At 37.4% G+C, this 144,179-nt stretch overlaps 1 protein-coding gene and 1 long non-coding RNA gene across 2 annotated transcripts; both read right to left on the reverse strand.

Annotated features, from left to right (window-relative positions):
• Window positions 1-1,613: 1,613 nt before the first annotated feature.
• LOC149074031 (uracil-DNA glycosylase-like) lies at window positions 1,614-77,024 on the reverse strand. The gene is made up of 9 exons (XM_089246575.1): window positions 76,963-77,024; window positions 71,198-71,291; window positions 58,031-58,246; window positions 34,771-34,860; window positions 23,976-24,030; window positions 13,157-13,199; window positions 9,050-9,138; window positions 3,663-3,841; window positions 1,614-2,012 (listed from the first exon to the last, which is right to left on the reverse strand). Exons 1-9 carry the CDS (start codon window positions 77,022-77,024, stop codon window positions 1,653-1,655), a joined length of 1,188 nt encoding a protein of 395 aa, XP_089102701.1. The 3' UTR covers window positions 1,614-1,652.
• Window positions 77,025-138,141: 61,117 nt separating this feature from the next.
• LOC149074032 (uncharacterized) lies at window positions 138,142-142,919 on the reverse strand. Its single transcript, XR_016194390.1, has 3 exons — window positions 142,619-142,919; window positions 140,667-140,891; window positions 138,142-138,202 (listed from the first exon to the last, which is right to left on the reverse strand). It is a non-coding gene; the product is annotated as an uncharacterized LOC149074032 (long non-coding RNA).
• Between the last annotated feature and the right edge of the window lie 1,260 nt (window positions 142,920-144,179).

Genomic DNA, 144,179 nt, shown 5'->3' on the forward strand with positions numbered 1-144,179 from the left:
AAAAGATAAATTCAGTCACAATAAAGTTTAGGGTAACAAAATCATCTACAGTAGAAAACACTGTAAACAGAACACACAATACTATCGCCACCTGGGCATAAATTTCTATAGTTAAGGGAGGCTGCAATGTCTCCACTAAGCACTTCACGCTAATAATGCATGTCATAAGGAAATGAAAATTGTCTCTGGTGTATTAGTTAGCGCACTTGCATAGTTGCATAGTTTTCAAGGGAACCTGGGTCAATTCTCTGAGGAGACAAATCACTTTTCTTTTCTAAGATTCATTTCGACATAACATCCAGAAAATCCTATATTTCAGAAAAGACACTATTGAAATTCTTGGAGATTCTTCACCTTCAGTAGCACACAACATCAAATTTCTGCAAATCCTGACAGAGATCAAGACAAGCATTTTTATATGCTTCAGGGAAGGGGGTTCTTAATTCAGCGTCATAATCACGAGTAGAGATATGAAGGGAGGGGAACACCCCCCCCCCCGCATCAATGGCTGGGTCAACTGATATAATATATATTCACATATATGAATTGACATCATCATTATGCCTTCCCCAGCCTTTCAAGTCCCTCTCTACTTATGATCATATTCCAATTATGGCTATGCTGTTGTATTAAGGTTCGTGCTATATTCAACCCTCACCCCCCCCCCAATGGGCAGAAATCAGAGATTCTTCTAATTAACTTCATACCTTTTGGCATCACAGTTAATACTGCCAAACCCACGTAGGATATTTAAGGGATATTTAAAAACAAATAGGAGAAATGTTGACAAGCAGTTTCTACTTGCTTTATGGCAATGCTCAGGCACAAAGTGGTTGAATGGACTCTGCTACAGGTACCAAGTTGACTATAAAATTGGTATTGGCAAATAAAATTTTCTATATACGATGGCTAAATTATTGTCTTCCAACATGATAAAAGGGGGGGGGGGGTCCTTAACCCTTTAATCGGTTTTTAAAATTTCCCTGATCTGCATTATAACTGCCACAGAGGAGATCACTAAACCCTCTAGAAATTGACACCTATTTCGAAAAAGAATATTTTTTTGGATTTTGTGCGATGATATTGTTTTCCCCTGAAACCAAGAACAATAATAAAAAAAACAAAGAGAAGTACTCTTATCATTTTTCTATCATTTATTCTGTATCCATATTCATATGCAATACAAAAAAAGGGGGGACAATCTCTCTCTCTTCTGTTATCAAACCCCACTGGCAACTAATTGACAGGTTGGGGAGAATGGAAAACATGTTTGACTGTAAAAACAACTTCAATGCAGTAGCTGAGCTCATCATTAAAAAACGAGAGGATTTTAAGGACACAACATTTTGTGATTGTCAAATAAAAAGCATCAATTTAGACAAGATATCTATGATTGCCGCTACAAGGGTGTAACATACCGTGGACCCCTGTGGAATATGCCTATCTTGCTTCTATGTAATTTTTTGTACATGTTTATATGATTGAACTTGCATTCAATTATAGTAAAAATTATGAAAAAAAATTTAATTTTACCTCACTGGATCATGCACGCGATCACTCTTATAATTACTATTTCATTCTCAATAGCTTGAGAGGCATATGATTCTGATCAAAATCATTGTTGCCAGAATTTTTGTGAATGAATATGTAAATCAGATATAATTTTTTTTTGTTGGCTGTTGTTTAAATACTTTTTTTGAGGCAGTCAGTATAAATATAACTTGCCAGCGATGGTCGATCTGTTTATTGCTGCTTGTTCCTGTCTTTCTAAATGATGTAGTTCTCCAGCAGCTCCTTGTGGAGTTGCCCACTTGCACGATCAGCGCAATCGTCAGTGATACCTTATGAATAGTCTTTGTTGATTCAATTGTGCAGTGACACAATACCAGCTGGATCTTCATAATCATCCTCACTGTTGTCCATATTTGTTGCTGTACTTCATACTGGTCTTCTACAGAAGCTGCTGGTGATTTCTTCTTGATGGTCTGATGCTCTCCTAGCATAGCTGCCAACTTTTGAAAATGAAAATTAAGGAGATTTTCATGCGGACGCGTATTTTATACTAAAACCACTCCCTAATAAATACAAAAGAGATTTTTCCAAATAAAATAGGAATTTTACACACATGGAAGATAAACCCTTGGGAATAAAATCCCTACGCAAAAAACAAGTGAAATTGGAGGTCAAAACTTAAATGGTGATCTAAAAAAAAATACATTGTGTTCAATCAGAAATGATGTGAACAAGCATTCTGCACGAATGATCCTAAAATCATCGAAAGATGAAGGGGAAAAAGCGTAAATTTTTGAAGAACACTGACACTTGCTTGATGTTTTTTTGATTTCACATGGGTGATGTAAGTCTTTCCACCATGACCACGTTGTTTATATCCTTAACACAACTAGTACAAAAAGAAAAAGTCTGTCTCTTTCTGGAACGTTTGTGATGAAAAGAAATTCATCTATATAAATAAGTATCTTTAAAATTGATTAAATATTTTTTTGCTTATCAGTATTCATGTTTTGTTATCGCACGTATGTAACTTCAATAAAAGAGGAAGTTTTGACTACATGTGCATCACTATAATCTTCAATTATTATCCAGGACTAGTGGCTGCTAAGCTATATCCCTGCACGATAAAACAAACAACTTTCCTTGGGTTTGTAAAACTTCCTTAAAAAGGGAATTTTCCATTCCCTCATTTATGATGTATGACGTCATTTCGAAAGGAGAAAAAAAAAACAGAGGCAAAAGAGACTTTTTGTTTAGAGAAAAAAAGAGAAAAAAATTCTTTAGGGATTGTTTTCAGAAGCAGGGATTCTTTTTAAATGAAGAAGGGAATTTTTAGGGACAATTAGGGATTTTTTGTAATTTTCGTAAAAATTCTGAGATTTTAGAACTTTCTGGGAAGTCGAGAGATCAAGCTAAAATTTGGGAGACTTGGCAGCTATGATATGTACATACATTGAGTACATGTTCTTTGCCCCCCCCCCCCTGGAAAAAGTTGAAAGACAACCCTGTTCAAACCTGCATCCCCACGATGAGTCTAGCAAGCTTTAATTACTAATTTGTATTAGTAATTAATATAATATAGATCAATAACATAATATAAATATTATAATATAATAAAGATCAGTTTCATGTGGTCCGCAAGAAACTGTGATCCAACATGCCAGATTGAAATAGTGTGTGCGTACAAGTTCATCATGATTCGATGCAGAGTCATCTTAACTTATAAACTCAATCTAGGGTGAAACAACTCCAGAAATTATTTGTCTGCTGGTCGAATAAATCAGTAATTACAAAAACAAAATTTCAGATGCTTGTTGCTGATACATATATTAAGAACATTTGTTTTCATTGATTCAAAAAGCGGATAGCTCCTACCTTTAACTTGGAATAAACGTAAATTTTTGAAATACAGTACTTGGGAGAATGATTCATTTCCCTATCTCATCGTGGAGCACCAAGAAATCCCTAAATTAAGAGCACTAAGTGCTCCGCCAATGATTTCTTAGTCAGTTTCCAAACTGTGTGGAGCACAGTGTGGGAGCCCTGGCTCTATAATTATCATGATAACTTCTTGGTTGCTCCCAGTCACTAGGGTAAAATATAAATCAGACTGAAAATGCAAGCAAATTTACAGTAAAAAAAACCCTTACTGCATCAACCAGCTCAGCCTTCTGTTTGGCAAATGATCCCCACAACAAGAAAACAACATTATTAAGATTAAGGTTGATCCACTTTATGACTGCATCAGTGAAAGTTGTCCACTTCCAATCTTTGTGAGAATTAGGGTCATGCGCTTTAACAGTCAGAGTAGCATTGAGCAAAAGGACACCTGAGAAAAGAAGTTATGCACTGTTATCTATATTAATTTTATTAATCATAATATAGGCTCCTAAAGCAGAAAATACAAAATTATACAAAAAAATGTAATCCATAATCTTATACAGTTCAGGTATTTTTCAGATTGATAGCCATTACATATATACATATGTGGCATGCTTTATACTCTCTCAGGGAAAAAAACATGGAAAAAAAGACTCCTAGACGAAATTTTAAAATTCAAGAATGTTCAAGTAAATTAGTACAGTAAAATTTATCTTCAACAGAATTGTAAGGGACAGCGACTGTTTTCCATTGAACACAAATTTTTGGTTAATAAAGGTTCAATTGACATAATGTGTAAAATTATGTAATGATCTCATATGTAATTGAAATAAAATAATTTAATATAAAGTAAATAATTTAAAAATAGATAAAATAATTAATGCAATATGCATTATTTATACTCCAAAGGTGCTACAGACGGCATAAATACCCGGAATTTCAGAAAAGGGTGCATTAAAATTTGGTTCAGACGTCCCGTTCTTTCCTAGTTTCAAGAAGAAAAAACCCTCCAACTTTTTCCTCTTCTTTCTACTGTCTATCATGATCACACGACCTTGAAATGTGGGTTGTCGAAGAATAAGATGCCAGATATCTGGTTGCGTCCCTGAATGAGGGGCTGTATACAAAATTGTCAAATTTCAGAGTTTCTATTCCCCTGTGGATTCTCCCCTCAGATTACATACCAGAAATTACAGTACATTCGCCTTGTTCCTACAAGATGGTAAATGCACATTTTTTTTTGAAAAATCATAAATGATTGGAATGCCCGTTCAAATTGTAAAAGGTTTCCCGAGATTGTTGAGAAAAAAACTAAATCTGTAAAAACTGTACCTTGAATATCAAGTTTTGTCATCTAGCTAAGTGGTGCGTAAAGTTTATGAAGAGCGATCCCTTTTTGACCAATAATTTTATCGGCGACCTCTTCACTGGCTGACCATATGTCCCAGACGGGACATTCCAATTTTTTTTCTCGAGTAAATGTGCTGTTCTGAAAGCCCTTTTCAGAACACTTATTTTGATTTTTATTAGGCGATATTGACTTCCAAAGATATTCAATTTTTTTAAATATTATATAAATATTTACTTTGTTTTTGATGTACTTAGTGTCCCTTATGCAAGATGGAAGTGTAGCGAGGTGTATGGTCTTTAATTTTCATATACAGGGTGATTAAGGAAGAATCATCTGATTTCAAAATTATTCTACACTTGAAATCGACTATTAAAAACATTGTTCATAAAACATAGACACATTTCCTCCCATAAATTAACATATTACTTATCATTCTATATTCTGGGTTTTTAATTTTAAGGAAATAAACAATTTTGAAATCTCGGATGATTCTCTCCAACTCACCCTATAGAAGTACTAACTTGATATTGACTGCCGCACGCCAGAAGCATGAATGTATGAATTTTCCTTCTTTTTTATCAGCTGTTTTAATAATTTGTTTTGCTATCTAAGTTAGGACTGAAATGCAAATGTGTATCCCTATTGAAATACACGTTACAAAGCACACATTTTAGGAAAATAACTTCCATAGAGTAACATGGGTAGAGTAAACATTCAAACATAATTTCTCACGTTCTTTTTATTTTGCAAGGACAATGCACATTTGTGATTCTAGCATGACAGAGCTGATATATTGATTACTGCACAAGTAGAATTTGATGAAATTACATTGTATGATAAATGAGTAATTAGTTCAGCTGAATAAAGCCATTCTTTAGTTTTAACATATTTTTAAATAAAAATGAATTTCTTTGGAGAATCTCTCACGACCCCCTAGCTCATTAACACAACCCCACGGTTTGCACACCACTGATCAAGCTGTTATGTGGTAGACAACATTTCACACTGCGAAAACCACGGATATGTATGCAGAATCAGCTTTTGAAGGGGAACAAGGATTTCTTCCACAGAAATTGTGGGTCACTAACACTCAAAAACAATTTTAAATTAACAGATAGTATAAGAATGTATTTTTTTTTCAATATTTTAATTTTCTACAAAAGTATTTTTAATTTTTGATCTTCTTGAAGGGGAATCAGAAGATAAGTGTCAGAATCTCATTTGCTTTAATCACGAGATATTGTTGAAAGAGCTAAGGTTTTTATAACAAAATGGAAAATCAATAAGATGGGAATTTTTAGATTGATTTATTAGTAAATATGTAGATGTGTGTGCTTAACTTACAATGGATCTCACTTATAAGGTTTTTCAAAAAAAAAACAAAAAAAAACAGTCATAAAAAACATTGTAAGTGGGAAAACGCTTTAAATGGGAAATCTTAATGAGAATTACCTAGAGTTGGCACCACAGAAATGTCATATTAAAACTTTCTAAATGGAAACGTAAGCGGGATCGACTGTATATTTGTTTTAAATTTATAGCATTTGTTAAATTCCATATGGTCTCAGTTTAACAGGTTTCTTTGTGAACTTTTTTTACTAGTAGACAATGAAAGTAAAAGAACCTAGTTATAAGCTGGTAAATCAATCTTTTTTTTCACTGAACCTTTAGATAATGTTTTCAGAAATTATTTATTTGATTCACAGAGATACCTCCCCCTCCTACCCAGAACATTGCTTGCTGCTCTGTCTCAATGAAGAGATATAAGCAGGTGATCAAAGACCTGGGCCATTTCAGGAAAAAATTCTGAGATACAATGGGGGGACTATAATTTTTTTTGAGAGGAACCCACTTTCACTTAAAAAGGACCCCGATTTTGCCAATGACCAAGGTAAATTAGAATACAGCGGCACATCTTTAACTCTATAATAAAACTTTTATCACTTGATACAATACATTATTCTTTTAAAATGCATACATATTTACTTCAAAATCGAAGTATGTATACTTTGTCATTACAACTTTAATTTTTCTGCAATCGATTACAAAAAAGTAGTAAAGTTGTTTGTAAAATAAATATATATGTGTAATTATTAGGCATGTCATTGCCATGGTTCTGGCTGTCTATGGTCACAAATGTCATTACCACACTTGTATCTGTCATTACCATGTCCAAATGGAAGATTAATAAATTAAAGCTGTAATTAAGGCAGATGATCTTTGCTGGTAATTTTTTCCATGATTGAAGACATGATAGTTGCATTAACATAAAAAAAGTCATGAACTTAAACAATAAAATTTGATTTTTTTTAAAGCAAAAATTTACAATTATCTGAGAATGAGCCATACAGTGGATCCTGCTTATAACTTTCTTTCAAAAAGCCATCATGGAAAACGTTCTGAGCGGGAAAACATTTTAAACTGGAAATCTTATGAGAATTAGTAAAAGTTGGGACCACCACAAAAATAAGTCATACTAAGTCTGAAAATGTTCCAAGTGGGTTGTAGTTATAAGTGTGGGATTGACTGTGTACAGAACACACACATTACATACATTAACTATTTTCATTGTCAACTAGAGAGTCAAAAATTTCAAAATCAGCAGTGTAAATAAATAAATTTGCATTTGCTCCACCACAAGTCAATAAGAGTTTTCTGTATGCAGTTCACACCCTTTGCTACCCAGCTTTCAGTACACAGTTTTGCTTCAAAATCATACTAAACATGGCCAAGTCATTATGTTACTACAAAAAATGATAGTTTTTTCGAGGTTTTGACAGCATTTGTGTAAAACTGCACCCTACACCTTTTTCCCCAAAATGACGGCATTTACATTCTTTTTGAGTTTCAATAAAATTTTTAATGAGTGTGTCAATATCTGTTGTGTAAGGTCCTTACTTCCAAGACATACTGTATCTAGGAGGTAATGGTCAGGTTCAGTTTGTACATTGTCGTCTAGGTTTAGATAGATAAACTCCTTTCCTGAGACAATCCTGCCCACGCTTATGTAAAATTATAACAAAAAACAAATTCTTTGTCAGTTTCTTTTTTCAATTGTGAAAAATTTTCCGTTAGAGGGTATTATTTTCCTTTGTAACAGTACAGACCTGCAATGAGTGGAAAGAGACTACCCCATTGAAAATAAGTGCTTATTGATTAATATAATTTTAGTAATCAATGATTTCTCTCACCATAACATTGCAACTATCCAGTATCTGTCAGATGACATCGATCGTGATGCCGTGCCATCTTCCAGACATGCCCACCCGATTGTTTTGCCTGAATCATGTTGTGTTGCTATGTCATACTTCTGAAGTGAAAAAAAATAGATCTGGAAGATATGTAAATCTGGCTTGATCGGCCGCTTCCCCCACAGTTGAAGCTACATAACACAACGATGAGATCGTCACAGGGCTTACATTTCCTAATTGCTTCTATTCTCAGATGATCATGTAGTCGATTCTGGGCTCTGCCTGGGAATCCTGTATTTCCGAGCTATGGATTAGTTCTCCCATTGATACCGTTCCTGTGTCCATGAATGCGGCATCTCAACATAAGGATAATCGGTTGAAAGGAACAATTGACTTTGCACGAAGACTCAGAGAAAACGTCAGAAATAAAGCCGAGACTGTACTTTCCATGGACTGGATTTGGTGATTGATTGATCGTATCAAAGGACATGGTGATAAATTTCATTTTGTTAAATTCTGTTAACTAAATATAATTTAAATGAATTCATGATCTCGACTCTTGTTGAGTTGGATTGATTTGAAATGATCGTTTAGATCCTGGCCAGACATTATAAGCAAGATATGACTGTGTGAATTTTCCCCAACTTCGAATTATCCAAAATATTGATCGAATAAAACTTGAAATTTTAACATTTAATTAGATAGAAAACTCAAGAGGAGTTCATAAAAGTTCAAATTTTTCAAAATTTGAATTAACAAAGTTCTATGTATTATAAAGAGTCTACTGTATTTTACTCTGAAAGCTTTCTTTTTTGCTCTAGGCCAGAGTTCTCACTGCTAACTGACATTGCTCCAAATTTTATATTTGGGGAGAAATACAAGATCACTTTACTAGAAAACAAGTGCCCATTCACCAATGTCACTTAACAGTGCATCAATTTGGCCTTTTCCCAATTAAGCCAGGCTTTTTTTTCCCCAACCGATCAAATTGCTACTAATAACCAAAAACCAGCAAGAATCCTGCTCTAGGATTCAGAAATTACAAAATTACCAGACTTATTATTAGCAATATTGTAATTAAAGTGGAAACAATAAAAATAAAACAAGTTTTTACCTTGCACAGCCCAGCCTTTCAAATAGCCATGATTAGGAGGAGTGAAATCAGGAATGTCCTCTTTGATTGCTTTATATATATTTTTTAAACTGCAATGAAATTGAAAATTTTAAAAAATTTGACTGATCGTTTTATTTATTAAACTCTTTATTTAATTAACACTAGAACAGAAGCTGCCATTTTGACATGCCATTACACCCAAACAGTTCATCTCAGGTTTTTGAAATTCGAAAACATGCTGAAATGAATGTTCTTATGCAATCATAAATATTGATAGAATAAATCGACAGCCCAGTTCAAAAAAGCAAAAACTCAAATTCCATGTTTTGAGACATCTGAATTTTAAAGATTCACTGTGTGGAACTGAATGGGAATAAACACAGATTTAATTACAGTAGAAGCATATAAGCAGAGTTGGGAGTTGTTGCTGTTTTGTAATACGTAGAGTTGTTTTCCACCATTCTCATGGCATGCATAACTCAAAAATGTAGTTCTCTGAGTTGCTGCCCTTTTGAACTGGGCCACTGAGATGTACTATCTTCATGTTTGCTTTCTCCAGTACCAATTTTGTAAAATTTGAAGGTATCCTTCTGAAGAAGCTTGTCGTTGCACGATATTGGATTTATAGTTTCTATGGATCTTGGCACTTTTACTGCATTGGTATAGGTATCAGGGGAGTTCTGCATTCTTCAGGGGATTTAAAAAATTGGACATGACTAAAAAAAAATTTCTATACTATTAAGTGAGAATATAATTGCTTGACACATTTTTTAAAGGATTATAAATTAGTATTGTGAGTGATTTCTGGTGGTAATGTATTGCAAAATTTCGGGATAAGTAAAATGTTTCTTCAAAAGTGTTTTATAAAGTAATGGAAGTGAATACAAATTAGTTCATCTATTTGAAGATTGAGATGTATTCAAAGGTAGTGAGAACTGACCTTTGAAAAGGAGAATGGATTTATAGAAATATAACTAATGTAAGTATTCTGAGATGTTGATGAAGTTATATTGATGGTGTAGCAAAATCATTTGTGATAATTCTAATTATTCTTTTATGGAGACTGATTATATGGAAAAGGGTTGAAAGATAGTCAGAACCCCAAACAGTTACGCCATATATTAGGAGTGAGTGAAACAAGGGGTAATAAAGAATTAGTAAAAAAGACTGATTTCAAGTAAGGTTTGAGATAGTAAAATTTATAAGTTGCTAGCTGTAGTCTTTTTTTGCAAATACTTAGCATGACACTTCCATTTAAGATTGTGATCAATGTATATGCCAAGGTATTTAATTGTGGTAACTTGTTCAAGACATGAACAATTACAATCAGATTTAATAGTACAATTCTGATTATGAAAAATTAAATTAGGGTTAAAATGAATGTTAGTTTGGGAAGAGAAATATATAAACTTAGTTTATGATGTGTTTATCTGCAAGTCGTTAGAAACAAACCATGTTCGAATTCTAGTTAAATCAGTACTGATTAAGTTAGTTAGAGATTGGAAATCTTCAGCTGAGTAAAGTAATACTGTGTCATTGGCAAAAGTTATTATATTTCCATATATGTTAAGTTGCATAAATCATTTATGAATATTAAAAATAATGGTCCCGAGACAGAGCCCTGAGGAATGCCTTTAACTATTTCCAATGGAGTGCCAAGGCTAATGTGAATTTTGACTGATTGCGTTCTATGGGTTAAATAAGAAGCAATTAGATTGAAAGCATTATCTCTGATTTCGTAATTTGACAACTTATTTAGTAGTATATAATGATTCACACTATCAGAAGCTTTTCTTATGTCAAGAAATATTGCAATGGTTTTTTAGATTTATCATATTATATTTTTGATAATTGTTTCAAATACTTTTGAGATAGAAGGTAAAACTGTGATTGGCCTGAAGTTATTGAAATCATTCGGATATCCAGATTTATAAATGGGGGTTACAATAGCTGATTTTAGAGACCTTGGAAACTACCACTAGACATACATATCTTTATTAAATCTGAGAGAGTATTCAAAATATTATATGGAAGAGTTGATCAATCAAGACCTTGGTGTTGATTGTTTCTACAAAAGATCCAGAAGTAGGTAATTTTTTAATAATTGTCAAGATTTCATCTGCAGTTGTTGGAAAAGAGTATAATCATCCTTTATGTTGATCTTGAGTGGGGAAATATTTACTAAATGGGAATTAAAGTTTTGGGTATTAGTAAAGTTAACCAATATGATATTTTCCAAGGAAAAAAATTATATTTAGGTCACTTTTATTTGATTTTTTGAAAAAACCAGTGGATTAAACCAAACAACCCTGATTATACCATCAATGAATTTCCAATGTTTTGTAGAAGTGTTACATTTTGGAAATTGGGTGGAAAAATAACAATTTTATAAGCTATATTTCATGGGATATCGAACGGAAAAGGAAATTTTGGTGTTTTATAGTACAATTTTTGTTTAACTTTTGTCAGGTGTTGTAATTCATGAGTGATCCAAGGATTCAGCCGTGATCTATTATTTTTACAATTAATATACCTAGTGTGATTGTGTATTATTGTTTCAAGTTTAAGTAAAAATTCTTCAAAATTATTAGAAGGGTCCGTATTAATGAGTGAAAAATTGTAATTTTGAAGAAAAAAATATGAAGTTTGCAATAATCAAGTTTTTAAACTGGCGATTAGTTTGTTTTGATCTGATAGTTCAAGTGGGTGCACTGAAAAGCAGTCTACAAATTATGGCGTAATGATCTGTTAAATCAGTGAAAAAAATGGAAGAATGTATATTGGTAATATCGGATGAGTTTTGTATGAATATGTGATCCCGACATGTATTCTATTGAGGTGTAGTTATGTTTTGGATAAATGGCTCTGGAATCCTTTACTAAACAACATGTTTAAGTATTCAGCAGTAATATTAGAGTTGGAGTTGAGAAATTAATATTGATATCACCGATGATTAAAACATTTTTACATTTGATACGATCAATAGTTGTTTTTAGTTTGTTAATGAAATTGGTAGATAGAAATGAATGAGATCGGTAAACAGACAATATAGTAAAATTTAAAGATTGGTGAAATAATGCAACAATCTCAACAGTTTGCATGGTTGTTGATGTTAAATGTTTTAAGTTTAGGAAATTATTAACAAATACCAGTATACCACTTGAATTATTATATTGTCTACAGCAATGAAATATTTTGAATCCAGGAATATTGTAAAAGTATTCCAGACTTCGGAGAGGACTAAAATAGATATGCTTCGGATATTGGTACCTAAAGTTGTTAGTAATTCATTAAAATTCGATCTAACACTGCGTATATTTATATGAAAAACGTTAAATGAGGAAAACAAAGTTAGTATTATTTAAATTGCTGGCAGAGTGGTACGTTTTGAGTTCAATTTTTATGATAATAATTATTTAAATAACTTCATAACCATTAAAAATCATTACTCTGTATAGTAATTATAAATACATAGAGAGACTAACTGTATGCACAAGGTTTGTACCATTTTCACTACAGTTTCATGGTAAAAAACCCAACCCTGATTCACTGAAATGATGCTGCATGATAGAGAACCTCTTTATTGCTTACAACTTTATCACTTATTGGTACTTTTGACTGTGATAGCAAATAATACATCCAACCTCACTGCTCTCTTTGTTTGAAAATTGTAGGCTCATTCTTCAACTGATTAATGACAATATCAAATTTCGGGTAATTTTATCCAAAGCAATGAAAAAAAATGAAATTGAGAAGTGATTCTCTCAGATATATCATTTGAAATACTGGTCACTTGTCTGGTAAAATGTGTTGGAGATTCATGTCTCTCTAAAACACTAGATATGTACAATGTTTAAGAGCATTCAAAAGAATACAAATGAAAATTACATGAAAAAATGAATAAAAATAAAAATGAATGTTTGTAGTTTTTGTGATTGTTTACGTTTTGTACAAGCATTAAAGAGTTTTTGATTTCTTGTAAAAGTATAATTATCCTATATTGATGAATTGGATAATTCAAAATTTTTTGCCATTTCCTTTATAAGCTTTGAATTAACCAAGTTTGATTGTGTATGTCGAATTTTTAAACACATAACTGAAAATCACCTTGGTGGAATAGTGATGCCTACAGGTACACTGAAAGCAAGACCTGAATAAAAAAAGGAAAAAGACACCGAAAGAAATATTACTATATAAATACATTCGGCTGCAAAAGTTAAACAATTATAGCTAAATCAGATTGTACCTAACAGAACTAAACTCAACATTTGTTTACCATTATTCTTTTTTTTTTTACAATGGTAGCTCTTTAGCTTCTTCATATTGAAATTATTTTTTATTTCAGCAACTCAAGTATTGAGTAGACAACATATGTAACAAGTAAATAACAAAGTTGGTGAAGAAACATATTGGAGAATAATTGATTGAATAGAGGTTATTTCTAAAGACAATTCTTTTTTTTTTGCAATGTTTTTGCATTAAAAAGGAGGTTTTTTTCAACTAGAGATATAGTGTGAAGAGATATTACTAGATTTCTATCATATTATCCAAGAAACACATTTCAAATTTTAGTCATCATAAGCAAGCAGAGGCAATTGTTAGGACATAAACAAAAATACCTACAGCACATATAAATACTTTAAAAAGATCTAGAATAAAACACTATTCATGGAAATAAAATCAGTCTCGTACTTTATTGAACAGTTTAGGTATGTTAATTATATCTAGCCTGTCTCTCAAAGGTATATAGACAATAATTTTTCTTAAGTAACAAATCAAACATTTCATATTTCAATCTCAAATTATTTATACATGAATCATATGCAGTAAAGACATTATAAAACTTCACTTAAGAATTGGATTAATAAAAATTAAAAACAATCTGTCTCAAAAAGTATATCTGTATGCCAGAGGTAAAGGGCACCATGTTATAAAAGAGAAATTTCACAGGAGAGGGTGTTTAAATTTTTTTTTTTAAGTATGTCTCTCTATGAGCAGCTTTTACTTGTTTCATAAAGTGAATATCTCTCTTATTTATTGAAATATAACTTAGTGTCCTATACCTATGTGTAGTGTAATAAAAGTACCGCAAATTAGTAGAGTTTTCACAATATTGATGAAAATGGACATAGTGCCCTTTACCACCAGCATACAGATATAGACATCAGCATATTTAGATATTTACAATTTAAAAGTTGTTCCGTTTCCATGAATTATTTGAAATATTTGATCAAACATGTTGTTAACTAGATTCTGAAGATGGGGATTAGGAGAAAATCAAATTCGCTCAATTTGCTACTTCAATTCTATCATATTAGAAAACTGACGACCAAGGGTATAAACCTCATGTGATAATAGACCCCAAAAACTTTCACTTGGTCTGAGCTCATTGCACGCCATTCCATTGCACATGCCGAATTATCAGTAAGAAATGCATTGGTGGATGTAAATGCAGGGATGGGATAGCTGTTAACTCTTTTCGGAGCAGTTTTGGAGCAGTAAATTTAGTGTTTCGGAGCATCAATCTGTGAATTCGGAGCAGTGCACAGAATCATTATTACCTTTGTGAAAAATGAAAATTTTTTGAACCAAGATAATCAGATTAAATTTTGAACATTTTAACCAGTTATAGGGTTCTGGCATCAAAAATCAGTTTAATATGTTTGATAAAACTTACATCCACTTGTAGGGATGTAAAAATCCAAGTCATAATCCAAGCTGGGTGTAAAAAAAGAGTAAAAGTTTACAAATCAAACAAATAAGCATACATTAAAAAAACCTTATGACATTTTGTTGACTGTGTTTCTGTTGACTCATAATTGTTTTCCTCCAATTTCTCAAGAACACTACACATTTTTTCTTTTGGTGTTTTCAGATGGACTTGCCCACTTTCGATGTCAACAAAGTTTTTTCTCTTTATCCCCACTTCTATAATTTTCTCTGCAGTGCTCTGCATAGTTTTTGATGACGACAACTGAATTTCAAACTCCCATTTTTTTCTTTTGCTTTTAGTCTTTGATTCTTGTCTGGTAGTGGAACTTTCTTATCAAAAGTTTTGTGGCTCTGAAGTCTGTCTTGGTACTTCTGAAAGCTGTTCGCAGCTCGCATCAGAAGTACCAAGCGAGCTGCGAACAGCTTTCAGAAGATAGGCATAGACAACAATATCTTTAGCATTTTGAGAATGTTGTACATAAGATTTTATTTGCCTAATGCCATTGATACTTTCAATCGAAAGATTTGATCTATGTTACAGGAAATGTTTGTTTACAGTAAAGCCATTCTCGCAGTCTGCATTTCCATGAGGGTAAGACATAATAAAGGCTTTGACGAGCACAGGCAAAATTTTGTGAAACTTCACACTTCCATCCAAGTTTTTCAGATCAAATATAGATCTCCAATACTTATCTAACCTTTGATAACACACCTGCATATCTTCACGCTGCAGAGAAATCCATTCATCCAAGAGAAAAGGGTATCTGAAATACAAACAACTTGAGGTAGCTTTGGAACAATGTACTTAATACATGATAATGAAGACTTTTCCAGTTGGAAAACGGGATGCAAACACTTCATTTTTTCCACCATGGTGTTCTCAAAAGTTAAAACTTTAAGCAAGTGCTTGACAATCTGGCACCAGTGCAAGTGATCTAGCACCTAATAGAAATATTTTCTTGAGAACATTCCTCCAGCTCAGCAAGATTGGATTCTATTTCAGCACCAACAACCACATTTTTCCTCCAATTCTCACTGCTTTCTATAGCTACATTCTGGAGCTCAGCAATTCTAACATTCTGAATATGTTCAGATTTTAGGAAACATGCCATAATTTTTCTAACAAGAGCTCCTAGTTCATCATACCAAATGTGTATGACGGGCTCCTCTTTTTGAACTAATGTCAGAAAGCCATTGAAAAGTTCCGATGCTTCTTTCAGAAACAAAGCTTTCACTAAAACACTTTTATCTGAAAAGACTTCCTGGATTTGATGCAGTCAAGATGATTTTGATCTGGACTCCTTACTTCTGAATCAATGCTGAATTATCTCTTTCAATAATTCTGGAATTCTCTTTCAATAATTCTGGAATTCTCTTTGAATAATTCTGGAATTCTCTTTCAATAATTCTGTAAAATTACTTCCTTCGTTCATTATTATTTCTTTTATTAATTCTTCAATTTTTTCCTTTATTAATTATTATTTCTTTCACTAATGCTGAAATTATTTCTTTTATTAATGCTTGAATTATATCTTTCATTAATTATGGAATTATCTTTAATTAATGCTGGATTTATCTTTAATTAATGCTGGAATTATCCTTAATTAATGCTGGAATTATCACTTTCATTTATTATGGAACTGAAATTATCTCTCATTAAAACTAGAATTTTTCTTTCATTAATTCTGGAATTTTCTCTTTCATCAATGCTGAATTATCACTTTCATTAATTCTGAAATTATCACTTTTATTAATTTTGGATGTATCACTTTTATTAATTTTGGATGTATCACTTTTATTAATTTTGGATGTATCACTTTTATCAATGCTGAAATTATCACTTTCATTTATTTTGGAACTGAAACAAGGTTTAAGCTAGATAAAAAATTCCTTTAGTGAAAAAGCGAAAATGGGTAAAAAAGCTTTAGCGAAATGCAGACATGCCAACATTGGCTAAAACCTTGTCAGTAGTGATGAATGTTCAGATTTGCCATGTGAATGGGGGTACCCCTCTCGGACATTATAATCATAGTGCAATGAAAAAAAAATTAAATTTTTGAGTGTTTATTTAAAATTTTAATTGAATGTTCATTAAAAACAGCACAGTGGCACTGGAACCTAGAAGGCTCAGACCACATGACCCCTCTCCCAAAGCAACTTTTCGAGGTCGCCGAGTCGCTGAATGATTCATGGATATTCAATGCACTCCCAACGTGCATACGCCCTTGTGGGCCATATATATGAACATCTTGCAACCCTAGACCCCATATATCTTCTTGTTTTGTTTTAAGCGTGATTCTACTTGGTTCTGATAACCCTCCATGCCCATTTTCTTTGTATCAGAGCTATTAGATGCGGCTTTACAGATTGCCTTCCGCACAGACAAAACAGATCGGTTCCGAGTTTGTCTTCTCACGTGCGCATACGAATTCATTGTTATTGTAAAGATTGATGCAATTTGAAAAATATATATATTAAAAATAAATAAAACACCACAAGAAACTCAAAGGCTAGATTTAAAAAAAAAAAAAAATCTGATTTCTGAAGTATTGAGAGTGTCTCCCTTAGCTTCGTAATTTAGTGCGGCCGTCCATAGAAACTACAGACAATCTGTAGCAGTTGGCAACTCTGAAAATGCTAATGATTGATGGATGGATGTCTACCCATTTCCAAAGCTGCATTAAGAGTTTAAGAGCTTTCAAGTGGCTTTGTCCATTTCATACCTCCAGTTTTTGAGAAAGTGGCTATTATACTTCCTTCACATTTTAAGAAGATTGTCTTTAATGTGACGGTAGCTTACACAGGCATACGCAGAATTTTCTCGAGGGGGGTTTCAGATTTTTTTTCCTCCTGGGGGAAGGGGGGGGGTTATGTTATTTCCTGCAAAATGACACTATAATTTTGGCTTGGGGGGAGGGGGTAGAACCCCCAAAATTCCCTTTGATATGCCAATGGTAGCGTAAATCCTGAACTGAAATTATCTATTTCACTAATTCTAGAATTTTTCTTTCATTAATTCTAGAATTTTTCTTTCATTAATTCTGGAATTGTCTTTCGTTAATGCTAAAATTAGCACTTTGATTAATTTTGGAATTTTATTAATGCTGGAATTATATTCCATTAATACTAAAATTATTTCATTAATTTTGGAATTATCTCATAGATGCTTAAAATATTTCTTTCATTTATTGTTTTAAACTCCTATTTGTGCCATAAGCATAGGCGGAAATAGACTTGGAAGTCTTGGGGGGGGGGGCACAATCATTATTGCTGGGGGGGGGGGTAACGATGATGTTCATTCAAAAACAAATTGTAGCATATATTAAAGCTATTGAATCAGTTGACTCTGCCTTTTGATGCTGGGGGCAATGCCCCCCACATCTCCGCCTATGGCCATAAGAAAATAACGGAGGATTGTGTTCACCGAGTCACATGATCTTCCGACAAATGATGTTGCAGATGACGTTCTCAGCACTGCCAAGGTGAAGACCACTGATATCATACTTCCTCCAGCTTGATGGTGCAAACCAAAGCTGTATTAAAGATCTTAAAGATTAATCTTGAGCTGCTTTGGTGCAAACATAGTGCATCCGTATTTCAGATTCCGAAAAGCTGCGTCGTCTCTGATTGATTAAAATCCAAACTTTTTTTAGCTTGAAATTTGGTTTTTTAAATCAATCGGAGATGACGTGGGTTTACGGAATCTTAAATACGGACGCACTATGTTCACACCTAAATGCAGGAAACATTGGCAGAAACGGTATATTGATGAATTCTACAAAAAAGACCGGAACATACACAAAGGTTTTCTATAAGCCTTAAGTTACAGTAGCAACGCCGAGATTGAAATCATCGAAAGTGAAAGTTGAAGAGGGAAATTTCAGAGAACTCAGATTGGCGCAGAAGCACCAAATTTTCTCGGAAAATCAATGTTATGGCGCAGTATGCAGCAGGAAATTGCTAATGGCGCACTTGGCACAGCAATCCCATCTCTGTAAATGTGCAAATAGGGGCATTATATCTCCTTGAACCAACAAATTATGCCTCCCTATCTCGTTCAGAACTGGAGGTAGAGAGGTTCCAGAAATGTCCTGATAGTCTTTGAATCTTTGCCGACCTTACAAAAAAAACCCCCACAAAAACCAATATTAGTCATTCTGTTCAATCCAAATGCTCTCCAGATCATGACAGATCTGCTTCATTGCTTCCTGCTGTGAAAAGTATGCAGATTGTGAGAGATAGATGGCTTTTTTCTCAGCCCAAGATATCAAGGAAAAAGATATTTTCTGGATATTATGCTGAGGTAAACTCGGAAAGAAAAGTAATTTTGCCTCAGCTGGGACTCAAACCCAGGTCCTCTTACGAAGGTTTTTAACAGCTGGCTGATGCGAAGATATATTTAGGAATTATTGTTTTTTCATGCCATAAATTCACTACAGAGTCCCCACCCAGTGAAAACTCTGGCTTGCGGACTCAGCAAAGATCTAACAGCCCTGCTCCAGGATGTGGAGGTCCTTTCTACAGAAAACCAATATTGTTCCCAAGAGGACTCCCTACTGCCGTGTTCTATTACAGTCCCCCTCCTCCTCTAGGAATTATCATATGATCCTGAGAACACTGCTTTAGAGGGAATATTACAGATGTTGAAAGGTCCGAACAAGGAAAGAAAGAAAAAAGTTATTTTTTGTTCATCCAATCTAGATAGCTTTTTTGTCCCACCTATATAATGTCTGCCCCAGTGTAGGGTAGCTACATATTGGCATTGTTCTTTTCTGTTGCTACTCACCCATAAATCCCTCCGGGGCAAAAAAAAAGAATGAATAAAACCTGCGAGAGAAAAAAGAAATATTGAGTGCCAAAGCCTAGATTTTAGGGGAAAAAACTGGAAAAAAAGCTCTCTCTGGAGAATAAAAAAATTTTTGTGACCTTCACTCAAATTTTGTGACTTCCGTGACTCAGTGACTTTCCCGTGATGGTAGACACCCTGAAAATTGGAACTTTATTAAAAGCATTTAAACTGGACCAGCCGGGAACAATAAGATCTGTTATCTAATTCACAATATTTTTTAGGTATTAGCTTAATGACCTAAGCAGAGAACGGTAAAACTACCTAAGCGGTAGAATACATAATAGTAGTTGAAATAGTAAAACTAGTTGTGGAGAAAAGCGACCATGACAGCGTATGATCCCGGTATTTAAGGGGGAAACTCCCGGCCGCATGTGTCTAGACAAGCCAATTGGCTTCAGGGTCATTTTATTTACATATCGTGATCGCAAACAGGCAACATCCCGATCAGCCTTGATCGCCACCACATGACCACTACTGCCGATTGCTGACAAAAACAACAAAAGGTAAACATTTATGTTTTTAAGTGATAATAACTTCAGACTTGTATCCATGGGCCTCGGCGTAAGTTACATTGGGAATGCAAGAACTATGGCTGCTCAGCAAACATCAAGAAATGAGTGATTGGCCCAGATCTGATTGAATAATATGTGCAAATGTGAGAGTGAATTTGATGAGAGGTGCCAAATCATGGAATAATGGATACCATCAGGGTTACAGCTGAGTCTAGACTTCGCTACAAAGTCGTCCTCAGTTCATAAAGGGTGAACAATGATTATGTACCCTTCCAGTGTAAAAAGCCGGAAGGTGTTCAATGTGCATTTGGCTGATGATTTAATTATGTCTATTGTAAACATATACAGACGTGCCAACTTTCGAAATCCAGAAATCCGGAGATTCTCCCGAGGGGGTTTTATATTTTCTTTCTGAAGATGTTTAATCGAAAGAAACAATTAAAAAAAATTCAAATTACAAAGCTGCGGACGAAAAAACGTGCTTACGGCACGGCTGTTAATGGAATACAATAACGATTATACAGGAATTTCGGCAACCAAGGTCATGCCCCTGATAAATGATTGCCGATAAACGCTACGTAAACGAAGTCGCGTCTTTGCCAGTTGTTAAATGCGGTCACAGACTTTTTTTACCGCTGCTCGATGGAAATGACTACGGCTATCCTCTATGAGTGTTTTCCCTCACGGCAACAGTAATCATTGACGCCACGACAACGTGAAAGCTCGCGTAAGATCTAATTTTCGGCGAAAATCCAGAGTCTCCCGCCTAAATCGGGAGAGTTGGCAGGTCTGCACATATAGTGCTGACAAAACTTTCAAGAGTACCAGGCTAATTAAATCATTGTGTAGTAATATTTGAAAAAAATATTTCTTATGTTTTCAAGCCTTAATTAAAACTAAAATGACCTACCAAAAAATTAACATAATGATTTCATTTTTTCTATAATATTGTAAAATTTGGGTTAAATGCAGAATATACATTTTTTTAATATGCATAATCTGAGCATTTTTACACTCATGTCCATAAATTGAGGATAATGCCAGCTGCGGCAAATAAAGGTTCAGAAACAAAACAAACGTTACTTATTCATAAAACCCATTTATGAAACAAAAGATAAAGAACAAAAACGATGTTGTATGTATGATACCATTCATAAAAACTATGATTTTTCCCCCATGGAGCAATTGTAAAAAATATCTCCTTTACAAAAACTTACTATTACATGGTTGGTATGATGGTTAATACATTGTATGTCTCCCATGCGATGAAATACAGTCCGTACAACGCCTAGGCATGATGAGTATCAAATTATCGATCTGATCTTGGGGAAGATCACTCCACTCAGCAAGCAATGCTTTCCGAAGTTCCGGTACACATGTAGGAGGTAGTTGACGGGCTGCAACTCGTCGGCCAAGCATGTCCCACACATGCTCTATCGGATTCAAGTCAGGTGAGAATGCAGGCCATTCCATACGGGTTATATCCTCAGATTCAAGGCATTCGTTTACAATGTTTGCTCGGTGAGGACAGGCGTTGTCATCCATAAACACAAATTCTGCACCCATGGCACCTCTAAACAAACGTACATGTTGTTCCAGAATGATGTCTCGATAAATTTGGGCTTTCATGGTTCCGGTTTGAACATGCAGATCTGTTCTGGAACCCAGTATAATTCCACCCCAAACGAGCAATGCTGCACCACCGTAATGGTGTCATTCAATGATGTTGTCTTGGTGGTAACGGGTACCTGGCGTTCTCCATATGAAAGTCAGACGTGAATCAGACTGCAAGCTAAACCTGGACTCGTTGGAAAACATCACACAAGCCCACTGTGACGATGTCCACATGGCATGTTCTCTACTCCAGGCTAATCGCTGCCGACAGTGAGTTGCCGTGAGCGGAACACATCTGACAGGCCTGCAAGCATATAGATCAATATCTCCCAAAGGTCTGTACACAGTTTGCCTTGAAACTGTGGTACCCGTGGCTGCAGATAGCTGACAAGACAGGTTGGATGCTGTGCTCCATCTGCTTCTTTTGGCAGTTACTGCCAAATACCGGTCTTCATTCGGCATTGTAACTCGGGGGCGACCTGTACTGTAACGTCTACTGACATTTCCGTTATCTTGGAATCGTTGCCAAAGCCTAGAGATGACACTTTTGGGCAATTCCAAGTTCCTCGGATACTTCCATCTGAGTACGCCCACATTCCAGGCGGCCGATAATTCTACCACGCAAAGAATCATCCACATGCGTCCTCTGTGTCATAACTATTCGCTTATGGCACCGAGCGCCTTACAGAACTCTTGTGAACAATTTCACTTCTTTTCCACCATTCCTTATATACCCCCCCTCTTACACTCTCGTCATTGTGACGTACTATCGGCATCATCTGGTGGCTTCCTGAAATTTGCATATCATTCTTGCAGATGTGTGTGATAATTCTACAGGTGAAATATTTACTTTAGATTTCGATTTCCGTGTGATTCTGAATTATCCTTAATTTATGGACATGAGTGTAAAAATCAAAAGACGTCAAAATTTTAATTAAAATCTTATGTAATTAAATTCATAAACAAAAATATTTGTTTTTTCTTTGTGATATGATTATGGACGTTAAATGTTTTGCATTAGAACCATTATTGTCTAATAAAACATGCAAAATGTAATGCTTCTTCTTTTACCGAAGAACCAGTTACTGGAATGTTTTCTTTGCCTTTTTATTTTCAAATCATTTAAAAAGAGCTCCTTCTATGAGTCTTTGGTTAAAAATTTTCAGTTCATCATCAGAAAACTTTTCCTTCAATTCCTCTTTATTCTTCAAAATCTTGGATAGCAAACACTTTGAGGAGTCCAGAGAGAGAGAGGAGAGAGAATCTCTTATATCACACTTTTTTTCCCCATTCTTGGCTTACAATCTAGCTTACAAGTATAGCTTCAATTTTTGAAGCACCAGACAGCATTTTTGAGCTTGAAATTCAAAAAACCTAACTCATGCACAATAACATCACCACAATCAACGTCTTAATCTAGTTGAAGATTACTAAATGCACACTCCAAAAGGTGTTTCAGAGGTTAGATTCTTGGGAATATAACTTGTCTTTTCTTGTTATTTCCTGATAAGGTTTTCTGTGAACAGGATTTAATAGAGAAAAGTATTTAAAAAAAAAAGGAAGCGAAAGAGGATTTTAAAAACACCCTAATAGAATGTATTTAAAGGAAATAAAGGGAGCATTATCAGTTATGCATACACATTGTGGAATAGTAAATTTATCGATAAGGTTTAGGTAAGGTTAAAAAGAAGTTAGTGTTCAAAAACTGGTTAAAAATAATTACTGAAAGCAGTGTTCGTTATAAGAAATCAAAATAGCATGGATAAGCAACACAAAATTCATGGGACATGGAAAAACTTTGTTATATGAAAAAATTCTTAATATCTGTGTTCATTATAAGCGAGCTAAGCTGTATAACCTTTCTAAAATGTGAAAAAACTTCCCCTCTTTTACAAGAATCAATGGTACCATGAAGTTTCATAGTATTGATGATTGGAGTTCTAATATGCTTTTGAGACAGGCAGTTTTCATTTTATAATTTTTATTAATTGAGTTCTTGATAAACGTTTTGCTCAACTATTTTGAATGACTTCACCAGCATGGAGCTTGTGTATAAAAAATTTCAGATAGAAATGTGGAACATTTGATTTCTTATTTGAGAGGGGAAAAAAAAAGGTCTATATAGTTTAAGACAGGTTATAGAGGCCTATAAAGAAGTGCTCAATTTTAAAATCCATATTGATTGAAATTTGAAAAAAAAAAAAAAAACCTTACTCATAGCAAAATGTTGGCTACTCACCATGGGCTTGTCCTATACCATGGTAAGGATCTTGACCTATGATAACAACTTTCACCTGCAATTAATACAAACCGGGTTTAGAATTTTCAAAACTTAAACATGCCTTGCACTTTACACATAAAACCTGATGAACAAACTTAAAAAGATCTATTCTGAAATTTGAGTTAGAATCATGGTGGAAATGCAACACTGCCACACAACTAAAATAGCTTACTGCAGAAAAGTTTCAGTATTGTAAACACATCCTTCTTCAGATAAATTTTTCATAAGTATTTGAACATGGTTCATACTCTTTCAAGTTAAAAAAATTCAAGGACTTTTCCAGGCAAAATTCTAAAATTCAAGGACGTTTATATTACACTCGATAAAAATTAATTTTTTCAAAAAAGTTAAATATATTCTAAATCTAAATTAAAAACTTAGCATTCTTAATTGATAATTAAAAATTAAGTTTTTAAGATATATAACTTCCATATAAGAGTTATTTTTCTTGTTTTAATTCATAGACAATAGGCCTACCAAATTCTGAAAGGACTTGCTTTTAAAATAACAATTGAAGTTTAGCATACAAAATGACATTTTATTTTAGAAACGACAATAAACTTTATAAGCAAAAAAAAAAATTAGAAAGCACGTAGTCAGATACATTCATTAATTTAATATTCCGACATAAGGACATATACAGTTGAATTCCGTTATAACAAGCTGCAAGAGACTGAAGAAATAACTTTGTTATAATGAAATTTCATTAAAAAAGAATTCCAGGTCTTTTTGCATTGTTCCTACGTAAACTTATCTGCGGGATTAGAAAAGCGTTCGTTAAAATGAGATTTTTGCTATAATGGTATTCGTTAAAACAGGATTTGATTATCTGAAAAAAATATTGGAGATATTAAACTTTTCCACCAAAAAGGAAAACCTTGAATGAAAAGCATTATTACCATTCACACTTCACGCTATGAAAAACTATGTAACAGCTTAATCAAAACCTCAGGATGGTAGAATTCAGTTTCTCCAGAACATTAGGAGATTGTAGAAAGGTCTTCTAAGAATAATTAAGTTAAATAATTAAATGTTTTTGCATTGTAAAATTTATTTTGCTGGGGGGTGTCAGAGTTTTGCTGATGTAATACTTTAACGGCCCCTTACCGAAAAAGTTAGTGCAAAAATTCTGGATTTTAGTGCCGTATTTACTGAATATACGTCCCGCATTTCTATCGAGAAAATATGGTCAGCTTGTTTATTACTGAACCATGGTTGAAGAACCCTTTGGCCGCGTGCGTCTAATGAAGTCAATCCGCCGCATTTGACAATAAATGAAGGGGGACCTATATATTCTAGAAACCTTGCTTTTCCAACTGCATTTCCCGCGGCAGTATCGTGTTTTACTGCCAGATTTTAGGTAACAAGCACTAAGGAAAAATACCTCCGGTTTACGTGACCATACGTCCCGTAACTCATTGCTATTGCTTCGCTTTTTTTTGTATGGGTTGAACGTTTGAGAGAAACGGGGAATGGGAAAAAAGAAATTTAAGGCAGAAAAATCTTTTCAAGCACTTCAAAATGCTTTTATTTTTTTTCAAGGACTGCTACGATTTTTCAAGCACTTTTAAAGACTTGAAAATGAACTTTTTTTTTAAAGGATTTTCAAGGACTGTACGAACCCTTTTGAAGAACATTCACAAGAGTGTATGTTTTCTCATAATAATGATTAAACTGATTTTTATGATGAGTTGATTTAAACGAGGTTCACTCTTTATGAGGACTTATCTGGCTTTAGCAATCTGGTTTAAAGAAAACGTGTCCAGCAATTTTGTGAAATCAATACTTGCTATGGTAATAGACTGGGGTCGGGAGGGACTGTTATATAAAAGGCTTCAAGAGTTGGTATTGATGATGCAAGCTGTGTACTTCGTTCTCATTCACAGGTCGGCAAGCCTCCCCACACTAAAAAAGTGGACTCTCTCCATACCACCTGGAACTTGTTCTCTCCCAAACATGGGGCTTTTCTTGGCTTCTATACAACCAACTTTCTCCAGTGTATCTCAGGATATAAGATCGACGCATTCTCTGTTCGCACGATGCTAAAACCCAAGGCCATAGTGAGGGGGGGACTTGGGGGTCTGCCCCCCCCCCGAAATGTAAGAAAATGACGGAAAAAGGGAAAAAGATGACCAAATCTATTGTTCTATCAAGGGTTGGGATTTTGGACATCCAAAACTTGTTTTGCACAAGACACGGGAAAAACTGTCCAAAACTGTCTTACTATTCAAAACATCCATGTTTCAAAGTATTATGTGTAAGCCTTCGGATTTTTTGTTTTTTTTTCATGATACTAACATATTAAAAAAAATACTAGCAGAAAAGAAAACTAACTATATCAAAGAGGCATGATTTGTTTTTTTTTCTAAGTTAATTGTTTCACCAAATTTATGATTTTAGGCTGGAAATCTGATAGTAAATTAATATCACGTATATAACTGTTTAAATAAACACTGTTTTCAATTTTTTAGTTTGTTGTAAATGTTATTTATACTTCACATCTTATTTTTCATGTATGATTATGAAGCAGGTACTGTATTTAGGGCAGTGCTTGTCCAAAACCCTGCCGAATCTGTTCAAACATTTATCTTTAAAAAATACATTATATTGAAGGTACCAAATACACAGTCAGTTATAATCATTGCATTATTGTGAAACTAAACATAATTATTTTTTATTAGATACCAATATAATGATACAAATAAATATCAATGGTGTAGTGTTTATTTAATGCAAATTGTTCTATTTTGACTTTTCAAACATTTTTCTTTAAATTTTCAAGAGTGAACTTTCTATTTTACATTCTCAATTTTCAAAAACTAATTATAAATAAAGAAAAATATCCGAAGAAAATGAGGCCAATATGCAGCACCTACACATGACTAACAGGACACGATTTCACAAACACTGATTACGCCAGATGATGGTAAAAGACTTCACGACCCAAAATTTTTGTTACATTTAAATTGTTGCTCTCATGAGGCTAGAAGCTAATATTTCACCGAATAAATTCAAGCTATATTTACAATTCTATCAAATGGGGGACAGCAATAAGAAAAACACTGGAAGAAGGCTTATCAAAAGACTGTCTTTAACACATTGTTTTTATTTTCGTGTCCCCCCCCCCCAAAGTTATGCATCAATTAAAAGAATATTTTCAAATTTTGTTATCTTTGAAATCATCTTGGCACAGATAAGGCAGCTGAATTAGTTATGTGTTATCAAATGTTAAAGGCACAGCTGCGCTTGATTATTAGTGTTTGAATATAACATAAGTTTAATTTCCTTCTGTAGTCATATCTATTGCTTTTTTTTTAATTTGCATGTGACAAATTTCTATCCCATTCTTGTATCTTTCATGTTTCCATAAATATAATATTTAATCTCAAGACAGTTCAGTTTTCAATCGTTTGATAACCTGATATCAGTCGTATAACCCTTTGCACATACTGTCTTGAATTTCAAAATTTTATTATATTTAATGTAATTTTTATAATATGATAATTTTATATATACTCATTTGATTATAGAAGTCACCTCTTCATCAAATTGCAAAGTTTTTCACTTATAGTTATAAATAGGAGGTTTAGGACAGTACAGTAAAAACCACAGTAAATACCATGATTTTTGCCATACTGTCCAAAACCTTGCCAACCCTGCTTCTATCACTTTGGTCCCCCCCCCCCGATCCCCCCAAGCTTCCCAAATTCAAAAGCAATCTAGTTCCCTTTCCAACCCTTGCGAAGCACCAGATAACCCTTCCCCCTCTGATTTCCCCATCCTTCACAATATTCAGGATACGCAACTTGCCATACTAAAGCCAGGTTTTCTTGGGAGCAGGTTTCCACAGCACGAGCAGCGCGAAAATGCTGATTGGTGGAAAAAACCTGAATTTCAGGTTTTTAATCAATCAGCGTTTTCACGTTGCACACGACGCCGAAATTCTACTCCTAAGAATACACGGTTTAAACCAACTCAAGCTCCTATCTCAAAAGCAAGATTCTTTCAGTATTCAACTTAAAGGATTATTCCAGCGACTTAGTGCGGTAGAAGATACATTTCTGCCTATTGAGGATCTCCAACATCTCTGAACTTTGGTCGCCTCCAAAGTTAACAACCTAGAGGACCACTCCTGTCGGTCAAACCTAATTTTCCATGGCACCCTGGAGGAGGCCTCGGACATTGAATCTACCTTGACTCTCGAGTCTGAAATAATTAAATGTTGCTCCGATCTTCTGGAACTTGAAATTTCTGCCACAGATATTGACTGTTGTCATAGAATTGGTTCTAAAAGAATACCCGGTCCCAGAATTTCAATAATTAAATTTAATAAATTCAAAATTAAAACTGAAATTTTTAAAAACACATTTAAATTAAAAGACAGTAGTATTTCAATCACAGAGGATTTTTCACCTGAGACACGTAGGCTATGTGGGTAAATTTGGAGGGCCTCCCAAAAATTTTGTGACTACGGATTAAAAGTTAAACTCTTTCACAACTTTGCCCTTGTCAACATCAAATACATTTGGGATCCCAGCATTTATGACATTAACCCGTTTTTCCAAGCCCCTTCCAGCATTACCTCTCTATTCGACCTTTCTCTGCCTTTACCCATTCCCCCTTTAGTCCTCACCTCACGAACCACCCCTCCTTAATTTCCTGTTTACCACTCCGAAATAATCCCTTCAGAATTGACTTAATACAAGAAGCATAGCCAATAAAATACCTTTCTTCGAATCCATCCTGCTGGCTAATAATATCAATTTCCTTGCAGTTACAGAAACATGGTTGTATAGTAATATCAGTAACACCCCTAATTTCTGCCAACAAAAATTTCTCTGCCTTTCGTAAAGATAGATACTTGTGTACGAGGCTATGCCCTTGTTTTTAACAATACTATCCCCCTAATTGAAATTCATCTCGAATCAAATATTGAAATTGTTTGTGCCAAATAGCATCATCCCAGCTACACTCCCATTGCAATTTCTTCCTTTCACATACCCCCTGCCTCAGACCCTCACTACTTCATTGAACTTGAAACAATTCTGGACCGATTTCATAATTCACACCTTTTAATTACAGCTAGCGATTGGAATTTACCCGGCATAGACTGGCATAATATGCAGTCCCTCTCGGGAAACCATGGTATTAACAATAGAGTTCTCAACATTTTCTTCAAATTTAACTTTGTCCAAATTATCTTGGAACCTACTAGGATATCCAATCAGTCTATCTCTACTTTAGATCTAACAGCAGTTTCCAATGAAATCCCGGTTTCTCATTTTTCTGTTTTTGATGGCTGTTCCGACCACAAAATTCCTTTTTAGATTTCTTCCTCCACCATACCACCCCTTCTTTTAAACTTGCCAGAAAACTCAACTTTAATAAGGCCAACTAGCCTCTCATGCAAAATATCATTCGTACTCACTTTCCTGACTTCATCTCCTCTTCATGTTCAAACAATATTCAACATCTCAGGAGTAAATTCAAAGCTGTTATTGAAAACTGCAAAGCCACTGTTCTTACAAAATGCTACTCATCAAAGTCTCTAACCCTTGGATCAACCTTGCCAATATTCATCTGAAAAGAAGAATTTGGCGTGATGTCTTTAAACTCAAATTCAACGACTCTCTTACTCTCAGAAACAAAATCTTGGTCTCCACTCGTAACCTCAGACCTCATTTTTCACCATAAATCAAATTACCTGTCCAACTCGTTGCCTACCTATCTTAAAAGAAATCTCCCAAAATTCTGGAATTTCCTCCACCCCAAATCAGCCAGCACCTCCTCACTCAAAACAACTCAGACCTAACTTCTCCCCCTTGATATTGCCTCTGAATTTAATCGGGCTTTTTCTTCTGTTTTCTCCTTCGATCCAACTCCCCTAATACTTCTTTTCTGATTCACTTCACAACTCCAGTCCCATCTCTTTTTCTGAAGCTGGTCTCCTGAATCTTCTAAAAAAGCTAAAACCCCTCTCTACTGGCCCTGATGGGATCCCAAATCATATCCTCAAATTTTGTGCAGATTAAATTTCTAATTATCTCCTCATTATTTTTAACGTCTCGCTGAACACATCTAACTTACCCTCTGATTGGAAAATTAATAAGGTAATTCCCATCTATAAAACAGGTTCACTGTCTCACCCTCTAAATTTTAGACCTATTGCAATCACCTCCTCTTGCTGCAAGCTCTTTGAACATATAGTTGCCAAGGAAATCTGTACCCACCTGGACTCAATTAACTTTATCTTCCCTAACCCACATGGATTTAGATTGTTATCTGATCCTTATCGTTATCTTACCCAGTTAATACTTTACATGCATGACTTAACAGACACCACTGATAAATACCTTCAATCCGATATCATTTTCCTAAATTTTTTTGAAGCATTTGACAGGGTGCCCCATAATAAACTTCTACTAAAACTTTCAAACCTTGGTCTAAATGTTCAACTGCTGCTTAAATGGGTGGAGGCCTTCCTCATTAACCGCAGCCAGTTTGTCTCATTCAAGGGCCAGAACTCCCCATGTCTTCATGTCAAGTCTGGTACACCCCAGGGTTCGGTTCTCTCGCCATTAATATTTCTAATTTATATAAATGATCTACCGGACTTTATAAACTGCTGTATCAAGACTCTGCGCTGATGATTGTGTCATTTGCAAAACAGTGTCCAATTCCGACCAAGAATCTGTCCGACAAAACCTTAACATTATTTTCAAATGGTGCTCAACGTGGGAATTGCTCCTGAAAAACAGTTTTTTATGAAAGTTACCTGTAAAAGAATTCCCATGATTTCCATTACTCAATAAACAATTCTTTGATCTCTAAGGTTTCCCATTATAAATACCTGGCATTATAATCTTTCAATCTCCACTGGAATCTTCCTGTTGATTATATTTTTAATAAATGTCTCCAAAAACTTTTTCCTTCGTCATAACCTGAAAAACTCTACCCATCATGTCCGTCACCTGTGCTACCAGACATATATCCTCCCTGCTCTCTCCTATGCCTATGAAGCCTGGGACCCCCATACCCAAACCAACAAAGACAAATTAGAATCTGTCCCAAATAAGTCCACTCGCTTCATTTTTAATTGTTGATCTTCGTCTGTCTCCATATCGGAGCTCAAGCGCCAACTCAATATCCAACCGCTTTCCTCTCAGACTTATCTATCGTTTCATTTTTCTTTTCAAAATCCTCCATGGGTCACTTCCAACATTCTAATTAAACCTTCACATTTCTCTGTTAGACTCAACCATTCCCAAAAATTACAGCCCATCTTCGCTTGTTCAGATTGTCACAAATTTAGCTTCTTCTCAAGAACTATTATCAACTGGAACAACCTACCATCAAATATTGTAGATTGTACTATGATTTCCAAATTTTCATGTATCACCAATCGCCATTTTCGTCATACATAACTTCCGCATTCTCTTGTATAGGCCACGGCCAAACAATATTGAATAAATAAATGAATTTTATCAATACCCTTGCAATAATACTGCCCCAGCTGATTTTTTCTCAATTTTTACCTAGAAAGTGAGAGTTAGAAAGAGCCTATGGAAGAAATCTATCAAACTATTTCTTCAGGTATTTTCAGGGTGTCTACTACATAACAAAAGCAAAATTTGGTGACTTTTTGGTGACCTTTTAAGTTCGACATAATGAACTATGCAGGACGGTTTTTTCCGTATTAGTGGTTCACAAACTGTGAGTCACGACTCCCCTGGGGGGGGGGGTCTTAATGAAATGGGGGAACACAAGTGAATTTACATAATAAAAACATATGATAAGAAATCAACTTTAATCTTTTGCAATGTTTCATGAGGCCTGATGTCAATACATATATACATAATATATTTTGATCAGCTGTACAAATCTTTGATGCGGGGGGGGGGGGGGAGGGTGTCTGCAGCCCCTTCATGTTCCCATATATTTCCACCCATAGTAAGCACTGTTTTACAACACAAACAGAAATCAAATTTCTCTATCAATCTTATTACTGAGAAAATTTTCAATTTGTTCATTTTTGCAGCATCACAGTCATTTTGTGCCCACAATGGTTCATTCAAATGAAACCTAGTAAAGCCAATTACAACTTAGAATTAAAACTCAGTTCTCAGTGGTGTTGAAACCAAGCGCAGGGATGGGATTGCTGTTGACTCTTTTCGGAGCAGTTTTGGAGCAGCAATCTGTGAATTCGGAACAGTGCACAGAATCATTATTACCTTTGTGAAAAATGAAAATTTTTTGAACCGAGATAATCAGATTATTAAATTTTGAACATTTTAACCAGTTATAGAGTTCTGGCGTCTAAAATTAGTTTTATATGTTAGATAAAACTTGCATCCACTTGTAGGGATGTAAAAATTAGTCATAATTCAAGTTGGGCGTGAGAAGAAAAAGTAAAAGTTTATAAATCAAACAAATAAGCATACATTAAAAAAAACAAACTTCATGACATTTTGTTGACTCATGACTCTGTTTTCCTCCAATTTCTCAAGAACACTACACATTTTTTCTTTTGGTGTTTTCAGATGGACTTGCCCACTTTCGATGTCAACAAAGTTTTTTCTCTTTGTCTCCACTTCTATAATTTTCTCTGCAGTGCTCGGCATAGTTTTTGATGATGACAACTGAATTTCAAACTCCCATTTTTTTCTATTGCTTTTAGTCTTTGATTCTTGTCTGGTAGTGGAACTTTCTTATGAAAAGTTTTGTGGCTCTGAAGTCTGTCTTGGTACTTCTGATGCGAGCTGCGAACAGCTTTCAGAAGATAGGCATAGACAACAATATCTTTAGCATTTTGAGAATGTTGTACATAAGATTTTATTTGCCTAATGCCATTGATACTTTCAATCGAAAGATTTGATCTATGTTACAGGAAATGTTTGTTTACAGTAAAGCCATTCTCGCAGTCTGCATTTCCATGAGGGTAAGACATAATAAAGGCTTTGACGAGCACAGGCAAAATTTTGTGAAACTTCACACTTCCATCCAAGTTTTTCAGATCAAATATAGATCTCCAATACTTATCTAACCTTTGATAACACACCTGCATATCTTCACGCTGCAGAGAAATCCATTCATCCAAGAGAAAAGGGTATCTGAAATACAAACAACTTGAGGTAGCTTTGGAACAATGTACTTAATACATGATAATGAAGACTTTTCCAGTCGGAAAACGGGATGCAAACACTTCATTTTTTCCACCATGGTGTTCTCAAAAGTTAAAACTTTAAGCAAGTGCTTGACAATCTGGCACCAGTGCAAGTGATCTAGCACCTAATAGAAATATTTTCTTGAGAACATTCCTCCAGCTCAGCAAGATTAGATTCTATTTCAGCACCAACAACCACATTTTTCCTCCAATTCTCACTGCTTTCTATAGCTACATTCTGGAGCTCAGCAATTCTAACATTCTGAATATGTTCAGATTTCAGGAAACATGCCATAATTTTTCTAACAAGAGCTCCTAACTCATCATACCAAATGTGTATGAGGAGCTCCTCTTTTTGAAATAATGTCAGAACGCCATTGAAAAGTTCCGATGCTTCTTTCAGAAACAAAGCTTTCACTAAAACACTTTTATCTGAAAAGACTTCCTGGATTTGATGCAGTCAAGATGATTTTGATCTGGACTCCTTACTTCTGAATCAATGCTGAATTATCTCTTTCATTAATTCTGGAATTTTCCTTCATTAATTCTGGAATTATTTCCTTTATTAATTATTTCTTTCATTATGAAATTATCTTTCATTATGAAATTATCTTTCATTATGAAATTATCTTTCATTATGGAATTATCTTTCATTAATGCTGGAATTATCTTTCATTATGGAATTATCTTTCATTAATGCTGGAATTATCTTTCATTATGGAATTATCTTTCATTAATGCTGGAATTATCTTTCATTATGGAATTATCTTTCATTAATGCTGGAATTATCTTTCATTATGGAATTATCTTTCATTAATGCTGGAATTATCTTTCATTAATGCTGGAATTATCTTTCATTATATTAATTCCAGAATTATCTTCCAGTATTTCCGGAATTATCTTTCATTAATGTTGTAATTATCACTTTCATTTACTTTGGAACTGAAATTGTCTATTTCATTAATTCTTGACTATTTCTTTCATTAATTCTGGAATTGTCTTTTGTTAATGCTAAAATTAGCGCTTTCATTAATTCTTGGAATTTTATTAATGCTGTAGAATTACCTTCCATTAATATTGAAATCATCTCTTTCATTAATACTGAAATCATCTCTTTCATTAATACTGAAATCATCTCTTTCATTAATACTGAAATCATCTCTTTCATTAATACTGAAATTATCTTTCATTAATACTGAAATCATCTCTTTCATTAATACTGAAATCATCTCTTTCATTAATACTGAAATTATCTCTCATTAATACTAAAATTCCCATAAGTTTGAAACATTTTTTGGAGACTTAAATATTAATAAACTTGTCCTATCGAATGAAACTTGTGCTCTTGTTGGCATTGTTAAATACTGTAGCTGTAACATTGTTATCAACCAAACTACTTGAATCACCCCTGCTTGTTAAACAGGCTTAAATCTTGCATTACCAACTCAGTTGACAGCAATTCTGCTAAGCTTTAATTTCAATATGATCATTTACCGATTTTATTTTCTCAAACATTGACTAAACCTGTTTAGATACTGTATTTTTTATTAAAATTATGTTTCTTTATTAATGATAATAATTTGAACTTACATCATGAATATCACATAGATGAGTCCAAGTGTATACCTTGTCCAATGGTGGATAAACTGTGCAATTTTCTTTGGTCAACTTAGAACTGATCTAAATAAGTTTAAAAAATATAAGGTACATAAATTATTAGAATACATGCATAACAACTAGACCTGCTTAGTGGTCATTTTAACACTTTGGACCATTAGAAATCAATTGCAGGTCTATTTCTCATAATTTGGAAATTTAATTCCATGAATTTTAACAATTCATCGAAAGAAATCTTTTGGTTCAAAAATGAAAATAAGTAATTGCATTGAATATTAACCCTTCGACCGTTGAACACACATTAACACGTCTTTTTTTCCCCCCTGAAACCAAGTCAACTCAGGTCTATCGTCATGGGCAATTTACTATTTAGGAAGCAGTGCTGGAAGTGTAATTGTGTGCACCTAACAGTCTGAGTGAGTATCTAGTGTTGTGTCTGGTTTTCAGTGCTGCCATCTATATTTCAGAAATGAAGTGTTATGATTGAATATTTGTAATGTTTGTAGGCCTGTTGCTCTCTGCGGCAAGACTTTATTTAAAGGGGAGATCAGCTTGCATTCGCACCTCAAAGTTGGGAACTACAGAAACCACCTTCAGCCCACTACCACTGTGGTGATGGTGGGATTTGAAGCGTTGTATCTAAAAAAATTCCATCAAAAACAAGCAAGGACGAGTTGACGCGTGTTAAAATTTTTTTCTCAAAACCGGGAAAGGATGCCCGAACACGTCCTGGTCAGACCAGTATTTTCCCTCAGTTGATTTGTCCGAGATTTGCCACCCATGCTGCTTGACGAGCTTCTCCTTCTGCATTCAGTAATACTGATCTCACGGTAGGAATTTCTCTACCAGCACATAATACTGCAAGCAGACGTGAATAAAGGACACTGTTCCCTATTATGTAGTATAGTTATCTCGAATCTCTGTGCGTGTGCTGAGTGTATTTTTATTTATTGGAAATGTGGTTACACAGTGAAACATAAGACAGAACATCAAGGACTGAAATTATTTTCTGTTTTAGATAAAAGTGCAACTAAAAATATGTATACAGGGTGATTAAGAAAGATTTTTGGGGAGAAACTTTAAGAGGTGAGAGTACACACCAATACAAACAATTGTCATCAAAGAATGAATGCATGGTTTAACGTGAAACACAAACACACTATCATGTTTGAAATGGCCACTCCCCAAACGTTAAAACAGCATTCCTGTTGAAATGTATCGGGAGAAAAAGAACACAATACATGCAAATGTAACTTGGAGAAGAAGAAACCGTATGCAAATCTGTATCAGTGTCAATGTCTGCTTTTTCAGTATTACTATAAAGTGCATTTTATTCACTGTGATGCAGATTTGCATACAGTCAGTGCCGCCTTAACGCATGGGCCCACCCGGGCACCTCAAGAGAAGAGGGGCACCTCAAGAGAAGAGGGACCCCACAAAAATGATACCCGGTTGAAATTTTCTAGAATTAACGAGGTGGGGCCTCATTAAAAACACTTGACCCGGGGGCCCATGATGCTCTTAAGACGGCCCTGCATACAGTTTCTTCTTCTTCCCCAGGTTACATTTGCATGCAAGTTGTTCTCTTTCTCCCGATAAATTGCAACAGGAATGCAGTTTTAACGTTTGCGGAGCGGCCATTTCGAAATGCGCTAGAGCGTTTGCGTTTCACGTTAGACCATAAATTCTGTGATGGCAATTGCTTGTACAGGTGTATACTCTCACCTCTTAAAGTATTTCCCATCTTTTCTGAATCACCCTGTATGCAGTGATTTATTTTTGTCACATTGCGAAACTTAAATTTTGATAATATCACCCTAAAGCTGTTATTACACTACATATACATGTTGGATAAATATCTTTTTCAAAACTTCAAAAATGCAACCAATATGCTTATTGGTTAAATCTGAGTGAATGGAATCAACAGGCTCATTGGTTGTTTTCTTTTCAAGTTTTGTAAAATATCTTTTGTCAAACTTTTACAGTGTAACCTGGCCTAACTAATATAAACCAACGAGTATTAAACAGAGACAAGCATATTATTTTGAATTTTTTATGTTTGTTGTTTAAACTAATATGCATTTGAAATTGCATATTCAATTCGCTAATTGTTAAAATTCAATATAAAACGTCCTCCTGAATAGCAATAGAATGAACTTTTGTCAAAAGTGAAAAAAATTTTAATATTTGAAATAAAAAATTACGAAATTGCATAGCTTTTTTAAAAGCGTCACAATGAGATCAACAAGCAATATCGTTAGTGAAAAAAAGATCTACATCTATGTAACACTTAAATTTTACTTTTCTTTATCCTCTTATCACCTGCAGTTTCATGTTCAAATCCAAGAAAGATGTGTTGCTTGCACGGTTGGTGGTCATCTCACCCTGAATGAATCGCTAAAAAAACAAAGTATCCCTAAAATTGTGAAGTCTCCCTCCCCCTATTCTACACCTGAACTAGTTTAAAATTGAAATTATCAGCTTTTTTTCTAAGAAAGAGGAGTACCTTCCAACAATAGCTATCTTTATCATAAACAAAATGTTCTTAACGGGCTTTCAATATATCTGCTTCAGAAAAATAGTAAGCGTTCGTTTTTTCGAGAAGTAAAAGAGTTCCCTAACAAAAGGGAAATCAGTACGACTTAATTTTTTCCCATTGAAAGGGGAAAAACTTTCTTCTTTCCTTTTTAGCATGTTTTCTATCTGAAAATAGACTACATATGCTTTCCGTTTCCATGTTAGGCAGTTTTCGTCTTAAACAGGTTTCCCATAATGGAAAAAAACATTCATTATCCACTGGACTATTACTTTGTTCCGTTCAAGACAGGTTACAGGTTTCTGTCTCATGCAGTGTCGGTCTTAGATTTCACTGTAATATGTGTTTGAGAAAATTCGTTTCTTGAAGAGTACTTTTTTATAATCCTCACAAAGAACTTCGGAAACATTGTAATATAATTGATTGCACTTGTTAAATACAGTAATTGCTATAAAAAGTTCGAATTTTTAACATTTTAAAATTCATATTTTTTAGAAATTTAATTAAGAATTTTTTCTAAAATTAATATTTCTTGAATAATTGTAATAATAAATAATTCAATGTTTCTTGGATAATATTTCTTAATCGATTATTGAGAGTTCGAGAATCATTTAAGAATTTAATAAATAGTTAATTCAGTCAGAGCTGCAGACATACACGTGGACAGCCGGACAACATGCATTTTGGCGCACCTCTGATTCCACACATTATACTGGTTTCATCCTATCCCCCAGGTCTGTAACTAGCATTTTTCTTTGGGGGGGGGGGGGGATTGCACTGTGATAATAACAGGGTTGGTAAAAAAGCCGGTTTTTTTTAGTTTAAACCGTTTTTTTTGTTTTAAATAGTAATAACGTTAAAAACAATCAAATTTCTGAAAAATCATTCAAATTTCTAATAATTAACTAAAATTAAATGTTCATTAATGTAATTAACACTATTCCCATATTTAATTGATCAATAAATATTTCTTACATTTTAACAAAAACCAACTTTTGCAATTTAATTATTTTTTGCTTAACTCAATGGATTACTGTGTGTCTGAAAATTCTTTTAATGTTCTTATTAATCATATAGTATATAAAGGTTTTTCTCCAGTTACTTTCAGTATGCTTAATTAGGAAGCTATTTTGCAAAAAGTAATAAAAATTAGGTGAATATAATGTATTTAATGAAGCATAAATAATGCAGATTAATTAGCAATGATTTACGATATACAGGGTGATTATAACTAAGGTTCTGATTTCAAAACACTGTAAAAAAAGAACGATTGTCAGAATGACTTGAAAATTGAAATGAATATTCCTGAAAAAATTCAATTTTATTTGATAAAGGGGAAAAAATAATTGAAAATGTAAAATTAATGACATCATCCAACATGTGGGAAATTTGCTCGCAGAATGGAAACGATAGCCAGTCATGGCAGAATAATACCTTAATTATAGCATTTCACGATTTCATAATTCATGGAAACATCACAAAAAATTAAGTAATTGAACAAATAACTACAACTTACTTAAAAAATGTTAAATATGTTGTCCACCACGTGTTCTGGCTATGAGGTTGAAAGCACAAAAATTCTTGTTCAACAACAGAATCGGCGTATGCCATGGTCATAATGTGGATGTGCTTGCAATTCAGCTTTATTAAACCAAACGTGCCCCCCCCCCACCCCGTTAATATTCATGAGGAACTTCTAACATATACGGAATGTGCTGGAGATTGCCATTCACCAAAGTTTGCAATCTGACCACTATTTATAACATTTTGAGGTATCCCCACAGCCAGAAGTTACAAGGGTTAAGGTGCATCCTGTCAAAATGAGTCTTCAGCAGCTGCTTTGCTGGTATTGCAATGTGCATCTCTTGATAGAAGTTCTATCCACACACTGATGCTGTGGAAGTGCCCAAATGATATGGTTGCACAAAACAGATCATACTGCTGGCCAAGTACAGCATCATCTACTTGCACATTTTGCACTTTTTTCTTTTGCGAAAGAAACTTCCATTGCTTCAGGAGTATCCATGCAAATTTTCAAGTCATTCTGATCAGTACTTATTGTATAGTTTTGGAATCAAAACTTAAATTATAATCACCCTGTATATAGCTGATTATTTTTCATAAATCTGTTACTACTATACAGTAGAACCTTGATTAACTGGGCTTAACAGTGTGTGTGAAAGTATAAAAAACAACTATTGAATGTTAAGACTGGGAGATATACAGTAGGAGATGTGCTACTTCTTATGGGAAAGAAAATGAAAATGTATGTGAGGTAATGTAACTACTAGTACATTAGTCTTTGTCCTTTAAGGACAGCTGGTGTCTTTATTGGATTATAGGACCACCTGCCCCTAGCATGATGGTGTCACTACCGTTGCTGCTTCTTTGTGAAGGGAAAAAGAAACCTGTGAGAAAATACACCACTACATTTAGATGTGATGCAATCCTTATTCATGAATTTGCTAAAGATAGAGCATCAGAATGTAGCAAAAGGTTAGAAAATGTTGTAAGAATGAGAAATTTTGGCTTTTGTATATAACGTTAAATAACTAAGATACTTCATATGAAAAATATATATATATTCTCGCCACTTTTGAGACTTTCTGAAAAAAAAAAACACTTGTAAAATCTTATGTCATTTAAAGATATACCATTAGAATGTACCCCAAGGATATAAAATGTGGTAAAAATGAAACATTTTGGCTAGTAATGAACCAATACGATATTTTTCAAGGAAAAAAATGATATTTAGGCCACTTTTATTTTTTTTCAAAAAAACCACTTGGTTAAAACCGTGGTTTAAACCAAACAACCCTGGATAATAAATTAGCAAACAAAATGTTTTTGGCATTACATTGACACAAATATATATATATATTAATAATATATATGTGTATATAGATTAAAACCTCGTTAAGTCGTCACCCTGATAAGCCGTCATTTTTCTTCAGACCCTTCCAGCTCTCATAGACCACAATGTTATTAAACCCTAATTTACTCGTTGCTAATTTTGGTTAAGTTGTCACTATGAAAAAGTTTGAGAAAGAGGAACAGACTATTTTTATGGCTCCCATTAAAAAAAGAGCTTGTTAACAGCATTGCCATATGCTTAAAAGTCACCATAAAATCCTATATACCCGGAGCAGTTTAAGTAACGAAAGTTACGCTGGGGAAGTTCATTTGCCGACTAAGGTTTTTGGAACATTAGGGACTATTCCAGCTAGATCTCATTTCGGCCTGGGCTCCATTGGAGAAACTGGACAAACCATGAGACACCCAAGCTCTGTCGCAAGAAGCAACGTAAGCCCTTCGCCCCGCCCCCGGGAAGGGGGGGGGGTGAGCATCTCCGGCAAAACCAAAATTTATAGATACGTCAAAGATTACATATAGTGCAAGGAAATCAAAAATGATGCAAATCGAAGAATCAAATTAATCAAGTCAAAGTGCAACGCGCGGGTACGGATAATAAATAATCATAGAAAGCATGGACTCTACTAATTTAGGGCTTGAAATTTAAACAAAAGATCTTTGTTGAAAAACATTAAACATTCTTTCCCAAGTTGAGGTCTTCTGTTTACTTTTCCCTGCCCAGGGCCTCTCCACCAAGTCAAAAGTGTTCAAGATTACTTTGTAGTTGCATCATGAACTACTGATGAAGAATTCAAACACTAAAATTAAATTTGATGTATATGTAAAATTTATGTGCAATAGAGAGTTCTGTTATGAAGAAAAGCTATTTATATAGCTACTTAAAATCTTTAACAGTTGCTCTGTTAGTCTAAATTAAAAATTGCTAGTATAAATCAAAGTGTACAGTACATTTCACCACAATAATTTAAGTAATAAGAGATAAAAAAGATTAAAAATTGCTGTTATTTTTCTTTCGCAATCTATAAATTTTATTAATATATTGATATTTTGATCCATACTTTAATAAATGTCATATTACTTTGAATTTATACCATTTTCATAACATTGCACATTAAAACTGACAGAGCTCGGCTTAAGCTGTCATAATTTTTCGATAACATGAGGTGACGACTTATCAAGGTTTTACTGTATATATATTTAACTTTTTTACAATAAAAATTGTCTCCCTTTTCAACCCACCTTTTTTCTGGTTCTGTTGAAAATTATGACTTTCTCCAGAAAAATGGCAGGTACCATAAAATCCTTGAGGTTTAATTACCAAATCACAGCAAAGTTTTCATCTTTATACAGTCTAGCCTCTTAGAAATCAGTGTAGTTTCATTGCGTATGGTGTTCTAATAGAATAAAATGAATCTTACTGGATTTTCACTATATTCTACCATCTCAGTATTAATCTCGTGATTATGTTTGAGTATCAGAAATACGCATTTTTCATAGAAAATTGCACAACTCGTGGCAGCATAAGTTGGGGTATTACTGCACTATTATAGGAATTATAATTGCATAATAATTTATAATATTGTGATGCAATAAATATGGGGGGGGGGGAAGGAGATGTGTTGCAGCTTGATATAAAAAAATATAATAATAGTAATTGTGCTCTCAGCTTTTCTCTCTCACAGAGGAGGTTGAAAAATTGCAGGATCATATTACGGCCATCTAATGAAAATTTAGCAAAATAAATATGATTCAAATGAAACTCACTCTTCCACTATTTAATTACCAAATTCAGCTCTGTAATTGTTTGCAGCTTAACAATTAAATGCATTCCTTTGTCACAACCAAGTCTAATACAGATGCTAATTTACAGGATGCCACATGACTTTATTTTATCTCTTCGTTACATTACCTCTATGGTCATACTTATAACTAGGGCTAGGATTTTTATGACCTAAAAACTGATAAAAATTCTCTAAAAATTTAATAATCCATACAAACTAAAAATATGCCTGAAAACTGAAAATATGCCCTAAAAGATAGAAAATTTCCCTTATGAAGTAAAAACATTTCTATTGCTATTCTGCTGTTTTTCAAAGAATTTTAGTAAAATTGTGCGCCCGATTCAGAAGATTTTCTTTGAATATGCGTAACTGTCGAAGGGTTAAGAACTATATTTCCATTTCCAGTAACATTAATTTTAGCAAAATAATGTGAGAATGAGAAATATTGAGCTAGTTATAGAAACTGAGAGACACCCAGGCTCTTTGTGTCACACTCTGTGATGTAAGCACATTGTCCCAAGAGACTTGATGCCTCCGGGGAACCTAACCATTTATTAAGCTTGAACAAGATATATATTCATGGGCAGGTGCCATTATGCACATTGCCAGTGAACAAGTACAAAAATTTCTGATCAAAAAATGATGATAGAGGTAAATAAATCAGTTATAAATAGCAGGTTTTATATGACAAGCTTTATAACTGAAAATAGTTCTTGATAATCAAGGAATATTGAGATGCAATTAATATTTCACAACTGAATTTATGGCATGGAAAAAAAATGATGAGAATCATAAGGGACCCCCAGGCTTGTAGGGAACCTGCTTCTGGTTTTTTTAGAAATTTCATAACACTACGATTGACCACTAATCAATATCCTGAAATATCTTCATAAAATTTAATTAGAATCATTGAAGTTATAGTTCTTACACATCTCAGGATACGATACTTTTTCGAGAAATAGATCTGATAGGAAAGGGGGTGGAGTGTTGATATATGTGAAATTCTGTTTGAAGGCTAGAGAGTGTAACTTGCAGAGAAGTGATATTGAAACTATATGGGTTGAACTTGAGAACAAAAGACGTCATAAACTCATTGTTGGGGTTTGTTACAATCCACCGAATAGGGATCAAAACTACATCGCCAAATTACATGATGAAATTTCCTACATGTGTAAGTGTAAGAGGGTTCTCATACTAGGGGATTTCAATTACCCAGGTATTGATTGGGAGAACCTTTCATCTAGAGATCAGTACGAAAGAGACTTTCTTAAGTTGGTGCTCGAAAATTTTTGTATCAGCATGTATCAGAAGCCACTAGAGGTACTGCTATTTTGGATTTAGTTCTTACTAGTTCTCAGGATCTAGTTGAACATGTTTTGGTGGGGGAAGAGTTTTCTTCCAGTGATCATCGTATCGTCAGATTTCACTGTAACTTTTCCTCGGGTAAGGTTGATAACAAAAGACTGGTTCCTTGCTTTCGGAGAACTATCTTTGATGTTTTGAGAGAAGACCTATTTATACCTTTGGCATTATTGTTGTGGTGGGAGGACTTCCTATCAGTGAAAATTCAGCACCCTACTGTTGACAAATGGGGGAAGGCATTGTCTTACCTGAAGAGGCCCTGCTGTTTTTCAAAGGATTTTAGTAAAATCTTGCGCCCGATTCAGAATTTCTTTGAATATGTGTAACTGTCGAAGGGTTAAGAACTATATTTACCTCAAATAACAGAGTGGTCATGTGGTCATTTCAACTGCAGTTGAAAATTTGGAACCTTATCCAGAACTTTGTTTTCAAGTGTACTGTGCATAATTTTATTACGTATACAGTAGACTCTCACTAAATCAGCACATATCAGCGCATGGTGTCTTGGATACTTTGAACTCAACTGAAATAAGGCCATTTAATATAAATTTTTGTGCACAGACATGGAGTGACATGCTTTCCCCTTCGATGGCTCTAAGAAAACCCGCCTAAAACACTAGATGACTGGATGGACTAGCATACAGCCAAATTATTGAGTCTACTGTAACTGTTTGTTCTTTCTTCTAAAAATAGGTTATAAATCTTCCATGTTTGCTTACCTTTTTAGACGCAAGCAAACATACAGAATTTAAAAAAAAAAAAAGGATTGTCCAATTTTCAACAGAACCACCCTTATGGGTAAACAACAGGTGTAGCTGCACTGTGCCTCGTACTCAAGAATAGAAATGAAAAAATACATTTTTCTCGCATTTTAGAATACAATACTCGCCGCTAATAAAATCAGTCAATTCATAAAATCAAATACCAATAATGAAATCAAATTAATACCAATAACATGAACAAATTTGTTTTATAAAAACACCACCATCACTTTAAATAATCAAAAACATTTTTGAAATGAATTTCATACAAAAGTTGCTCGAAATAGTTTGATCAGCGGATATGTCTCAGTAACCATTGACTTCAGAGGTACACTTCCAATAAAATCCAATTGCTAATAAATGGAATAGCTTACATCCCCAGGGGTAGTAAATTCCAACAGAATTGACACGTTTAAAAAAAAATACGACAAACACTGGGTAAATCGAGAAGCTATCCATACTTGAATAAGACAACCATAAATATTATTTATGGGTATTGTATTACATTTTATCATGTATATACAGGGTGAATCTGACGTATTCTGCCAAACAAAATGGGATGATAGACGAGCCCAAGTGGATCATGAAACACCCCACCAACCCAGTGCCGTCTTAAGGCATGGGCCCACCCGGGCACACAGCCTGGGAGCCTCAAGAGAAGAGAGGGCCTCACAAAAAAAGACATCTGGTGGAAATTTTCAAGAATTTGTCTGGTAGGGCCTCAGAAAAATCACTTGGCCTGGGGGCCCACGATGCTCTTAAGATGGCCCTGCACCAACCCTGTCTTATCTCATACCATTTTTGAGTTATGGTGAATAATCAATTATCAAAAAAATATGTGTCAAGTCTAAAAAAACCTGTATTTGTGAAGTTTCTAAGTAACCTACACACAAACTAAGCACATATTTGGAAAGAACAAAAAAGTCCTATTAGATTACACCATTTTCATCAAAATATCTGGATTTATTGGCAAGTGACAAGCACTGAAAGATCAGCTAAGTTCAAAATCAAATTGTTGCTGAAATGTTCCATCACCAATTTCGCAAATACCCTTCTGGTTACAATCAGTAAAATTTACCCAAACCTTGTGCATTGGACCAGCTTTCAAAAGAGTTTACAATAAATCATATCAGTGTACTGGTTCAGGAGAAATTTAGCCCTTTGTTCACAATGCATCACTGAAATTCCTTGCAAGTAAGCATTCCTTGAAGTAATTTTGGTAGGTTTTGGTGACAATTCGATTTTTCTCTTCACCAATTTCTCAGTGATTGAAGCTTGCCATTAAATACAGATATCCTGTATCCTTTAGATGTCAATGCAGGGTTCCCAGCAAAATCTGCTTGATCATTTCCCTGACCAAATGTGTGTGAGTACACGGTCACACACATATATAATTCAAAACCATCCAATACCACTCTAGATTACAGTCGCCCCTCCCCCTCCGGGAGTTATGTTCTGGGAATGGGCGTGAATACGGGAAATCCACGAATAATAACCCATAGTTTTTTGTTTATGCCATTTATTGAACATCACGAGAAGAGCAGGGTGACGCAAAGGTATAAGGGAATGTAAAAAAGGGTGCAGCGATTTGATTGTTGCCGATGTTTTCTAAAAGAACATTGTTATTTCTGTTCGCCGTTTCTTCTACTTCATATCATCATGTTGACAAGACTTCCTATACCTATTTTTCTACATGGTGAAGATTCCAGATGATTTTGGACTTTCCAAAATTTCTTCAACTGCTTATATGTGTGTATTGATATAAATCACATGCTGTAGGCCTACTCTTTTCATAACAAATAGGTGTTTAAAAATGCCATATATGTAATGTTGATTTGTTATTATTAAATTATCTAAATAATCACTGATACTTAAAAGAACATCCTTATTGTGTGTAACATTAGAATATATATCTAGCAATCAAAATACTAAATTGTGGTACTAAAATGTCTTTTAATTTGGAGTGCTTGTATATGGTGCTTAAGAAACTCCTGTAACTTATTCTTAATGCAAAAGTAAGAATAACTAAGTTTTACTATGATATGATACATTTACTGGCATTTATATAATGCAATGTTTTTACAATTGAAGCTGTATTTAAATGTGCAAAACAATGATTTGGGTATATCAAATCCTGCCAGCTCTGCTTTGATTGAAAATACTCTTAACTCTGTATTTATACAACCTAAGCTAAGAAATTTGTAGGTAAAAATGAATGAGTTTAATTAGTGTATTAACAGATGCTGTGTGAGAATTTTTATATGGAATAAAATTTTGGGCAGATATGAAAATTTAAAATATCGAAATATATATTTTATGCCCAGTAATTATAATTCAAACTATAATACACTTTAATCTACCTGAAAGTGTTTTTTTATTTGGTATATCCAGGGGTCTGTCCAGCCGGAATTTGGGTCTGGAAAACAGACCCTTCACAAAATTCCGGGGCTAAAAAACGGACCCTTCACAAAATTCTGGGGCTAAAAAACTGACCCTTCACAAAATTCCAGAAAACGAACCCTTCATGAAAATTACGTCGTAAAAAACGAACTTTTGCGACTGCTGTGCGACAAAATTCTTATCAGTTATGACCCTAGTCGTAATAGAAAGTCATTGATATATTTTTTTAAGCATGCATTGTTGGCTCAACACCACCACCCCCTCCCCCATAGATGAGTAATCTTATCTATAGAAGTTGTTGGTAGGATACCGGAAAACATGACCTTGAAAAGGCGACCGGAGAAAGAGCGTGACCTTGAGAGGGCTTTCCTTGTTTCTAGGCTTCTTGTTAGGACATCCCGCTGGTTGACCACGGATTGACCGCGTCCGATATTTTATCGCACAACCTATGCCATTATACAAACGCTTTAGCCCCGCACTTCTCCTCAAATGGTCTTTGAATCACAACCTCTTGTTAGTCGTAAAATCGGCGTAGTTGATGTTTATTGTAGAATTGGATTTTTTGTGCACGTTTTTTTTCCTGTATTGCACTTTCATTTTTGAAAATTTAATATGAAGCGTGGTCGACCACCAACAGGTGGAAATTCAAGGAATAGTGATTACTACATTAAAAAAATACGGCCAACTGACGTTCGGGGATGCAGCTCCATAACATCGTTTTTTAAACGAGGATCTGAAAACGTCACCAAAAAGACGTCAGATACAGATAATTCCAATTGTGCTAACCCGGAAAAAATTACTGAAACATTGCTTCCTTCATCGGTTTCGAACCACGCTGTCGAAACCTTGGAAACGGCGCGATACATTACCGATTTATCGGAGGCACCGAAAGACATTTCAGATTCTTCGAAAGACATTGCGGAAGCGGCGGAAGACAATTCCGTTTCTTCGAAAGACAATTCCGTTTCTTCGAAAGACATTACCGATTCGTCAAAAGCGGTGGAAGACATTACCGATTTATCAGAAGCGCTGAAAGACATTTCGGATTCTTCGAAAGACATTGCCGATTCGTCGGAAGAGATGACTGATTTATCGGAAGTGGCGGAAGACAATTCCGTTTCTTTGAAAGACATTACTGATTCGTCGAAAGCGGTGGAAGACATTGCTGATTTATCGGAAGCGCTGAAAGATGCTACGAATTCGTCGGTAGAGCCGGATTTTAAGAACATTTCATCTACAGAAGCTAGAAAAATGGGTCCAAAAGTACCGAATTTGTTGAACATCGCACGTTTTGAGAAGCTTCACAGTTGGCTATGTTACAGCATTTCTGCATCTGGCTTTCTTTGCAAAATATGTTCTACATTTTTTGATAAGGGACCCTGGATTGACCAGGGGGTGCAAATTGGTGATCACCCAACACGATGTGTCAACAAGCATATATATAGCCAGAAACACAAACAAGCTGTGAGTGCATCAAAAACTGCATCCAAAAATCCCTTGTATTTGTTTACAGAAAAAACTGAAATTGCTGTGCAGAAGGAAAAAAATGTGAAAGTTTTAACAAAATATATAAAGATTTTCTACTTCATGATAAAAAAAAAAATGGGCAGTCTCCGATAATTTTTCTTCTGTAGTTAAGTTCATTGGTGAAGATCTTGGTGACAAAGAAATAGAATGCTATCTTGCTGCATGCGACAAGAATGCCACCTATCTATCAAATGTGTCAGTAGACAATCTTACAGAGGCAATATCTTTGTATTTAGAGAGGAAAACTTTGACGGCTTTGCAAGTAGCCACTTCCTTTACATTGATAGCTGATGAGGCAACTGACAAAGCACAAAGAACACAGTTGGGTTTAATAGTGCGTTACAAGATAGCTGGAAGTCCGCTCAGAGAAGAGTTCCTCAGTCTTGTGAACCTAACTGCGACAAATGCAGAATCTGTTACATCTGCCATTGAGAAGTTGTTGATAGCAAAAGCAATTCCAATCACTAACTTGTTGTTTTTAGCTTTGGATGGAACTAATGTGATGAGTGGAGAAATATCAGGTGTACAAAGACGTATACGACACTTGGCACCTCATTCTATTTATGTCAACTGCAGAAATCATCGACTAGCTTTAGTTTTTGTACATTTGATAAAAAAATATCCCATTCTACAGGCCGTGGATGCCGTTCTCATAAGCTTATGGAAGCTTTTTCACTACAGCCCAAAGAAACAGCAAGTGTTTTTAGATATTCAGCAAAATGTGTATGGTGTAGATGTTTTGAAAATGTTGAGTGTTTCGGTTACGCGGTGGTTATCTCATGGACTTGCATGCCAACGAGTGATTGATAGGTTCCAACAGTTGATTGAAACGCTCGATAATCTTTTCTCAAAGACTCAGGAGCCTGAATTGAAGGGGATTAGAGAGCAACTTCTGAATACAGATGTTCTCCTATGTATTCTGTTCTTGGCTGACTTCCTCAAAGTTATAAACAGATTTAGCTTGTGGCTTCAGGGCTCTACAATCATGTTTAGCTCTATTAATGCAAAGGTTCTAGTTGTTTGTCAGGAAATTGAAGTGCTTGCAAATGATTCACATACAGGGGAACACTTCAAGCAGTGTAAAGATCTGTTGTGCTTCTCCCAAGAATGCACTGAACTTAGTAGGAAAAAACAAAGCAAGAAAAAGTATGGAATGAGTGCAGACAGCACTCCAGGAATTTAATGAAAACTTTGTTCAAAATTTTATTTGTGATTTTCAGGAAGAAATGTCGGCTGCATTTGGTGTGAAAAACAAAATATTAAATTCCTTTTATATATTTCACACAATGAATTTAGATTTAAAGACAGTGGAGACTACTGAAGAATGCCTGGATATATTATTGTCATTTTATGGTGGAGAGCAGCAAAATGAATTTCAGGGGACTGTGAAAATATCGGAACCCATACTTAATGCATCTGAAGGTATGATGGAAAAGAATGGGTTTGATAAAGAGATATCTCTTGCAAAATTGTATTTTAAGACACAAAAGAATAATGAAGCAAGTGCATTTCTCAGAGAAGACAAGAAATGTGAGGCCAAAAAAACTCTGGAAAAAAAAATTTCTCCAAATTATGTTTTGACAATTCTGGAGAATGATGCTAGGGAATGATGTATTTGGACTGCTTATCCTAATTTAATGAGGTTATTATCATTATGCACTATCATACCTTCATCAACAGCATCTGTCGAGAGACTTTTTTCTCAAATGAACCTTGTGCGCACCGATTTAAGATCAAAATTGTCACTAACCACTCTCGACAGACATCTTCGGATCATACTCAATGGACCCGACAAGCTTACAGATATTGATATCTGTTCGGTATCCTTCAATCATTGATATTTTCAAATCGACTGGAAATAGAAGTATAAGGATATGATTGTCGGTACGTTTTTATATTTTTCTGAAGATTTAGCAATTCTCACTTTTTAACTTGAAACTCAATTAGATTTCAAATTAACGTAAAATAAAGTAATGCAAAGACTACGACACACAGATTGTTTTTTTTTTGTATAAAGTAATAAATAGGAAAATGAGGTTGCTGTTTAACTAGTATTACTTTCACTGCTATTTTGAACGTTTTCACAAAAATAAGGTACATTTTCACAAAAACAGGACCCTGTGCAAAAAGTCTGAACAGACCCCTGATATCTATCAGATTAAAAACAAAAACTATTTGATAACATTGACAATAAGTTTTTCACTGTTTCAATACTGTGTTTCTGAGGTAAAAAAAACCTAACCCTGATCTCTTATCACACATATTTTGAATAAACAGCTCTCTTTGACTTAGTAAATTGAACAAAGGTAATTAATAATTTAGATAAAATGAACCATAAAAATTATGCATTATTTGTTCGATTTTTTGTGTGTTGAAAAATTCAAAATCAAATTATAATTGGTATTGTTTTAGTTATTGTAATAAATTAGTGTTTAAAAATAAAGCATTGTAATATTCAAAAAGGTAAGTTCTTCATCATGTTATATACCTATTGTGTTCAAAACATTATCCAAAAGCATTCATTTAGGTTTTTGATGGTTTAAACCAGTTTTTGATGCTTGTCAAGTCAAAAACCCAACCCTGCCTAAAACTTCTAAAAAAAATGTATGTACAAGCAAAAAGTACCAGAACCAGATTATATCTATCCCAGGGTCCTCAAGGAATTTGCTAGTGAATTGATGGGGCCAGTTGCACAGATTTACAAAAGCAGTGTTGCTGAGGGTATCGTCCCAAGAGATGGAGACAAGGAAGCTTGCTAATGTTGTTCCAATATTTAAAAAGGGTAGTAGAGAAGTTGCGTACAATTATCATCCACTAAGTTTGATGAGCTCTCTTGAATATTTTGGAAATTATTGTCAAAAGACAATCGGTGAGATGGATAGACAAGAATGATGTATTGTCGGATAACCTGCATGGGTCAGAAAGGGGAAGTCACGTGTAACCAACCTCCTTTGCTTCTATGATCACGTGACTAAGGCTTTGGGTAAGGCCAAAATGTCAATATTGTTTATCTTGATTTTTAGAAGGCGTTCAATCGGGCCCCAAACATGGTAAACTCCTGAAGCGTTTACATGAGATTGGGGGGCAACTTGTTGAATTGGACAGAATTGTGGCTTAGAGATAGATCATAACAGGTTATGGTGAACAGGGAATTTTCTAATTGGACAGGTGTCACAGGTGGAGTTTCTGAAGGAAGTGTCCTTGGCCTCATGCTTTTTTAACTTTTATCGATAAACTTGATCAGGGTATTGATGGGATTGTTTACAAATTTGCGGAGCGGTGAGGCTAATGGGGGTAGTCAGAAATCAAAGAAATAGGGGGAGTTGCTCCAGACCAACCTAAATAGGACTGCAGCATGGGCAAATGAATGGAGTATGTCTTTTAGTGTTGACAAGAGCATAGTCGCTCATTTTGGTTTGAACAACTAAATAGGACTGCAGCATGGGAAAATGAATGGAGCATGTCTTTTAGTGTTGACAAGTGCATAGTCGCTCATTTTGGTTTGAACAACCCATGATTTACTCACGATTTGAATGGTGTTAACATATATTGTTCAGTAGTCGTCAAAAATTGAATAGAATGCTCGGTTTTATTCTCAAAAACGTATCTTCGCATTGTCCTAAAGTGATCCTTCCACTTTTCTGGGGCTTGGTTCATCATGGATTGGAGTATGCCATCAGGTTTTGGAGACCATACTTACAGAGGGACATTGACTTGGTCAAGGAGAGTGTAGAAAAGATCCATGTGTGCTCTTGATGGTACACAGGGCTTAAGATATGAAGAGAGACTTGATTTTGAAAATGTTTACATTGGAAGAGTGCAGGTATATCTGGGATATGATTGAAGTGTTTAAAATTTTCAATGGGATGGATAAAATGGACCATGAGTAATTAATACATCATCAATCAACTGCTTTGATAAGGACACAAGTATCGATTGGAAAAGGATAAGTATAGGTTGTGTCGCTGGGAGTTTTTCCTCGGATAGTGTGGTGAATAAATGGAATAGCTTACCTCCAGAGGTCGTGAATTCTAATGGAATTGACATGTTTAAAAAGAAATATGATAAACATATTGGGATAAATCGAGAAGCTATCCATTCTTAGATGAGACAACCATAATTTTTTATGAGCAGTATATTTATATTTTATCATAATTATTGGTTTTTTTTATTGCTCTTATTGGGTTGCTGTATTTTTGATATAGTTTAGAGAGAGACATGCATTTGACATCTATATTTTTTATGGACATCTTTTTTTCAGCCACCTGGTTAGGCATTTCGTTTGCTGTGGCCTTTGTAAACTCTAATTTGTATAGTATTATCGAAATTGACTGAGGACAAATAAATTATGTTATGTTATATTTATCCAGGGTTCATACAAAATTTTCAAAATGAAAAGTAAGGAGTTTTTAAGGACTTTTTAAGGAGTTTCAAGCAGTTTTTAAGGAGTCATGACAAACTTCATAACTTACAAGTTTTACAGCTAAAAAAGGGGTGGGGCGCATATGCAAATTTATTTTTAATTTGCAAACAAATTTAATTGCACGAGCCACTTAATTCATCTGTAAGTGTACCGGCGCCACTTAAGGCAGGCCACATTTAGGCCATGTGTTGAGCACATGTATGCTTTAAAATAAGGGGCTGTTCAAGTATTACGTCAGCAAATTTTCAGCAATTTTTGACTCGCCCCTCTTGTCAGAAAAAGTCAGCAAAACTCTCACCCTCCCTCTGTCAGCGCTCTGCCCCCTTCCTCCTAACGCTTATTGGTGGAATCTGAATTGGGGGCTTTCCCCCAGATGATCAAAAATTTATTTTTTTAATCCACAAAATATTTTTTAAAAGAATTGTAAAAATATTTTTTACAATTTCGAAACAAAATATCTTTATATGTTATTATAATCAATTTTTGTTAATTTCAATGCTATTTGAAGGCTAAGAACCCAAAATTGCTCAAGAAATTCATTGCGACCCTACCTCTCTAAGCCCTTGGTAACCCTTGACCCCAGGTAAACATTCGGCCTGTGCGGACCAAATGTGGCCCTAGCGTTATGATGTGGTCTGTCCCTAAATCTATTTTTGTAACAATGAACCAAGTGACACATTTACAGATCGCTTAAGTGAGTCGTGGCACAATCCCAGACCATTTAAGTGATCTGTGGCACATTAAGCGATCCCTTGAGTGACATGTGACAAAGTTTTAGAGCATTGGTCCTGTCACCAGTGCGGTTCTACATGACTCAAGTTATCTGCGGCACATTCCCAGATTACTTAAGTGATCTGCGGCATAATCACGGATCACTTATATGACGCGCGGCACAGCTCCAGAGCATTTGGATCCGCTAAGTATTTGAAGATCACTAGAGTGGCTCTGTAGGGGACTCAATAGGGAGAATGTTAGTTCAGGTGCCCACAAACTAGTGAAAAGTTTTACTCGTTTTTCGCGCACCGAGTAAGACGCCATTAAGAATATTTCATATTTTTTATAAAGGGTGGTTTATGACGTAAGAATCATCCAACCCCCACTCCCCTCCACGTCATCAAGTCAGCAAATCGAAAATCCCCCATCCATGCTGACGTAATACTTGAATGACCCCTAACATAAAGATACCCGAAAGTTATTTTCTGAAGGTTAAAAATAAAAAAGTGGGTTCAGCTATAGCGGCTGATCGGCTCGTCCTCCCCCCCCCCTGTAAAACCAGACGTGGCTCGGGCTGTCACTTTTAAAAGCCGGGTTTTACTAGCAGGTTTTCTATGCCGCGCGCAACGTGAATCACCCAGCGCGACACGCCGTCTATTCATCAATATGAAAAACAGTACGACTGTTTTTCTACAGAGCGCAATACGGCTCACGACAGTGCTTTACGTCGGACGTGATTGACAGACTGCTTCTGGAGGAGTTAAGCATCGTGTGCCGCGCGTTTCAGCGATCTTCCCTTCATTTTCATGTTGTGTCTCTTCCCTTTAAACCGGAGCATGCAGCTGATAGAGTAGATGACGCCAGGGTCATATACTATACTGTATAGCCGTCCTGAGCCGATGCGCCACGCTTGGAAAACGCAAATGTGACACGAAATGATTCAGTTAGGTTCACGCAGCGCAAAAAGCCTACTCCTAGGAAAACCTGGCTTCAGGGATGGAAGCTCGTTACGGGATCCCAGGAGAGATAAACCCATTGTCTCTCTCATAGAATCTCTTGTGTGTGGATAGAGCTTGTTCCTCTTTTTTTTTGCCTTTTTATTTACGGCAACCAATCTGCGAAACAGATTCGCTTTCCCCACTGGACTTCGGTTTTTAGCACTTTAAGGCGCGGCGGCGGAAAGATACGCTTGTTGTCGTCCCTTACTCCAGTGGAACTGAATTTTTTTTTTCCTTTCTTCTTTTCAGTAGCGAGTTGTAATGTGAATAAAACACATAAAACACGTAAAGAAAACTGCGGAAAGCAGTGACATTTTGTGGTTTCTCTGAATTTTCGTAGTGAGATATTGACTGTAAGCAAATGGGAAGGAGGGATAAAATAAGAATAGTAGGAGAGAATTGCAGTAAAAAAATAGTCGATTGTGGTGAAAGTAGGAAAATAGTAGGAAAAATAGGAAAGCTGCGAGGTCTGCACTCAGTATACTGCGTAATATAGGAGGTTCGAGACATCGTTTCGCTGCATAAGTAAAAACTTAAAAAAACTTTCTCACCACTGGGCATGGAATTTTCGGCTACTGGTTCAGCGGAGTGATGTCGCTCTACGGACCATCGATTTCCAACGCTGACCAGTTTGCGACATAGGCAGGAAAACACGTCAAAACTAGCGATTCGGTAAAAAAATCGTATTTTTAGAAGCAAAAGCGTATTAATTTACTAAATACGACAAAATCGTAACGGTTGGCAGGTATGCACAACCATTGGATGTTCCAATCCCATTCCCTGCTTTCACATTTCCAATTACAAAGGGAGAGAGAGTTTTTTTTTTCTCTTTTCTTCCTCTTTATATTCGGGGGAAGCTTCCTCTTATTTTTCTAGGCAATGCTATTCATCACCATGGGGAATGCCTATTCTAAGAAAGATCATCCCTTCAGAGGAAAAAAAAAAGACTTTTTCAAGCATGGCTGCAAAAAGTAAGGAGTTATAAGGGCCCTTCCAGAGGGAAATGAAAAGTTACAAGTTTTTAAGGAGTTTGTAAGGATGTGCGAACCCTGTTATCCATATAGGTGTCAATTCCCACATTCAAAATATCTGTAGTTTGTCTCATGATGAAATACACTGCTCAAAACAATTAGGGGAGCACATGGTTTTAACAAAATTACGCAAAGATGTATACCGATAAGTAACATAAAACGAATCATCCATAATTTAAAGCCTAGAAGGAAACGGAAGAAGAAAACTTCATAAGCAAATCAAAGTTCATGACGTCAAAAACCAGAAAAAGGAGATAAGGGCAAAAATCGGGATGTTGCAGAAACGTCTGTTTTACTGCCGTAACTGTGAAATTCGATTGCGCAGTATTTTTTTTTTGAGACAAGGTGACTTGAGGATGTCTCAATAACGTGATTTACCGGAATCCATGGCATGACGTGTTATAGGCAGACTGGAATCCGGGCAAACACAACAAAGTGTCGCGGACGCTGTTGGAGTCGCCAGAAGTGTTGTTGCAAGGCTGTGGAATAGATTCCAAGAAACAGGAAATGTTAGACGTAGACCAGGGCAAGGTCGGCCACGCGCCACTACAGCAACTGATGACCGGTATATACGGTTAACAGCCCGTCGAAACAGAACAGAGAATGCTACGCAGCTGCAAAGACGGTTGCTCTTGGCAACAGGATGAAGGGTGTCCAGCCTCACAGTACGTAATCGGCTTCATGAGAGAGGGCTCTATGCACGTATGCCGATGGTCTGCATTCCGTTGACCCTACGCCACCATGCGGCCCGAAGAAGATGGGCTGCTGATCATCGAGATTGGGAGCAACATGATTGGAGCCAAGTGCTGTTTACAGACGAGTCCGGATTCAGTCTGGAGTGTGACACCCGACGTGTTCTGGTATGGAGGGACAGGGGCACTCGAAATAACCCCGCATTCGTTCGTGAAAGGTCACAATACAGACAAGCTGGTTGGATGGTATGGTGTGGAATCAGCATAGGTGGACGTACGGACCTGCATATCATTCGGAATGGCACTTTGACGGCCCGAAGGTATGCAGACGAGATACTGCGACCTCATGTCATCCCTTACGCTGGAACCATTGGAGATTACTTTGTTTTCCAGGATGATAATGCCCGATCGCATAGAGCTCGTCTGGTGGAGAACATTCTTGAAGCTGAAACAATACAGCGTATGGAATGGCCAGCGTGCTCTCCTGACCTGAATCCATGGATGTTCCAAGCATGTCCCCAAGCATGTGCCATCCAAGCATGTCCCAAACATGCTCGGACGACGCATTGCTGCGCGACCATGGCCGCCTGCTACTGTCCGAGACTTGCAGATTGCACTTCTTGATGAGTGGAACAGTATTCCCCAAAGTCTCATCGATAACCTCATCGCATCCATGGCAAACAGGTGTGCAGCAGTCTTAGCTGTTCGAGGAGACCACACGCCCTATTAAAACTCATGCATCATGTCTAAACAGTACTTTTTTTTATCGTTTACATGTAACCACATTGTTGCCCTAAATCATCTTTTCATGTTTCTTCCATATTATCAAAGAATTAAAGCTTAATTCCAAATTTTTTTACGTCTTTTTTCTGTATTGCGCATTGATACGCGTGTACTATCCATTGTATGCCAATACGTGGCTGTCTCGCACGGTTTTCTTCACTTTTTTGCTTGCTCCCCTAATTGTTTTGAGCAGTGTATTTCACTGAAGAAGAAAACATGCTACAAATATAAAATATTAAAAAAAAGTAATAAAAATAAAATATAAAAAAGCAAAAAAACGGAGATTTTCTTTGATCATTTTCTCACCATACAACCCTTTTTCTGGGACATTCCAGTATTTTCTCGTAACTTTGGCTGCCTAACCCGTTTTTTTATATTTTTTATAAAGATCTCCAGTTTTTTTTGACAAGTGCTTTGAATGTCCCAAATGAATTTTAGTGCTTCACTGAAATCAAGTATTAAAATAATTTTGCTAACTTATAAATTATGTTATGATAATTACGACTATAAATATAAATATTTTGTATCTCACATTATTTGTCATGTCAAATGTTTTTTAATAGAATTTTTATTTTAATTCAGTGTTTACAGATTTGCAAACAGAGTTTCAATTCCAGCCAACTGCTATTTTAGCAATAATTGGCACCGTTGCTCACTTTTGGCATCATATTTGATGACAGTTGGCAATTTCCCATACTTGAAATCCCAATTTCCCACATTTTTCTTGAGGAAATATGGGTCAGCTCAAAATGCCAAGGACTGGGAGTTTTTTCTATAGAATTTTCATTTTTGCAAAGTTTAATTTCAGGATTTTTTTTATAATGGTACAAAAATCAGAAGTATCTGGTTTCTGATTGGAAGATTTGAATAAGGCTAAAATATTACAACCATTATGATCTTTTGTATCCGATAAATTCTTGTTAGGAATGCATGTATAACATGTTTTTGGAAAATCCCACCCCCAAAAAATCCCAAATTTTGGCATAAAAAGCTTTGTTGGGTATGAATGCTTGATGATCAACATTGCTCGCAACAAACACTGTCATTTTCACCATCAGCTGTATCACTGATCTTTCCTATACCAATGCAATACCATCATATCAGCAATTTTTGTAATTATTTTTCTTCTATAAAAAAATGCTCTGCACTGACAATACCAACTATGAAAAAAAATTTTAGGTTGATGTAGATATTTATTTATTGATAAACTCACAACAGGCATATGCCCATTTACAGTGGGGTGAAAAAAACCCCATAAATAGCACATTGCAATACAAGACAAAGAATATGTAATATGAATATGAATAATAATAAAGTTCCATAAATATATATACAAATATTTTACACATACTTCCATGAAATAAGGCTGCTTGAACTCCTGCTCTAATGCTTTGAACCAAGAAACACCTATGTTAGTGGATAATGCTGGTGTTCTTTTAGCCTGGAGCTTAATTTTAGCATTCCACCAATTCTCATCAGCTTGCCTATGAAGAACTTCCTCATTTATCAGACAAGTACCTTTGCCACTAGTAGCTTCACCACAATGCTTCTTATAAGAACCAGAGTGCTAAAAACAAACAAAACTCTCACAACCTAATGTTGTAAAGAGACACTAAATTCAAAACTAATCTAGCAAAAACAAAAAATGCTTACACAAAGTATATATGGTAGGCAATAATATTAAAGTATGATACCCAATTGTTCAAAATTAATAGAATCCACAAATATTTTTGAACTTGTTTGAAAATATTGATCATATACTAGATGATATATAATCATCATGTTATAGGGGATGTTACAGTCAGAGTGGTGCAAGTCGATTAATCCTCATTTTGAAAAAAGGTTTTGCTCTAATTGTTTTCATAGAGTCCCCATGCTAAAAATTTTATGAATTCACAATCTAGTGGCGAACAATAAAAGATGATACTTGGTTCATTTTTTCTTTCAATAGTTTAGCACCTCTAAATTGCATTTCTGGACTTGAGTCAGAATTGTTGAAAATGTGTTTGACTTCAACCATCACCACCTAGAGATAGAAGGCCACTGCAGTGTTTGCCATAAACGCCATTCAGACTACCTAGCAAGTTTGCCACATTTTGAAACACAGAATCCTATTTCGTTTCTTCTTATTTTGGCATAGAATATACCTGATTCACTCACAAATACTGAATAGTGATTGGATGTGGGGCATAGAAATCGCCAATTCTGAGCCCGATCATTTCTTTTCCTTGCAACGATGATACTGGCACAAGCAGGGAATTTTTTTTCCATGAATATTGAGGGAAAATGGACTACTTACTTGACGTCACAAGCAGAGTGCGAAGGCCTTCTACAAGTATCTCTAGGTGGTGATGCTTCAACCCCCTTAAATAATAATACAAAAACAGTAGTTTTGGATACCTAATAACAATTTTAGGTGGCACTGTGACAATAATGGGAATAAGAAATGGTTGTTTGTTGTGCCACTGTTAATTGTTCATACACATTTCATAAGCAGTATTATAAAACAAGTAACCAGGGTTGGCAGGTTTTTGACTGTTTAAACCACAGTTTAACTTGTCACATCAAAAACTTTTGTCAAAAACCTCAAATATTTATTTTGAATATAAAAATTCCAATTGGAAATGCACACGTTAATTGCATTTAATGTTTACAGTGATTATATTATACAAAGACTAAATATTTAATATGATTGTAAAATAATTTTCTACTCTCTACAGAATGATTTTGCACACAAAAAAAAAAAAAAAAAAAAAAATTATACGTATATATACATATACACTCATGTCCATAAATTAAGGATAATGCCAGCTCCGACAAATAAAGGTTCAGAAACAAAACAAACGTTACTTATTCACAAAGCCCATTTATTAAACAAAAGGTAAAGAACAAAAACGATGGTCTATGTATGATACCATTCATAAAAACTACAATTTTTGTTCCCTGGAGCAATTGTAAAAAATATCTCCTTTACAAAAACTTACTATTACATGGTTGGTATGATGGTTAATACATTGTATGTCTCCCATGCGATGAAATACAGTCCGTACAACGCCTAGGCATGCTGAGTATCAAAGTATCGATCTGATCTTGGAGAAGATCACTCCACTCACCAAGCAATGCTCTCCGAAGTTTTGGTACACATGTAGGAGGTGGTTGACGGGCTGCAACTCGTCGGCCAAGCATGTCCCACACATGCTCTATCGGATTCAAGTCAGGTGAGAATGCTGGCCATTCCATACGGGTTATATCCTCAGATTCAAGGCATTCGTTTATGATGTTTGCTCGGTGAGGATGGGCATTGTCATCCATAAACACAAATTCTACGCCCATGGCACCCCTAAACAAATGTGCATGTTGTTCCAGAATGATGTCCCGATAAATTTGGGCTTTCATGGTTCCGGTTTGAACATGCAGATCTGTTCAACAAGCCCGTATAATTTCAACCCAAATGAGCAATGCTGCACCACCGTAACGGTGTCGTTCAATTATGTTGTCTTGGTGGTAAAGGGTACCTGGCATTCTCCATATGAAAGTCCGACGTGAATCAGACTGCAAGCTAAACCTGGACTCGTCGGAAAACATCACACAAGCCCACTGTGACGATGTCCACATTGCATGTTCTCTACTCCAGGCTAATCGCTGCCGACAGTGAGTTGCCGTGAGCAGAACACATCTGACAGGCCTGCGAGCATATAGACCAATATCTCCCAAACGTCTGTACACGGTTTGCCTTGAAACTGTGGTACCCGTGGCTGCAGATAGCTGACGAGACAGGTCGGATGCTGTGCTCCGTCTGCTACTTTTGGCAGCTACTGCCAAATACCGGTCTTCATTCAGCGTTGTAACGCGGGGGCGACCTGTACTGCAATGTCTACTGACATTTCTGCTATCTTGGAATCGTTGCCAAAGCCTAGAGATGACACTTTGGGCAATTCCAAGTTCCTCGGATACTTCCATCTGAGTAGCCCACATTCCAGGCGGCGGATAATTTTACCACGTAAAAAATCATCCACATGCGTCCTCTGTGTCATAAGAGCGCCTTACAGAACTTTTGTGAACAATTTCACTTCTTTTCCACCATTCCTTATATACCCCCCTCTTACACTCTCGTCATTGTGACGTACTATCGACATCATCTGGTGGCTTCCTGAAATTCGCATATCATTCTTGCAGATGTGTGTGATAATTCTACAGGTGAAATTTTTACTTTAGATTTCGATTTCCGTGTGATTCTGAATTATCTTTAATTTATGGACATGAGTGTATATACATATATTAGTTTTTTCTTTTAAAATATACAATTTGAATGAAGCACAGTATAAACACTGAAGGGACAACTAAGGAATGATTCGACATTCTCTTCTCTGATTCAAGATGATTCTTCACCTTCCCAAATTTCTTCAACTGTTTATATATGTGTGCATTGATATAACCCAGTGGTTCTCAACTGGGGTGCCTAGGCTATTCCAGGGGGGGCCACAGATGAAAATCGTGCAAAAGGGGAGCCACGGCTGCTGATACAGGGGCCACGAAGAAAAGTTTGTGAAATTAAATTTTTAAAAAACAACACATTAATTAAAAAACACATTTCAAACAAAATACACAGAATATCTATTTCGCAATTTCTCCCCTATTCAAGTAACATTAACATGAGGAAGGAAATAAAAAAAGTGTTGCATGTAAAATCTGTGGTTTTACAACTTGGGTATGACAGTAGGCCCTGACACAAACTATAGAAGAGGTTCAAGCAAAATGGAGTAACTGTAAAGAGAGAAAATTGTGTGTGTTCGAAGACTTTTCTTTCAAAGAGGGCTGTCATAAAGAAAGCAGACAAAGATTTGTTGACCATTCATTGACATTCTTTTGAGTGCTGGTAGTAAATGTAATCCAAGAAGTAGATGGGTGAAAAATGAAAGCTTGTAAAAAAAACCCAATCGTTTTCATGCAATTACAGACGGATAGCCACATCTAGTTTAGCACAAAGATATCTTCAGCTGGCACCAGGGGCGGTCTTAGGGCAGTGCGACCGGTGCAGTTGCACCGGGCGCGAAATGAGAAGGGGCGCCGAAACGCGTTAAATATACATTACTAGAAAAATATCTTTAAGGTACTTATTTAAAAAAATAACTAAAATATACATGAAAAATGATCAAGAGTTGAAAAAAAATTAGAGGTTTGTGTGTATATAACATTACGGTTATTTTTCGAAAAGAAAAGAATCGATTGGCAGTGCACCTATATATGTACAGTACATAGCAATTTTGGTCAGATAAAAATACACCTCTTTTCGTTTACCCCTGCAAGAGATTTTGGGGGCTGTGTTGTGGGGAGTATTACAAGAATTGAAGGTGTCTTCTGATGTGGGAAAGATTTTGAGCCAGAGGCTTTTCATGCCTCTTTTTTCCCGACTTGTATTACTTTTATTAACCAGTCTCCCGACTTGCCAGACTTTTGTATTTGTTCAACCAGGGGCAGCTTGGTGTCCTCTAGAACAATGGTTCACAACCCTTGGAAGCCCGCGGCCTGGTAAATTTCTTTTGCATAGATGAAAGGCCCAGTCATACACACATAACGGGAAATTAATGGGAAAAATGAAACTGCGAATCACTCATGAGACCCGGTGTGACTAATGTTAGGGCCCGGCGGTTGAGAAACACTACTCTAGAAGGGCGTCTAATCCGAAGTGAAAGGGCAAAAAAATTAGGAAAAATTATTTGTGCCCGCTGTAAGAGGGGTGCCAAGTCTGAGGTAGACAGGGCAAAAAAAGTTAGGAGAAATAATTTCTGCCCCCTCTAGTAGGAGCACCAAATCTGGCATAAAAGACTGAAAAAAAAATTACAGAAAATGATTTCTGTTCGCTTTAAGAGGGGCATCATATCCAAAGTGGAAAAGCAAATAATTAGAAAAACTTATTTATACCCTCTCTAGGAGGGGCGTTAAGTCCGAAGTAAAAGGGCAAAAAAATTGGAAAATGATTTCTGCACGCTCTAGAAGGAGAGCCAAGGTAAAAGGGCAAAAAAGTTAGGGCACTGCCCAAGTTGCCTCAGAATAGTTGCAGGGCCCGGTGCTTTAGCTGGTGTTTGCTTGCCCCTTCTGTTTCTTAGTACTGGGTCTGAAGGGGATAATTTCAAATGAAGTTTATGAGTTTTATAAATATGAAAGAAATCATACGTAATTTCATTTTAATTTAAGCACTTTTATTATCAGCTTTGCCCGCACGTGATGCGTGCACTACATGAATTTTACCATGAAGTTCAATTAAAATAAGTATGAAGTATAAGTATTATCCTTTGTGATGAGTATCCTGCATAAATGCGTGATGTTTTGCTTTTTTAATGTTTTTAAATCTCATAATTAAATCAAACAAGTTGGGTTTTTATGCTTGTTTACTAGATAAATAGCAGTAATCCCATTCTAGAAGAAGCTTTTCCGACTTCTTCGTCCTTTAATATCCAACCAAGAGGTGGGGGGCGATGGGGACGATCACCCCGCCTAGAGTCTGATACACTGAAGAGCCAAAAAAACTGGTACACCTGCCTAATATCCTGTAAGGCCCCCACGAGCACGGTTCTGAAAGCTCAGATCGATGATGTTTCGCACGCTGACACTTGTTGATGGCCCAGCATTGAAATCTGCAGCAATTTGCGGAAGGGTAGCATGTCTGTCACATTTAATAATTCTCGTCAGTCATCGTTGGTTCCGTTCTTGCGTGATCTTTTTCCGGCTGCAGCGATGTCAAAGATTTAATTTTTTACCGGATTCCTGATATTCACGGTACACTCGTGAAATGGTCGTACGTGAAAATCCAAATTTCATCGCTACCTCGGAGATGCTATGCCCCATCTCTCGTGCGCAGACTATAACACCACGTTCAAACTCACTTAAATCTCGATAACCTGCCATTGTAGCAGCATTAACCGATCTAACAACTATGCCAGACACTTGTTGTGTTATATAGGCGTTGCCGACCGCAGCGCGTACTCTGATTGGTTCTATATCTCTTATATATCTTATTTGCATACGCATGCCTGTACCAGTTTTTTTGGCTCTTCAGTTTAATATGGTAGAATGAATGTCCCATATTTTATGGGACAGTAATGACTAGCAAAAATTGTCTTCTCTTACACATCACTATGGATTTGAGCCGGGGGGGGGGGGGGGGGACGCTGACTACTGTTTTTGCACCGGGTGCCACTAGGTCTAAGACCGGCCCTGAAAAAGTCTGATGGGGATCAGAAAATCGAATATAAAGAATGATTGCTGTGGGGTATTTTTTTTTATGAATTTTGAGGGGGGGGGGGTGTCAATTCATTGCCTTTGCTGAAAAGAAATAAAGTCGAATCCAGTTATAATGAACTCAAAGAGATCAAATCATACATGAGGAAAAATACCTGCGAAATTTAATTTTTTAAAACTACATTGCAGTAGTACTTAAGAAAATGTAAATGTATAAAATTACTGTTGTTTCAATCGCAAGTGTTCATATGCCATTCCTTTCAATTTAACAGGAAAAATGTAATTTTAAACATATTTAAGATGGTCTTGACGTCATTTGGTTTGCTGATTGGTTTCTATATGCAATTCCAAGCAGATAATGTATTGGGACTTCCTCTAAGATTGACACCACATCTTTAAAGTTTTTTTAATCCATGCTGTAATGCTTCCTATAAACTTCCCTACTACTTAAGCCTGCTGCTGGCCTATTACTGGCCTGCAACATCCCAAATAATGAAATTTTCCTATCCTGCAAGAACAATGCTGTGGGAATTAGAAAAAAAATTCTAAAAAAGGGCGTATGACCACATTTAAAGCAATTTAAATCCGTTCATTTGAGACTCACTGCATCTGCTGATTTCTTAGAAAAGTGCAATAAATTCTCATGTAAGTCTTCACTTTGAAATGTCCATAACCCGCTCAATGCATCTCTTTGTATCTGTCAACCTAAAATTTATGGTTTTTAGTGTTGATAATACGCATGTAAAACCAATTCAGCGACGCGTTTTCACAATCTGCAAAAACTGTGTGGATTTGATAGTAGGAAATGATGTCAAAATGCCAAAGATTTGAAGTTTGAGTCAAAATGAAAATGTCAAATAATTGAAATTGTGCTTCGTATAAATGAAATATTTTAATATTGAAAGCAATATACAGAGATTAATCGTGACTGTAGTCAAACGTTTCATAAATGTGAAATTTTGTCATAAAACTGGGAGTGAGGCGCGAATCTCCTTGCACACAAGTGGAATTTATCCACAGCCGAACCCCTCTTGGCCATTTATTTTTCTCCCCACCCTTTCTTCCTTCCTAAATTTATAAAAGTAAAAATGACTGTTTTCAGATCAAATTGCCGAAGTTCAATTACGTTAGAGCAAAAATATCAGATTTTTTGGGGGGTCAAACCCCATTATAATGAACTCCAAGAGACGGGAGAAATCACTTTGTAATAACGAAATTTCATTACAAAGGAATTCCAGATTTTTATATTGTTCCTATAAACTTATCCGGGGGATTAGAAAAGTTTTCATTAAAACAATATTTTTTTCCATTATAACGAGAGTCGACTGTATTTCGTCTCAAACTATTTTTTTACGTGTATATGCAGGCTGCATGAGTAACAGGGGCAGGGACGCCGGAAGTCAAAAATGATTGGTGTTGCTCAAATTATGTCAGTTATTTCTTTGTACAGGCCACGATATTTACACATATTTTCGGCTGACCATACGTCCTTTTTTGAAGTAGAGCGTCCTGTTTTTTTTGTTTAAAATCTATTTGATTTCAGCGATGAACCATTCTTCAACCTACTTTTGCAGTAGGGGTAAGATTTTCACCACAGTAAAATGTAACAAACCTATCCAGAAGGGGGTATAGGGGCACCATGTCTGCCCCAAGACCAGTGCCGCCTTAACGCATGGGCCCACCTGGGCACCTCTAAAGAATGCTGGTCTCACAAAAATGAGGCCAAGTTAAAATTTTTGAGAATTTGCCAGGTGGAATCTCAGAAAAATTACTTGGCCCGGGGGCCCATGACGCTTCAAAGACGGGACAGCCCTGCCCAAGACAACCAAAAATTAAAATTATTTTTTTCAATAAATTAAAATATTGAAAGAAAAAAATACCTTTATGTGTGCTATATTTTTCAATTTCTGTTGATTTAAAATGTCTTTGGGACAGATGCCTTGTGCCCAGAGCCGTCTTAAGAGCATCGTGGGCACCCGGACCAAGTAATTTTTCTGTGGCCTTACCAAACAAATTTTCGAAAATTTTAACCATATCTCATTTTTGTCAGGCTCTTTCTCCTGAGGCCCCCAGCACCCGGGTAGGCCCATGTCTTAAGACGGCACTGCCTGTGCTCCCCTCATAATATTCACATAAAACTGTGAAATTCTATTATAAACCGATAAAGTGGTGGAAAATGGGTTTAATCATCAATCAATGATGTGGTTTTGATCATCAGTTCTTTAAAACCATGCTATTGCCAATTCCTTTTTTTGAAATCGAATAACTCTATCGTATGTATTTTACAGTTTTTTGGATTGGATTGTTGATGATTTAGTTGGATTCGCGTTTCAAGTTCTCTGATAATTTAAATTGACAACCATCACCACAGAATAAAGTTGTGGAACATTTGAGTATAGTGTTTTAGAATATTGGGGAAGCTTGCATTGAAAGCAGAAAGTGATACAAATACATAAAGCAGGGGTTCTCGAACTTTGTGCCGCGGCACCCTGCAAAGGTTTTTCGAAGAGACTCTTTGTTAAACTGCTCTGTGGGGAGCCGCGGATAAGCGTTGATTAGAGAAAGAGGTGCTGCGGGTGGGAAAAGTTTGAGAGAACTCCTGACATATATATAAGTGTATAAGATGCCCCACACATCCTCCAACGCTGCCAGCACTAGGATCTTTGATGGGCCCCCAGGCCAAGTGATTTGTCTGAGGCAGTATTAGGCAAATTGTCGAAAGTTTCAACCAAATCTAATTTTTGTGAGACTCCTCTTCTTTTAGACCCTGGGTGGGCCCATTCTCTTTTACGACACTCCCGCCTTTACCTAAGGGGCCCGGTGCGTCTCAACAGTTTCAGACACGAAAAATATTTGCCCGATTTTATATATTTGGTAGGGGGAAAGAATCGGCATCCATTATTTTAAAATATACAAGAATGTTGTGAAATATCCATACAAAAAATGCTGAATACACAATTCAATAAATTAACACAAAACCTGGCGAAAATTCAGCACTGAAGGTAATTTTAAACTAATTAAAGAAAAAAAAATCCTGAAACTGATAAAAATTTTGTACTTGATGAATCAAAAATAATTGAAAGAAATAATTCCAACATCAATAAAAATTCAGAAATTACAGGGGGGGGGGGATATTTCCGAATTGTTGAAACTTCAGAATTAATGCAAGAAGTAATTTCAGAATTCATGAAAGCCTCCAATAGTTTACCGTGAGTGCAGGGGTCAACAATGCACGGTGCCCAGTGCGACCGCTCCTGCCGCACACTCCTAAGAGGGGCTCTCACTTTCACAGCGGAAATCACTTTTTCTCATTTCTCTTTGACAGCCTCAACCGTTTTCTTCACTGAGGGCAAAGCAAGAATTGGGGAACAGGGGGAGGGGGTGAGACTAAGGTGAAGAGGTGCTTGGCTAGTCAGTGAATATCCTGTTGTTTAATATTTTGTTGGCTGGGCTATGCCCTCACACCCCGTAGGCTAGGATTTCTGGCGGGCCCAAGTAGGAGGTGGATTTAAGGACCGGTGCACAACCTGGGCCGCATAAAACCCAAACATTACACTTTTTTCTAATTTAAGGGGTCCAGTATTTACTTTTGCCGCATCTGCCCCCCCCCCCCCCAAGCAAAACTTTTCACAGGCTCTTCTGTAGTTAATTTATAGCTTGAAAACCCCCGAAAAATTATGGTAATTGTTCCAGGCCCGTTCCCATGTCAGCCCTTCCCTTGTGGAGTCAAATGCCGAACTTGGAAATTGGGCGTCGACATCTGCATAACAATTTTACCGAATTTAATAGTTGAACATCAAAATTATTGGCAACATTCCCAGTTTAAACGACAGCGGATGGTTTTTCTACAGTTAATTACACAAAAGAAAGCAAAAAAAAAAAAAAAAATGTAATTTAAATAAAAGCAAACTTACATGGGGTAGAATCTAGTTCATCAATATGTCACTATGAAATCCTTTGAACTTTGAAAAAAAAAACCAAATCTTAAGCATTTTTTTGCTCACATAGGAGCGTTTCACTATTCCACACATGGCCCCCACATCCTGGAGTAGGGCCCCTAGGCTGGAATCTTTTGAGGGCCCCCCCCCCCGACTAGACTTTCACGGGCCCCTTTATGATGGATTTATAGCGTGAAAAAACAAAAAATAATGAAAATCGTCTCGGGGCCCCAGGGCTGGAGCCTTGCCAGCCCACCCCATGTGAGGGACATGATTCCACAAATTTGTGATTATTACTATCTGATAAATAGTTCAATCTTACATGAACGGCAAGGAATGGTTCGATTCTGTCCATGCAGCTGGTCATCTGACAGAGATGAACGGAAAAAAACTTACACAACATAGGAAGTCCAGCAGTACAACAGAAACGATTTTTTCCCCTTTCATATGGTAGGTATACTGCCTATCTATTCAAGGAACAGCCAGGCTGCACACCAATTGTATGCTATCAGCTTCTCTCTTTTCGCTGAGTAGTAAAAAAGGCCGACAGCTAAAATATTGTTAATTGAATGCATGTGTTGAATGGGTCTGCAAAAGATTTTTTCCTCTCCCTATAGAAATATTTGGTTCCGAGGAGAAAAAGAAGCTATATCCGTTCGCAATTCTCATATTTCCCCGTGGGCATCAGTGCTGGATTTGATTTTGAACAATACAACACAAATCACACGGGTATATGAATACAAGAAATGTGGGAAGAAAATGACAAGGACATTTGGTTAATGGTGTCCTTTTTTAAGCAAAATTCTGTTTTGTCAACCCTAGGGAATAATGAGCAAGCCAGACATCTGGAAAAGTGTGCAGACTTCTCAAACATGAATTCATTGGAAAAAAGAGCGTGGACCACCTGTAGATCTCGCAAGAAAATAGCTGCTTGTTTTCATGTTCAACCGAAATAGGGCAGGCATCACCTTTTAAAATTCTGATTCTGGTTCTATGAATTCATAGGTTCTCCGTGGGTGAGGGGGGAGTGGTGGCTTTTACCGTTGGTAGTACGGAAAAGTAATGAAAAAAACACGCAAAATAAAATAAATATAGTGATTTAATTAAAATACTTTTTTTTCAATTACTTAAAAAATTTCCTTCACTTTTCCCTTGTACAACATGATGTATAATTTGTGTATGTGTGTATGCCCAGAAAAGAGATGCACGAGACATTTTTGTCTCAATTTTCATGGTGCATGCAATCAGTGTGTGATCTCGTTTATCGAATCATTTTTTCTTTCATGCACAAGAATCATTGTTGAGATTTGTCTTCTGTAAATATAGAATACTGAAATGATTATTCATATGCGTTCTGGAAGTAGTAGCGGAGGGGTTTCCTGGTGTTTTCGACAATAACTTCATGGTCATTGGCGTACGCAAGAGGGGGTGGGGGTTGGGGTTCTAACCCCCCTTGAGCAAAAATTGTAGTGTTATTTTGCAGGAAAAAACGTAAACCCCCCCCCAAGAGGGGAAAAAAAACTTAACCCTCCCCCATCGAGAAAATTTTGCTTACGCCATGTTCATGGTGATAATTAAAATGTTGTGTATCTTTTCTTTTTATTTGTATCATTTTTTTAAAATTCATAGCAGGGTATTATTGTTGAAAACGATGTGAAAGGTTGAACTTTTCGATTGTGATTCATTTGTGTGGCTACTCCCTCATTACTACTCTCTTTTATCCGCATGAAGAGAATAAAATTAATAAAAAACTGCTTGCTACCACTTTTTGCGATTTTTATCATAAGAATGCGTATTTTGGAAGTTACAACTGACATTTCTCAATGAAACCATAATCATTTACACAAAAAAAAACTAATTTGGAAATAATACAAATTTCATCCAGTACAGTAACTTGATGAAATTGTGCCGTCTTCAAGCGCAGAATTTACATTGATTGTAAATAATGTATTCTACTTTTTTACTGTATTCTATTATGTTTATTTTGATTTTTTGTTATTTTCATAAATTGCTAATTAATCAAATTAAATTCAAACATGTTTACACTTCAGACAATTTTTGAATAACTATCTTCTAATGGGAAAACCGGGGGGGGGGGGGGGAAGAGGGGGAGTAGAAAATTAGTCATGTTCACAAAGGGGCCATGGACAAAAAAAGGTTGAGAACCACTGATATAAACCATCAGCTGTACTCTTTTTACAACAGATAAGTGTTTAGAAAAGTCTATCACATCATATATGTATTGTTGATTTCTGTTATTAGTAAATTATCTAGATACTCTTATTGTGCATAACATTGAAATATATCTAGCAATCAAAATACTAAATTGTTGAACTAAAATGTCATTTAAGTTCAACAATTTAGTATTTTGATCGCTAGATATATTTCAATGTTATGCACAATAAGAGTATTTCAATAATTATCTAGATAATTTACTAATAACAGAAATCCACAATACATATATGATGTAATAAACTTTTCTAAACACATATCTGTTGTAAAAAGAGTACAGCAGATGGTTTATATCAAAGCACATATATAAGCAGTTGAAGAAATTTTGGAAGGTCAAGAATCTGGAATCAGAGAATGTTAAATCATTCCATAGTTGTTCCTTCAGTGTTTATGCTATGCTATATTCAAATTGTATATTTTATAAGAAAAAAAAAACCATATATATATTTTGTCCAAAATAATTCTGTAGAGAATAGAAGAAAAATTATTTTAGAATCATATTAAATATTTATTCTTTGTATAACATAGTCACTTTAAGCATTACACGCAATTAACATGTGCATTTACAATGGGAATTTTTATATTGAAAAGCAATATTTAAGGTTTTTGACAGTTTTCGACGGGGGGGGGGGGGGGGTTGATATGACAGTTTAAACTGTCAAAAACTGCCATGTGTCAAAAACCTGCCAACTCTGCTTTAGATTAGAGAGATGTTTGTAGTTATTGCAGAAAGGAGTTGTCATAGCGCTCTGTTATAATGGTAGTTTTTCACACTATTGCAAGCTCTCATTAGAACAGACTTTTGGATGAACAGAAACAATTTAGCTGGTACCAGACTGTTTTCTAATTTTTAAAGCAAATAATTGGTCTATATTTTGTAAATATGATAACATTACCCAAATGATAAAAAGCAGTTCTAATATGCAGCATGTACTGTACCTGATGTGAGAAAAATCATTTCAAAAAGGCCCACTTAATTAACTAATACATAATGAGTTTTCTTTTAAATTCAAAATCTTAATCTTATGCTTTCTGACTAAATGTTTATAATGTTTCAAGTAAACTTATGCATCGTTACACTGTTATTCAGACCAGATCATTTAGCCTACCTGGTTTTCAGAAGAATCTTCAACCAATTTTCTTTTGGGATTCGGTAATGATGACTGCTTCACAAATGCCAAAATACTTTTTTGTGACATCTCTCTGAATAAAAAAAAAAAAATTATATATATAAATATATAAGACTATTTTTAAAAAAATTATAATAAACCGGGAAATCAATATGTCTCAACTAGGGAAAAATATTACAGTATAGCAGGGTTGGTAAAAAAACCAAAAAACCAGGTTTTTTTGGTTTAAACCGGTTTTTTTGTTTTAAATAGTATTAACATTAAAAACAATGAAATTTCTAAAAAATCCTTTAAACTTTTAATTAATTAAAATAAAATGTTTATTAATATAATTAACACTATTCCCATATTTAATTAATCAATAAATATTTCTTACATTTTAACAAAAACCAACTTTTGCAATTTAATTATTTTTGCTTAACTCAATGGATTACTGTGTGTTTGAAAATTCTTTTAATGTTCTTATTAATCATATAGTATATAAAGGTTTTTCTCCAGTTACTTTCAGTATGCTTAATTAGGAAGCTATTTTGCAAAAAGTAATAAAAATTAGGTGAATATAATGTATTTAATGAAGCATAAATAATGCAGATTAATTAGCAATGATTTACGATATACAGGGTGATTATAACTAAGGTTCTGATTTCAAAACACTGTAAAAAAAGAACGATTGTCAGAATGACTTGAAAATTGAAATGAATATTCATGAAAAAATTCAATTTTATTTGATAAAGGGGAAAAAATACTTAAAAATGTAAAATTAATGACATCATCCAACATGTGGGAAATTTGCTCGCAGAATGGAAACGATAGCCAGTCATGGCAGAATGATACCTTAATTATAGCATTTCACGATTTCATAATTCATGGAAACATTACAAAAAACGAAGTAATTGAACAAATAACTACAACTTACTTAAGAAATGTTAAATATGTTGTCCAACCTGAGGTTGAAAGCACAAAAATTGTTGTTCAACAACAGAATCGGAGTATGCCATGGTCATGATGTGGATGTTCTTGCAATTCAGCTTTTTATTAAACCAAACGTGCCCCCCACCCCGTTAATATTCCTGAGGAACTTCTAACATATAGGGAATATGCTGGAGATTGCAATTCACCAAAGTTTGCAATCTGACCACTGTTTATAACATTTTGAGCTACACCCACAGCCAGAAGTTACAAGGGTTAAGGTGCATCCTGTCAAAATGGGTCTTCAGCAGCTGCTTTGCTGGTATTGCAATGTGCATCTTGATAGAAGTTCTATCCCCACACTGATGCTATGGAAGTGCCAAAATGATGTGGTTGCACAAAATAGATTATACTGCTGGCCAGGTACAGCATCATCTACTTGCACTTTTTTTTCCTTGTGCAAAAGAAACTTCCATTGCTTCAGGAGTATCCATGCAAATTTTCAAGTCATGCTGACCAGTACTTATTGTATAGTTTTGGAATCAAAACTTAAATTATAATCACCCTGTATATAGCTGATTATATATTTTTCATAAATTTGTTATTAATATACAGTAGAACCTTAATTAACTGGGCTTAACAGAGTGTGTGTGTGAAAGCATAAAAAAAACAACTATTGAATGTTAAGACTGGGAGATATACAGTAGGAGATGTGCTACTTCTTATGGGAAAGAAAATGAAAATGTATGTGAGGTAATGTAACTACTAGTACATTAGTCTTTGTCCTTTAAGGACAGCTGGTGTCTTTATTGGATTATAGGACCACCTGCCCCTAGCATGATGGTGTCACTGCTGTTGCTGCTTCTTTGTGAAGGGAAAAAGAAACCTGTGAGAAAATACACCACTACATTTAGATGTGATGCAATCCTTGTTCATGAATTTGCTAAAGATAGAGCATCAGAATGTAGCAAAAGGTTAGAAAATGTTGTAAGAATGAGAAATTTTGGCTTTTGTATATAACGTTAAATAACTAAGATACTTCATATGAAAAATATATATATATTCTGGCCACTTTTATGAGACTTTCTGAAAAAAAAAAAAACACTTGTAAAATCTTATGTCATTTAAAGATATACCATCAGAATGTACCACAAGGATATAAAATGCGGTAAAAATGAAAAATTTTGGCTAATAATACAAATACAACGCCACAACAGGCAAAATGCCCTTAACGAGGTGGCTGATGAACCAATATGATATTTTTCAAGGGAAAAAATGATATTTAGGCCCTTTTTATTTGATTTTTAAAAAAAAACCAAACAACCCTGCTAATTATTAATTGAAATGTGTGGGCATCATGCTGGAGTCACATCACGTGAATCCAGGTTCAAACCCTGTTTGCGACACGATGGTAGACAGCTGAAATTGGTTTCCTAAGTTCTCCAACTTTGAGGCATGAATGCAGTCGAATCCCGTTTTAATGAATACCAATATAGCGAAAATCTTGTTTTAAGAAACCCGTTTTTAATCTCCCAAATAAGTTTACGTAGGAACAATGCAAAATACTGGAATTCCTTTATAACGAAGTGATTTCTCTGGTCTCTTGGAGTTCATTATAATGGGATTCGACAGTATATACAAAACCAATACGTGGACCACAGAAAATGAAATATCAAAACACAGTGCAGACATACAGAAGAGCTAAACAGTTCAGGGGACGGTGTATATAACAAGTGGATGGGGCTATAGAAAATTAAAGATGAAATGGTGGAAATAAAAGAAGACAATATTCAGTTATAAACTGGTGTACAATAGATGCAGGATGTGAAGAGGGCACAGAAAATGATATATCAAAACACAGTGCAGAACAGCTTCGATACCATTACCCTTGACGACTTTTTTCCAACTATAAGTTGCCAAGGCTGGCATAGTGGTGCTGGGATTTGCTGTACTTTCCTACATTTTTCTAGAATCATCTATTTCAGGTGGCGCTAGTTCACCAAACAGGTTCCTCTTTTGTATTTTGAGACCGCCTTTTCGAAATTTGAAACAGCTATTGTTCTATTTCATCTTTTTTTTTTTTTCCAGCACCTGGATCATTCTATTCTCCCGTGGATATTGGCCAGGTTGTATCATTCCATTATATTTATTATTTATTTATCCATTGTCATGCCTTCTGATTTGTTGTTACCACTTTATGCTCTGATTAGTAAAAAGTCTGGTATAAAAAAAAATTGGTAAATAAAACCCTTCAAAAAGTCTAAAAATGTGGCATTTATTTTCTGTGTTTGCCTGCTCTGACTGGATTTTACTGTCACATTTGTCTATTAGGGCTTCAACACTAGGACTTGACACTACTGAGCTGTCATTTTGACCCCAGTTCGAAATTCCGTTATTTATGCAGATTTTAAATACATTATGAATGGATTTTAAAAAAACGCATTCATAATGTATTTAAAATCTGTATAAATAAAAACGGAAGAGAAGAAAAACTGAATTTCCAACTGGGGTCAAAATGACAGCTCAGTAGTGTCATTCTCTAATAAATTAAAAATTATTTATTTTTGTCTTCTAAAAATAAAGTATAGAATTGCACATGCTTCACTACATTTCAGGTGCAATCAAACATACAGGATGTTTAAAAAAAAAGGACTAGTTTCTAGAAGGTGGTAGAATACATTCAAATGATTTATGTCTATACACGTATATAACAACTATTTTGACATCATTATACAATTATATTAAAAATGATAAAATTGTTTGCCTGTTGCAACAACTTGAAAACAAAAGCAACAGAATTGCGACTACACCTCACGTTCTTTCTTTTAGTAAATTGAGTAGTAGCTTCAAATGTAAAATCTCTTGATGGAACAGCTTCGGTACAAGGGACATGCCAACTTGGTGACTTTTTTGTGACGATAAGTCGCCAGCGCCGACGCGCTGTGTTCTGCGTTGCCGTTGTTCTGCTGGGTTGTCCTTGTTCTAGAGAATGTTCTTTCTGTTAAAAAACTACAGCCTGGTGGCGCTGGTTGTTGTTTTTCCCTGTTCCTAGCGAGCCTTTTGAAATTTTCAAACGGGTCTTCTCCCTTTCCACTCTCTCTCTCTTTTTTCTTCCAAATTACGTCACCTTATAGCCGCAGCATTTTGAATGATTTGAAAAACCATTGGGAGATTATATATACGGAAGGAAGAGAAAATGATCTAATATAGTGTGTGGCTTGGATTAATTAATTATTGGATATCTCTCAGGTCTTTAATATTTTCCAATATTCATTCTTTTCTGCATACAGGATGCCCCTATATCCTTTTTGTTTATTTTATAAGAATCTGGATACCCGGAAAGAGAGTCCAGGTTTTAATTTATAATACATAGAATATATTTATTTATACAACGTGCAGGACCGTTGTTTATTTAATAGTGGATACCTTATGTTATTTTGATGTTTAGTCTTAGACCGTGATATTTTAATTATTATAATTATGCTTGTTGATTTTAGCATTTTTATGCTTGCTTGAGCGTCAATAGCATCCTCACAGCCTCATATCATATCAACAGACCCAGAAATCATATTTATAATCCAGATCTTATTTATGTTTCCTTTTCTCGTGTTTCATAATATTTTTCATACTGTTTTCTATGCTGACAATGTTTTTTCAGCGACTTTTGATGGGGTTGTCTGACATGTTTGGCGCAGAAAAAAAAAGTCACAGAAAATCACCAAGCTGCCTCTTATACCGAAGCTGTTCCGAATTTCTTATACACAAAAAGTCTGGTATCCCTAGTAACCCTTCATTGTTTTGCTTTATCGGAACCGCCTGAGTTGGAGGGTGTGTCACTTGATTGCCATGGAGCAACTTACATTTCGAAATTTTGAAACCAAGGAGTCTGGGTTTACACTTATATTCCAGAGAATATATATCAGGAGGAATGGCTGTATTATTTAAAAGAGAGCCCTGGTTTTGATTATTTTCAATCCTATATCTGGTGTAGAATGTTTAATTTTAAATCTTGATCCCTATTTATTCTGAAAATGTTCGTTTTTTATAGTAATTTTTTTCATCTTTAACAGCCGTAATGTTATCCATTTTGGCAATTTTTTTCTTTGGCAAGAATGACGTCCAAAAAAATGACTCTATTTCACTCTTCGCAATGTCTTGCCACACTCTTGGACATTTTTCTCACCAAAGAAAAAAATTGTCCACACATTGCCAAAAGGGTATATACTATAGCTGTTCCATGCTGGAATCTAAATGCTCGGTTTGAATAGAGGGGATTAAATTTAGTAAATTTAGGGCGTCGGAAGATTAGACTTGTGATGTTTGGCTTGAGCTTCAGGTAAAAATTTAGATTTTTGAATGAATTCTGGTGTGCTCGGACGCATACCAAACAACTACCAAACGAGGTATCAAATACTTGTTTCTCGGCCAAAAATCGCTACCTACTGTAATGAATAATATGCAATCATAAATGTCACCCAATCTCTATGTACAGTACCACATGGTCTTTGTTTATCGGATCGCTAAAACTTGTTTGTGCAAGTAATCCTTTATACTTGCAAGCATTAAAAAACAATCTAACTAGAATAATATTTTTGCTGTTTACAGAAAAATCGCAGGTTTTCACTTTTGGTGGATTCTCGCATTAGGGAGGAAACAATACATTTGGAAGAAGGAGCGAGAACTATGTAAAACATTGAAGATAAGCATTTGAGTAATAGCCAGATGTATTCATAAAGAATTTCATAAAGAAGAGACAACTCAATTACACAGCATGCTAAAAATACAAAGTATTGTGATTATAGTCGATCACGATATTACTGATTTAAAATGTTTACCTGGTCAATTGAACACACGTTTGTTTACAACGCAGACGATAAAAGAGCGCGAAAAACTTCATTCCTTCCTTGTGTTGCCACAAACATTCGTATGTCTTTTGATATTCGGTAATGATGCAAAAATAACCGAATATCTAAACAAGGTCGAAATAATGGTGACCATAACTGGCATGGTCATGTGACTCATTTTTTGAGATACATTCCCGTATTTTTCCTCATCTTTAGCAATCTCGACTTCATTTTTAATAAGAATATTCAGTATTCTCTCGTTTTTGAAATCACATTTACTTTTATTTGTAATAGTCCTATCTCGGATTACGAACGGCACGATTTGCGACCAATTCGGTTTACGAACGACAAAAATGATTCGCTTTACGAACTTGCCCTGGTTTACAAACACACAAAGGGACCGAATTTCGAGGGATGGATAATTAAGAAGTCTTCGGCCAAGCGGCTATTTTTTTCTTATTTGAGAGAAGAATTCGTTGAAGAATTTGGTTTCATCTGAATAATGTTTATGCCACCAAATTATCCACTCTGTGATCCATGGATCAACGGGCCATTTCATACGTCAAGAAGCTCTACATCAGAAAACTTTTCAAAATTTTTTGGCATGAAACTAACACTCTCAATCAGTTCTCAAAATACTAGTTCACTATTTTTATTGCGAATTGCTTATTGCATTTGCTATCATTGACAGAGCTTGCAGCAAATATTTTACAGAGCTATGAAGTTTTTGGCTTGGAGGATATTGTGGCCAGATTGTGTTGCGGGAGAGATTTTGAGGGCTTTGATACTGGGTAGCTGATATTAATGAAACCAGACATAGCCCACCACCGTTTTCATTTCATTACTTTCATACTGTGGTTATTTTTTCAGTAACTTAGTATTTTAATGACTTTCATTTGTTTAACGTCATGCGCAGGACTGCTGCAAAAAATCATTCTAAAAATATTCGATGTGCAGGAACGGATTAACTCATTTTACATTGATTCCTATGGTAAAAATTGTTTCGGCGTACGAACGGATTTCAGGAACGAATTAAGTTCTAAGCCGAAGGGGTTGACTGGAATCGAGTTATTCCCCAATTCAGCTACTCCGAGCTACCTGATTTTCTATGAAAAATGCCCATTTCTGAATTTAAATCAATCATAATCACTGGATTATTGTTGAGATAATAAAAATTTTTAAGCGATAAGCAGTAAAGAATTATTTTATTCTATCAGAATGTCGTGTGTGATGCAACTACATTGATTTTTGAGAGGCTACACGCAGTGATTTCTCACCTTTTATTTAGTCCATGCCCCAGCAAAGCATCTCCGAAATCATGATGTTTCCCCCGCCAGGGCCATCAAGAGAACTACTTTTATTTATTTATTTATCATCATTCCAACAACAGAAATCTCCAGTTACAGTTGGAGAGGGGAAAAAATGAGCACATTTGCAACAAACAAAATAAATAGTAACAAAGCTTTATAATTCATGAATTACATGAATAAAAATAAACAGGAGCCTACGCCCCGATAGTCTTAAAAAAGTTATTTCTAAAATTTATTAAAGGGGGATCAAAAATATCAAGATTCCCTGTTCGACAATTATATAGTTAGCTGAATCTATAAATGGGATCAAAATTACATAAATTTGTTCTGTAATTTGTTCTTACCTCTTAATTGCGAATAAAATATAAGATCTCATTCGGTACATTGGAACATTAATATTAACTTCCTGTAAAATTTGCATACAATCAATCTTATTATGGAACTTATGGAAAAATGATATCAATAAAATATCTCTACGATCACTTAGACCAACAACATGAAATAACGAGCATAAAAACGTACCAGTAAGAATATCATGATTAACACCGAACTTTTTGAAAAACAAATGTTTGAGAAATCTGTATATTGAACTGACTCCAATAATTTTATTTGGTAATCATGAACTTTGTTACACATAATGCATTCACATTCAAGTTTGGATCGAATAATAGAATTAAACAGCACAGGTAGAACTTTAGTATCTTTGGTAATTCTCATAACGTAGCCCAGTTTTTTGGAAGATCCAAACACAATATCATTAATGTCATTAAAATCCGAAGAATATAGGACACCAAGATCATTCGTCGAGTCAGTTCTTGACAGAGGAATATTATTTACATGGTATGAATGAATTATAGGCGAAACTTTGCGACCATAAGTGATTACAAAACATTTATCAATATTCAGATTCAAATTATTTGGGTAAAAGATTTAAATCTTGTTGTAGTCTATTGCACGATTCCACATTGTCAATAATTCTGAAAATTTTTAAATCATCAGCGAACATTAGACACTTTTCAAAGATTTCAGCAAGATCATTGATGAAAATTAAAAAACATAGCGGTCCAAGAATCGATCCCTGAGATGTTACATTAACACTTTTGCTTAATGCATAACAATACAATACATTGCAAGTTCTGCCTTGGAAATAGCTACTGAACTAAACTACAAGATCACATTTAAAACCAAATGTTCTCAATTTTTCTAATAAAATAGTATGCTGAATTTCATCGAATGCCTTAGCAAAATCAGTATAGATGACATCCAATTGGGTATCTCCATTAATTGCTTCAATTATTGTTGAAGTTAATATTCATCAAATTGGTCACAGTAGATCTTTTGGACATGACCCCATGTTGATTGACTGATATGAGTTTATTAATTGGCGGATATATTCTTGCATGCATAACGGATTCAAAAATTTTTGAAAAACAAGAAATAATTGTCACCGGTCTATAGTTCGTTAGACAGGCTTTATAACCTTTCTTATAGATTTGAATTATTTTGGATTTTTTCTATTCAAAATGTGGAAAGACTCTAGACTTTCCATTATTGATAATTTTTAACTTGTCTGTATACACAAAAAGATCAACACAAGCTTTAACATTGTAAACAGGAATCCCATCAAGACCTAAAGAATATGTATTCTTGAGGTCATTGATACATTTCCTAATTTCATCAGCCGTAATGTTATTCACGCTCACCATGTCATTATCACTTGAACATCGAATTGATGATCTGATATCGACGTTATCAAGATTATTGGTGGAAAAAATCGATCCAAAATATTCTGCGAATGCATCAGCAATATCAGAATCAGTAGATAAAATATTATGATACGTCATAAATCGGGCTTTCTTCTTATTTTTAATTTTACAAAATGACCAAAAACGTTCTGGATTTTTTTCGAGTGACGCTTCGATGTTTCTGATATATTGATTGTAGTCATTCTTTATATCACATTTAATTCGTTCTATTTCTACGACTGGTTTATTTTTTTCAATTTTATTTTACAATTTCTATGAATACATGTTATATGATATTATTGGCAACCAAGGAGACAAATGTCTCATACTGGTTGTTACAATGAATAGGTTTATAAAATACACTGAAGAGCCAAAAAAACTGGCGCACCTGCCTAATATCGTGTAGGGCCCCAGCGAGCACGCAGAAGTGCCGCAACACGACGTGCCATGGACTCGACTAATGTCTGAAGTAGTGCTGGAGGTAATTGACACCATGAATCCTGCAGGGCTGTCCATAAATCCGTAGGAGTACGAGGGGGTGGAGATCTCTTCTGAACAGCACGTTGCAAGGCATCCCAGATATGTTCAATAATGTTCATGTCTGGGGATTTAGGTGGCCAGCGGAAGTGTCTAAAGTCAGAAGAGTGTTTCTGGAGCCACTTTGTAGCAATTCTGGACGTGTGGGGTGTCGCATTGTCCTGCTGAAATTGTCCAAGTCCGTCGGAATGCACAATGGACATGAATGGGTGCAGGTGATCAGACAGGATGCTTACGTACCTGTCAGAGTCGTATCTAGACGTATCAGGGGTCCCACATCACGCCAACTGCACACGCCCCATACCATCACAGAGCCTCCACCAGCTTGAACAGTCCCCTGTTGACATGTAGGGTGCATGGATTCATGAGGTTGTCTCCATACCCGTACACGTCCATCAGCTCGAAGCAATTGGAACCGAGACTCGTCAGACCAGGCAACGTGTTTCCAGTCCTCAACAGTCCAATGTCGGTGTTGTCGGGCCCAGGCGAGGCGTAAAGCTTTGTGTCGTGCAGTCATCAAGGGTACACGAGTGGGCCTTCGACTCCGAAAGCCCATATCGATGATGTTTCGTTGAATGGTTCGCACGCTGACACTTGTTGATGGCCCAGCATTGAAATCTGCAGCAATTTGCGGAAGGGTTGCTCGTCAGTCGTCGTTGGTCCCGTTCTTGCATGATCTTTTTTCGGCTGCAGCGATGTCGTAGATTTAATTTTTTACCGGATTCCCGATATTCACGGTACACTCGCGAGTTGGTCGTACGTGAAAATCCAAATTTCATCGCTACCTCGGAGATGCTATGTCCCATCTCTCGTGAGCCGACTATAACACCACGTTCAAACTCACTTAAATCTCGATAACCTGCCATTGTAGCAGCAGTAACCGATCTAACAACTATGCCAGACACTATGTCCCAGAGCTGCTGTCAGCGTCTGGGGCTGATACTCGAGATACCAATTAATACCACTCAATTATTCAACCCTTGTCCTCAGGTCGGAGTAAATTATTATTTATTTACAGCTATAACAAATAATGTATATATGAGGATGTATTTAAATTACATACTTATGAATCAGTACATATGTTTTATGCGACTACTCCTTGAGCGAGAGAGGAATGGAGAAAGCAATAGGTCAAGACTTACCCCAGACTTTCGTCATCCGCTCCTTCCACTTTCCTCCAAAACCCCCGGACAACCACCTCTCATCAAGACCTAGTTCGTTCTGACTCTTTCAACCACCTTCTCTCGTCCAATTTCCTCCTGTTTCCCTCTCATTGGTTCCGTCTCCTAAACGTCACACCCCCTCCCCTTTGGGTCCCAGACTAGAATCCCTTACTGGAATCTCGCTGCTGCCCCGATGTCTACATACCAATGATAAATCCCTCAGCCACTCCTTCTCAAGGTACCACTACCCAAAGGGCAGGGTCAATTCTGAGAATCTGCAAAAGGCGTTGGAGGTAACACCTGTGCATATAGGTGCCTCACCTATTTCTATACACGATACCTGAATAAAAGTCCAACCCAGTTCCCAGACTGTCTGGCGTCGTAAATAAAATTATATTCTAAAAGGCTTCATTAAAATTTAACTACAAATTAATGTAACAAGTTAGCGAGTAGCTTGTTACATTACTCAACCCTTAGAAAAGAACCTGCAGAGAAACGAGCAGGTTCGGGGAAAAAAAAAGCGGCAGTCTTTCTATCCTTGTCCAAACCAAAACTAGGCAAAGTCCTACAATAGGTCAACCCAATCTCCTCCTCTTTTCACAAAGAATCAGTTGACCGCTCCTCCCTTGGACTTGCGATAAGTAGTAAATGCCAATCAAAGAAGAGGTATTTCCGTATGTGCTTTCTCCCTTCCCCTCTCTTTGTTACAGAACAATGAACCACAGCACCTTGTGGATGCTTATCACCACACAAAAATTATACATGTTTATCAAAGAACAACATTTCGAACACCAATTAACATATTCAACCATAAAAGAAGGAAAACAATCTGAACAAGAAATTACTTGATACCTAATTAACCTATCTATGCAAAGACAGAATGTATCTGTAGCTATAAAATCAATCTGCGTCAGTGAAAAACGTTCTGCTGAAATCAATATTACATCCGAACATTAAAATCAAAATTTTAACTTTGTTCTTTAAATATCGCAGAGTCACTAATATCACATGAGTTTTCAAAGAGAAAATAATCATATAATTGTAATGAGAGATAATAAAATATATGACGATAGTTATTCACAAAGCTGAAAAAAAAACACACACCCACACATAAACCAAATAGCACTCTAATTCTTATAGATGCATGAAGAAATATCCAAATTGTATCGAAAAGTTCTCTACAATCGATCAGTTCATCTTCACTTGAGTTTTACCAACGATAATAGACAGCATCGCTTGCTGTCTACGATGACACTACGATCACACTACTCGCGATCCACAACTATGCTTCTGTTGATGCCCTGATGAGATGAATCCACTCCTAAGACACAGCTTTCCAACCGCAGTACGAAAACTATAGCAGGGTTGTTTTTCACGCACGTAACTAAATGTCTATTATGTAATTTCACATAAGTAGAATTAGTCTAGTGAATGTAGAGAAAGCTACTCTACTTAGTGTGGCGGGACCTCCCCACATTTCAGTTGGCAGTCAATCAGCTACCGTCTAGGTAGGGGCAAGTGTTCTTTGAAATTCGGTAAAATGTATAACAGGCACAAGAACCGCTAATACATGGTAGTTCTTTCCCTCAATAACATACAGCTTATTGGGTTCCTGAATTTTACCAGTCACGGGTTGCGTCGAGGTATGTAGCACTTTCTGACATATCGGATCGTTATACCTCGAGTCGAGCGGTAAACTTTATGAGCACAACATTGAGCCAGTACCTGTTTCGGAGCTGTGAAGACGATTAGTGCAGAGATGTGAAACCATGATAGTTCAGGCGATCTCATCGTAAACGAGTTTGTCTTTGAATTCGGCATGGAGAATTCTACATTCAGACATGAAGGCTCACTTTGAATCAGCGAAATGAACAAAAAGGGTAAAGTCTTACAACTAATTGCCATCACCACTCTCTCTCAGCTCATTACAATATTATTTTAGAGAATAAATATTTTGATATGCACAAAAACAAAAATTCACATGAAAAGTTAAATGAGCTTATATTCAAAAATTGCTATTGCACTAGAAATACGATCAATTGCGGTCTAACCTTGTTTTCTCGGTTCCGTTTATGTTTAGTGGTTGTCTGATCCATGAGAAAAACCATTCTGACCATCCCTGGTCAGAATCTGGGCTCAAGGTCCCTTGAATGAAATTGGGAGACGAATGAGCAGAACTACTACTTGAAGCAAGGCCAGCTGTCTCGTTATATTTTGATGTCCCTGTGGTTAGCATTGTTCTAACCTGAACCGCCGTTTTTGCTCGCCCCGATGTCTACATACCAATGATAAATCCCTCAGCCACTCCTTCTCAAGGTACCACTACCCAAAAGGGCAGGGTCAATTCTGAGAATCTGCAAAAGGCGTTGGAGGTAACACCTGTGCATATAGGTGCCTCACCTATTTCTATACACGATACCTGAATAAAAGTCCAACCCAGTTCCCAGACTGTCTGGCGTCGTAAATAAAATTATATTCTAAAAGGCTTCATTAAAATTTAACTACAAATTAATGTAACAAGTTAGCGAGTAGCTTGTTACATTGTGTTATATAGGCGTTGCCGACCGCAGCGCGTACTCTGATTGGTTCTATATCTCTTATATATCTTATTTGCATACGCATGCCTGTACCAGTTTTTTTGGCTCTTCAGTTTACATTACAGTGATATTGTTTTCAGGTATATGGTGGGGGAAAAAAAGAGTTACAAATAAAAATAGTAAAATTAACAGAAAATAAAAAATATGTTAAAAATTGTAGTATAAATAATAAAGGATATTCTCTTGTTATAAAAATGTGGTGTTATAAAAATTACATATGGATAATATCAACATGAATTCATAATATAGACTTGATATTGACATCATATATACAAAAGAAAAAATAACATGCTAATGATATACATAAAACAAATATAATGCCAGCACGAATTTGTACAGCATTATGGAAGGTGATTTAAAGATACGATTTAATTTAGCATAATGTTAGAGAATGAAATCAGAAATGGGACTCAATGTTAGCGAGTTCGAGAAGATAAAGTTTAAGGAGTTTTTTAAAGGGAATAAATGCAGTAGTGTCAGTGATTTCTCTGGTTAGATTATTATAGAATTTCGGAATCAGAAAACTGAAGTGTTTTTTAAGAATATTTTTATGAACTAATGGTAGGGAGTAGATGGCATTTTTATAGACGAGCAGAAGTACGTAATACTTTAAGAGGTAAGGAGTATTGGTGTTTTTTTTATTATTAATAAGGATTTATAAAAATAGAGGTAACTCACTGGGAGAATTCTTAATCGATGAAATTGATCAAATAGAGGGGTAATAATAGGCTTAATATTAGTTAGATAATCTCCTACAAGGATGAAGTCACTCTCCGCTACCATACGAAGATTTTTTTTCTCGACAACTGGCTGTTGTGCGAAGATATATTTTGGAAAGAGGAAAAATTCAACTGCCCCTGCGGGGAATCGAACCCACGTCCTTTCACTTTCCGGGTGAACACCCTAGACTACAGAGGCACCGAATCGCTCATCTTTCCTTGGAGCTCGTGTCATCTGGTGGCAGCGTCAGCAGTTGTGAGCTTGGCCTGAGTCTGGTCCGGCCGTCCATGTATGGTCCCTTTCAGTGTACACGAGCTCCAAGGAAAGATTGAGAGATTCGGTGCCTCTGTAGTCTAGTGCGTTCACCCGGAAAGTGAAAGGACGTGGGTTCGATTCCCCGCAGGGGCAGTTGAAAATTTTCTCTTTCCAAAATATATCTCTTCGCAACAGTCAGTTGTTAAAAATAAACTCTTCAAATAATCTCCTCCCCAAACTGAGGGACCATACATTAAATATGAATGAAACATCGAATAATAGAATGTTATGAGAAAGTGGTTATTAATGTACGGTTTCAGATGATAGAGCTTATATAAAATGAAACAGAGCCGTGTTTGAAGCTATTTAATATGTGAATTTCATTTTAAGTTTTGGTCAATATGAACTCCAAGGTATTTAATGGATGTTACTTGTTCAAGACATTGGCACGTGCACGAGGTGAAGTGCGAACAGACGTGGATTTGAGGAATGGATTGAAGGGAAAAATTAATAAATTTACTTTTTGTTATATTTATTTGCAAATCATTACATTGAAACCAATTTCTAATTTTGATGAGGTCATTATTAATAATGTCAGTGAGTGCCAAATACTCCGTTCCTGAATAAAGTATGACTGTGTCATCAGCAAAGGTGATAATTTTACTTACTATGTTGAGGTTATAAAGATCGTTAATAAAGATTATGAATAGCGCAGCGGGCCATGGTATTGCATAAGATCAACACTTTTCTTGTATTTCAAATATCTACGGCGAAATTTCACTTTTTGTTTGATTTTGAAAATCGTGGATTTACTAAACCATGGTGGAAAGTTTCTTACAATAGGGATTCGCTTAGATACACATACATCAAAAATCAAAAATATATCGATAAAAAATAGTGACAACTTCATCGACATTGTCATACATATTTAAAATCACCAAAAAATGATGGTAAAGAGAATAAAATCAGCTTTTGAAATCATAACTAGCAACATCATTATTGGTAAACCTAGAGATGGATGATGATTATGTTCAATGATCAGTGGAAAATAATCTCTTTAGATTTCAATAGGAAAAACATCGAGATTAACTAGAATCAAATAGAGTATCCTATCGAAACTTTTTTTTTCGATTCTTCATCCATTCCATGAAGAATCGTAGAGGTCAGAATTATTGGTTTGAAAGTCAATCAAGAATCGTTTAGCAAGTGCTGAAGTTCTTCATCGAGCTTGTGCCTCGGCGAGTTCTGCATTATCTAAGTCACTGCATTTCTATTTGCTTTAAGAGTGAAAATGCATCAGCCGCACAGTTTTTGTCACCAGAAATGAAACAGATATCGGTAGTGAATTGACTGTTGAAGTCTGTCGCTGTTGACGAGGAGAATTTTTATCATGCTATTGCTGCAGAGCAAAGGTCAACGGCCGATGATCTGTAAAATTGTAAACAGTCTACCTTCGAGAGTAAAACTGAAATGCTTTAGAGCACAATATGCCGCTAACAGTTCTCTATCGTATGTGCTGTATTTGCTCTTAGCAGATGTTAAACGACGAGAAAAAATCCTAATGGCTCCGATTTATTCTTAACATTTTGCTGCAACACTGTGCCAATACCCAAATCGAACGCATCAACGAGTAAGGACAGTTTACAATCTAGATTCAGATGAGCTAACAAGGCTGCGTCTGCAATCGATTGCTTATAGATTTCGAAAGCATTGTTAGCTTGCTCAGTTTATTGAAGGGTAAAAGAATCATTCTTTTTACGATCCTTAATGAGATCATACAGATGTAGTTGTTGTAAAGCTGCGTTGGGGATGAATGGTCGGTAAAAGTTAACCATAGCTTAAAAACGTCATAACGCACGAACTGATGTTAGTTTTGGATAATTTGTAAGAACTACGACTTTTCGGGGGCGGGTTTAGTACCCTCTTTTGAAAAATCCTGGATATGTCAGGTTCTGTAATGGAATTTAAGCGTCGGTAGTCACCGCATATTCTCCATTATTTTTTGGTATCAAGTGAAATAGACTGCACCATGAGCCTTCAGACGGCGCAAATTCCCTAATCCACCAATTCTTCTAAGGCCGGGATTACACTATAAAAGTTTTGTAAACGGGCTTTTATAAAACTTGAAAAACACAACTAATAAACAGATCGGTTGCATTTGCTCGAATGTAATCGATCAGTTCATTAGTTGTATTTGTAACTGCTGTTAATTTATCTGGTGGCAGTCTACGAACTCGTGAAGAAATCGACCTTGAGTTGTGATGCAATGTGTGTCAGCATAATCTTTTGGAACAACATTGGTAGAAGGATTAGTTAGATTAGGAAAGTTTGAAAGTAACGCGTGATACTTCGTGTTACCAGTTATTGCTGTTATGCCCGTGCTAGGATGGGATGTAGGGTTATCACGAACGCTGTCCGAACTAATGCGATCTATCAACAGATTATTTTTGATGTCCAGAAGGATCCGTAACGTTCGAGAAAATCCGCTCCAAAAATGGGTCTTGATCATCAGCAATAATGAAAGTCCACCGAAATTTTCTTGAAAATCCTAAATCTAAGTTCAAGACGTGCATTCCATAGATGTTAATTTTCGAACCGTTTGCCGCGAATAATGCAACATTTTACGTTACATCTGACTCCAGGTTGCGTGTTCAAATCACGTTCGGGTCACCACTTTATGGACATCGTCATTGTGGATGGTATATTTCAGTTCTGACTCCAATTGAACGTTAGATAATTTAAGATCGTTTAATTTTAGAAAACAATTTACAATGGTGTTAAAAAGATTAATTCCACATAATAAATAAAAAAGACAAAACGCTTGCGCGAGCAACACACAGAGAAGGAATGAGGTCACGCACGGGAAACAGTTCGACTTGTCTTCATTTTTCGCCTCTGACAGCCACGTGTCAGAAGGTTCGCGTAAGGGGGCGAGAGCTGATGCCACAGTACCATAGCCCCGACTAATTGTCGGTCCCACATATCGCATAACTTTAGCTGGGCCGTCTCAAGCGTTTCATGGACACCCGGGCCAAGTGATTTTTCTGAGGCTATAACAGGAAAATTCTCGAAAATTTCAACCAGATATCATTTTTGTGAGGTCACCGGGCCATGCTTTCAGACGGCATTGAATTTCGGGGGTATCACTGCAATAATATTCATCACCGGCAAAGTGTGAAATACCGGTTTCATTCTATACTTTGCAGAATGCCGAGACACTATCGGACAAAGTATGAAATTCTTCTACAAAACATATATTGACAAAATTTTCAATTAAGCCGCACGATGCCAAATGTAACAAATAAAATAATAGATTACAATACATTTTTGGTGGATAAGCCACACCATACGTTTTTTTTTCCTCCAGGAAATGTTTCCCTGTTAAGGAGCGATATAAAATATTAGGTTTTCGTCATACTCGGGAGAAGGAATGTGTTGAGGGGTGTAATAAAATATTAGATTTTCGTGAAATTAAAATTTCACGCAATTTTCGTCATTTTTTTTTTTTGCCGGAAACGTTTCCCTTTAGCTCTCATGATCCGGATTTGTTTAGGGGAGATGTACAATATTAGATTTCCTTCGAAATTGGGGCGCGGTAGCCCGGTCGATAAGATACTAGCCTAAAGTACCAATAGATGTTTAGAGGTGTCGCGAGTTCGATACCCGCTTCGTCCTTGTTAGAAAACTTTCCTGACACAGGGGTACAACAAAAAAAACGGCGACTTCACCGCAGCAAAAAATTGTTACCGCACGGAGTCTCCCATCCAAGGGTTAGCGCACCAACCTCTCGATGAGTATAAAAAACAAGCCTGCCGTTCGGAATCGGCAATAAATTGTAGGTCCCGGTCTAATTAGCCCTCGTGTGCAGAAAATGACCGTGGTTCGACAAAAATGATCAAAATAAAATTTCACAAAATTTTTGTTCAGATTCCGACAGATAAGCCGCATTATCTTTTTTTATCGAAAATGGTTTTTTTTCTTCTCTAGTTAGTCAGCGTTCTCGAAATTTATTTCAATGAGAATGTGGTTTAAATTAAAATTCTGTGAATTATGGAAAGACGTGATATTTTTCCGGTGGTATGAAATCAGCAATACTATTTTGTTTTATTGTGAAACTAGTCTTGAACACCTATGGATCACAATGTGGAAATTTCTTATAAAAAAATATAATGGAAATGTGTGTTTAACCAAAAGGCACCCGATATAGGAAGAATCTGTAATGTATTGTGTTATTAATAACATGACAAACACTGCCGAATTGTGACAATTAACTACATTTATGCTTTATTGCTAACAACATTCATCAATGAAGAACTTTAATAAAATTATGCAATACAAGTACAGCCTTGCAAGGAGTAATAAGCATATATTTCATAGTTTTCATTTATTATAATGTATTTATAATCCAGTTGAGATTCTTATGTTGGTCATTAGAAAGAAAAAGCTAAACGGATATACATGCACCATGAAAGGGAAGACTAATACTTTGATTCTTACTTTTCTAGTTCACAATAAAGCTGTTTCAATAAAACTATTTAATGTGTAACCGACGCTCCACAATTTTTTAACAATCGGAAGAACCTACTCTTCTTACCCCTTTCGTAAAAAACCTTTCGCCGGCAGATGAAAAAAAAAAATCTTTCTCCTAGGAAAACCATCGGATCCTTTCTATCTAAACACTTTATTTTAACAAGCTTGCATCCGTGTATCAGCGTCTTCCACGTAGATGCCACAGAATTTAACGCGTCTGCGATAATACAATAATGCCATTGCTGTGTGTCATTACCTTGCATACCTTTTGATTATTATCTAGAGACCACAAAGGATGCCAAATAAACCAGTGTAAACTATTATGGACATTCTATTCTATATTGTATGCTTATATCTCCATGAAATGTAATTTCACACAGAATTTCAGACAAATATCGTATTAACTTACTACAGTAGCCCCTTATACTGTATTTGTTATATAGTCTATAATTTCAAATAATGAAACCTTCGCCTCCTGGAAAAAAAATTTCTTTACAAAATAAGGCATTGATTAAGCAGATCTTTCTGTGCGATAATACTTATTGATGGAATCGATTATAGTCCACGGATTATTATAGGTTAAAAAGGCGTAGGAAATTCAAAGTGTGTATTTTACGCCACTTTTTGCGTGTTACTTGTGTAGCTTTTTCTTTTTCTGAAAAGATTAAAGTAGAAATAAATATTTAAAAAATTGTAAAAAAAATATTTTCCAAAGATTCATAGATGGATATCGATGTGAGTTAATCAAAAATAATCGAACAAAAATGCGACCAAAAACCTTTCCCATATCTTAGTTCCATTCATCAATGATGAAATATTATCAAATGAACAGCAGCCACCTCGTTGGGCAATTTGCCTGTTGTGGCGTTGTATTTGTATTTGAAGCGATGATATTTTCTCCTGAAGTAAATGAAATTTTTATCTACAGATTTATGAGCAAGAAATATAATGTGTAAAGCGCGGGTTGACTCATCGATTCAAGGAAAAGTGACCGCCTATTCTTTCTATCAGAAAAAGTTGTCAAATGTGAAAAAAATTGTTAATTATCGTAAAAATGTATGAAAAAATATTGCAGAAGGGTATGTAGGAAGAAGGACTACAATAATTTATAGTCAATAAAAATGTATTTCATGAAAGAAATGTTTTGTTATTGTTATTAAAAAAAATGTCTTGTTATTGTTATTTCAAAAAAAGTTACAAATATTTGACATGAATGTTTACGTTTACAATTATAATTAATCGTACTGTCATTTGTAAGAAATGAAAATTGTTTTGCTCCGTGATTTCAGTTAAGATTACAAATTCAAGTGAGTTTAATCGAAAATACGGGACATTTGGAAAAAAAATTCGGGATGCTGAAAATTAAAGAAAAATACGGATCAACCTTAGCAAACGTTGTGTGGTAACCATATGCATATGGTCCATGCGTCACGTATTTCCCGGGACATTCCCGTATTTCCACGTTATTTTGGATGTTCCGACTTTTTTGTAAGAATGTTGCAGTTTTCACGAATTTTCCACAAAGCATACTTGAATTTTTATTCTTCATTAAAGTCAAGAATTGAAATTATGTTTCAACTAATAAATTATATCACGGTAATTACACCTATGAATAAAAATATTCACCTCACATATTTGTCATGTTTTTATTTTTTTTGATAAAGTGGTCCTCGCGTATGCTCAAGAGGTCCTGTATGATCTATCCAGAGAATTTGTTGATATTAGTAAACATCCATGCCCGAATCGGGATTCGAATCACGACCTGCACAGTAAAAGAAAGGCTTGTTCCCGAACTACTCCACTGCAGACGGCAAACATAGACCTTTATTTAATCGTTTGCCGCTTCAAACATTTTATTTAGCTATGTTAAATGTTTTACTTCGGGGAATCCATTTTAATCCACTGCAATTTACAGTAATGCTTCGTTTAACGCCATTGGCGTTGTTTTAGTGATTTCTGCAAAAGTTGGACACTTTGCTTATATACCGATGTCCCGTATTTTTCTCGAATAAGTTTGGTCAGCCTAATTGAGCACTAAAACTTAGCGACGCGTTTTTACAATCTACAAAAATTATGCGAATTCGTTGGACAGCAAATCATCTGGGGCTTGCGTCAGTGGTGAAATAATTAAAGTTATGTGTCGCATCAGGCCCGTACCCAGAAATTTCATTCGGAGGAGGCCCACAGTGATAGAACAGTGGTTCCAAAACTTTTACGTCGTGGAGCACTTTTCAAAAGAAATTTTTATCATTGACCACTAATTTTGACAAAACTTGTTGCCATGTATAAAATACGGTAATCGTGACGAAACTGGTGATATGCATAATCGCCAGTTATTATGTACAATAACTTCATCCGTTTCGATGGGGGAATTATGCACACTAACCAATATAAATCACCGATGCAACCTCTGACAATAAAGTTCGTTGAATGAAGTCAGAACGGCCGATCTGGCAACACTGGCGAAGCAAAACGCTGCACATGCGTAGCGGCAGGTGTTGACCATCTGCCGCCACCGTTGTTCAGTTGAGCGTCGTTTGTGTTCCGTGAAAGACTTGTTTTACAAAGTGCTTGTTTAGTGCGTTGGTTCTTAACTGAGAACAGAAAAATGAACGAACAAAAGATCAATTTAAAGTTTTGTTTTAAGCTTGGCAAGACACCGAAAGAAACTCACGCGATGCTGGTACGTGTTTATGAAGATCAAGCACTGTCAATGAAGTGTGTGTACGAGTGGTTCGCCCGTTTTAGAGAAGGCCGGGAAAGTGTTTCTGAAAGTGTATCCACAAGGAATTTCTACCTGAGGGAACGACGATGAATGCTGCAAGGTACATTGAAATTTTGACCCGTTTCATGAAACGTCTACGCAGGGTACGACCTCAGTACGCACAACAAGGTTCATGGTTTCTTGTTCACGACAATGATCACCCTCACACAGCCAATATCGTCAAACAGTTCCTGGCAACAAAGGGGGTGGTGCAAATTGAACATCCACCATACTCGCCAGATCTCAATCCTCCAGACTTCTTCCTATTCCCACGACTCAAACTCGCTTTGAAAGGAAAGAGATTTGACGATATGCCTGACATCCAACAAAACGTGACGAGGCTTTTGAACTCTATCCCAAAAGAAGACTTCTTGCAAAGTTTCCAGGACATGTATAGGAGATCTCAGCGGTGCATAGTAATGGGAGGTGACTATTTCGAAGGACAGTAAGGTAACTTTCGTTAACATTTCATCTACGTTAATGTTACAGGACTATTCACCGAACTTTATTGTCAGAGGTTGTATTTACCGAAACATATACAAGGTATTCCATGAAAAGCGTGTGAAACTGACAAAATTCTGTGGTCCGTTTCAGATTTGAACTCCCAGAAGGAAATTGCAAGTACAAATTTAGTTGTGATAATTTTTTTTAATGACGAATTAATTTTAATTTAATGAAAATCTGATATTTCATATCGGCCATCAACAGAGCCAACGGGAAACGTTTCTGGAGAAAAATGACGGAAATATGGCCCCTCAACAAATCCGGAATCGAGACAGCCAAAAGGAAATTTTACTGCAGGAAAAAAAATATCATTCATCAGAAACCTATTAAGATTTATAATTCAACAAAAAAAATCTTTCTTATTTGGCGCGTTTGGCATCCTGCGGCTTATCTAATGAAAATTTTGTCAATGTTTGTTTAACAGAAGATTTCATACTTTGCCTGATTGTGTCTTGGCATTTCATTCTATAGCAGTGGTTCTCAACCTTTTTGGAACCGCGGCCCGGTGAATCAAATTTCTATGAGTCTACGGTCCTGGTCTGGAATAGTTAACTCGTTCACAAGATAATAATTGATAAACAACCAATTACCTTTTATTTGATTAATTAATTAACCCTTTAATCGATTAATTAATAACCCTTTAATTGATTAATTAATAACCCTTTTAATTAATCAAAATACTTTTAATGAATTAATAAATTGAATCCATTATTATTGGATAATTATTGGATAATTAATTGGATAATTTAATCCATTATTACTTTCGGACTGATAACTTTTTGGTACTGTATTTATAACGTGCAGAAGTCAAAACATAAACGAAGCGTTTCAACAGCAACTGTGCAGCAAATATCCTCATTGCATAGGCACCGCAACATGGTTACTGAGGCTGTTTGAGCACCGCAATAAATTTTACGAGGGGGCTGAGCACCCCCCAATTATTAACGAATATACAGTGAAAACGCGCCATTCCCTCTCCTGCGTAAGGTCTTGAGTCCGTATATATGGGAAATATGGCAGCGTTCAGCCCCTCAATGTTTTCTTCATTTCGGCGTCTTCCTCATTAGAAAATGTAATTGATCGCAAATCAATCGAAACGTCTTAATATTCAATTTTATGGAATAATTTCGCGTATAGTTTGCAAAAATACGAAGTTTTCATTCACAGTGGGCAATTAAATTTATTTGTGCTGGCATCAACGCCACACTTATTAATTAGCACTTTTAATAATTTAGTGTGAAATATATTTTACGATCGAATTTTGTATTTAATCTTTGCTAGAAAGAGAGTAACAATAATAAAAAAAAATTGTCTATATTGTAACTCGCCAAAAAAAAAGTCAGCTGAAGAGTAGAAAATTGTTCAATTTTGGGCGAAACACTCGTTTCAGAATATTCATGATAGATGTTTATGTAAAATCGCGTAACTTAATAAACTTCAAAACATTGATCACGCAATTTTTCCACTGTAAAATTTGAAAATTTTTGATTTTTGACCTTTCATTTGAACAAATGAGAAATACAACATTGGAAAAAAATCAAAACGAAAACTCTCGTTTCGTAATTCACTGCGTTCTTGCAAAGAATACAGTATTCGTTATCACCTGAAGTTTATGTGCACCTTGATGATCGATTCAAAGGGGCCATTCAAGTATTACGTCAGCATCGATGGGAGGGGGGGGGGTCCGATTTGCTGATTTTTGATGACAAGGGGGGAGGGGGGTTCGGATGATGCTTTTGATTCCAACCTTTATGAAGATATGAAATATTCTTAATGGCAACTTATATACGGTGCGCCAAAAACGGAAAAACCTTTCGATAATTATTGGGCACCTGAACTAACATTGTACCTATTGATATGTCCCCTACAGAGCCACTTTAATGATCTCTAAATTTTTCACGGTTCCTTCAAGTGCTCTGGAAATGTTTCCGGGCCGCTTAAGTGCTCTGGAACTGTGCCACTCAAGTGATCCGTAATTATACCACGGATCACTTAAGTAATCTGATAATGTCCCGTGGGTAACTTGAGTGATGTAGAACCACACTGGGAGGCCGCTCAAGTACTCTAAAACTGTGCCACATGTCATTCAAGGAATCTCTAAATGTGCCACGGATCGTTTAAGCGTTCTGTAACTGTGTCGCGGGTTACTTAGGTTATTAACTAAAATGACCTACCAAAAAATTAACATAATGATTTCATTTTTTTTACAATTTGTTCCATTTTCTGTTAAATGCAGAATATACATTATTTTAATATGCATAATCTGAGTATTTTTACACTCATGTCCATAAATTAAGGATAATGCCAGCTCCGGCGAATAAAGGTTGAGAAACAAAACAAACGTTACTTATTCATAAAGCCCATTTATTAAACAAAAGGTAAAGAACAAAAACGATGGTGTATGTGTGATACCATTCATAAAAACTACGATTTCTGCTCCCTGGAGCAATTGTGAAAAATATCTCCTTTACAAAAACTTACTATTACATGGTTGGTATGATGGTTAATACATTGTATGTCTCCCATGCGATGAAATACAGACCGTACAACGCCTAGGCATGCTGAGTATCAAATTATCGATCTGATCTTGGGGAAGATCACTCCACTCAGAAAGCAATGCTCTCCGAAGTTCCGGTACACATGTAGGAGGTGGTTGACGGGCTTCAACTCGTCAGCCAAGCATGTCCCACACATGCTCTATCGGATTCAAGTCAGGTGAGAATGCTGGCCATTCCATACGGGTTATATCCTCAGATTCAAGGCATTCGTATATGATGTTTGCTCGGTGAGGACGGGCGTTGTCATCCATAAACACAAATTATGCGCCCATGGCACCCCTAAACAAACGTACATGTTGTTCCAGAATGATGTCCCGATAAATTTGGGCTTTCATGGTCGGGTCGGTCAACAAAAATCCAAGCGTGCGACCACCAACTTCTCCCAAACACGGGATGATCCTTAAACCCGGAAATCCCGGGAAAGCAACAGAATCGATCACTGGGGGGAACGAAACGGCAACTCAAACTGCTCCCTCCACCACACAGGCTACAGACAAGTGAGAGGTGGAACCACCAATCGATGAGATGACCTCCCCTCCAGACTCGCCAGGTACTGAATACCTCGACAACGCCACCATATATAAACATATATGGAATACGCTCGTGTCCCCGGCGCAAGAAAAAGGCAACAAGCCTCTCAAGAGGTTGAACAAGCTGAATTCTCAAGATCTCAATCTCATCAAACTCCTTCTACATACGTTAAAAACCAGAGCGGATCGAGCAGACCGCCTGACCAAAGGGGGACTTGCGCCCCCCCATTACCACCGCCAAAGAGACAAAGAGCCAGAAACACAAACAGATGGCGAGAAACACAGTGAGACCACCACCAACCCCCTCGAAAAGACAATGGACCAAAACGACCAGCAATGCAAAGGTTCCCAAACAAAGGTCGAGGATCTCGGAGAGACCCCCTGTCAAAGAGACAAAAGGCCACTTAGACCAACAGCGAATAGAAAAACAAACCGAGGGCGAGGAACCACGGAAGACAAAGAGAACCAACTCCCAGGAGGCAGACTCTGTTAATTGCATGGAACCACCAATGACGGATCCCGGGTCCCTTGCAGAAGAGGGCAAGAAGACCGCGGCAAACGCAGCAGAGGACCCGCTGCACAGCTGCTGCCGCACCCCCGAGAGTGACGCAACCGCAAACGAATATGGGGTGACGAAATCAGACACTGCATCCAGGTTCTTCGTTGGAGGAGTGGAGGACCACCTTGAGGTCTCAGGAGAGGTAGAGGAAGTACGGGACCTCGTCAACGAACACCCGAAGAAATACTCAAAGGAAACATTCTTGGCCAAAAAAGATAACGAACACCAAGCAGTCACTAGAAACGTAGGGAAACGAAAGAAATCACCATGCAGGGAGGGAGACATGGCACAAGGGGCACTCACAGCCTCACTCTCGACCTCCCAAGAATCCACCACAGGAGCTCAGAGGCGAGATCGTACTCCGCGCTCTGCAAGAAGGAAGAGGGATATCGTGGAGGAGGAGGACCCCGACATTGAAATTCCCACGAACCAGGTTGATACAGACGAGACTCCAAAGAACTACATAGACGCTGACGAGGAGGATCCCGCCTACATAGAAAAAATCTTGAAAGAGCAGGAACAAATAAAGAAACAGCACGGAGTCATTAACATTGCCGAAATAATTAGACAAGTTAGAGTCACCCTCCACCACTGTACCGGTCGCAAATACGGTATACCGACCAAGAAACGCCGCAGAGCGGACAAACTTCTGGACGTGATACACTTATGGGCCGAATCAACCCTAAAATTGGTCAGAACGGCTGCATGTCAAACCGAAACATGCGAACAAACAGAGTCACTGCTACAGAATAAAACGCTAGCGAACCCTGAGGACTCATACATCACGGTAGAACTGTTGCCTGCTGACCAGACAACGGAGAGGACAGACCGGATGGAACCCGAGGTTACCCCATCTAAAGGGACGGAAGTACACAAGTCGAGAAACACCCCCACCGACCAGCCAAAAGCCAGAGAAGACCAAAAAGGGCCGAACAGCCGACGCAACCCGGCTGGAAATAGCACGCAACACCCCCCCCCCCATCCGGATCACCATTACCACTTCGGATGGATCCCGTCTAATAGAAGAAATTGTCCCCGATGGTACGAGAGAGGAAGGGTGGAAAACAGTCGGGCAAAAAAGAAAAAGGACCCCCATAGACCGTACACTCGAGTAATCAAGAGAATCCTACAAAAACCCGAATCAATACCGGACAAACCACCGCTACGATCAAAACCGTAAACAATCCCAGCACATTCAACTAAACGGGAACAAACGAGGAAGCACCAGACCGAACCATCACAACCGCAGGAACACATACCGAACCAGGTACAGCGGAGCAGAACGACAGCAAAGAAACACCTCAAGATGGAGGGAACCGGAATCCCGCCCCTACAGACCAAGAGACTCAAGAGCAGATTCCCATATGACAGCGAGAAGGAGACAAGCCGCATCCCGAAGTGCACCAGACTCAAGACCAATTCATAACGCCGTAAGGGGAGAAGACTACCGTCGCTACACAACCCCCGGAAGAGCTCGAATCATCCCGAACCCAGTCACACCCGACAGATCGTTCTCCCAAGCAGTCAGCAACACTTCTAACCACACTATCCACACAGCGTTCACGGACGGATCAAACAGACACAGAACCAGGGGGGACCTGGTCGAGCAATTGTCTTATGCTGGCTTGGACAAATACGTCATCAACACCAAGATGTCTCAGAAGGGCATCACGATAGTGTGCACGAATGCAGCGTCCACCGCGGCATCATACATGAAATATCCAGGAATTTTAAGCGGAAATTCCACTTGAGCGTAACCTCCACAACTCGCCACTACTGAAGACCAACTATTAATATCACAACGTTAACATGCACCATAATCCCACCAACCAACAAACAACCAAAATACTACAATTTAACTGCGACAGAAGCGAGGCTGCCATCTACTACTTAAAAAGATATGTGCAAAAACAAGCCATCGACATCATATTGCTGCAGGAACCGTGGGTGAACAAAAAGTCACTCAAAGGAATCCCCAGCGACTGGATGCAGTGGACATCCCAAAACCTCAAAGCTGCAATACTTATAGTTAACAAAAGGATAACGGGAACGACTTTTTCAACAAGAACAAATAGCGTCACAATAAAAGTAGGGCTCAACCAACAGAAATATATCCTCACGTCAGCCTACTCCTCTCCATATGACCGTTTAAAAGAGACCACTGCAGAAATAAAAGACATACTCAAGAGGGCAAGAAAAACTCCAACATTAATAGGCGCTGACCTCAACGGACAGCACACACTCCTCGGATACAAGAAAACGAGACCTAGGGGCGCCAAACTGCTCGACTTTATACGAGTAGAAAACTTAACAATTTTAAATAACGGAGAACCAACATACGACCATGGAGGTAGAAAAGGAGGCCCCGATATTACCCTTACTAACGAATTCCTCAAGTCGGACCGCATAGAGTGGCAACTCGATGATGACATCAACCACAGCCTCCCCAAGTACATCAATATCCTGATCCAAGACGGCCCGAAGACTGAGAGTGTAACAAAATATTCCAACTCCCAGAGGCGCATCAATAACTTTGTACAACTATTCAAACCTTCAAGAAAAAACCTCATTAGGAAAATCAAAGCAGCCCGCAACGAGGAGGAGCGTGAGCAAGCCGTGGAAGACACATTTGATGCTATCAAGAGCATCGGGGATCGCACCTTAAAGGTGGAAAAAGAAGTTCAAAAAGACCTGACACCATGGTGGACTCCAGAACTCGAAACCATGCGGAAAAAAGTCCGGGCACACAAAAGAAGGTATCAGAAATCGAAGGAAGAGGACAAGATTAGAACCCTTGAGATATTCCGCAAGAACAGGGCCGAATATACAAAATCGCTCAAGAAAGCAAAACGTGCCAACTGGAAAAAATTCTGCACCGAAGCCTCGGACCCCTTTGGTGCAACGTACAAGGGGACAGTTAAAAGAAAAACACGAACACCCCAGCTTTTTATGGAGGACGGTGAGAATCACCCCATCCTTTACTCAGCACAACAACAACTGGAAAAGATGTTCCCTCTAGATGACACGCTCCCGGAGCCGGACTTCCAACAACTACTCGCATCTCACAAAGGCAAGGTAATAGAGGAGAGACCCATCACCCATTCCGAAATATCCAGAATCGTGAACAGACTCAACGATAAAAAAGCCCCTGGCCACGACAGCATTAATAATAAACTCCTAAAAGCGATTCATCGATCCTTTCCAAGTCTGCTGCTCTCAATGTTCAACAAATGTCTAGACCTGGCCGTATTCCCGCAGCACTTCAAACTTGGTAAAGTGATTCTAATCCTAAAGAAAGATAAGGACCCGAAAAATCTGAAATCATATCGAGCCATACACCTCCTTCCCACAATAGGGAAAGTGCTGGAGAAAATAATAGTGCAACGTATAACTTACCACTCCGAAACTAACCACTGGTGGAGTGATAAGCAGTTTGGGTTCAGGCATGGCCGCTCAACGGAACATGCACTCCTCGAAATCATGGAAGAAATCGACAGGCAAAAGGAAGCCCAGCGAGACACAGTGCTCATATCACTGGACATCCGAGGAGCATTTGACGCTCTACAATATAGAACCATCATCGAAAATATACACGAAATGCCACTTTCATCTCACCTCTTCCAAATAGCCTGCCACACACTTAGAGGGAGAAGAGTGGCACTACAAACGTCGGAGGGTCTTGCAATCCACAATCTTCCAAAAGGCTGCCCGCAAGTATCCTGCTCCGGCCCAACTTTCTGGAACACGGTCCTTGACAATCTGCTAAAGACAAACTGGCCAAATAACGTGACGGTCCAGGCGTTCGCCGACGACATCGCGGTACTTGTCTCAGCACCCACGGTGAGGAAAACGAAGAATCTTGCTACTCAGGTCCTCGACAAAATCCACAACTGGATGAGCAGCCAAAATCTCAACGTGGCAATCGACAAAACCAAATTTATGTGGATCTCTCCAAAAAACCCGATCTCACTCAGGATGAATGGTTCCCTCATTCAACGCGTTAAAGTGATCAAATACCTAGGGGTCCACATCGATCAAAAAAGGACATTCATGGCGCACGCTGTCCAACAGGCAGACAAAGCCAATCGGTTGCTGCCTAGTCTCCTCAGCTGTGCGGGCAGTGGCTGGGGCATAACGAGCGACATGCGACGCACACTGTACATAACAGTCATCCAAAGAATGCTAGCATACGCAGCACCAGCATGGGGTACAAAGCTCTCTACTGATGTCAGGAAAAAACTGGACTCCGCACAGAGAGGCTTTTTGCTTTACATCACAAGGGCATACCATACAACACCGACCAACGCTCTTCAAATAATAACCAGTCTCCCTCCTCTGGGTCGAACACGAAGCAAGGGTCGGTCTATCGACAAGGCTCAAACGCCCAATCATAATAAACACGAACATCATCAACCCATCCCAAATACAGCAAAAGAGAGTGGGGTGGTCAAACCACCAGGCCGCAGACATCCCAAGCCGCCAACTCACTCTGCAGCAGGATCGAACCACAGCAGAAGTGTCAATATATACAGATGGATCCAAAACGGAGGAAGGAACAGCTGCAGCGTTTGTGATCACAGAGGGTGAAACCATAATCCACAAGTGGGTGCACAAACTAAACGCCGAGGCATCCGTTTTTCAGGCGGAAATGTACGCTCTCTTAGAGGCCACGAAAAAAGCACAGCGCCTAAACAAACAAACAAAAATATTTTCGGACTCGCTGGCTTCACTTTATTCGATCCGAAACCCGCTGTCAACCACAGATGCAGCCAGAGAGATTAGAAACATCCTCCTCGGCCACCCAGCCATCTCCCTAAGCTGGGTAAAGGCTCACGAAGGGAACTTCGGGAATGAGGAGGCAGACGCCACGGCTAAACAAGCTACCAAGAAAGAGAGCATAGACTGCCACCTCCCTTACCCAGCATCATGGGTTAAGTATAACTCCACAAAAATGATGATCAAGAAATGGCAGCTGAAATGGGACAGTGAAACCAAAACCGGCAGGAAAATTCATCAGATAGTCCCAAGGGTGAAGCTAAAATACAACCACTGGACGAGGGGTATGATACTGTACCTCACGGAACACGGCCCTTTCCCCTCCTACCTCAAGAGATTTAAACTGAGAGGAAGCGACAAATGCAAGTGAGGGCAAAAGGGAACACCACTTCACTACGCAACGCGATGTCCACTCACAAAGAAACTACACTTCGGGGCGCCAACAGAGCCCAACATTCCAACATGGAGAGCGGAACTCCTGAAGAGACCGGAGAGAACACAAAAAATAGCAAGACTGGTCAACTTAATCGAAACAAACGAGGACGACTTCATTCCAAAAGAGCCAACACCACAACCGAGAAGGCGGCGCAGGGCTGCCTCTACAGAGGATGAATCGTCGAATCCGGAGGACTGACGAATATGGGTCGCTGCCCCATAGTGTTCCACACTAGCTGTATCCCGCAGCCGTGCACAAATTGAGTGACATTTGAGCTTTCGGGCGAGTATATGCTCCGCAAAATGCAGTCTCGCTGCAGCAAGTACTGTTCCGAACTCCGCAATTATTCTCATTTCTCTGTTTCGAACATGTTGTAACGCATTTGTTTTCATGACCACCTCCTGCAGTGACTCGCATTGTATCGCTATGTCTCCGCTCTACTCACATTTTTCGATTTTTGCATATGCGTTATATTTAATTACTTGCACATATTCTTGCTTTCGTACATGTCCTGTTTTTTATCGTGTTGCATATGTTCTGTATAAATCATATTGGGCATTTACCCATATCTTTGATTTTGCACATGCTCTCTCTCTCTCTCTCTCTATATATATTTATATATATATATACACACACACACACATATTTTTGCACATACTCATGCTTTTGTACATACCCTGTTTATACTGCCTGCATATGCTCTGTAAATGTCTCGCTGCAGAAAATACTGGCTCGAACCTCGCAAATGTTTCACATTTTTCTGTTTCGCACATATCGCAATGTTTTTTTTTAAATTCATGATCGTTTCCCTCAGTGCTCCGAATTGCACTGCTATGTCTCCGTTCCGCACATATTTGTTCCTGCATCTTGATTCTTGCACACATTCTCGCTTTTGCACATGCCTGTTTTTATTGTATTGCACATGATCTGTATATATTGTACTGCACATGTTCCGCACAAACTTTCTCGCACATGCCCTGTACATACTATCTTGTGCGCATCGCTCCGCTACCGCATGCATTTTTTGGTCATCCAATATATAACTGGTACTCCGCACGTATTGTTTATACTGTATCGCATCGTATAATTGTATCGCGCTAATTGTCGTTTTGCTCATGCCATGTATATATATATATATATATATATTTGTTTCTCAGACATATCTGCTTTGCTCATGTTCGAAATATATTGACTTGCACTAGCTCAGTGCACTCTGCGTCCGGCATATTATTCTGTTTAGGCACATACTGACTAGCTGTTCCGTAGACAACTCGTACATCGCAACAAGTCAGCAACCTGCAGCCCCTATATATTTACTGTACCCCATTCGTACATTTATATTCCGGCACAGTGTTTTTTATAATATTTTTAAAATGTCCGCATTGTAACTGTACTGTACAAATTTTTCTCTTAACATATTGTCTGTATAATAAGTGCTGTATCATATGTTGCTTTCAGAAATAAAACAGCCTGGAAAATCCTTGAACCGGGTGGCCGGGGCGTGTGGATGGGGGCGCCTGCGACCGAGCAGGAAAACTTCAACCGACAGGGAACAGAGGACCGCCTGGAGAGGGTGAGAAACGTAGGGAGGGCAAGCAACAACTCTAAGGGGGTAACTGGGTAAGGCCAAGGGGCGGGGGGGGGGGGGTCGGGGCGAGCACCTAGGGGATCTCATCCCCTAGGTGCTCGCCCCGGCTCTCCCGTTCCTCTCCAGCGATACCCAACCCAATAGGGTAAAGGGCTTATATCCCTAAAGGGACAGAGCCCGGGTGTTGTCTGGACTTCAGGGTACCTGGCGTTCTCCATATGAAAGTCCGACGTGAATCAGACTGCAAGCTAAACCTGGACTCGTCGGAAAACATCACACAAGCCCACTGTGACGATGTCCACATTGCATGTTCTCTACTCCAGGCTAATCGCTGCCGACAGTGAGTTGCCGGGTGCGGAACACATCTGACAGGCCTGCGAGCATATAGACCAGTGTTTCCCAAAGTGGGCAATATCGCCTCCTGGTGGGCGATGGAAAGGTCCAAGGGGGCGATAGAAGCCACGGGTATAACATACGATCCTATGGATGAGTTGGGGGGCGATGAGAGAAAAATTTCTCTGAAGAAGGGGGCGATTTCCGTGTGATTCTGAAGTATCCTTAATTTATGGACATGAGTGTATAAAGGGGTATTTTCTTTCGAAATTTTAATTTTTTTTTAAATATTTTTTGAATTAATTTTTTTTTCGTCTGGGGGGGGGGGGAGCACGAGCCCCCTATGCCCCCCTTCCTCGTACGTTTCTGATCCCACCAATATGCGTTAGGAGGTAGGGGGCAGTGATGACGAAACTTTGTTGACAAGGGGGGTTAGAGTTTTGCTGATTTTTTCTGACAAGGGGGAGGGGGTCAAAAATTTGCTTACGTAATACTTGAACGGCCCCAAAACACAATATTTTCTGCATACAGCAGGTGTTTCACTGATCAGTCGCTGACATTTTGCCACGCATATCTAAAATACTTCGCTCATTTCTGACTACTCCATCATACTCCATCGTTGTAATAGCACTGCTAGAGGTTTTTACCGCTGGCCATAAATAGCGGGTCCAATGGTCGGCGATTTTCTATTGCCCGGAAATTCCCAATCACTCACAATTACCCCCCCCCCCCACCCAATCCTTTGAAGTTATGCGGCTTGGTCACTGGCGAGTAGCACAGAAGTTTTCTCATGACAGTGTCTTCATTTATGATTGTATGGCAAACAGTGAACATGCAAACAGGGTCATCTGGTTGACAATAGAGAGCGCTTAAGCAGTAGGATATTTTCGAAAATTCAGGAATTTTTTCTCTCAATCAATATTCAGAAATTGCTTTTCTCATTAATTTTGAATTTTCACTCTCATTAATTTTGAATTTTCACTCTCATTAATTTTGAATTTTCACTCTCATTAATTTTGAATTTTCACTCTCATTAATTTTGAATTTTCACTCTCATTAATTTTGAATTTTCACTCTCATTAATTTTGAATTTTCACTCTCATTAATTGTTAATTTTCACCATCAACTCTGGGTTTTTTCTCCCACTAATTCTGGATTTTCATCAATATTCTGGGACATTTTTTCTAAATTCTGGATTTTCATCTCGATTCTGGGACATATTTTTTCTAAATAATTCTGGATTTTCATCAATCCTGGGATATTTTTTTAAAATAATTCTTGATTTTCATCAATTCTGGGGTTTTTCTTTGATTAATTCTAAATTTTCATTGGTGAGTAAATATTTTTCAGCATTTCTGTATATTCTTTGATAATGCACGAATGTGTTTGGATGCCAGATTCTCCTTCCCCTCAAAAATATAAAATCGGGGCTAAGGATCCCCGAAATTATTTTCGCACCAGGCCCCGCGTGTTATAAGGGCAACCCTGGGCCTATTGTGTCCACGCACATGGGTGAGTTTTTTTTCATGTTTTTTAAGTTTTCCAAGCTATTAGGATTAGCGGGTTCTAGTTTGATACATAAAAAAATACAGCCTCTCACATGCCAAATTATATGCAGTTTGTAAATTATACATCGTACTACCCGTCTGCATGTATTATTTATTAACTTTTTCAATTTTCACCAGAATACCAAAGCTGTAAGTTTTGTTTCCCTACAAATTGTGCAATGAATAGCGTAAAACAAAAATTATTTTCATGTTTTAATAGATGAGAAATTCCAGCTGGGGAGAGCATAAGTATACTTTAAAAATGTTACGAAATTTTTTTTTCAGTGGAATCGTCATCAAAAATGAATACGTATTGTTTGAAAGTTTGCTTCGAAAGAGCATTTTTGGAGACAATTACCGAACAGGTGATGCGAACATAGTGCCTTGAGAAATATATAAAAGGCTGTTACGCGTGAATCTTGCTAAATATCTGGATTTTGGGCGATGCATGGTTTTCAGGACCAAACGGGTAAGATTTTTCTCTTTTTGATTACCGCTTGAATAATCAATTTCATTAGAACACCACAAAGTTTTCACATGAAGGCTTTTTTTATTTATTTATTTTTTTGCTGCAGCCATAACAGAAGCATTTAGAAAAAGTTATTCAATACAGTGACATAAGTTCGTGTATTGAATGGTAAATTTAATACTATTGCTTTTTGTACCATGTATGTCTTCTAATTTTTCTGATTACAGAATGCTCCCGAAAGAATTTGTCTCATACTAATGAAAAAAATTTATCACAGAAACCACCACAGGGTGACACAAGTGAACCACCACCAGAGCGCGGCCCATGCTCACCGCCTCGTAAACGAATGCGACTCGATGAATCCTATATGCATAGAAAAATTGGAAATTTAACTACTTTCCGAGTATGAATATGATGCAATAATTGTTGATTGATTCAAGCATAATTTGTGATCAGCTATTCCCGCGAATTCGAAAACTATATAAATCGGATACAATCTCTTCGAGTAATACATTCAAGATTGTTTGGAAAGTGATACATTCAAAATTTCATGTAACATTTCAATTAACAGCATAAAAATTGTATAGCACACAAGAAGTTGTTTTTTTTTTATTTTGCCTCAGACTTTTCTCAGAAATGGTTTTTTTTTCATTCCGTTCAATTGAATCCTTTCTGAATAATCTAGAACTAAAGATTTTAACCAGAAAATACCGGTATTTATGGCAAAGCGCTGGCATCGCGACAGAAAATAAAAAGTCATACTATGTATATATTTTCTAGCAGCAACTAAAATATGATCATTCCTTAGAATCACTGGTAGGTAGGGAAATTACCTCAGGAAAACAATTGGAAAACCTTTCTTTTTCTCTTTCCTTTTCTAATACATACCAAACACATTCATCTTCTGTTACCCACTAGACATGTTGCAGGTATTTCTGAAGATATGTCCGATGCAGAAATAAAATCTAAAAACTCGTTCAATTGTTATTGCTTTGATTTATTTCTAATTTGAATAAAATTTTCATCACATTTTAATTATGCATATATTTTATTACTGGATTTCTATTCCATCGTTATTCAAGTTGGTTGCATTTACATAGTTTGCAAATTAATTTTAAATAATAAAATGCATGATTTATTTTAATGATCATATTGAATGAATGTACCGTTTTACGAATATCACTTACAATAAATTTTTGCGTCAAGTTTATATCGAAATAATAATTAGCGTTTATTAGATTTTGTTTTTTAAAAGTTATTAATGAAATATTTTTTAATCTCCCCATCAGTAATGGCATTAATTGACTAGCTTATTTTCAAAAGGGAACATTTCCACTTTTACTAAATTTACAGTAGAAGTCAGAAACGTATTCCTGCGGAATACAAAAGTAAATAGCCCAACCGCAGGTAGCATATATACAAATACAACGCCACAACAGACAAAATGCCCAAAGAGGTAGCTGATAAAAAGATGCCCATAAATATATGGATGTCATATATTTCAAAAATACAGCAACCCAATTAAAAATGCAATTAACACAAATTATAAACAATATATACACATGATAAAATACTATACAACGCCCATAAAGAATACTTATGGTTGTCTTATTCTAAGAATGGATAGCTTCTCGATTTACCCCAACATGTTTATCGTATTTCTTTTTAAACGTGTCAATTGTGTTACAATTTACTACCTCCGGGGGTAAGCTGTTCCATTTATTAACAACCCTATTAGAGAAAAATTCCCTGCGACACCATAACCTTGCATTGTCCCTCACCAATCGATACTGGTGTCCCCTTGTAAAAGCAGTTGATTGGCGGTGTACTAAAAGTTCATGGTCCATCCTATCCATCCCATTGAAAATTTTGAACACTTCGATCATATCTCCTCGACACCTGCGTTCATCCAATGTAAACATATTCAAAAAATGAAGTCTCTCTTCATAACTCAAGCCCTGTGTGCCAATAAGGACACGCGTAGCTCTTCTCTGCACCCCTTCAAACAAGTCTATGTCTCTCTGTAGGTATGGTCTCCAAAACCTTACAGCATACTCCAGTCCAGGACGAACAAAGCCTCGAAAAAGCGGAAGAATGACTTTAGGAGAACGCGAAGAGACCTTTTTGAAAATGAGACCAAGCATTCTATTCGATTTTTTGACCACCGCTGAACAATGTTCAGAAAACCTAAGCCGCTCGTCAATGAGAATTCCCACATCTGTGACCCTAGTTGCATCCGGGACAGTGACACCATTCAACTCGTAGGAGAACCGTGGGTTGTTCGAACCAAAATGAGCGACCATGCACTTATCAACGCTAAACGTCATGCTCCATTCATTTGCCCATGCCGCAATCCTGTTTAAGTTGGTCTGGAGCAACTCCCTATCGCTTTCATTCCCGATTACCCCCATTAGCTTCACATCATCTGTGAATTTGCTAGTAATCCCATCGATACCCTGATCGAGTTTATCGATAAAAAGTGAAAAAAGTATGGGGCCAAGGACACTTCCTTGAGGAACTCCACTTGTGACGTCTGTCCAACCAGAGAATTCCTGGTTCACCATAACTCGTTGCGACCTATCTCTTAACCACGATTCTATCCAATTCAGCAAGTTGCCCCCAATTCCAATCTCGTGTAAACACTTCAAGAGTTTGCCATGTTGGGCCCGATCGAATGCCTTCTGGAAATCAAGGTACACAACGTCGACATTTTTGCTCTTACCCAAAGCGTCACGTGATCATAAAAGCAAAGGAGGTTAGTTACACATGACTTCCCCTTCCTGAACCCATGCTGATTATCCGACAATAAATTATTTTCGTCTATCCACTTCACAAACTGCCTTTTGATGATAATTTCCAAAATTTTCGAGAGGGAGCTCGTCAAACTCACTGGACGATAATTTGACACCGCTTCTCTACTACCCTTCTTAAATATCGGAACAACGTTAGCAAGTTTCCAATCTCTTGGGACGATATCCTCAGCAACACTACTCCTGTATATCTGTGCGACTGGCCCCAACAATTCATTAGAACATTCCCTGAGGACCCTGGGATAGATATCTTTTCCTGGTGCTTTGCTTGCACATACATTTCTTGGAAGATTTAGGACCTCCACGTCTTCTACTTGAATATCGTTGAGGGTTTTATTACCCCATGCAACACCCGTATATTGATTATCATTATCTCCATTAAAAACCAACGCGAAAAAGTCATTGAAAGCACTACACATTCCTACATTGCTCTCTAAACTAGAGCCTCCTATCGAGAGGGGGCCAACTGTCCCCTTAAAAACTCATTAAACGCATGGTCAACTATCGCCTTATGCACTACCTTGAGGTTAACAATATTTTACGAAACATCAAAGCGGCTTTAGACGGTTCAGGTCCACAACATGCAATCTGTTACGCCTTGAGTCTTCTATCGGACAAGCATTCGTAAAGAGGGAGCATATGATAGCTATATTTTTCGACATAGAAAAGGCCTACGACCGTACTTGGAGACACAGAATTCTTTCGGACCTCTATAAGTGCGGCTTCAGGGGCAACTTGCCCATTTTCATTAAGAACTTTCTCGCTCGCCGCATCTTCCAGGTACGGATCGGAAGCACGTTATCAGCTCCCCAAGTTCAGGAAGAAGGTGTACCTCAAGGTAGTATTTTAAGACTCAACGGGAGCTGACTCAGCACCCCGTTATCTGTTACTGGCGCACTTTATGTGGTTGATCAGTGAATATGAGGTCAGCCGAGAGACAATTACAAACCGCTCTTAACAAGATCAGCAAGTGGGCTCATGATAATGGCCTCTTTCTCCGCCGACAAGACTGTCGCTGTGCACTTTTGTCGACTTCGAGACCTTCATAATGACCCACAATTGTTTCTAAACAGCAGTCAAATACCTATTGTAGAGAACACAAAATTCGGCGGCATCATGTTTGATAAGAAACTTGGATTGGATTTTGATTTTTTTTTGGCACAAGGACCATCTAGGTCAAGCTGCGCCAAAACAAATGCACAGTACCCACAATTTTTAACCGAACGATAGCGATATCTTGGGTTCTAAAAGTTGTAGAATGAAGCGGTTTTCACCAAAAATTATGGTTTGTGAATTTGTCTTGATGAGGGGTCATCTACATATGTATTATTGTTCAAACTTCGAAATCTTCGATGTAAACCCTTTTTTTTTTCCACCTTATCTGATTTATCGCATTGCATTTACCCTAAAAATTAAATTTCATCGCTCTAAGTATAAAAATGAGAGATACGAGTAAAAATGTGTTTGGTGACGCTCTCAACATTGAGAAACTGAATTTGAAGGTTGATTGAAGAGGAAAAAAACACTCCAAACAAGTTTCGAACCATAAATGCCCCATATGCTACACGAGTGTTTGGAATTTTTTTTTAGTGCTGTTATGGAGGTGAAAAACAAACTTTTTTTTTCATTACTCTTCATTTTAGTGTAGAACAAATATTTATACCATAATTATTTCAAACGATGTATCGCAAAGCAATTGTTTGTGACGACAATTTCATCAATTTAGAAAAAAATATAAGAATTTTCCGTCGAACATTGCACTATTTTATATTATAATTTTGTTTCATTTTGCAATTCCCCAATTTTTAATAATGCTAAAAAAATACAGATGAAACGAAATGTCGTGGTTTTATCAGAGACGACTCCAATAATAGCCACTACCCTAAACTTGGCGCGCACCAGGACGATTTACGCTGTTGGGAGAACCGTTACTTATTGATTATTATCTCCATAAATATTAAAATCAATCTGATTGCATGGTATTCATTTGTGAATTCTTTTCACATTATTATATTTACCATTCGTCAGAAGTAGAAACCTCGAATCTCGGTTTTGGTTATTTTTTTTCTCTAAACTGGAAAATATTTGGTAAATGCTACTTTTTGTAGAAATTTGTTCAAAATAAATACTATACAAATAAAATAAAAAACGCTATCTAGACTGAAAGATTTATCTATCAATGAAAACAGCCTGTTGTTTAGTACGAGGTGTAGTGACCGTTGTTGTTGACAAATTAAAGTTTCTACGGACTTTTTCGTGGCCCTCCACACATGAGAGTGGGGCTGACAAGGCTGCAGCCCTGGGACCCGGTACGATCCTCATCATTTTTTTGTTTTTCTCGCTATGAATTAACTATGAAGCCCCTTTTTCTCGCTATGAATTAACTATGAAGCCCCCCCCCCCCGAAAAGCCTGGCCCGGGGACACACCAAAGATTCTGACCCACTGGGGGCTCCACTCCAGGATATGGGGCAATGACAATTGTCTGAGCACGTAACTCTAGATCAGATGTTCCCAAAGTCTTTGTTCCCTCCCCCCCCCTTCCTTAGAATATTTTTAAATCATCGTCTCAACTCAAGCGAACCCATAGGATGCTATACTATAACTGTAACTTTACCACCCCTGGACTTTTCTATCGCCCCCAGGGTCGATATTGCCCACTTTGAAAACACTGCTCTGGAAAGATTTCGCTGATCGGTAAGTTTCTTTTGACAAAAGACCAGTTTTTTTAATAAACTTTTTGCGGATGAGTTCTGTCATTCATGGAAGGGAGCTCACTTCCCTACAAAGTTGTATTCCTTACTGTACGGGGAGAATGATAACAGTCAATATGGAATGGTTTTCATACACAGTTGAAAGCGACAATAAGCAGTCCCCAAATGATCTTGTGAATAATCAAAAATATTCTACAAGTCTCCCTCCCGGTGACAGTTCCCGCGAGAATTTTTTTTAAAATTCTTATAACCGATGGTTTTCCTATGGAGCCATTCAAGTATTACGTCAGCATAGATGGGTGGGGTTCCGATTTGATGACAAGGGGGGAGGTGGGGTTTGGATAATCCTTACGTCATCAACCAACCTTTATGAAAATATGAAATATTTTTAATGCCATCTTTTATTCGGTGCGCCAAAAACGAGAAAAACCTTTCGATAGTTTGCGGGCACTTGAAGTAACATTCCCTCCTATTGAAAAGTGACCTTCAGAGCCACTTTAGTTATCTCTATATGTTTCGCGGATCCAAGTGATCTGGAAATATGTCCGGGCCGCTTAAGTGATCTGGAAATATGTCCGGGCCGCTTAAGTGCTCTGGAACTGTGCCACACATCACTCAAGTGTTTCGTAATTATATGCCGCGGATCACTTCAATAATCTGAGAATGTGCCGCGGGTAACTTGAGTGATGTAGAACCGCACTGGGAGCCACTCAAGGGATCTTTAAATGTGTCACGGATCGCTTAAGTGTTCTGTAACTGTGTCCCGGGTCATTTAAGTGATCTGAAAATGTGCCACGGTCAGCCTTAATACTCTGGAATTGTACCACGGGACACTTAAGCGATCTGTAAATGTGCGGTTAGGTTTGATGAAAAATTAGGTTTGAGGAGGGCAGGCCGCATCAGATTACCCCCAGGGCCATATTTGGTTCACGGGCCAAAGGCCTTTATGCGATTTATCATTATATGGCTTAGAGGGTGGATCGCAATGAATTTATTAAAGATAAATTTTGAGTTCCTAGAGCCTTCAAATATCATTGAAATTAACAGAAACTGTGATTATAATAACATATAAGGGGGGCGGTAGCCCAGGTCGATAAGATACTTGCTAAAGTACCAAAGGATGTTTGAAGGTGTCGCGAGTTCGATACCCGGTTCGTCCTTGTCAGAAAATTTTCCTGAAACAAGGGTACAACAAAAAACGGTGACTTGACGGCAGCAAACAATTGCTACCGCAGGGAGTCCCCCCATCGAAGGGTTAGCGCACCAACCTCTCGATCAGTATAAAAAACAAGCCTGCCGTTCGGAATCGGCAATAAATTGTAGGTCCCGGGGTCTAATTAGCCCTAGTGTGCAGAAAATGTCCGTGGTGCGACAAAAATGATCAAATAACATATAAAGGTATTTTCTTCCGAAAATTCAATTAAAAAATTTTTTTTTGCATTAAGAAAATAAATTTTTGATCGTCGGGGGGGGGGGGGCACGAGCCCTCCTATGGCCCCCCCCTCCACCTGTATACGTCTCTGATCCCACCAATATGCGTTAGGATTCAGAGGGGCAGAGCTGATGACGAAATTTTGCTGACAAGGGGGGGTCAGAGTTTTTCTGACTTTTGCTGACTGGGGGGGGGGGGGTCAAAAATGGCTAAAAATTTGCTTACGTAATACTTGAACGGTCCCTATGTTAAAACAGCGTTTGGTTTTTGTCTTAGGCCGGCATTACACTATAAAACTTTTGTAAAAGCTCTTGATAAACCTTGAAAAATTCAACCAATAAGCGTCTCGGTTACGTTTGCTCAAATGTAACCGAGACACTTATTGGTTGCATTTTTGAAATTTTATAAAAGAAATTTTATCGAACTTTTATAGTGTAATACCGGCCTTACCGATTTGTCCTCGCGGTTGGGCTACTGTATATGAATTGTCAATCATCTGCTGGTCGCCAATAAAATATTTTCGAAAATCAAGTCGCCAGATGCCAACCAACATTCAAACAACTTTACGCGCATGCGCATTAAGACTTCAGCTTTGATTCAGACACATGATTTACTGTTGCGAGACGCCTTCGAGGAGCGAGGTTGCTGATGTTTTAGCTGAAGTTGAAATTTTTTTAATGAATTCAATGAGGGGAAAACTTGTAAGTTAATTTTTATTAATATTGATCTACTGGAACCCTCATTGCGACGGAAAATTGTTTTGATAGGCAATAGTGAGAGGATTTCGCAGTATCGCGTATTTCTATCAATTAATTATTTGAATCGCACGTTTGATCGCTCCGGTTAGAATTTGAATTGGTAGTTGTGAAGAGAATTGACCTTTGAAAATTGGTTACTGTCATGACGGCTTCATTGTTCAATGGGTGGAAAAAAAAATCGAAATATTGTCGGATTATTAATAGTGATACCGATGGATAGATGAAGTTTTTTTATAGAATTTTCACGTTATGAAATTTAGTTAATTTTTAGAACAAGTAGTTGGTTTTTTAAATTGTCTTTTGACTAGATATTGTTTATTTACGACGCCATTACACGTGGCTCACTAGATCATGTGTGACGGTAGGTTATTGCTATATTACATCCTTTGGTATCATTGAGGGTTCGCTCTACTAATTTGCCATTGCAAAATATGTATTAGATTTTTTTTTTAAACAATACCCTGGATATAACATAAGGTATTGTAATCCTCAATTTTTGGTCTATTCACTTCTATATATTTATCACATACTCTATGTATGTTTCATATATATATATATATATATATGCTCGACCCATGGCCAGCTGACCAAATTTAGCCTTCTGAGTCATCTGTGACCCATTCACCTCAAACCTAATTTTTTTTAAATGAACTAAGGGGCACATTACAACAGATCACTTATATCTGTTTATACTGGGCTTTATGCTACCAAAGCCATCCCAGGAATGTTGGATAATTAATACTGAACAGCAGATGAAAATTACTAATGAATATTTACAATAGGACAAAGAATAGCAAAAAATTCAATGATGAGGTGGATTTAGTGTTAACTGGAGAGCGAAACTGAGGCCCACCAACCTACACCCCCTCAGATCACCTGAGTGACTTGCGTCACGTTTTCATACTAGTGAAGTAACCCATCGTACGGTTCCACATAACTTAAGGGCCCGCGGTATATTATTTACAGATTCCTTGAGTGACCCACGACGGTTCTAGAGCACTTGCGGTACAAAGATCCCAGCATAGGGGCACTGCTCCAGGAAGGCCATGCACTGGAGTGACAAGCGACAGCGCAGTTCCTGATCACTGGAGTGGCCCACGACATGTTTTGATACCAATGAAATGTTCTGCACTTTCAAAAGATTGAGAATATTTAATATACAGGTATTATATAAGCCGCTTAAAAAATGCTGTGGATATAAAATACCAAAAACCTATTCAACCTACAAAATAATTCGGATATAACATACTGCAAACACAACCTGGAAAAATGTAGCCAAAAACAAACATGCAACATGTACTAATTGCATGCAGGTGATATTTTTCACAAAAAGCCATGGAAATTTTCATACTGACAGATTGATCAAAATTTTTCATTGAGTAGGGACAGACAGCAGAGTTCTTATACATGTTATTCAGGTGGAACCACATCAGGACACTTCTAATCAAAACCATCACCAACACTATTTCTGTAAATGATCAAATAACCCCCAACGGTTCATTAGCATACGGTTCTGGTTTTTGAGTTCACATAAATGTTTTAGAAGTTTCAGGACTTCTGCATCGCCCATATCGTTGAGAACTTTATCAACAAACCCGTACTTCCGATATGAATTTCTCTAAAACTGACGAGAAAGTCATTGAAGGCACCACTAATGTATACTATAGATTCTTCTATCGAGAGCAGGGCCAACCTTGCATCCATTATTGGCATACTTGAAAAATGACGATTCTTGATTACATTGAGATCATTTATGAAAAATGAATTTGCTCAACTACAACGACGGCAATTAGAATCTTCGTGAGCCACAAAATTTTTTAACTCGTATGCGGTCTTTGGCTATTCTAGGTCGTTCATAACAATATCGGCATAAACACGTGACATTGTTTACACCTGCGGGTTTTGAGTTAACTGGTTAATAAATCTCGGCAAAAGACATTTCAATTTTTCATACTGAATCAATAGCCCCTGTCTTTCTTGCTCGCCGCATCTTCCAGGTACGGATCGAAAGCACATTATCAGCTCCTCAAATTCAAGAACAAGGTGTACCTCAAGGTAGCATTTTAAGTGTAACACTTTTTATTTTAAGACTCAACGGGGTGTTGAACCAACTCCCGTTGTCTGTCACACTATACGTGGATGATCTGTTGATATCGTATCAATCAGTGAATATGAGGTCAGCCGAGAGACAATTACAAACCGCACTCAGCAAATGGGCACATAACGGCTTCTCATTCTCCGTTGACAAGACTGTCAGTATGCACTTTTGTCGGCGTCGAGACCTACACGATGACCCACAGATGTTTCTCAACAATCTAATACCTATTGTAGAAAACACAAAATATTGCACAGCCAAGAGCTCGTTGCATAAAGACGAACTTGTTGAAGGTCATCTCTTCTACATCATGGGGGGGGGGGTGGCGGCGGCAGACCGTAAGTCGTTCGTCCACTTGAATAAAGCTCTAGTAAGATCAAAGCTTGACTACGGCTCCATTGTATACGGGTCAGCACCTCGGAGCTATCTGATTGTGCTCGACCCAGTCCACCATCTCGCTTTCCGGACATCTCCAATGGAGAGCCTGTATGTCGAATGCAACGAGCCATCACTGACATCAAGACGCCAGCAACTTTCCTTGAAATATTATATCAAAATGAAGTCTTTACCAGGTCATCCACTTCATCGTGTCATTTTTAATCCCTCATTTCAGACTTTTTGCTGCTCGACCTTCATGTGTTCCATCTTACGGTCTTCGTATGAGAGCATTTCTGGAAAAACTACAAATAGACATCAGTCGCGTGGCACCGTGGGAAGTCTCTTCCATTGTTATCATACCCTAGAGCCACCACAGCAGATGTCATATATCGACAGATATTCTTTAGGTACAACAGGTACTTCCCCATACGAGTATATACGGACGGCTCAAAGAGCCCTGTTCATGTTGATTGTGCCTGAATCTGCTGTGAGGAGATATCTTTCAAACTTTCTGACTCACAGTTCCGCCGAATAAATGTAAAATAAGCTATCGTTCAGGCTCTTCGTCATGTACGACTCAAACGCCACCGACGATGCATTATTTATAAAGATGCTCTTTGCAGGCACTGTGTTCCTTCACTTTTAACTCATTCATTTTTCATGAATTGAATCACCACAGTTAAATTTTACTGGGTACCAGGTCATGTAGAAATGCTGGGCAACGAAAAATCACCCACCGCAGCTCGAACAACTAACATTGACAATAAACTTTTGGTACCTGCCAGTGACCACTTCTCAATCCTCCGAGAAGTGATGCATTGCCGCTGGCAGCATCATTGGAATAACCAAGTAAATAATAAACTACATTCCATTAAGCCCACACTTAGTTCTGTAGCTCAAACGTCAATGGCTAACTGAAAGGAAGAAGTTCTGCTTTCCCGGTTGCGCATTGGAGACAGTCGCCTCACGCAATCGTATTTGTTATTACGAGAGAGTCAGAGTGCCCACATTGTCAAAGACCATTGCTCATCCTTTTACTTGTCCACATCATTTTACCACCGCTTTTGGTCAGAATCATCTTTCACTTCGCGACATTTTATCTGATCACTGCGATGCATCTCACACCTTTAAATTCAAAGCCATTGGTTTTTATAACAGATTATAGTTTACAATCCATGTCGTTGTTTCACGCTTCATACATATTTTTACTTTCTTGACATGACGAGAATAAGTTTCCTTCTTTTTTAATTACACTGCTGGCCACCCAAATTGCAACACCAAGAAAGACAAGAGATATCGCAACAATATTTATTTTGTAGATAACATGTTGACCAAGCATCAAATGATTAAATTTATAGACTTCTGTGAAGTGTGGTTCCTGCCAAAATCAGTAGCCAGAGTAGCTGCCACACGCCTCGGCATTGATTCAAAGAGACTTTGGATGTGTTCTTGGGGTACAGCAGACCAAGCAGCTTCCACGCGTTGCCAAAGTTGATCTGGTGTGGCAGCTGGGGATGTAATCTGGGTCAATCTTTGAGCAACCATGGACCACATGTTTTCTATCGGCGAAAGATCCGGAGAGCGAGCTGGCTAGGGAAGCAATTCAATCTGGCGATTGACGAAGAACCTTTGGACAATGCGTGCCACGTGTGGTCGCGCATTATCCTGTTGAAATATGGCTGTGGGCAAGCCCTGAAGGTAAGGAAGGACAACTGGCTCCAACACCTCGGAGATGTAGCGCTGGCTTTTTAAAGTACCGGCAATGCGTACTAGAGGAGTGCGAGAGTGATATCCAATACCGCCCCATACCATAATACCCGGTGCAGGACCAGTGTGGCGGTGCATATCGCAGCTGTTCAGCATCCTCTCTCCACGGTGTCTCCAGACTCGAATCCGACCATCGTGGTGTTGCAGACAGAAGCGTGACTCGTCAGTAAAGACAATTTCATTCCATCGCACCATTGGCGGCGGAGACGTCTGTGGTTCTGCGTCAAGGGTAGACGAAGCAATGGACGTCTTGCGGACAGACCACTCTGCTGTAAACGGCGTCGAATGGTAAGCGCAGACACTGGATGATGCGGTACAGACTGAATGTGCTGTGATTCGTGGTGTGGCTGAGCGATCCGTCACTGCCATACGCCTGTCATCACATGAAGTGGTGCACTGAGGTGGATGCGATCGAACACGTCGGTCCGTCGTACCCTCCTGTATCCAACGATCACATATCCGCATTACAGTTGTTTGGTTTCGTCCAACACGACTACCGATTTCCCTGAAAGATAATCCACAATCTCGGTAGGCCACTATCCTTCCTCTGTCGAACTCGGATACTTGATCAAAAGATGATCGCTGTTTTCTACGAGGCATAATTGATCGTTTTTTTGAAAAAACCACAAGAAAAACACAATTGCCGTACTTCAAATCGTCGAAATCTCCAAGCCTTAAATAGCGCTTTGAAGTGGCGCCACAGGCGCGCGTGACGTGCGTCTGCGCTGAAATTCTAATCATTTGCATGTTGTAAATTTCATATTATTTGCATGCTTCCTTCAGGGTGTTGCATTTACGGTGGCCAGCAGTGTATTTGTTTTGGCGCATTTTGACCTTATTGGTCCTTGTGCCATTAAACCCGAAATCCAGTCCAATAGCCCCCGTTTACATGTGCAATAATATATCCCGGGGAGTTACCCGTAACAGGGATTTTCGCTACAACCCGTTTGGTTTATGCCGGTATTCCCCTCTTTCCGGAAGTCGTCACTGGTTACGTGGGTTGAACGCAAGTGGTTGGTTCAAGATGGCTGACGAAGGAGCTTATAGTAGTTTTCGCGGCACGAAGGATTATGGGAGAGGTCGGAGTCACCCACCATTATTCCGCAACAAAGATGGGACTCTTTTGACGGATCTTCGTCTCCACTTCATTTTTTTTTCCTATGATGAAAAAAGTTGGCATACAGGTAATTACCAAAGTGACCCCAATCTTGCACATGTAAACGGGGCTAATGCCGGATTTCCCTATAAGCTACACCCTAAGGCCCCATAAAATTTCAACTTATTTTTTGTAAAGATTACAAACTTCCTACTTCAATGTATTAAAATGCAATGTGAGGTTTAAAATACTTCAGACACGTATTAGGTCCATATATTCAAAAAAAAAACCAGCGACAATTCATCGTTGACAAAAACTGGAGTTGGACATATAAAGGGCTATAGTAGCCCAGCTATAGGCATTTTGAACGTTAATCAATTCGTTCCATTCGAAGTGTTTTCAACATGTAACGATTCTAATTGGTAAGATAATTATTAGGTTGCTGAAAGACGGCGGGGGGAAGCTAATTGTTGTACCATGATGAATCGGTTCCCCGATGTGAGATTTCGAGGGGACGATCGTTGAAAGCTCATATGCAGCTTGTCCGTGACAAATCCAATAAGGCATCACTACATCCAGCAGCAAAAATTCTCTTGGCATCGTCATCCTGAATGGCGTTGGGCACATCAATGTTATAGACCTCTAGTGAGTTTCCTATATTTCTAATTATCCTAGAGTTCCTTGTATGCTCTCCTTCAACATCTTGACGACGCGATGTATCGGAACAATACATGTAAAAATGTAACGATGTCCCATCCATGCACAGATCTCGCAAAATAACAATGCGATCTTCAACTTTTTGACATTCATGATTTGTGATAGCAAGAATCATGACATATCAGTCCGTTTGTCGTAGCTTTGATATTCATCTAGATACACACTTCTGGAACATAGGCACGGTGTCCACTTCGTTAAATTGTTTTCGATTTCTCTAATAGACAGTTGCTGAGCTCTTGTTGTCTGTCATGTCTAAGATCAGTATATATCTACGATACTAACATTTATGACAGAATTTAAAGATATAAGCAGCTTTGTCAGGAAATATGTGATATTTGCAACTGAATCGTATTAGTCATAATCACATTCGTCCGTGAAATAACGATTCACGTGAACTAGCAGATGTTGTCGTGTTCTGGAAAGTTCGTGTTAGGGACAGTTCTTACGTCTATGTAGTTTCCCGTGAATTACTCAAACCATAAAGATGAAGCGTTTATACAGTTTCACCTCATTATTCCGATAGCCATTCATTTCAATGCCTCAATATCCTCTACAGTCAAGTTCTCTGTCTTCGCTTTATAGTATATCCGCAATTCACAAACCAATTGGACTGAAAATATAAGTTACGTTATTTTTTGGGTTTTGACAACCACTCCATCACTATAGTGACGACCTTGTCAAAATCTTCGAAGTGGTGGTTATAATTGCATATCTAAAAACTAAAATTTATTCCGTTACTCCCGGGGCCAGTGTTCATTTTGGTGCCCACTTCCCGTAATTTGCAGAGAAAAGATTGAATAAAGCGCTCGAGGCACCTCACCTCCCATCCTCCTAGTTGTGGCCGTAGAAAACGTAAGGTCCTTTCGCGCACGATATCGAAATTTTTCTCCTTTCGGATACTTAGGTTTGTTTCGTTTGGCATGCTGGTTGGAGAATACGTGGGAGAAGATAAGTCGATACGCATGTGGAGATCATGGTTTCAGTTGTGAACCAGTAGGACCGAGTAAACAAAGTGCAAAATTTTCGTTCGTATTGAAAGTCATCGCTTGTTTATCGAGTGAAAATTCGTCTTCCGAAACACATTTCCAGTATAAGAATATGCTCAACCAAAACAGCCAGTTCGGGAATAAATCATATTCTCTACTAATTACCTCAACTGTACCCCAACATAAAAACAATATACAATCAAACCAAAACTTTTGGTCTCAAATTAAGGTAGGCAGATCTTCTGCCTCTTAGTAAACAAAACATGAAACCCGCCTGTATGATAATTTTAAGCTCCCGAGTCGGTCACGGCTCTTGTTACATAAATATATTCGATTTGTCACCATATACAAATTCTCTTAATATCAAGGTACAATCAGTTCATTAAAAATACAAGTTCATGGTATCTCCTACATGGCGAACAAATTTTTCAATGACATTAATTCTTTTGTCTAAGGGATAAAAATGATGCACTCAAACAACACATTAAATGTTTCCTTCCCTTTTTTACGATATAATAAAGCTCCATAAATTCATTTTCCCCCTTTTTTACAAATACTCCCTGATGGCTAAAAACACAAATTAAGAATCGAACAAAAACTTTAGTTATTTAATATTAAACTTTTTTTTCCCGAATATGTTCAAAGGAAACGTTCTCACCGTTATTCACTGTATTTTAGTGCACCTACATTCTTACAAAAAAGACTATATCGTGCTTAGTTATATAGAATGTACAATATACCAGGTTCAAATATATCTCTGCGCACCACAATCACGAAAAATCACTATACAAGCATAAAGTTGTAAAATTCAGAGTACTAATCAGTATCTCACGCATCGTACGTCCGAAAAGTAAGGAATTCAATTGAAGCCGCTTCTCTGAATCGTGTGGCAACAGATCTCCACAGGGTGCTTGTTAAGCACGTATGAGTCGAGTTTTCTCTTGTATTAAAACGCAACAGTAAACATACATAAAAGTTCGTTTAGGTGCTGTTTGAGCCAATTGGTCCTTTCGCCAATAAAACCAAAATCCAATCCTTATGCATCGACGAACGGGTCAGTGGTGTCTTCCGTTTTTTTATTTTTTGCAGATCACGAAGCTGTTAGCATTTTACAACTAGCCCCTGTGAAATGTGTAACATAACGACCCTTTTCGAATTCGGTAAGCCCGCTTTCAATTCGTAAAAACGAACTGATCAATTTCTTCAGTAGAGAAAAATGGTCTGTCATGGTATGAGCTTTTTCAGTCTCGTTGGTATGTTTTTTAGTACTGAAGCACTGTTAGAGCAACTTCCCTAATGACGTCTCCATTACTGAATCGTACATCAGGACGGGAGACGATTGTTGTGCCAATGTGAAGTAGCTCCCAAATTACAAATCCCGATGTTTCCCTGGGCTTCAGGTCCTTGAAAGACCTATGCCCAGCATGGCTTTGTAACAAAGTCGCTATAACGCATCACTACGTCCAGCAACAAAAGTGATCCTTCTCACCTTAGAATCAGCATCATCAAGAAAGAAGAAATCAATGCACTCTCGTGACGTTATACCGATGCTGGGAAATTGGTCAGGTTTTGCTATGAAGTGCTCTACGGGATGACTACTTTTGGGATGTAAATATATTGTGGTGATAGGATCAATCTCAGTATGCAAAAGATCACGTGAATTCAACATTTGTAACATTTTTTTGCATCTAAACTTGGTGTTTGATCACGCGTCAACAGATATCCGCAGGAGCTAGTACCAAATTGCTTCTTTATAGTGCCTTCTAAGCGGCATATAGACCTCCAAGAGTTACGAATGAGAAAAATGTGATTTTCCTCTTGTAATTTTTTTGTCATTTAGCTTAATAACAAACATTTAATAGTTTAACTTTACTGTAAGGAGTTTCTTAATATTATACTTTACTTGAAATTCGTTCAAGCAATATGCTATTTTAGAGTGCAGTAACGATATTCAGGTACATAATTCATTTGTTTTTGCGGAAATTGGCCTGACTTGGCAAAATAATTTTTAAAAATCGGTAAGACATTACACGTAAAAGCAGCGAAAGCTTCGTCAAATGCACACACAAAAATAAAAGCTGTTTATGTATATAATTATAAAACCTGACTATGTATGATAGTCCAGTCTTTTAAAACGAATCGATCGTTTTTGGTTTCATAATCTGTGCAGCAAAAACTCTTTGATCCACAAACTATTCATTGTCGCAGCAAAATATCTTTGTCTTCGAATGGGCATTGTTTTTATTCCTTTTAATCCCCACGTCCAGCAGCAAAAATTATCTTTTTCTTCTGAGTGGCGTTGGAGAGATCAAAATGCCATGGACCTTCACAATGACATTTCTGATTAACTATCATCCTAGAGTCCCTTTAGCTCACCAAGTACTTGACGACGACGCTCTCGAATTCGTGGAATGATTTATATTGAAACAATACATGGAAGAAAAATGTAATACGGTCTCGTCACGGCCTTTTCATGAACGAATCTCTCTAAAACATCTTGGAAAAAAGCTCCAACTTTTCGACATCTATCATTACGTTTATCGTAGCTTTGATATTCATTTAAATACACCCTTCTGGAACGCATGTCCACTTGGTTCAATTCTCTTCGATTTCCGTAATAGCCAAGTCCGACGGAACACTGTTTATTCAACAGACATGACAGATCATCAACGTCCCTTGCCTTTAGGACCGAATTCAGATATAAGCCTACTTGTGTCAACAGAAATATCCAATACGCAACGTAGTATTTGCCACAATCACATTCGTCTGTGAAATAATTCCAAAAACAATTGTCAGCCTACTATGCATTTTGCATTGCTCAAACCTTAGATTAACTTTTTTATACAGTTTACCTCTTATGAATACACTGAAGTGGATAGCTGTTTGAATCATATCCTCTACAGTCAAGTTCATTTTGTTTGAGTCAATGCAATTGGCTTGCCAATTGCAGAATCTGTTATAGATCTTGTAAGATCATACCCTTCCATTGCTATACTTACGTTGTATTTCCTAAGTTTACATTTCAGTAATCACAAACACGAAATTTTAGGTGACAAAGCAGATTTAGTCGCTATATTATATTTGGAATTGAAATCCATCTATACATATGTATACATTTATTTCCTAACAGTTCGATATGGACACAATCTTGAAAATACAGACCGTCTGTACTATAAGCCCATTATACCGGTGGCTGGGGCAGCGATATTCGAAAAAAAAATTCGCCAGTTTCTAATTTCGTGAGATTTTTTTTCAGCAACAAATAACTTAGACAATTTTTTTTAAAATTGGAGTAAGATTTAATTCGGATTCGTGAATCACGCATCTAGATGGATATTGGTGAACTGTGATAAAGAGTACTGTATATAAATGTCCGATGGTCCTATTATTTCGACTTTTCCCATTTAGAAAAACACCTCTGAATTGATGATTGGTAAACTTTAAGTAGATGTCGCTCGAACAATTTATAAAACCGATTAATACCTGTGCATCGAAACCATACCTTAAGCTTGAGAGGGGTGTAATGTGATAGGCCTCCTCGTGATGCACCCTGGGTAATGCGAAATCTATCACACGTCATTATCATTGCTTATTTGTGCTCATATCCTTCACTTTCAATAGCCCAGATTACATGTTTTTTTTTCTACACATCTTGCAGTACTTGTCTTGCGTCTTGTTTTGTCCTGTACATGTTTGTCTTGTGTCCAACCCCTCATTGTGGAGGGGGCGTTCCTTCCAGCGTATACGCTGTCTACCTGCGTGTTTGCCGTGCGTGGAGACCCGTAAGGCTGGAGATGGGGATCCTGGTTAGCCTGATGCGCTAGCTTTGGCCTGGATTAGCCCCGTCTGGGTCAATCGGCTGGTCGCCTCGGTGGCTGAAGGGGTTACACTACTGGGCAGGTAGAGGGGCCGGGCCTGCCGGACGTCGTTGAGGTTTGTTGGTGCTGCTTCACGATGATCTTGGATCTTGAACGCGTCTGCTTGCCTGTTTCGGTGGTGTATAGCTCTCACCTAACCTGGCGTTGCTACTAACTTTCATTGTTTACGTGTGCGCGTCCCCTCGTAGGGCTCCATGGTGGGTGGGAGTGGAACAATACCCATTCAAATATGGGAAAAAATCAAAATGCACCAAAACGTCAAAGAACTGCTTCAAACCAAACACATGTCACTGTAACTGCTTCAAATTCATCAACTGTCTCATTTTTCTTTCTGCACTCTTCAGATGCCGAAAAACCGCTGGCCAAAGTATCACCATTTGTAATAGATAAAGCTCTCTATGGCACAGTTGGTACCTTAAAATCGGTGAAGGCCCTTCGTTCAGGAGACCTTCTCATCGAAACTAACACATCCAAACAAGCCGGAGACATTCCAATAACGGTCAAAATTCATCCCACGTTGAATTATTCACGTGGTGTTATTTCAGATAATTAACATGAATGAAGAACTAAGTAACACAAGAGCTGGCGTCTCAAGGCGTAACATCTGCCAAACATATTATGAGCCGCAAAGATGGCAATCCAGCTCCAACACGTAATATAATTCTCACGTTCTCTTCACCAATGTTGCCGAAAGATATCAAAATAGGTTATTATAACCTCAAAATCCGGCCATACATTCCTAACCCTGTTCGATGCTTCAACTGCCAAAAATACGGTCACTCACGAACGGCGTGCCGTAGTCAACCCACCTGCGCAAAGTGCGGTGAGAAGGACCACATTCCGGACAACTGCACTAATTCACCATTCAAGTGCGTCAGCGACCACCTCGCGTTTGACAGAAGGTGTCCGAAATGGAATGAAGAAAAAGAGATCCAGAAGATCAAGGTCCTCAATAACATCCCATATATCGAAGCACGCCGTCGTATAACCTCTAACCAAGCTCCAATAGGTACTAGAACATACTCTAATATGGTAACAAATCCACCAACAGCTAATACGACTAACAATGAGTTGTTACGGATGCTTTGGTGACAGACTGAACCAATAGCTGACACATCAACTCAAACATCATCTAACCAACCATGTAATAGTTGTGGCTGCTGTTGCTCTGCTGGATTACGGAGGGAGTCCACTACCTCCGAAGAAGCGGAAAAAGCAACGGCTAACACATTCAAAAAATCTGGTACTATACCCAAGATCAATTCTGGAAATAAATCTAAAAAGACCGGATATTCAAGAAAAGCAATACAGAGAGCAATTAAATGTCCCACCAATTGATAAGTCAATTGGTGATATGGATCGTGGTACTCGCCGGAAATTAGACCGGAATAAATTCAAAGACGTTGAACCGTCTACTTCTACTTAATTTATGGCCAACATAATTCAATGGAACATTCGTGGTCTTAGATCCAATTACGAAGATCTCAAGGATTTGATCAATCGATATCATCCTGTTTGCGTGGCACTCCAGGAAACTTTTACGAAGCCCTCGGAGACATGGAACATCAGGCGACATTCCCTGTTTCGTATTGACTACGATGACGGGAGTAGAGCCTGCCGCGGTGTTGCTCTGTTGGTTCCACATCACGTGTCGTCGCGCGTTTTAACGCTGCGCACGAACCTGCAAGCCATCGCGGTGGAAATCTCTACAGGCCTAAGAATTACCATCTGTTCTGTTTATTTGCCACCAAATGACACCATCTTACAGAGAGATCTAGAAGATCTGATTGATCAATTACCTCCACCATTTTTTCTTCTTGGAGACTTCAATGCTCATAACATGATATGGGGTTCTAACAACAACACCCCTCGTGGGGAAATGGTTGAACGTCTGTTAGACGACATGGACCTGATGGCAGTTTCACTCATTTCCATGCCCCAAACAATAGTTTCACTGCAATAGATCTATCCTTATGTTCACCCTCACTCTTGCCCAACTGGTCCTGGTCGGTCGATCCGTACCTCCACGGGAGCAATCATTTTCCTCTAGTGGTTAAGTGCCTTGATCGAAGCCATAGCATACCTGAGGGTCGTCCTCGGTGGAAGCTTGTGGCCGCCCAATGGGCAGACTTCACGGTCGATATGGTTTCGCAACCCAACGTCGACCACTGTGTCGACCTTGTGACCAGTTGTATCATCTATGCAGCAAACGAAACAATACCCAAAGTCTCCTCGAAACTTCCTAGACCTTGGTGAAACCACGAATGTAATCTTACGATTAAAGCACAAAAGAAAGCATGGAGTAGGTTCCGGCGGTATCCTACCCATGACAACAAGTTGGCATTTTGAAAAGAACCAGGCGCCAGGCCTGGCAAAAGTTGATGAATTGATTCCCGTCGTAAACTTCATCCAAAATCATTTGGGACCGGATCCGAAAAATCAATGGTCATTATCAGTCTCATCCGATCACCATTTTAAACACCAATGGCACTATCATCAGCGATGTGAGGGATATTGCGGACACCATCGCCACTGTTTCCAGCGATTCGAATTATCCCCCATCGTTTCAGCGGAACGTACATCGTACACCTTCCGGCCTTTTACACCGGAGGGGTACAACTCATTGTTCACCCTCCATGAATTGACGACGGCCTTGCAGCGAAGTCCTGACTCAGCTGTAGGGCCCGATGCCATTCATTATTCCATGATTCGACATCTCTCACCAGAATCACTGTCACATTTACTCATATTATTTAATCGGATCTGGGCCAGTCATTCATTTCCTGACACCTTACAAGCAGCCATAGTTCTTGCACTCCCGAAGCCAGGCAAAAATCCTCAACAACATAACAGTTACAGACCTATTGCTTTGACCAGTTGTCTATGTAAGCTCATGGAACGTATGGTCAACTATCGCCTTATGCACTACCTTGAGGTTAACAATATTTTATCGAAACATCAAAGCGGCTTTAGACGGTTCAGGTCCACAACATGCAATATGTTACGCCTTGAGACATCAATAAGACAAGCATTTGTAAAGAGGGAGCATATGCTAGCCATATTTTTCGACATAGAAAAGGCCTACGACCGTACTTGGAGGCACGGAATTCTTTCCGACCTCTATAATAGCGGCTTGCGGGGCAACTTGCCCATTTTCATTAAGAACTTTCTCGCTCGCCGCATCTTCCAGGTACGGATCGGAAGCACATTATCAGCTCCCCAAATTCAAGAACAAGGTGTACCTCAAGGTAGCATTTTAAGTGTAACACTTTTTATTTTAAGACTCAACGGGGTGTTGAACCAACTCCCGTTGTCAGTCACTGGCGCACTCTACGTGGATGATCTGTTGATATCGTATCAATCAGTGAATATGAGGTCAGCGGAGAGACAATTACAAACCGCTCTCAACAAGATCAGCAAGTGGGCTCATGATAATGGCTTCTCTTTCTCCGCCGACAAGACTGTCGCTGTGCACTTTTGTCGGCGTCGAGACCTTCATGATGACCCACAATTGTTCCTAAACAATAATCAAATACCAATAGTACAAAATACTAAATTCCTCGGCATCACATTCGACAATAAACTCACTTTCAAACCTCAAATTGCGCATTTAAGAGCTCGTTGCATGAAGACGATGAACCTCTTGAAGGTCATCTCTTCTACATCGTGGGGAGCTGACCGTAAGTCGCTCCTCCACTTATATGAAGCTCGACTACGGCTCCATTGTATACGGGTCGGCACCTCGGAGCTATCTGAGTGTGCTCGACCCAGTCCACCATCTCGCCCTGCGGATTTGTTCTGCAGCTTTCCGGACGTCTCCAATGGAGAGCCTGTATGTCGAATGCAACGAGCCATCACTGACATCAAGACGCCAGCAACATTCCATCAAGATGATGAAGTGGGTGATCTGGAAAAGACTTCATGTCATTTCTAATCCCTCATTTCATAGACTTTTTGCTGCTCGTCCTTCATGTGTTCCATCTTACGGTCTTCGTATGAGGGCACTTGTGGAAGAACTAGAATTAGACATCAGTCGTGTGGCAACTGGCACCATGGGAGCAGTCTCTGCCAGATGTCTCTCTTTCATTATCATTATACCCTAGAGCCAGGGGGGGCTCTAGGTGTACCTACCACAGGGGTAGGTACTTCCCCATATATACCGACGGCTCTAAGAGCCCTGGGCATGTCGGTTGTGCCTACATCTGCTGTGAGGAGACACCTTTCAAACTTCCAGACACATTCTCTATTTATTCAGCAGAACTGTACGCAATCCTTCAGGCTCTACGTCATATAAGACGCAAACGCCACCGACGATGCATCATTTATAGCGACTCTCTCAGCGCATTGCAAGCACTGTGTTCTTTTACTTTTCACATTCATCCATTTATTCATGCCATTTTTTATGAATTACATTACCGCATTCATCATGATACCACAGTAAAATTTTACTGGGTACCAGGTCATGTAGGAATACCGGGCAACGAAAAAGCAGACACCGCAGCTCGAACAACAACTAACATTGACAATAACCTTTTGGTACCTGCCAGTGACCACTTCTCAATCCTCCGGGAAGTGATGCATCACCGCTGGCAGGATCATTGGAACCATCAGATAAATAATAAACTTCATGCCATCAAGCCCACACTTGGCCATTGGCGTTCGAGATGCAGGACCAACCGAAAGGAGGAAGTTCTGCTTGCCCGGTTACGCATAGGACACAGTCGCCTCACACAATCATATTTATTATTACGAGAGAGTCAACCAGAGTGCCCTCATTGTCAAAGTCCATTTACCATTGCTCATGCATTCACTTGTTCGCACCATCGTCATTTTACGACCGCTTTTGGTCAGAATCATCTTTCACTTCGTGACATTTTATCCGACAATAGCGATGCATCTCGCATTTTTAAATTCATCAAAGCCATTGGTTTATATCACAAATTATAGTGTTTTACAATTCATGTCATTTTTTTATTTTCTGCACTTGACAGGAATAAGTTTCATTTGTTTTGGTGCATTTTGGCCCTTGAACAAAAAATCCAATCTAATCGCGTGACCGTAGTCAAACGTCTCATAAATGTTAAATTTTGTCATAAAACGGAGAGGGAGGCGCGAATCCCCTTGTGCACAAGTGGAATTTCGAGGCATTTACACACAACCGAGCCCCGTCTTGGCCATTTTTCTTTTTTTCGCCCCACCCTTTCTTCCTTTTGTTTCTTTCTTAAATTTATAAAAGTGAAAAGCACTGTTTTTAGATCAAATTGCTGAAGTTAAATTTCTTTTTTTTGGGGGGGGGGATACTATCAAACCCCATTATAATGAACTTCAAGAGACAGGAGAAATCACTTTGTAATAACGAAATTTCATTACAAAGGAATTCCATATTTTTATATTGTTCCTATGTAAACTTATCCAGGGGATTAGAAAAGTTTTCGTTAAAACGGGAGTCGATTGTATTTCGTCTCAAACTATTTTTTTACGTGTATATGCAGGCTGCATGGGTATATGGCACTTTGCCGGCGAGCCGTTATGTCAGGAAACATACTTCCAACTAGAAAAAGTATCCAACTCAGGTATGTCATTCATGTTGTAAGGGGTTGTATAGTTATAAAATTAAAAAAAAACCTTTTTATATTGTCCCCATATGCCAAAGAACCTAAAGTTGTTGCTGTCTTTCCCGATGCCAACTAAAATAATTTCACGTGTCTAAGTGCAATATTTAACGAGATATGCAAATTCGAAAAATTGAGGAAATTTGGGGAAAAAACCGTTAAATACGAGTAAAATGGTTTCCCAGCATCTAATGTTGGGGAAAAAACAACTTCGAATATCTCGGTGAATATTGTAGGGGAAGGGTGGGCATAATGGCCATGGCGGGCAAAATTGCCACTGGCTATTTTCTCCCCGTAAGGTGCTGCCACAAAGCGTAAAACCCCTCAACTGCTCCGCTTGTCCACCATCATTGTTATACGGAAGTTGGAAGCTGTTCGGACCATTTGTTTGGAAATAATTCAACATTTTCTTGTTTTTCACCGTGCTGATCTAAGGTAAGCATGTTTCATTTATATTTTTAACTGAATACAAGTACCTAATACATGTGATTAGCATTCACCCCTTGAAACAACAAGATTTAAGCTATAAATATATGTGTCGAAGTAAGAGTTAGTCGTTTATGCTGTGGAGTCACATTTATATAATGGCGCCGAAGAGGGCAAAATGGCCACAGCAGTGGTTACCAGTGGCCATTTTGCCCTCAATCATGGTCACTACAACATATGTAAATAAATTATTGTTCTAATTTCATTTTTATACAAAATTTCAATAACTAAAAATATTTATACATTTACGACAGTAAATATATATACATAGGCCTATATATAGCGAAATCTCGATAACTAGAACCTGGACTTGATAACAGAAACAAAAAGACTCCCAGTTATCGAAATTTATTTTATAATCATAGAAGATTTAATTTTTAAATTTATTTTAGTCATTATGTTGTTTTCAAACATAACGATGTGTTTCATTTAATCTCTGCGAATTCAAGCTTATTTTGGCAAGCAATAACAAATTTTGTTTTGGTTGCAGACACGATTATGGTGTATAAATACCAAAGGAAGAGCCCGCGGCAGTCCTGGGACCCTAATGAAATGCAACAAGCTATCGATGCCGTGAAAAAAGATGGTATGGCATGGCAAACAGCTGCTAAAAGGTTTAATGTGCCAAGAAACACTCTGAAACGTCGTGTTTTAAACAAAAACCAGTATGCTACTGACAACAAAAAATTTCTGGGACATTATCGAACTGTCTTTAATGAAGAACAAGAAAAACAGCTTGTGAATCATCTTTTGGATATGGAGGTTCGTTTTTTTGGAATAACAGTAGCCGACTTACGTAGCCTTGCTTACCAACTGGCAGAACAGAACAATATTTCTAATAACTTCAACCATGGAAAAAAAATAGATGGGAAAGATTGGGTCACCGGCTTTAGAAAGCGCCATCCTGAAATTGTCTTGAGAAAACCAGAGGCGACCTCAGCAGCAAGAGCCCACGCCTTTAACAAAACAAATGTCACAAAATTCTTCGACATTTTAGAGGATGTGCAGAAAAGTCACTTGCATCCTCCTCATAGGGTTTACAACGTCGACGAAACTGGACTTTTAACTGTTCAGTCAAGATCCTCAAAGGTTTTTGCACTTAAAGGTAGACGTCAAGTTGGTTCTCTCACATCTGCAGAAAGAGGTGTTCTCTGTACATTTGCAGTTTGTATGTCAGCTGGGGGAATTTTTATTCCTCCTTATGTCATATTTCCTAGGCAGCGGATGAAAGAAGAACTTAAAGATGGTGCTCCACCCGGGACAGATTTTGTTTGTCACACTTCAGGGTGGATGCAAATTGAGATATTCTCCCAATGGTTTGATAATTTCTTGAAATATGCCAAACCATCAAAAGAAGACCCAGTATTGCTAATACTTGATGGACACGCTACGCACACGAGGAACCTCCACTTCATTGAGAAAGCTAGGAATAATCATACCACTGTAGTTTGCCTTCCACCTCATTGTAGTCACAAGCTGCAGCCCCTGGATGTATCTTTCATGGGGCCATTCAACACTTACTATGTTCAAGCAATTGAGAGATTCTTGCGAAATAACCCTGGTAGGCTAGTTACTCAATATCAGGTGTCGCGACTTCTTGGTGAGGCTTTTTTGAATGCAGCTACTCCGACCATTGCCGTAAAAGGATTTCGAAATGTGGTATAGTCCCAATCAACAGAGATGTATTTACTGAAGTGGATTTCGCTGCAGCTGCTACCACAGACATCCATGATCTCTCTGTCGCCTACCTACCAGCTGAAGATCATCAGGTGGCACGGGCCCCAGGTCAAGAGGAAACTCCTTCTGTTCTGACGGATTGCGGATCTACAGACCTTCAACCCAATGCTGCACTTCCTGTACTTTCTAGTAACAACAGCACAGCATTCACAGTAGGTTCGGGTGATTCCAGCAATGCATTTTTTTTCATGTCTAGAGACTCATCAAGGCCCAGTAACTCATCTGCTGTAAGCCTACTCACCAAGCCTAGCACCTCACCTGCTGTAAGCCTACTCACCAAGCCTAACACCTCATCTGCTGTAAGCCTACTCACCAAGCCTAGCACCTCATCTGCTGTAAGCCCATTCACCGAGCCCAGTAGTCCTACAGCATTTGCTGTAAGCCCTCATGATATTGTCTCAATCCCTGAAACAAATATTACCAAACGAAAAAAGGGATCAGCAGCAGTTTTGACATCAAGCCCTTATAAAAATGATCTCATAATAGCGAAGGAAGAAAAGGGAGAAAATGAAAGACGGAAGAAACTCAAACTGGAATTAAAAAAGGAAAAGATGTATAAAAGGAAAAACGAGGTAAAGAAGAAAAAAGTTAAGGGGAAACAGAAATCCAAAGTGGCTAAGCGTGCTTCCTTTGAGGACTCTGATGACAGTGACGTCAGTGATGCTGATTGCCTCTTCTGTGGAGACTGTTTTTCAAAGTCCAAACAAAATGAAGGGTGCTCAAGCTGTCTACATTGGGCACACGAGGCTTGTGCCGGTTGCGAGGAAGAAGACACTGAGTTCATCTGTGATTTTTTAATTAAATTAATAAAATACGATAGCTAGCAAAATGTGAAATAATTTTTAAACGCCAATAATTTTTAAATGAATTAAACAATTTCAGTTATATAAAATGAGTTAATAATATACTAAAAAGTTTCACAACCTTTGTAGTGAATGATAATATTGCTTTCATGAGAGAGAATACACATTAATATTCTTTAAAATGCAATCAAACAGTTGTTTTTTACATCGGGCAAATCGGCCACTGGGTGGCCATTTTGCCCTACCCCGTCGGGCAAAATGGCCACTTGGTAGGGTTGCGGGAAAATATTTTTTCCAACAAAACTAATTGAAATACAGTGAAAATAATATTTTTTGCATGAATCTAAATATCTAAACTAACTTATATAAAACTTTCATTAGTTTTTTTCAATATTTACTTATCGAAAAAAAATATTTTTCCTTAGCGTGGCCATTATGCCCACCCTTCCCCTACTTAGAAACGTTGAATTTTTTGTTGGAGACCGGGGGAAACAACTTTCCAATTTGGTTTTGGGGCATAGGGTGTCCGTATAAAAAGTTAATATTTTTATTTTAATAACTATGCATCCCCTGGTAACATGAATCAAATATCTGAGTACTACACATTATTCGGGTACTTTTTCCAACTGGAGGTATGCCTCTAGGACCAATGTTTGCCAGTAAAGTGTCATATATCCCGTTAACTATGCGCCCTGCATATTAAATATAGTACGGACTATTATGTGAAATATTGTGTTGTGTTTAAGCCAGCTAGCACGTTGTTTCGTTCGAATACGAGAAAGCGGCCACATTATGAACCAAAAAGCCACTTGAAGGTAGCTTGTCATCAAACGAAATATCAGATTTTCACCGTCAAACTGATAATTTTCTTATTTGAAAATCTGATTATATTTTCCGATGGGCTTGAAATCCTGATAATGAATCATTATTACGTTCATACGAACAGTTTTGTCACTGCGTACATGATTTCTCTGGAATGAATGGTTCAAACTAATATTTAAAAAAAATTTTCACACGTATTTTAGTTCATTTTTTTAAAATTCATAGCAGGGTATTATTGTTGAAAACGATGTGAAAGGTTGAACTTTTCGATTGTGATTCATTTGTGTGGCTACTCCCTCATTACTACTCTTTTATCTGCATGAAGAGAATAAAATTAATAAAAAAAACTGTTTGCTACCACTTTTTTGCGATTTTTATCATTACAAGAATGCGTATTTTGGAAGCTACAACTAACATTTCTCAATGAAACCATAATTATTTACAGAAAAAAAAAAACTAATTTGAAAATAATACAAATTTCATAACATTGTGCTGTCTTCAAGCGCAGAGTTTATATTAATTGAAAACAATGCATTCGATTTTTTTTACTGTATTCTATTATGTCATTTTGCTTTTCCGTTATATATATTTTCATAAATTAAAAATTAAATTTAAACATATTTACACTTCAGACAATTTATGAATAACTATCTTTTAATGGGAAAACGGGGGGAGGAAGGAGGGATGGAGTAGAAAATTATTCATGTTCGCAAGGGGGGGCCACAGGAATAAGAAGTGGTTGAAAGGGGGCCATGGACAAAAAAAGGTTGAGAACCGCTGCTCTATCGGTTCTCAACCTTTTTGACTCGCGGAGCCCTTTTTAGTAAAAAAAATTCGGCGGAGCCCCGTAGGTCCATTTCTTAATTATTTATCGAAGTCACTGATTTATTTTTGCTGTTTAAAAATATTTATAATTATTATTTTTTAATTTTACCATTTTTTTTATTTTCCTCAAGAAGCCGCGGAGCCCCAGGAGAGTGCACAAGGAGCACCTGTTGAGAACCGCTGCTATAACCTGTAATTTTTCTTAGGGAGGGTGGAACTGGGGGACTTGAGCGACAGGGAAGAAATGAGAGAGAGTTATTGCCATGGAACAAGAAAGCCAAAGACCATCGAGAGTATTTAAAAGAACTAAAATTTTAAACATTCATAATTAGGACAGTGTTTGGTAAAAAACTTTTTTTTTCATCATAGCAAAATGAGGAAACCATTCACACGAATTTTGGGGGGGGGGGGGGTTCGGCCCCAAGGGCCGGTTACAAGTTTACGCCTGTGACAATGTCCTAGAAAATAGAGCACGAGCATCATACTTAACGATTAAAAAATCAAAGTACTTCCAATGAAGAACGAAAAATTATCATATTAATTGTATTTCAAAACTTCGAGGGAAATTCATTTAAAAAATTTGCAATATAGCTCATTTTTGAATAAGCGTCAAATTACATTGGCGACGAAAAGTCTACATTACATGAAAGTCAAGATTTCTGTTGCGTTTTTCATCCAATCGAACGCTTGCACGTCATTTTTCCCGAATATCTCCCATAACCATACATGGTATGATCGATGGACATTTTCATAAATGTTCGAGAACATTCTCGCGCTTATAAAAAGGCAAGCAGAGGCGTTGCAGTCAGTAGTTCAGTGAACAGCAAGTGTTACTAAAATACAAGAATGGCAGCTTATAGCGTAAGTGAAAAGATAATATTGTTTTTAAGCATTTGTGTAATAATTGATTTGTATTTCTAAATATAATTTATATTTGTAATAATTTAACTGCAACAATTTAAAAATTTTCATGAATTTTTTTAATGTTTTGATATCAGCTGATTAATATGATAAGAATTTCGATTGTCTTCATGGTTTGAACGGGACTTATACTTATTTAGGAATAACTGTCATGTGCAGGGTTTGATAAATCAAAAAATATTTTAGGTGCCAACCATGGCCCCCACATCCTGGAGCAGGGCCTCTAGGCTGGGATCTTTCACGGAACCCTTTTATGATGAATTTATAGCGTGAAAAAGCAAAAAAAATGTGAAAATTGCCCCGGGGCTGGAGCCTTGTCAGCCCACCCCTTGTGGGGGCCATGGTGCCAACCAAATAAATGTTTTAGGAGCCGAGAATTTTCCAGAAATCTTTTTTTCCCAGCTTGTTCAGACCTCGGCAATCCCTTTTCCTGTTGGTAGACACTCTGACATAATTTAAAAAAAAAGTTGTCCTCAGACTACAATTTAGAAACAAAACAAAATTTTAGGTGCCAATGTCAATTTTTTAATCGCCATGGTGGCCTAGAATCAAATATTGCGTTCGGATATAACTCCTATTTGTTAAGGTCTGGACGATGCATAGTTATCTAATATTTTCAATGATATATCTTTGAGTTCATTTAAATGGTGGCAAGATGTAAAAAAATCTGAGAAAAATATATGGTGTCAATTTATTTCATGTAATCGCTTGCCATGATATATATTGAAGGATCGGACACACCCAACTTCTCATCTCGGAGATATATCGAAACGTTCCCGGAGGATGGGTGTATCCGCAAAATTAATTAATGTTAATGTGTTGCCATAACTTACGTGGACGTAATTATAAAAATATACGCCAACTTGGCGATGATCCCGAATCGTGTCTTTTGTTATCGGACTTTGCCTAAGGATCTCCGGCCACTCCGCGAACTGGCTGGACAAAGCCTGAAATCCGGTACATCGGCCACTTCGCGAACTGGCCAATTTCGGGCGCTTTGGCAATAACATACATGCAGCTGTGATGGTTGAGTGGTCATAGTGACAGACTAGTCTCGCAATGTGCCGGGTTCGAACCCCACCGTCACTTCAGTGGTGGTCGGCTGAAGTTGGTTTTCTGTGGTTCCCAACTTCAAAGCGCGAATGCGAGCTGATCTCACCTTTAAAAAGTCTCGTCACAGAGAGCAACAGACCTACAAACAGAGCAAATTGTAATTCAATCATAACACATCACTCTCACTTCTGAAATATAGATGGCAGCACTGAAAAATCAAACACCACTACATACGCACTCAGATTTGTTAGGTACACACACAGTTACACTTCCGGCACAACTCACTAGGTAGTAAATCGCCCATTGATGGTGATAGACCTGAGTTACGTTCGGTTTGAAAGAAAGAAAAGAATAACATATGCATGCGTAGAATTTGCTTCAAAACTGAAACAGAGCAGAGATTCTAGTTCAACTAGAATAATTTCATAGTAACTAAACTTGACAAATAAATATTTAAAAGCAGGCTCGGGCCATAATACTTACTGAAGTGAAGAGAGATGTGATAAAACAACATCTATTTTATAAAAGGGGTCTCATAATCGATTCTTTAGAAATGAATTTGGAAAATAGTTTGGGAAAATTCCGAACGTGATTTTCTGTTTTGGATCATTATTTGATCATTTTTGACACAACACGGTCATTTTCTGCACGAGGGCTAATTAGACCGTGACAAGCCTTTTTTTTTACATGTTAACTGGTGGGGATTTTGCCCCACCAGTGAAGATGAAAAATGGCCACTGGTGGGGCAAAGCCCTTTTCTTGTTTTCCTGAAGCAGCTTCAACTTTAAACCCTACGAATATGAAGGGAGTCAAAGAAAAACTCACATAAAAAGATTTCGTCATTTGCGAGACAGATTTTTTATGACTGATCTTTTTTCCTTCAAGAAGGGAAAGAAAAGTTTTCCAGGGACCGACTTCTCCGGAATAGGTCTTTCGTTCTCATAAAAAGTCAGACAAAGAACAGATGGAGGATGGCAGAGGCGAAGGATATGACCACTGATTTTTTTTTTATGCTGATTAAAGTGAAAATGGTTGTAATATAACACTGGGAGTAGAAAGGATCTAAAGTTACTGGGTATTTACTTATCACATGTCGGGGTTAAAACATTCTATTTTAGAGCAATATAGATAGGTAAACATAGTGTAGTAGCACAAAACCATTAAAATTTGGACATTGGATGGTCTTCAGATCCGAAGAGAGGGGAATTAAGAAAGAAAGAAATACAGTGAGGAGAGAGAACTCTGTTTATACAACATTCGAGAGACCAAATCAAGTCATGGTTTTTATTTAACTTTCGGATTATGCTTAAAAATAATCTGAATATGAAGAAAACAAATAAAGTCATGAGATAATGGTTTTTTAATAAATTTAATCCAATGATGACTTTGCTTCTTTACTTTAATCTCTCTCTTCAGGATTCCTATGATTATTTTACAAATGACAAAAAAATGAAAATTAAAAACAAATTTGTAAGATTTTCTGCAAACAATACTGTTTATAGATGGTTTTTCTCAGCCCGAGATATCAAGGAAACAGTGAACTCGGAAAGAAAAGTCATCACGTCTCTGCCGGAACTCGAACCCAGGCCCTCTTGCATAAGGTAGGCCCGGTATGCAAGAGGGCCTGGATTTGAGTCCCGGCAGAGACGCGATGACTTTTCTTTCCAAGTTCACGTCAGCAAAATATCCGGAAAATAACTGTTTCCTTAATACTGTTTATATATTTACAGATTTATTTTTCATCCATCTCCAAAAGTAACTCAGCATATTTAATTTTATTTAATTATTCAAAAGTTTCACTCTCTCATAGATACAGATGTTTTGGTCAAAATTTTCATTTTACGTTCAAGAGAGGAGGGGGGGGGGCTTTTATTTTTTTCAGTAATTAAGAAAAGATGATTCCACGCAGCCAGCTAACAAGCAAGATACCACAACCAAAGGAAATTCTACTGGATATTTTGTTTATGGCTCACCGCGTTTCCGTAATTCACAAAAACTTACAATAAACAAATCATTTTAGAGCCCACTTTAAAGGGGTCATCAGTTTGCTGGATGTTTATGTATCCGTTTACAATCATACTAAAAATTATGGCTTTTCTGGTGATAATATTCGTAAAAATATTCATTTCAATGATGTCTTTTGCTACCCAGAGAAAAAAAAAATCGAAATCCTAATTGACAGAAATGAAATTTTTACCGAGTTTTGGGGTTCCAGTTGAAATGGAAACGCTGTGTAATTCATGTTGGTGTCTAATAAATTAAATATTTTGACATTAATATATGTATAGGAATGAATTAATGAGTAAAAGAGTCGTATTAACGAGTGTTCCACTGTATTGTGGTTTTATGAGTGTTTTTGTGTATACTGAACCCCACTATGTGAGTATACAATACTTGAAGAGTGATTCCGTTACTATTGAATTTAAAATGCTTGTAAAAATTAGAGAGGTGGAGGAAGGGGAGATTGGCATGGCGTCTGTCTTTGGGTATGTAGTGGTGACAGTATCTCTTTGTGATGAAGCTAGCCAATGGCCACTCTCAAGCGGGGCCATACAGTAATAACAAACCATAAAAAATACCAATCAAAGACCTGGGGTATGATATGTCAATGCCTTTTTTGGAGAAACTGTATTATGTAAGATGAAATTTGAGATGATTATAACCGGGAATTTAATGTTGAGAATATATTATTCGCAAATGCGGACTTGTGTAAAATTACTTTTTGTTCAGATTTTAAATTTAATATCTGTTTTTCATCTCTTGTTGTGTTCTTTTTTGATTGTTTTCTTGTTATCGTTGAAAAAGGATAGAAATCAACATCTACATTTTAACATAGGAAAAAAGGTAGAATTTTTTCTTGTTATTTTCCATTCTAAAGTTTCAGGGTTTTACATGTGGTTCTTTAGTCCCTGCTCAAGCTAGAACAGTGTTGACAAGTTAGTTATTTTCCAACTAGATCAGATCTTTTTCTTGGCCATTTGGATGGAAAAAAAACCTCTTCTAGTTGTTTGTCCTTTGCAAAAAATTTCTTGTATACTAGTAATCTATTATTAAATCGCATGAAAATACAGAAATATTCCATGAAATACGAGATGTATGGCCATCGAAATAATGATTTAAAATTAATTCTGGTTGTTCAAGTCTTGTTTCTAGTTGCTTTCGATGAAGAGATGAATCTCTTTTTTGAAAAAAATTATAATTTTATCACGCTATACAATGTCATCTTGCTTCCTTTTGCACTTGCAATAATTTTCTACTTCGCATATATTTTTTATATTGTTTCGAATCAATGCCAGCATCACACAACTCTTTCTGATCATGCCGCACACTCTTGTTTTTGCCTATTTAGTGCATTTTTTGTGTACCTTCATTTATCTATTTTTGCAAATGTTATATACTCCTGTTCTGCGTGTGCCATACAATTTCACCTTGCATCCTTTTGTACATGCAATAATTTTCTATATCGCATATGTTTTTTATATTGTTTTGAATCAATGCGAACACAATGTGTCATTATTCCCATTGTGCATCATTTTTGATTGCAGCTCGCTCTGTAAACTTCTGATCGATTTCTTGCTATGCTTTTTTTTTTCAAGTTTGTACATTGCCGCCCTCCCTGTTTTGCATATGTTATTCATTAACACAGAGAGAGAGAGTTATAATTAATTCATGAGTTTAATAATAATTTTATTAGTCAATACTTTAATTAATAATTTATTAATTTTATTATTAAAATTAAAATTTTCACCTGCTGTGTCATTTGTACAAACACACTGATCTTACTTCGCTTCAAGTGCCCCACCAGTTTAAATTTCTCATAAAATGGCCAGGACAGCGACCTATAATTTAATGCCGATTCCGAACAGCAGCCTCTTTTTTACTCACCTACAGGTTGGTGCGCTAATCCCTCGGAGTGGAACTCAATGTGGTAGCAATCTTTTTTCTGTGGTTATGTTGGCGTTTCTGTTGTACCCCTATGTCAGGAACATTTTCTGATGAGGACAAACTGAGTATTGAACTCGCGACACCCCTGAGCATCCTTTGGCACTTTAGGTGAGTATCTTATCATCCTGGGCTAAAGTGCCCCTCACGCACTCAGCGTCAGTGAGACTGAAAAAAAAAACCAAGAACAAAAAAACTAGCGTGAGCACAGAAGTGAGTGAATGAAAAAATCAGTGAGAAAGTGAGTATAGCAATGAGTGAATGAGCAGAGAGTGTATCAGTTAGCAAACGAGTGAGCAAGAGATTGAAGGAATGAAAGAGTAAATAAATGACCAGGTGAGCATAAGAGTGGTGATTCAGCAAATGAGCATAGGAGTGAGCATAGGAACAATGAGCAAAAGAGTTTAGAAGTGAAGGAATTAGCAAGCCAGTGAGGAAGTGTGCATAGGAATAAGTGAATGAATGAATCAGTGAACAAGTAACCAAAAGAGTGAGTGAATGAACAAATCAGTGAGCAAGTGAGAAAATGAGTGAATTAATGAGCAAATCATCAGTGTGTATATGAGTGAGTGAACAAGTGAGCAGAGAAGTGAGTGAATGTGCAAGTCAAGGAGAGAGTGAGCGCAAGAGTGAGTGGGTGATTGAGCAAATTAGTTAGCGGATCACTGAGCAAGTGGGCACAGAAACAGTGAGGAAATCAGTGAGCACAAGAGTGAGTGAATGTGCAAGTTAGTGAGCATTGGAGTGAGAAAGTGAGTGCAGGAGTGAAATAATGAGCAAGTGAGTGGCAGAGTGAGAAAACGAGTGAGCATATGGGTGAGCGAGCAAGAAATTGAACAAGATTGAGCAAATAAGTTACCAAGTCAGTGAAAAGTAACACGGGAGTGAGTGAATGAGCAAGTCAAGATGAGTGAGCGAGTAAGAGAACAAATTCTCTCAGGAGAGTGAGCGAATGAAAAAGTGATTAATTCAATAAGCAAGTGAGTGAAAGTGTATAGTGGTCGCTCATTCACTCATTCTGTAACTCATTTAATCCGCCACTCACTCACACACTCATTTTGTTTGTTTCGTTTATTTAAGACCAGACTTTACCCTTTGAGATCACTACGTCTGTAACATATTCAAGCTTTCGCTTGCCACTGATTTTCTCATTTACTTGTTGTTGGTTATTATTATTAAGTTGCTGGTGGAAGCTTTCGAGATGCATGTTTGTATTAATCTCTGATCTTTTCAGATAATGCTCTTTAAAAAATAAAATTCTTTTGTGGCAGCATCATCTTCAAGCATTTCTCAAAAGTTTTTGGACATTTCATTAAATTTACTTTCATCCAACTGATACATTATTGCTTTTAAAGTTTAATGCACATCTGCTTGTATCTCTTTTGAGAGACAAAAGATGTTTTCTCCACACTCAATCCACATGCCAAGCACATGACAAATACTTGGCTCACATGAACCAAATACACTTATCCAGGCATTCTTGTACATCACTGTATCATCACTCATGAATATGTGAGATAACACATTATTTGGTAAAGTGCCTTTACGCAGTTAAAAAAATGCACCAGAGTTTCAGTGTCTACTGTTGACGAGATGCAGAAGGCAACAGGCATGCCTTCTTCATACTCGCAGGGCCGCAACTAGATGGTTTGGTCAACTGGGGCAAGTGTGCATTTTGGCGCTCTCTTGTAATGTTGAAGGAGAGGTTTGAGAATAAAATTTGCACCCCCTCTAGTCCAGTGCCTGGGGCACGAGACCTGCCTGCTCCCCCTAGTTGTGGCCCTGCATACTCGTCAGTCACAAGTAAGGTGACAAGTTCGAACCCATATCCAGATATACCATGGGTAGAGTCTACACACACACACACGATCTCCACCAAAACACTATAAACATACTTTTTTGATTAGTCACAATGACAAGCATGAAGTCTTTTTTTGAAATAATAAGGTGTTCTTCATCTTGTCTTTTGAAAAAAAAAGCACTGAATTCCTTTCTTCACTTTTCATTCTTTCCACCCAAGCAGACACTGGCTTCATCGTTTGCTAAAACAGATGCACTATTTGGCAGCATCAGTCCAAAATTTCTTTTAATGTTGTGGAGATCTTTTTTTCGTTATCAGATGCTTTCGGTCGGTGGGAGATTCCACTGGATGTCTGATGTCTTAATTATTTTTCCCCTACTCCTTGCAAAAAAATTTACCTAAAATATAAAAGTAAAGTAAAATTAAAAGCAACAAAAACAAGTCTCTGCTAAGAATTAGTTGCATTTTATAAGCAATAGACTATAATGGCTTCGTGAGCAAAAAAATAACTAAATTGACAATAAAAACTTCTCATTTTGTTAAGGCAAGAGAATAAAATTACTGAAAAGTCAACAATAAAAAGTAAAAAACTATCCACATTTTTGCTGTTATTTTAACCCTAGTTAAATTTCATTCAAATTAGGATATATCTACTCTATAATAAAAAATCACAAACTCGACAAGTACAATATTGTGGTGAACTGCAAATTGAACTATATTGCTGTGCCTATTGTCTTGCTCATTGAGGTGCATGAAACAGCATTGTTTATTGTTGTGAATCAGGTACATGAACCATTCATACATACTGTGTATATTTATATATACATACCAGTCTCATATACTGTGAATCAGGCACTACTACTACTAAACCAGACATGCACCTCGTCTATATTCCTCTAACGAATTGGTGCATGTTGGAATGTCCGTGTACATGTAGTGAAACCTGGCGTCAAGTTTATTTCTGTGTAATACTTGATATGTGTAGTGCAGCCATCTTCCACGAGTTTTTCTAACTACGAGTGAAGTGTGACGATTGAATGAATCAAGCACTGAATCACAGTACATATTTTGGTGTATCATGTTCTGGTGAACACCGTGTTTGATTGTGCATTGAGGTTTCATTCTGTTGGGAGGTGTATTGCGGATCATAGTGGATTGAGCAGGCACTATTTATTATGGTGCATTAGATAGCGAGGCTTATCATGCAGTGTTCCCTATATTGCATATCTCTGAGTTTTGTGTAGTGAAGTCATTGGGGCGGAGATACGGGGGGGGGGGGGCATTAAAGGTGGAGTCAACTGATCTAATGCATAAATGTATATATGAATTGACATCATGACCGTGCCCCCCAGACTTCCAAGTCTATCTCCACCTATGAGTGAAGTGCATTGTATTTCTTTGTGTATCATAGTGTATTGTGTAATTGCAGTGCATTGCATAGTGAGGTCATAGGCGGAGATAGACTTGGAAGTCTGGGGGGGGGGGACACACGATGTCAATTCATATATGCATATATACATTAGATCAGTCAACTTCACCTTTGACGTTGGGGGGAAATGCCCCCCCCCGTATCTCCACTCATGAGTGAGGTATGTTGCACTTGAATGTTTACTGCTGTATGATATATTATCCTAACTATTCGGCTGATTAATATG

This window comes from Pholcus phalangioides, unplaced genomic scaffold, assembly GCF_987345545.1.
Source record: "Pholcus phalangioides strain wild (caught in Gottingen) unplaced genomic scaffold, Ppha-v1.0 ptg000017l_1, whole genome shotgun sequence".
Classification (NCBI taxonomy): Eukaryota; Metazoa; Arthropoda; class Arachnida; order Araneae; family Pholcidae; genus Pholcus; species Pholcus phalangioides.

What these genes read in the sequence shown, in the direction of transcription:
- LOC149074031 (XM_089246575.1), bottom strand. Translation starts at nt 77,024, where the DNA reads ATGAAGTTTTTCGCGCTCTTTTATCGTCTGCGTTGTAAACAAACGTGT. An exon ending in AGCAGCCTTATTTCATGGAA is followed by an intron (nt 34,861 to 58,030) that starts GTATGTGTAAAA and finishes AAACTTATTTAG; the next exon opens with ATCAGTTCTAAGTTGACCAA. An exon ending in ATCTATGTGATATTCATGAT is followed by an intron (nt 24,031 to 34,770) that starts GTAAGTTCAAAT and finishes TATTAATTGCAG; the next exon opens with GTGAAAGTTGTTATCATAGG.